A 121,773-nucleotide genomic window follows, 5' to 3' on the forward strand; every position below is an offset into this window, starting at 1 on the left:
TTTCTTATCTCACTCTTTCTCACCATCTAAAAGGACGGTAAGAGCTACAAGTCAAATCGGGGTTTTCTTTGGAGGACATGGCTAAGTCGATTGGGTGGCCTAGTTTTGGTGGTGGTGGTGGGCCTTTCTTAATACATATTGACAATTTGATGCATTCATTTTTTAGATCTCCTCTTGACATTGATTATGCTAGAGAACAAATTGGTTGATCACCGGTTAATATGATTTTAAAATGCATTCACCTGAACATAAATGGATTAAATGGTTCCAATCCAGACATATATTGTCTTTTTTTCAACTTAACTGCGCTTCAAGATCATATCAATTAGTATTTGATCATCGTGATTTCGGCCATGGTTAATAAACGAGCCTTAAAAAAGTAAATGTATCAAATCATCAAAACTAGTCCGAAAACTGCAAAAGTGGACTATCTAATTAAGCCAACTCGTCCCCAAGGTGATGCAAGGCAAGCAAGGCTAGCACCTTGGGCCCCAAATTTTGTTTAAGATAAAGGGCCACAAATTTTTTAGTGTTATACGAGGTATAAAAAAATAAACCTTTATGAATAAGAATTCATACCAAAAAAAAAAGTGATATTCAAGTGGTACTTTTGCAATCTTGTAATAATCACTACTTTCAGAAATTGGGTTCGGCTGAAATAAGCCCATGAGCATCTCCAGTCTTAACCCATTTTAAGATTCAAATTTAAAAATGGGGCAAAAATTACAAAAATCTCTCTCTAATTTTTGACCCAAACCCTTCCCCATTTTGGGTTTCACCCATTTTTTTGCCCAAATCTGAGACAACTTTTGCCTTGACCCATTTCTCCAACGGCTAGTTAGAGAGAAAAAAAGAGGGAGATGTATAAAATTTAGGTTTGATAGTTGGAGATGTATCTATCCAAAATGAGTTTTTACCCAAAATTTGACTCAAATTTGAGGAAAAATATGGGTGAAGGCTGGAGATACTCGTAGGTACGGAAAAAAAGAAGAAGACAATAACAGTTAGAACTCCAATACAGCTATTACATACTATATGAATGTACTTTTTGTCGTATATCTATTCACTTTTTTTGGATATCAATATATCTTTTTTTCTATTATCCAAAGCTCAATTGACTTTAATTAGTGTTTTCCTCATAAACTTAATCTTAAGTTATGCCATGTTTTTTTACATTCTCAGATTGATATATTATTATTCATTTTGTTTGATAGTAAAAATACCTACTCCATAGCCTCAACTTTAAAGTTTACCTCGGGCTCTCAAGGGACTTGTTAGGATACGTGAAAATGTTCAGAAAAGAAAAATGAAAGATTTGAATTCACTTTAATATTTCCAGGCTCCCAAAGTGCTTGGGACAGCCCTACATCTACACAGACTAGAGAAGACCGTGTCCTCTGAAAATAAACAAGGCTTGTTTGTCCTGGGCCTCAAAATTTATGCGCACCGTCTTAATAAAAAATTTCTATTTATCTCTCTTCATCTATTATTTTAAAAAACATTTTTTAAAATTCAAACCGAACAAAACCACAATGATTGAAACCGCGAGAAACGGACGGGTGAGATGGAGGATCGGGGCAGATGCATGATAGTACGCTGGGAAAATAGCTATCCTGTAACCACGTGGGCAGAGTAAATGCCGCTGTCTCAGGCTGGTATGGGGTTTTATGCAGCAGTTGGGGAAGAAGAAAGAAGTGGGGCCCTGGCATTGAGGGGACAAGACCACGTTATTGGGTCTGTTTTTTGTCGCAGTAGGGTACCTTTACGTGGGACGATGTGACCAGTTGACTGGATCTGGGCTCCACTATTATAAGGCAATTATGACTGAATGATTTACTGTTAACTTAGAGAGAGAGGGGGGCTCGAACCGGCTTGTAGTCCAATGACACTTTCTCGCCTCTCTCGCGTGGGAGATAAGTGTTCAATTCTTGTCAGAAGCTCGAGTGTTTAGTTTGGTTGATGATGCTCTTTGAGCTTACCCTACTCATTTTTTGCCTAGTGATACCTCTTTTTCATCTCCTTAAAAGTAAACGAGACATTTATCGAGTGGAAAAAAAAAAAAAAAGAAAGGAGAGAGAGGGGCGGGGGGCCTCGTTCTCGGAGTTTGGGATCACAATAGATGCTGGGTCAGGCTTTTTTCTCCACATTTTTCAAGGTTTACCTTTTGGGAGTACAGGAGGAATAGTATCTTTCTCCTCTTGTCTTGATTAGATTTTAGACACGGTAATCACCCATGTGTTTTGTTTTGATAACAGAAAAACTACAGTACTAATCTTTCTTAATTACTAGTACACAGAAACAAATGTCGGATGGAAGCATACAGATTTGAACACAGGTGTGTTAAGAATTATCTGATTCGTGTGTATGCTACATCTGTCTTATCGAACTCACGGGTATCAGATAATTTTGGACATAGACAAATGTGTACAAATATGTGCTCTTTCATCTATGTATGTTGCCTTACTCTATCTATGTGATTCTGAAATCTTCATTCTTCAACTTTGGTTTCAAATTTTAGAATGTCAAAATTTTTTGAAGGCTTATGTGATAATTTGACATTTGAAATTCGACATATTTAAGATGCCTGCTGGTCCAACCATCATGTCAAATTTACTACTCCCTCCATCCCATTTTTAAAGTCCAGTATTTCATTTTGGGCTGTCCCTTAATAAGTGTCTATTTTGTAAAGTTAGTGGGTAAAAGTTGATACATTTTTCATTTTACCCGTAAAAGTAGATTCTATTTTAAAAAGTTAGTGAGTAAAAATATAATGATGATGTTTCCATAGAGAGTAAGTAGAGAAAATGGAAGTAAAAATTGATGTGAAAAGTGTAATGATGATGTTTTCTTTATAAGTTGGAGTTATGAAGCGGGACATTTAAAAAGGGACGGAGAGAGTATAATATTAGTTTAGGAAGTTTTGGAGAGTAAACTAATGAAAGATAAACTTTGATATCAATGTCAAATGACACATAGACATCTGACATTTTGGTAGTGATTTTACATGTCAATTTTTCCACTTGGCATGCCATGACACCATGTCAACGTTAATATCCTTTGTTGGAGATGCTCTTAACCTTCTTCCACCTTCTTCATTTGGAAGAAGGTTTGTCTTATTGGCACTCCCTTCTACACCAAATCAAATCCAATATTAACACCATAAAAAAAAACAGCTGGACTACGATCACCGCATGTAATTTGATCGTCCACCGCACGCCTTTTGAGGCCCATTCCGGGTCTCAAAAAAATACAGAAAAATATTCAAAAAATTTAAAATAATATTTTACGGGACCCTGTAAAAAATCAGCTCCAACGGATATCGGTAGATATGTTTTTTGAATTTGTAGGACGAAACTGTAAAACTAAACAGTTTCGTTCCTACGAATTCCGAAAAACATACCTACCGATATCCATTGGAGCTGATTTTAAAATTTCAAAACTTATGAATATTTTTCTGTATTTTTTTAGGCCCAAAAGGCATGCAGTGACCCTAGACTTTTTGTAAAAAAAAATAATAATAACACCATTAGAAAGGAGTAGAGAAGAACCCTAATAAAGTATTGGGATTTACCTGCACTCGCCACACCTTTACAACTATTGTTTCAGGCTTTAAGAAAATTAAGAGGCTTTCCCATTTAAAAGTTTCTTTTTGTTTGATTCCTTCAGTTTTGATGGGCTTGGAAATTATGTGAAAACTTCATTCAATAATGTTGAACCTAGAAGTTTATTTATTTTTACTTTTTTCGGGTAAATCATGAACCCAGAAGTTGCTTGAGAATTGTGAGAAAGTGGCTCAAGCTCCCTTAGCAACTTAGTCTTTGTTATCTTCGACATTTGGGTTTTCAGAACCACCCCCTCTCTTCACTTACTACCCCAAAAAATTCTCCCAAAATATAAACTAAACTAACCCAGACCATGTTCGTTTTGGAATTCTCTTTACGCACGGTCCTCAATAAATTCTCTCAATTATTACTCTCATTTCTTTATCTATCTCTCTCCACTCCCAAAACCCAAAATCTCAAAACAAATGGTCTTAGAGTTTGAGCTTTGATTTGGGTTCTCGAGGCAGACCAGTGCCATCTTGACTTACAAGTTCAAGCCCAATGTTGTACCTTGTTTGGATCAGCCCATCCTGCTGGACCCTAGCTAGGGAAAACCATTGTGGGTCATGGTTTGAGTAGAGATCGGTTACATTGTCAACTAATCTACCCCTTGGCCCAATTAGGCTTTCCATCCTCAAGGCTGTAAAAAGAGTCGAGATCAACAATAAGTTGTTCTAACTTGTCTTGAATATTAGCTTATGCATGTGCAAACTTGGTTTCCGTATCGGTCAAGTTGATCTCATACAAGCTTTAAACAAGTTAATTACAAGCTAAAGTCAAGTAGCTTATTTTCTTATAAAGATAAAGCATAAGATAACATATTCGAACTTAGAAAATCAAAAGACAAACATAAACAGCAAACAATAAGTACGTATAGATCGCCGTTCATTGATCACATGCATAAAGGACACTGTTCATTAGTCATTTGAAGCCAATTGCAAACGACACTTTCGGCCTGGTTTTGTTCTTGCCCAACAACTTGAGCTGGTTTGCACGTTCTTCTTCCTCTTGCTGCTTCTTCCTTCGCATTGCCTCTTCTTTTTGTCTTTGAAGCTCCTCCAGTTCTCGATAACGTTCCTCCTCCCTTCGCTGCTGCTCTAAAGCTTCCCTTCTCTGAGCTTCTTCCACCTTCCTCCTGTTCTCTTCAAGCATCCTTTCCAGCTCTTCTTTCTGCTTTCGAGCTTGTTCCTGCACAAACCCACAAAATCGTCCACACAGTTTTTCCCTACCATTGTTACTCAGGGTTGGGGAAAAGGAAACTGCAACTCACAGATCGGAGACTCAAATCCGGCAGGTATACTTGCCAATGGAGCAACACTAGGCCAGGGGCGGAGCTACGTAATGGCCTAGGTGGCCACGGCACCCCCTCTGTTTTTAGTAGTTTCATGAATAAATTTAGAACAGCACCCTAGGTTTAGAAAAGTTCTACTCACCTCCAATTTTCCTACAATGTACTACATGAGAGCGCCCCCAATTATTCTACTTATATAACATCGCCCCCGTTGTTATCATTATACATGGATTATGAAACAAAAATGTTGATGTAATATAAGTCATGGCCCCACCTGTATCTTGCTTTGGTACACTTATTATGGCTCCTCCCTAAACAAAATACATAATTCAAACCCGGCACTATGCCAACCCCTTGGTCTCTAGAATCCCCAAATTGACTGGATAAGGTTTAGTCTGTGTGCAGGTAGGATGGGGCTAAGTGCAAAAAAAAAAAAAACAGCGTTCCAAATGTGACTCTGCAGTAGCAAAACCGCATTGCAACTTCACTTCTGAAGGCATGCGCACGCAGATGGAATTTTCACTCATTATTGTACATGAATCTGACCCAATTAACTTTCCATGTTTTGCATAAATCCGTTTATTTATCAATTAGAGGAAGTTATGGCACTATCCTAGAACAATCGTGTCTTCCCCTTAAAAGGCAACTCAATCTTGTCCATATTAGATTCAATCAAATGTTTGGTAAATAACTGCCAAGCCGCCAACAGCACAGAAAGAACTGGAAATGGAAAACCTTTTGAAGCACCTAAAGGGTGTGATTGTGGATTTGTCCCAATGATAAGCACCTGTGTTGCTTTTAAAGAATGTGATGTTGCAATGGCACATTTAAGGTACTTGCTTTTAAAGAATGTGATGTTGCAATGGCACATTTAAGGTACTTGCCTCTTTTTGCTTTGACTCAATGAGAGCAGCTTCCTTCTCTTTTTCAAGTTGAGCCGCAACCTCATCAAGAAGTTTATTTCTACCTTCCTCCAATTGCCTCCGTACTTCGAGCTTAGTTTCCTCAGAGTCCAAGCTCTCTTCAACTTTCTTCCGTATTGCTTCTTCCACTCTTTTTGCAGTTTCTTCTTCTATCAGTTTCATTTCCGCCTCTTGTTGACGCCTGTGGACCATCAAAAAGTTAAGCAGGAAATAGCCACTGATGGTGGGAGGAAAATAAAGTGTTTCTTAATTCGAGAAATGCTGAGGCCGGGCCAGTCAGTGAAACCCTGCCTTTGAAGCTTCTTTCCCAAAAGTAGAAAACTAAAAAAATGCCTCAAGCCAGTTAATAGTAAAAGTGAAAAGACAATTGTCATAGCATTCCCCGTCCTTTCTTCCTCTCAGATTAAGCATTATATAATGAATTGCAAACTAACCTTCATGACGACACTTTTAAGGCATACCTCTAACCGATTCCTGATCCAAACAAATGAGTTTCAAAACTGGCGAACAGTAGATAAAAGAGGCATCCAAGTGATCATCAAATATAACAAGTTGAACTATAGCAGTATCTTCCTTCAAATAAGCCTGTGGAGAAAGATGTCAAGTAACCTGTGGCAGTTTTAAAGCTAATCATCATAGTACTTCAATCCTCGTAATAAACTAGCATTCTATCAAAGCAAATCCTAATTTGTTTTATATATATGCCCCTATATTGTTCATCCGATTAACTTTAGGTGTCAGAAAGGAAGGAGAAAGAAACAGTGATTCCACGGATTGCAAAACGATTCATAGGAAACATTTATGTTGGTTTCAGCAAAAAGAAGAGGGGAAGAAAAGAAGCATCCCCTCTTTTTTGGTAGGACGGATGAGAGAGAGATGGGTAGGGAAATGGAAAGGGAAAAATCTTGCACCACAAAAACCAATTTGTGCAATTTTAGGCAGAATCGTTAAGGCAAGACCTTTCCCTCTACTTTTACCAAAGACTTAACCAAATCCTAGAGGCCAGCCAATGCAATCTTTTCTTTTCCCATCTTGTTTCTCACTAGGTCCTCGACATATAAGACAAGTCATGTTCATAGTTCCCACGAGGAAAAGATACGGACAACCGAAATGGTTACAAAAAGAGAAGCTAAACTGACACTAGTCAGTCTTAGATTTCTTAAAAAGGAACTCCTAATGAGTGTGAGCCCTATTAAGGGTCAGTATTGTTGGAAATTGTCCCACATCAGTTAATCATCTCCTCCAAAAACTAGTATATGAGCCTGGGCGGCCTCTCCACTCATTGTCAATTGCTTTTGAGTTGGATGCTTTAACATGGTATCAGAGCTAGGTTTTCGGAGACTTTTCCCCTTTGTTTGTGTCATAGTTGCACTTTGTTTCGTTGTGATCCGTGTGTTCCGGATCCTTTGTTGACCTCTCCACAAATCGAGAGTTGCATGTGAGGGGGAGTGGGGGAGTGTTGGAAAATGTCCCACATCGGTTAATCATCTCCTACAAAAACTAGTATATGAGCCTGGATGGCCTCTTCACTCATTACCAATTGGTTTTGAATTGGATGCTTTAACAAGTATATCTTACTTTTTGTTGGAAAAGTAAGATCATAAAGCAAGAGTTTTTTTTTTTTGGCTCAGCAAGCAGGAGTTAGCAAACCCAATTCTGCCTCAAGGATAGAAGATCGTTAATTAATGTTCTGAACCCATAAGACGAATTAGGATTCAAGACAAGAGAAAAATAAGAAAAGGGAGAGGACAATAAAGAGAGCCAAATCCTAAGGATTGAATAAAGGGTTAAATACCTAGACACCCCTCGAAGTTTACCTCTTTGTCTCGCTCACCCCCTCTAAGAATTTCGCCTACAGCCAAACCCCTTCATTTAAAACTTTAAAGTTTTCACTTGGAGGACCTAACACCGTTGGACGGAATGCATGAAAAGTCCATTTTACACTTACATATATATATATACCACACCAGACCACCATCATGCCATTTACCAGTTCATTCCACCACCGACGACCATCACGCCATTCACCACCATCAAACACCATCTTTTTCTCCTCATCACCACCACCATCACGCCATTCACCATGGCCAAACACCACAACCGAACACCATCTCATTCCAAACACTTCTCTCTCTGCATAATCATTGGGAGTGTTGATGGAGATACGCAATTTAGGGTTCTAATCGAGTCTTTTGGGCACTCGAATCGACAGACCCAGGTGTGAATCCTGTCAAAAGCCTTCGAAAATAGCAGCATCTAGTTCAAATCTCACTGAATCTGGTCTAAATCAAGTGGGACAGGTGCGATAAGGGTTTGCGAAGGCTGAATCGAAGGTTACACGCACGACTAGGGTTCGAAAGACTCTGGAACAACTCGAATCAAGGTTACACGTTTGAGGTCTGATTAGGGCTCGGACAGGTTCAATCAAGTCGAACACCCTTCGAAATGGCTCAAATCAGGGTTTTGAAACTCGATTTGAGATTATTTTGGTGTTTTCAAGTTCCATCTGTGGGGTTTTGGTTGATTTCGAGTTTGATAGGTACAGTTTTTGGTTCGAAAATAGCTGGTCCAGTCGATGGTGGTGGTTGCTGGCATGGGTGGTGGTCTCCGGCGTTGATGGTGGTCGCCAGCAGTCTCCGGCGGTCGGTGGTGGCTGGTGGCGGTGGTGATTTCGGGGGGGAGAGAGAGAGATGGGGGCAATTTCAGAACATTTTATAACTTTCAACAGAATTTAAGTAAAAAAATTTAACAGTTTTAGAAGGAACCTTGACAGAAGGCGTCTACAAGACAAAAAAAACTTTAATGAGGGGGTCTTTCGATAGGCAAAATTCTAAGAGGGGGTGAGCGAGACAAAAAGGTAAACTTCGAGGGGTGTCTAGGTATTTAACCCTTGAATAAAAGCAGGCACAAACAACACAAATCAATAAATGATACCTTCTCAACCGTGACCTCATGCAAAACCAAGAAATGTAGTGATGAAGATCACGAAATAAAAAAGGAAACATACAACCCAAGGCCTAGATGAAGCAAGAAGACAAACAGAAGTTGCAACAAAATATCATGTCTATTATTTCCATAAAGGATAAAATCACAGGCAAAAGAAATGCGGAAATAAAAAAATGAGCAGAAATATACTGGGAAATAAAGCAGTATACTGGGGGGAAAATAAGTATAATAAGGAAATTAAAGGTTCCTAAAATTTCTGCATTATCCAAAATGATGTCAAGGTTGCAGTTTCTCTGCACCTCACAAAAAATGCCAGCATAACTGTGACCCTTTTACTTTCAAATTGCACAGAACAGTACCAAAAGGACAAAAAATTGAGTCTAAAGATATGGAGAAGGAAAACAAATGTTTTTAGATAAAGTGAATCACTAAGGAGATAAGGCAACTAATCTACCTTTTCTTCTCTTCTTCATCTTCTTTTCTCACTTTTACACCAGCATTTTTGTGCTCTTTTGACCCAGTACTTGGACTGCGCAATTTAGTTATAGGAGATAATGAAGTACTAATACTTCTGTGTCTCCTATAATGTCTTGGTGTTGGAGACCGAGTCTTGTGCCGTCTTGGAGTTGGAGATGGACTTCTGCGGCGTCGAGGGGAAATTGAACGACTTCTTTGCCTATGTAAACACACATAAGTTACTGAGCAGCAACTAAAATTTTGGGAATCCTATTTCATAGCACCATGCTGACCATGATCCAGCACAGTACGTACATAAGCGTGTACAGTTGCCTCAAACATTAAACTGAGCGCTCCCACTTGTATCACATGGAACCGCCATAGAATCGAGCAACGAAGCCACCCTCATTGACAAACGTCACCTGCTGACTACCCATAGGAAGGGAAGCACCTCGACCTTCTTATACTTCTAGGAAAACTAAATGAACTCTGTTCACTCACAATGCTCTTGATATGCTACAAATACTCTCTTTAGCATATTACTGATATTTAGCACAACAGATAAAACTCCCCCAGAAGTCACCTTCCCAAAAACTCTTGCTTGCAACTTGAAGGCACGGTCATCAGATTGACCAAAACTGGGATTACTTTTAGAAGAATTATGGTGATATGGTCATCACCCGTAAGCATAGTCATGGAAAGTGAGAAATCTTAATCTTTTTTTAAAAGAATTATTTATTTTAGAAGAACTCTTAATGCCACAACTTTATAACCAATACCAAGAGTCAGTACACAACTATCAATATATGTCTGCCATAAGAAGTAAAACAAACAAGCCCATTAAATGAGCAGCATGATAAAGAAAATCATATTCAATTATGGCAATTCATTTCCCAAAAGGAAATTCGAATTTGACGAAGAATGTGAATAAAGATGAAAACTTTTTTTTTTCTTTCTTGATATGCAGATGAAGAATATAACTCTTACACGAGAAAAAAGAACACACTCACTTCCAATAGCATTATACAATTTCTCTGAACTCCTGAGAGAATATAGTTTTGCTCCCAATTCAGTATCAGAATTTTTATCCATGTGAGCAGCCAGAAGCTTCTCTACCCTAAAATCTGACCAAAACTCTCTGACGACTTACTCCTCCTTTCTCAACTCCCCCTCAAATGCTCCCTCAAGATGACCATGCTAAGATCAGTCCCCTCATTGTATCTTTTTCTATTTCTGCACAAATATGTTTGTACATAGGAATCGACACGTGTTATGCATAGAGAGGGTTTGATTACTGGATTCGCTTGTTTGCAAACAGTGGATTTGTGTTTTCTTTTGATAAGATGACACTGGTATGATGTGTTATTGGGGATTGTTATTCCTACTTGTTGTGGGTTATTTTGAACTAAAGGATTGAGATTATAAGTGTATAACCTGTGTGCGTCCCTCAAAACCCAATTCATGGGCGGATAACAATGCCAACGCCAACGTTTTACTGTTGAGTATTTTGATCAGATTTATTTAGTTTCCCAACGTGTTTTTTTCGGGCTTCTACAGTATCATGTGAGAGCTAATACTGGCTGATCCTGTCCATTTTTTTCACATTGAAACTCAAATGCTCATCTTTGGGAGAGTACCAAATAGCGCCACATTCCACCTTCTAACCAGGGAACAAAGAAGGAAATGGGGAGTCACCAAATAACTTAGCCTGGGTATTTTAAAGTAATATAAAGAAAATAAACTTAGAAAAGGGTGCATTGGAGAGGTCGTTTGGACATGCTTTCATCCATTATTGTTCTATATGGTCATTTTAACTTCTTATCAAGACATGATAGGGCATTTGGTACCTTCTTAAGACATAGAACTCCACGTGCTTATGATTCTAACTTCGTCATAGGCCTTTTACATACAAAAAATAGTTTTGTATTGACTATGTTTACTCTCATTAGCCTATAATTGGGAGCTAGAAGAGTTGGAGTAGATAAGAATCAAGCCCATCCTCCACATGTATGTCAATGTATAAATGGTATTACTATGTTTCCCAGGGGACACATTTGGCTTAAGTCACATTCCCCCAATGAGGAGATTCAAATTTCACTCTCCTCTATAAGGAAAAGAAACACATAAGATGGTGAGTCTCAGGATCAAAACCAGCTATATTGGCAAAACTTATGACGACTAACTCTAAATTCTATCCAAGAGAGAATGCTTAGAAAGTAGATGAACTGGTTCAAACACAATTGACAATCCTAACAAGCTACTTATTCAACAGGCTCTTCATATTTTTGACAAAATCAAAGTACACAAACAACTTTGAGCGCAAACTTTTTTTCTTGCTCCAATGGCTGTCCGTCGGAATTTAGGTCTAAGGAGCCGATGATGTGACGTAGAACAAGGGAACAGCTGCTACTTTTGGTGAAAATGTAGAGGTAGGGCAGCAACATAGATATAAAGGAAATTCGCAGTAACGATTTCTATGAGGCCAAATGTTAATAAGAAATATGGTTCAAGGATGTATGACAGCTAAAGATTTGTTTGAGAAACAAGAAGAAAATTTCTTGTGTTTCTAGCTTTGTACCGTGGATTGTAAGGGCATTCTCTGTCTACTTTCTGGTGCTAGTTTGAATTGTTGAAAGGGAAAAGGATTAATACTTCTCAACAGATTGACTTGAGATCTTAAAAGGACTTACTCCCTCATTCCCAAAATATTTGACCTTTTTGGTACTGCGTGCCATTTTGGATTGCTTATATCTTTCGATTTATAAAGTTTATGGGATTTTAAAAACTTTGTTTAATAGAACTAATTAAAATCTATCAAAAAGATCCATACTGCATATTCTTTAACATTCACATTGAAAGATATATGCACTTGAAAATAGCACGCTATCCCAAAAAGGTCTTTAACATTTTGGGATGGAGGGAGTATTATTCTAGAAACTTGCAAAACATCCCACCTTGATTACTCTTGCATCACCATATAATATCATTGCAGTTCCAATTTGAATTCGCAAGTACGTTTCTTTACAGAGTTAAGAAGAGTACAAGGGTATACCATGCCTTGGGAAATCCACTTACAACTAAGACATAATCTTTATAAACTAAGGAACATTCTTTCCTAAATCTATCTAGACCAGCTAGCAAAAGTGGAAAAGCCCGTCTTCATAACATCCCTGCAATCTCCACTCCTACCTCTTTGCCCAATCTCTAATCACTTCTCTCTGCACTGGCTTAAACCAAGTCTTACCTATTCTCCTCAACCCACTTTCCTCCTCTGCCTCCAAGTCTTCCTCAAGGATGGAGTTTTGTGATAATATTGGAGCGGATAGGAGCAAGGCCATGAGGAGCGGCCACCATATTGCAAAGGATTTGGACGGTTGCAGGGTCCAATAGGATGGGAACGTCCCCCTGCTGAAAGCTACATGGCAACAACAACTGGCATAAAAGAGCCTTCAGGATTCAACTTCCTTTCCAAGGTTTAGAAACTTGCGCCAGCCATTAACTTTGGAGTGACCTCTCTGTGTAGCACGATTTCGAAGGCAATAGCAGTAGATAACAATAGTGTGACCCATCGCCTTCGGAAGGAATTTCGAAAGACAAGCAACAATGACAATGGAAGGCCAAGCTGATTAGCGTCTGACCTCGCACGAGTGTTATCGCCTGTCATTGCCATCGCAATCACACTACGCAGACAGGTCACTCCAAAGTTGACAGTTGACCCGAGTTTCTAAACCTTGGAGAGGACAACCAAAACCAGAAGCCTCTCCTTTAAGCCAATTGCCTTTGCCACACGCCTCCATCAAATGGGAGAAATTACCATCCAAGTGAACCTTACGACTTTTCAAATCCTCCACAAATTGGAAGCCGCACCTCCTCCAGCCGATGCTCCTCACCACCTCCAATACTACCACAAAACCCTGAGGCCTCGAGTATGGTAGGTAGATGGAGGGGACAAAGAGGCCTAGATTTACACCAACATAAATGATAAAAGCTTGTTGCAGGTCAGGGAGGATGTGGAGAGTAGAGGATTCGCTGCAGTCGGTTAGGGGGAAGTGGGGTTGAAAGGGAGAGAGGGAGAGATGAAGATGCTTCTTGAGAGATTTTGCTCATGCGATCTTCTATACTGTTGAGAGGCAGGGGCCGAACGTGCCCTTTGTCTAGCACAGCCAACTTAGCAAATCTTTCATTTATTGGGTGGCATCCACAAAAAGGGTTGGTTGGATTCTCATATCAGTGTGAATGACTGAATGCAACTAGTCAAGTAATAATTAACGTGAAAACCGTCCATATTTATGGAAATGACCTCTTGATAATTAACTTCTTAGCTATCATTTGCCTAAAAAGATTGTTTGGCTATTGTGGCCAGTAAATATTGACGTTACAACTAAGATTATTGGAATCTCGGCAAAAGTAGTCACCATAAGGCTAAATTTAATGCAAGAATTTATTCCACGTTTTGGTTTAAAGGTAATCCAATCAGCAATTTTCAAAGGATAATCCACTTGTGAATCATTTTGCTAAAACAGTAGATACCAAATCGTACATCGGACATTTCCTTCTCTCTCTCTTTTTCCCAACATCACACATTTAAATCGTGACATTTCCTTCTCTCTCTCTTTCTCCAAAATATCACGAGTAGGGTATAGCAAAATTGCATATGTGTATCCACAACGATGGCGTTTCATGGATTATGCAAACAAAAGCAAAATCAGAACTAAATACTCGTTTAAACAGGGCTTACACTTCTCTTTGCAGCAGGTGTAAAATGTCAATACTCACTAGTAGTTCTAATCGATAAAGTAAAACAATGTCATTTGGGGTTTACCCAAAAGATATAAAAGTTGTTCTACTACCGTACTACCCCTAAAAGTTTTTGAGTTTCATGGGGTCTACGACTACAATCCTAGATGTTGTTGAGTTTGCCATGGAGTATCAATGTTCTCGCATTCATTATCAAATTATAAATCTTATTGACTTTAATAAACCAAACCGAGCCTTACGTCCCAATCACTTGGGGTCGGCTACATGAAATCCAAAGCCATTGAAATCGCCTCCTATAAATAGCTTCTCCCCAAGAGGTATCCCTTGAACCACGTCATCCAACTGCTCCCAGAATTGCTTTTTAGTAAGATCATCCAAGCCTAAGCACCAATAATATTAACTATACTCTCTCCGATCACAAGCTTAACTGAAATAATCCGATCTCCTTTCCTCGTTACTGTAACTACCAAATCTTTCAGGTGTTTGTCTACTACGGTACCTACCCCATTTCTATGTCTATCCTTACCCGTATAGTAAAGCTTATAATCTGTGTCCTCTATCTCCCTAGCTTTCTCCCCTACCCACTTAGTCTCCTGAAGGCAAGCTATACTAATCCTTCTCCTAAGCATGGTGTCAACTAGCTCCCTAATCTTACCCGTTAATGTCCCTATATTCCAAGTTGCTAAACGAATCATATAGTCCTGGGTTAACTTCTTTACCCACGCTCGTCCAGGCACGCGCGAGAACCCTTGCTCACTTATCACCACACCCGGGCGCCGGTGTGGCGCCCCTTGCTCATTTTTTGAAGCAGCCGAAGGCAGGCACAACACGTCGCTTAAAGGGAACGCCCTAGCATGTCTCGTAATGATATTTGGATTCATGTCATAAAGATCTGACGGGTTTTTTTTTACGTACTGGCTATCATCTACCTAACACACAACCATTCTCCTTTATCCGAGTTTGGGACCGGCTGGAAAATAAAGATAAGACTCTAAGCACGAACCAGACGGAGTTCTAATTGACTTTAATAAAACACAATAATTTTTACATTGAAATACTCCAAAATCACTTTAGAGGTTTAAATAGCTTGTAATCTTTAGCTCTGACACGATATGTAATTATTCATTTGTCTATTCTAGGGCTGTTACTCGAAATCGGAAAATTGATCGAAACCGGAAAAACCGGACCGGACCGGATTTTTTAAACCGGTTGAATAATTTCGATCCGGTTCCGGTTTATAAAATTTTATAAACCGAAAAAATAATTTCGATCCGGTTTATGTGTTTTAAAAACCGGTTGAAACCGGAACCGGTTATATATATGTATAATATATACACATATATATATATATATATAAAAACATAGGGGAGGAGTTGAATTATGGGTTTTTGGTTGATATTTTGTGGTGTATATTGGTCTAATAAATATATTTATTAGATAAAAACTATTTTTATGGGCTTAATTATGTTTTTATGGATTTTTTTTTTATGTATTGGGCTCAAAATTGATCCTTTTTTGTTGGGCCCAAAAAAAAGGGTTGAATTATAGATTTTTGGTTGATATTTTATGAGTTGAATTGTGAATTTTTTGATGTGTTGAGCAAAAAATATGGCCAATGAATGAAAACCGGATAAACCGGACCGAAACCGGTTGAGCCGGTCAAAACCGGACCGGTTTTATCTCAACCGGTTCCGGTTTCTAAAAATCTCAAACCGGATATCCGGTTTCGACCGAAAAATACACTCAAACCGGTCGAAACCGGACCGGTATCACCCCTAGTCTATTCCATTTTGGCACTCGCACGCTCGTGTTTCTTGGCCCAAAAGAAAATTTACACCACCCCTATGTCCTAATTGTACCCCATCCCTTTTATGATGAGAGGAAAACCCTATCAATCCATTGATGAATACATTTCTTTCTAGAATGATCAAAATGCTTAGCCTTCTCATCACGCTTTATATGGGTAAAACAGTAAATTTGACTACCATTGGTGTCTGCATTTAAAGCAACAGACCAAAATTTTAGCAAAATGCTCGTGTATCCTATGGGAATGGTATATGGTGCCTCCTAAACTAGTATATTATCCTTGTCAACCTCTCCACTTATTACCAATTGATTTCAAGTTGGTTGCATACTACAAAATGATGAGGGAGGACCTAATTTAGGAATACATTTTCTTGCGTGGAGCATGTGAAGGGATAACACACTTCGTGTAATGACCCCGTCCAAGATAGGTGATCTTGGATACACAAGGACTAGCAATCCAAATGACTACTCAAACTATCGGCATGCCTTTGGGAGTTGATATGGAGGTATGTTTTTACACATGTAGAAGTTGCAGCCAAGGAGGAAAAAGAACATAGTCAAACACTGAAGATTGATCCATTTCCTTTTCATTTCATTATTTTTGCAATGGATTTCTTATTAATTCTTAGTTTGTCAAAATCCACACAAGGCAGTTTTTATTGGTGGCCATGGCAGCTAGCCTACGTGTCTATAATCTACATGACTTCTGGAAGAATAGAAAGGAGAAAAGAAGTAGCAAAGTCGTTTTATACACTCTTCTAACACTTATTGATGACTAATTTGCAGTCATTCTTGGAGAAAATGATGTTCAGATGTGGCTTTGCTATAAAGTTTCAAATCACATAACGTAGGGAGTAGTAAGACTGAACTTGGTGATTAGAGGCTGCCTAAATTGCTTTGTAGCATAGGCATGCCATTTTGTGCAAGAATTTAATAATATCAATGTACAAGCTTTGGCTTATTCTACACCCTTTACGCATAAGTTTATATTCGGTTAGCCATGTATAATGATCTATGTTACAGAAAAACACCATTTTACACTCTCATATCTTGCATGTCTTTGCTGATTCAACCACACATAGCGTGTGCTAGCGTGTGCATATAACACCAAAGGTTAAGTCAGTCTCTAATCCATCCCTGCCCACACCCCTTCAGTTGGGGATTCTATGGATACTGTTGTTGTTGTTAGTGTGTGTCACTGTGTCACTGTGTGTATTCACTTCATACCGAGCTAAATGAAAACTCAAATCTGTAATCGAATGATTCTGAGTGTATGCATAACCTAAGCAACAAAAAATCTGTAACCTAATTCGATTCCGCTCAAACAGATGTGAATCTCCACAGTTAAATTAGACAAAGTAATCGGGTATCACCTGGTATAAGAATACGGAGATCGGCTTCTATCCCTCCGGCTTCTCCTGCTATACCTGCTGTGCTTCACAGGCGACGGCGATGGCGATGGCGAATACCTCCGCCTGTACGGCCGCGACCGCGACAAATCCTCATCCCTAGCCATATCTCTTTCTTCACCACCACCACAACTGATTATGCAACACAAACAACATCACTCACAAAATTAACCTGCTCTCACTGATTAACACTATAACTTATCCGAAGTCTTTTGAAGACCTTTAACGGGGTTTACCTTGAGATGAATCGATCAGACGAATGAGGCCTGTGTTATGGCGATAATTTCATAGAGAGAGGAAAAATTAGCGATGAGAAAATGCGATAGTCTGGTCGCGACGGAGGAATTGAGGGTTAGGGGGTTGCTCTATTCTGTGTCCAGACGGCGGCGATATGTTGGGAAATAATTCATAGTTTAGGGGGGCTAAATGTACTTTACTCTAATCTACTCCGCATAAGCTTTGGGGCCGTTTGGAGCTTGTGGATTTGAAAATAAGTTTAAATTCTTTACACCTTAGGGGGAAACTGGGGAAACTATCAGGTTTTCACCGCCCATTGCGGACCTTATCGTGTGACTTTTTTTTTAGTAATTTAAACCGTTTATCTTGTAGGATCTGTAGAGTAGGACTTGTTTGATAACTTAAATTCAGCACTTAATACTGAATCAATTAAGTAATAAGTGATTCAGTAGGTTTGATAATCACATTTCATATTACTTAACAAATTAAGTACCACTTAAAATATAGGCTAAAAAGTTGAAAAAAATTAAGTAGCTTTGAGCTACTTAATTCTGGCTGAATTTTTGTGTACTTACATTCAACCGTCATACCACCACCACAACCACTTCCACCAACACCTCCACCACCACCACCACCTCCACCACTCCACCACCACCACCTCCACCACCACCACTCCTCCTCCACCACATCACCACCACCACCACTCCCTCCACTATCACCACCACTTCCTCCACTACCACCACCACCAGCAGCTCCACCACCCACACCCTCAGCTCCCCCACTCCACCACTACCACAACTCCACCACAACCACCACCATCACTACACCACCACCACCACCGCTCCTACCACCACCACCATCGCTCCACCACTCCACCACCACCGCCACTCCCCCACCACTACCATCACTACACCATCACCACCACTCCACCACCACCACCACTTCCTCCACTACCACCACCACCAGCTCCACCACCACCACATCACCACCACCACCACATCACCACCACCACCACCCCACCACTACCATCATTACACCACCGCACACCACCGCTCGCACCCCCACCTCCACCACTCCACCACCGCCACTCCACCACCAGTACCATCATTACACCACCACCACCACTCCACCACCACCATTACCAGCACTCCTACTACCTCCACCACTCCCCCACCACCACTCCACCACCATTACCAAAAGTATATTGTGACCGTTAGTAAATTAAGATAGAATTAGAACAAAATTAATTCATCATTTTTTTAATTCAGTACTTAATATATTTATCAAACAGCTTTTCAGCTTAAAAATTTCAGCATTCAGTTTTCAGTACTTAATTTTTCAGCTTTCAGTTTCAGTTTTCAGTTTTATCAAACAGCCCCTAATATGTAGACTTAAAAAATCATGTTTATCGGATATCAATAGGTACATCAAAAATTAAATTTTAGTTTATAAAATAGACGTTCATGTATTGTTTAACTTTAAACTTATTTACCGTTGATTTTATAAACCAAAATTCAATTTTTTATATATCTATCCATGTCTGATAAAACTTGTTTTTTGCCAAAATATACTATTCTGCGAGCTCTACAAGATAAACAATTCGGATTACAAAAAAATATACGGCGGGGCCCACAATTGGTGGTGGTGGAAAACCCATGATTTCCACCTAAGGTGGATAGAATTTTTATACGAGGATAGTGTAGAGGAAAATTCACCATTCTTTTCTCTTTTTTTTACCAAATACTCTCTCCGTCTTTATTTAATTGTCCACTACGTTTTTTGCGTGTATTTCCAACGGTTTATATTTCTCGACTTATATTGTGTTTTATGTTTTCGAAATCATTATCTTATAGAAAAAATTTAGATCTATCAAACAAGATACATATTGCATATTTTAGCAATATACGTTGAGAGATATAAACCGTTGAAATGCACGTAAAACCGTAGTGGACAATTAAATATGGTAATAAATAAGAAAAATAGAGTACAATAAAAGCGGATGCTACCGATCCGAAAATACAGAAAACGATAAACAAAAACAAAATACACCAAACGAAACAAAACAAGAAAATTCACCATTCTTGATTCCTAGTATCTTATTTTCTTCTCTACTATTTTTTAAACTAAATAAGAGAAAATTGTTTTTCTTTTTTTTTTCTTTTCTTTTTCATAAATTCCAAACGAACCACTAAGGTTATTCGCAAAGTCTTCTTTAAAAATAAGTTCTCACCAGATTTTCTTTTCTAACTTTATGGGTCCGTTTAGATTGGATTTTATCCCATATCGTCTGACCACATGGGATGCGGTGTGATTTTCTTCTCTACCTTTGAGTCTCAAATCCTTTTTATTGCCCTTTTTAATAGTATTTATTTTGGGCATGCATATGCGTTGTATTCAGCTATCACTCCTCCTCTCCCTCTACAATCACATATTTCTTGTTCACTTTTGGGTTCAACATTTTTCTCCTTTCCTTTTGTCTTGAAAGTTTGTGACCATTTTGAGAGCTTAATTCATGAGATTTCTCCACAACAAGATGGTCCAAACCATTGAATTTGTAAAGAAGATAAGTGCTCTTTAAAAAAACCAATTTGTTCAGATATCAAAGCTCAAGCCATGCATTCTTCGTTGGCTTCCTATTCGAATCCTAAATTTCAAGGCATGTACGACATTTTCTTGAGCTCTAGGGCATTAGGCACCCGTAAAAAGTTCACCGATCACCTATACGAGTCTTTAAAGCTAGAGGGGTTTCAAACATTCAGAGATGATAACAAAATCGAGAGGGGTGAGAACATGAAATTCGAGTTGCAAAAAACAATCTAGAACTCGAGGATGTCGATCATTGTGCTATCAGAAAATTATGCTAATTCGACAGTGTGCCTGTTTGAAACAATTATCGAACATTGCAAGAAATCAGATCATTTCATGTTGCCACCCTTTCACGGGGTTTCCCTTTCGTAGTCTGCCTGGACAAATCTCTAGGCTTCAACAAGGGTAATCAAGTAACAACTACGGGGTTCATCAAATAGGTCATATTCATCCAACTAATCAGCCCTCGGATCCAGATACTGTTTATTGGAGTTATTTTTTTGGCGATGGCCTTGTCACAACCAGGTCCATAACCTAAGGATCTGGATCCTCTCCGGTCCATGTTTCCATGTTTGTTTCCATGTTTTGAACTGGAGGAAGTCCCCATCATAACCGTTCATTTGTTGCAATCAATGGTTTGGATGTATTTTTAAACTTCAACCGGTAAGAGTTACCTAATTCTTACCAGTAAGAGTTATGATTCTTACCGGTAAGTTTATGAGAAAATCCGAACCATCGAATGGACGGTCACAATGAGGACTTTCTACCTCAGTCCAAAACATGGCAAAACATAAAGTCCAAAAGCAAACAGACTGTTTGCCAACACAAAGTTCAGTACCATAGGATTAGCTTTGAGGTGTCCAAAGGTCAAGAATTGAGGAACAGTACAGTTAAAAATATTTAATTCAAGATAGGGGCTAAATTGGAAACCCATGGTTTATTTAGGAATATAATTTTATTAATACAGAAAAGAGAGAGAAGAAAATATAGCCCAATCGATGACCAAATCGCAAACCTCCATTGGGCAACTCTGAGGAGAAACTTTCCACCATATGTTATGGTGATCATAAGAGCTTTAAGAAAGATTGATGGATTGACCACACAATTGCTCCAACTCGCTTTCTAAAACTTCGAACAAATTTGACTTAGTCCGCCTATAAATCCAAGCTTGAGCATCCCGATCCCAATCAAACCTGGATGGACCACTGCATCAAGAATATAAACTCTCAGGAAGAAATCATAGTACAAAGTAATTGCCCACGATCAGTAGATTACTAAAACAATAACTTCCATAAGAATTGTCCAATAATTGTTTGTACCAGCCAAAAGCCAGTCACATTTGGCCGTGTAATTCAAGAACATGCAAGCATCCTTTGCGAAAATAACCCGAGAGAGGGAGCACAACTTACCCTATTTGAAAGTATTTATATGAACATCATATTAACATTTCTCAATTGATTCATGCCTGGTTAAGAAGAAGTTGTTTGTTGCTTACAAAGCAAGTACAAGGCAGTGGACCAACATTATAGGCTTATGGTATTTCACCCAAGGTCGAAACTCCATGGGACTTATGAGTGTGTAACATGCACGCATGTGCCTGTAGCTGTTGGAGCAATCCGGTGTTTCTCACGCATTACAAGTGCTCACACGGCAGTGTGGAGATCAATTCAAGAATCTTATTAGACGACCATGTTCTGTAAATTTAAAATGGTCCACTTTACAATCCTCAATCTGCTAGCTACAGTGCCATCTGGTCACTATTATGCACTTATGTTACTTGGGTTTGGAAGGGTAGTTGACTTGTCAAAAGAAAAAGTTTCGAAGGGTAGATTATGCACTTATGTTACTCCCAGCGCATAACAAAAATGTCTGAGACCACATTTCTGGACAGGGCCTGTAAGAAACTCAGAACGACCAAAACATAGTTGACAAATCAAATCCATAAATAGGGAAGCAAATTTTCCCGCTATTTTAACAAAAGAACTACCAGTGTTTCATGCAAGGATAAGCATGGTTAAACCATTTCCAAATCAAATCAGGTAATCAGCACAAATGGAATGATCTCGTGACAAGTCCAATGTGGTTACTTTTAATATTAAATCCCCTTGGCTGTAACTGATTTCCCCCTAGAGGTCAGGAGTCAAGACTCGAGACCATAAGCATACAATGTACATTTCACTTTTTATAAATGTGTATAATGCCGGATAAATTCAAATAAAGATCCTTCGATAACCATTCTATAGCCAATCTTTACATAAATAACTTAAATCAACATCAAGCCTAACAGGGCAAAAGGCATAGAAATAGATTATTATGTAGCGGAGAAGTGTAACTACCTCAGGGGGGAAGACATCCAAATTTGTCTATTGGGTGTTTGTTTGTTCACCACATAGGTGCCCAGAGTCCCCAGCTTTAGGGTTAATACCTGGTTCTGCCAAGTACATGCCCTGTGTATGTTAGAACAAACACCAATCTTCTGAAAGGTTGAGTGATGAGCAATGACCAGGAATTCTCACCCCATAATCTATATCAAAATCATCAATATCAACCGAATCCCCATATCCCTGTCAGGGAGGAAAATATGAGAATGTTAAACAACAGAACAGGCACCAGTAACTTTCATTGCACTCCAAGAGCATGGATAAATAACAATATCCATACTACGCAGTTAACGAAAAACGCATGCCAAAAACCTCTGTTATCTGTAACCGGTATGCTTACAGATATATCCATTGCTCTTAGTCTACAGATTCTTAGTTTTCAAAAAAAAAAATCATCCACCAAAACATCCACACAAAAGCATAAATATGGTTTGAAATTGAGGGTAACTGAAGTTGAGGGTTACGGTGGGATAGCTGAAAGAAAGAAGGGATTTCTTCATTTAAACATTACTAAAACAATCGAACATAGCATGTGCCAACAACCTAGCGGAATCCTGTCATTTTTAAGGCCAGAAATTGCCAACACTAAAAACTAACTACCAAAACAAATGCTTTGGAGAACTCATAAATCAGGTATATCCTATTCCTAAACTATTGGACTGCATCTATTCGAACAATATCGGATATACAGATCAAAAACAGAAAACAGATATTTCGTCGCCAATTCTTATTTCTCACCTCTAATTTCTCTAACAGGTCATGCATTGTGGAATCGGCTAGCTTGTGAAATTCTTCCTCCTGCAGTAAAGAACTAGATTGAAATCAAACATTAGACATTCCATACTTCTTCACAAGTCCCCAATAGTAATCAGGCATTTGAGAAACAAATCTGAAAAGAAAACACAAGTAAAATTGAAGTTTGGTTCACCCCAAAAAAATGCAATCTATTGAAAAAAGAATCATCCTTTCATTACTCGTCAAAAATTATTAAGAAATTGCATGATATAGGAATCAACACATCAACACTGGCACTTGAAATGCTTTGCCAAAGCCACTAATAATACATAATGTACCATTTTGTAGCCTGGGCTGCAAACGATTCACCGAGCTGTACACGAGCCACAGCTAGAGCTAACTTAGTAATGCCAGTACTTCACCCGAGGCTCGGCTCGTTACAGGCTTGGCTCAGCGTGTTAGTATCGTTTACTAAACGAGCCGAGCTCGAGAGTTAGTTTAAATTCGGTTATTATCGAGGTGTTCGAGCTTGGTTTGTGCACCAAACGAGCCGAGCCACTCGTTTGTAGGCATTTTCCAGAAAAGGGGGACAGTTAAAATCGTAAGTTCCAAAACTTTCTTCATAATCAGAGACTAAGGGGGCATTTCCACTAAATAAAATGGACTAAAGCCCACGTTTTTAAGGGGTTTCTAGGCAGGTCATTCTCCTTACATACATTAACTAAAATGCAATTTAGTGGAAAAATCTAACTATTATCATTAGCCAGTAGTCCAATAACTAACTAAAATGCAATTTAGTGGAAAAATCTAACTATTATCATTAGCCAGTAGTCCAATAACATACCATAAACGCACCCTAAGAAAGTTGCAGGAACTATCATTTCCCTTTTTGTACATACAAATGAACGAGGCCTTATGATGGACCAAAGAAATGTCACATCAAACCATTTAAAGCAATTTCAAGAGTACAGCAGAAAACAAAATCTAACGAGACGGCGAGAGAAAGAGAAAATCAAACCTCCCCACGACCTCGGCTGGGGTTTTAATGTAGCTGTCAATAATTTCATCCCTTGTGGGGTCAGCCTCGGGCTCCTCCAATACGACAAGCCAGTGCTCTAAGGGTGTGTTCCACTAACTTAAATAAGTACTTATTTTTTTAATTGAAAGAGATATATTGTGAGAGAATGAGATGTAAAGTGGAAAATAAGTAGTTAAAAAAGTAACAACCTTTGCAGGGACGGAGCCTAAATTGCAACCGTCGGGCAGCATCGTCTCCTGGGAGGCTGGTTCGGATTGTTGAGAGACGAAGACGCTCTCCGGGTCGCGTAGCCGCGCGCGGTGGTCGACGGAGATAGTCGGCGGAAGTTGGCGGCGATGGCGACGAGCGGGCGGAGAATGGAGAGGGAGGAGGAGAGATGAGGGGGGAGGGGGGAGGGGCGGAGAGAGAAACGACGGAGGAGCGAGAGAGGAGGGAAGAGAGAGTTCGCTTGGTGGTGAAGAGAGAGCGGGTTAAGATCATGCGAGTGGTCGCCATTTTCGATTGAGCTGTAAAACCCTGTAGAGAGAGAGTGTGAGGGAGGGATACGGATTGAGAAGGATTTTCGAAAGGGTTTATATAGATTACGTTGAAGGCCCTTGTGGTTTGTGAGAATATCCTGGAGGACCTTCTAAATACAAGATATTTCATTTCCCTCCTCACCCAAATGTTACACTCAACTTTTCTGCACACCCACCTGTTTTAAATTTCTTTTTATACTCATTGGATGACAGATACTAGTAGGGACATATAGTATGAGCGAGAGCTATTTGGAAGGATTATCAAAACATAAATAAAGACCTATTTGGAAGTGTTGTTTTACTTAGCTTTTTGTGTTGGATTTTTTTGGGGTTTTTTTGGTTTTCTCCTTATTAAATTTTTTTTTGCATTTGTTAGTTTTGCGTCAAATTTTTGTGGTTTATTAATTTGGCTCAACAAGACAAATTGAAAAAGTAAAAATTATAACTTTCACCTTCTTTTTTTCTTTTCTTTTTTTCTTTTTTTTTTTTTTTTTTTTTTTGGGGGGGGGGGGGGGGGGGGGGGGGGGGGAATATCCTCTTTTTTTATGAAAATGAGATATAGAGCATGACATCACTTTGTGGTGAGGTCCACACAATTTCAACCAATAAGAGATAGGGTAATGTTCACCTGCTTTGAAGATGGTGAAAAAAATTGCACTCGATATAGAGTGTAGGTTGTAGATACCATTAGAATATGCATTTCGTGATTGTTAGCTTAAGCAAAAAAAAATAAAAATGTCTTAAATAACCTTGATAATATTTCAAACTATGAGAACTCTTCAATAGCCATTTTTTGCATTACGAGTCTGCATTTTTTCCCTTCTCTTTGGCGGTTCATAGGTCCTCTTTTCGCTTGGTGATTGTTTTTCTTTAATTTTTGTTCCATTTGGCAGCCAGTTACCTCGTGTGCACACTAAAGATTTCGTTTCCAAAGTTTGCTGAAGATTTCTTCACTCCGGTCGCTACAACAAAGTCAGACTCTTCTCGCACCTCTAAGTGGGTGTGGCGTGTCGATGAAAAGCTAATTCGGCTTTTGATGAGATCAAGATCATCACACATCCGGAGACTTTATCATGTTTCAGAGCGTTTGTCTCTCGACTATGGCTAAGGTCACCGTAGGATAAGGGCCAGGAATTTCGGTAGTAGTATGTGATTGTATGTTAGACAAGTGATCAGGTCTTAGTTTCGGGTTAATTATTTATTGCCCTCTTTATCTATACACGTTTTTCACTTTACCCCCTCTTACTATAAAACGCTACAACCTACCCCTTTTATCTTCCAATTTCTAACACATAAGGTCTGCCGTTAGTCTGGGATCCCAAACTTAGTTAACTATTTTGTTTAAGTATGGATGAATGTAAGGGCAGTGGCTCTGCCATATTTTGTTGAAAACTTGACAAGTTGGAAGTAATTCACTAAGGCTTGTAGGCTTGTAGCCTTATCTTTTGATGAATTATGAATTCTCCTATGCCAATTGCCAAACTTAGTTACCTATTTTGTTTTAAGGGGTTGTTCGGCTAAATAAGTTACTTGACTTTTTTTTTTGTCCTTATTCAGATTTTTTCGCATTTGTTAATTTTTTTGTCAATTTTTCTTTGGAATTATTACTTCTTCATGACAAAAAGAAACTAAAAAGTAAAAAATTACAATCGAAATCCAATTTTTTTTAATATAGACGAAAAAATTGGCTTATTGACTTATTTTTGTCTTTATTCAAAAAAAATAGATTTCGATCGTAATTTTTTACTCCCTCCATCCCAATTTGTTTGTCCACTTTTTGACTTTTAAGTGTCCCAAAATATTTGTCCAATATGAGTTTGACTTGTTAAAATTTTCTTAATGACCTTTCTCTTTCAAAAAACAATGCATTGGAGAATGTCCACTCCCATTTAATGCTAGGAAATTGAGGGGTATTCTTGAAAAATCAAAACTCTTAAAGAGCAATCATTATGTTCCCTTAAAAAGTTGATTTTTCAAAAATGGACAAACAAATCGGGACGGAGGGAGTACTTTTTAGATTCTTCTCGTCATGACGAAGCAATAACCCCAAAAAATTGATAAAAACTAACAAATGCGAAAAAAAAATTGAATAATGACAAAAAAAAATAAGCCAAATAACTTATTTAGCCGAACAACCCCTAAGTATGGATGAATATAAGGGCAGTGGCTCTGCCATATCTTTTGTTAACGGCAGACCTTATGTGTTAGGAATTGGAAGATAAAGGAAGTAGGTTGTAGCGTTTTATAGTAAAAAGGGGTAAAGTAAAAAATGTATATAGATAAAGGGGGCAACAAGTAATTAACCCCTTAGTTTCTGGGCCCAACTGGGCAGGATAGTTGTTGATGGTATTCAAAATAGTAAAAAGATTTGGTTGCATTAATGCGAATGAAGCTTTAGTTAGTTCCAAAAAAAAAAAAATATATATATGGTTAGGTTTTCATGAAGCTCCGCCCTCTGATTCTCTCCAAGGGAATCAAGACTCTGTATTCTCGATTGAAGATTCACAACAATTGGAAAAAGAAGGTCGTGAGAAAACTCTGAAATTCAGTGTTTTTCTAGTGAATGTAATGTTGAGTCTAGTGATACACCTCGTGACCCTTTAATTTGTTATTGGGAAGTCAAAAATCTTTACCGAACATAGATTTCTCTGGTGAAGATCCTGCTTTCACGTACTTGGCACCTCAATCTAGATTGCCCGAAGACCTCACCGTTCTTGATTTGAGGCGGAAGGAGATAATAACTCATGAGATAGCAACGGGTGTGAGTGTGATGAACAAACAAGAAAGAGATGAACATACAATGAGTTCTGGTTTCGGCCTATCACTTGGTGATGTGCCTAATAGCTGCAAAATCTTGGATATGCCCATCAAATAGCATATTTTCGAATTGTCTAAATTAATTCAACAATCTATTTCATTGATGTATTGAATTCGACCCGACTTCTGTTTTTTTGTAAAAAAACATGAATTGTTTTACATTAAGTGACAGCTAAAGTGCATATGGATTATTGACTTTTTCTGTACGCACTTCCATTGAAAAATCTATCAAAATCTTTTTCTTTTCCCGTTTTCTTATTCTTTACTGATTGAAATCAGTCTCTCTTTTTTTATCTCACTTGGACAAACAAGTTCTGGACGATACTTGCTCATGTAAACGGTTGAATTGCTCCTTTCTTAATTAGTGGATGGTGCTGCTCGGGTTATTCTCAGTCTGCAGTCTCAGCCCTCCAAACTGAGAATAACCCGAGTAAGGGTCATGATTATATGATTTATGTCAAATTATTCTATTGGGACTTTAGTTACTATTTGAATCAAGAACTCTAGTGTGATCAAGGTTCTCATGTACTGCTTCATATTCTGTATTTCTGTACATAGTTAAAGAGAGATTAACAAGCAAAATGATGTAATGGTGTTCTAGGGGTGGAGCTTTTGGTTCTAACTTGTGCACGGTAACGAGAGCGAACACGACAGAATAGTCAGGGACTCGGGGGGTTGTATCCCGGAGGAGACACGCTAGATAAGGAGTTCTGCAACATCAGTGGATCAAGCTCTCACAAAGTACGAGGACTTGAATCTCCTTAAAAGATAGCATTGTTTTTGCGCCTCAGACCGAAATTAATGTATATGCATTTATATTGACAATTGTGAAATATCCTTTGTTTTTTTTTTTTTGATCCGCAAATATCCTTTGTTTCACTCTTTCTTTTTCTCTTTTTGGTTTTTCATTATTTTACTTGATATAAGTGAATATGTAAAATCATTGTGATATAGATCGAAATTACGTGTAACATACACCAAAAAAAAAATATAATATTTGACCTTACGGTGTACCGGAACGGGTGCTTGGTAGCTGTGCCGAGCGGCCCATCCGTCCGCCCATCTTGGCACCGACGGCTTGGATCTAATCCAAGTGCATTAAAATTTGGACGGTCCGTTGCTCGGAGCCGTCGATTGCTGAGATGAGCGGCCAGATGGACCGGTCGGCACCGCTGCCAAGCGGGGTGCTTGGCAACATACCATGGCTTTCTCAATTTTTTCATTGAGCAAAACATAGCTTACCTTATTCCAGTACAATGCTACCTGATTTTATTTTCCTGAAAACCCATTTGGTGGATCTACCGTTCTCCAACACCAAATGATACTCCATCAATTGGTTCATTCAATAACAATACAATTGCATACAACCATAAACACAGCGAAAACAAGATAAACAAACCCTTCAAGAAGGATGAACCTTTTTGGAATTCGAAGAAATCCCCTTCCAAGCCGATCTCATCGAAGCGCCAGCCGAATTCATCGCAGCCTCGATGTACCTCTTGGAAGCAACGGTGGCTGCATTTTCCATCAACTTTCCCACCTTCCAAGCAGATTCACCCACTTGAACCAAACCCCGCAGCTCTTCCTCGGCCTCTCGGTCCATTTCCTCTTCGAACCGCCGGAACTCCGCCATGGCGCTTTCCATGGCAGAGTCCAACCACTCCTCCGCTTCCTTCACGGAGTCCACTGCTTCTTGTTCTTCTTTCTGCTGGTCGAGCTCCATTGCGACCCACGACTTGTAAGCCTCGACCTCGAAGAGTTTCATGAGATCCTCGATCGCGGACGGATCGAAGTTCTTGTCTTGGAGTGACCGATCGGAGAGGAAGGTGAATTGGGAGATGAGTTCTTCCATTTTTCTTCTTCTCCTTTGGTGTGTTTTGCGTTGGTGGTATAGATGGGGAAAGGGGGGAGGGGAGGGGAGAATGATATAAAGAGGGGGTAGTGTAGTGGATGGTTTATTTTAAGGTGGAGAATATGAAAAGGTTTTGCTATGGCCAGTAGAGTTGGCAACGGTCGGTTTGGACTGGTTCCATTCCATTGGCTTTAGAACATAAAATTTGTGCAATAATGATTCCCAGATCCAGGGATCCTGTAAGACGAGCTGCCTACATGACCTGTAGGGTGCAATTCTGTCTTGCGGCTTTTTGTAGGGTACCCTGTAAGTCGCATCTGGACTATTCATCTTGGGAATTAATGGTTCAGATATGATTCTCAAGATGAACAGTCCAGATGCATTGAACAGATCCTATAAGACAGCCCGCCCTACAGGATCTTTGGATCCAACGATTCCCAGCCAGCAATGAGCCTTTGTTACTGGAAGGTGAGATTGACCTACAAGATTAGTCGAGATGCAATCGAGCCGATCTAGGTTTATGCGGAACTATTTAGATTCCCATGTTTAAATTGAGCTAATCCAAATTGATGTCATTTGGGATCCTGGGTTTGGCATCTTTTAATCAGCAACAAAGTTGTACAATGTGTCCTCGCATCTTTTAATCAGCAACAAAGTTAGTTGTACAATGTGTCTTGGCATCTTTTAATCAGCAACAAAGTTGAACAGTGTGTCTTTTTTTACCAGCAGAAAGTTGAACAATGTTAGATGTCTAATTGAAGTGCTCAATTGTGCCTTGTTTGGATGAAATTTAAAAAAAAAAGTTTCAACTAAAAAAACACTCATTACCCCTACTTTTAATTATTATTCTCATTCTCTTTTCAATCATTATTTTTATTTCTCTCTCTATTTCTCTCCACTCATTATCCATATTTTCAATTATTCCCCTAATTTCTCTATTCACTCATTATCTAAAAACCAAATTCAAACAAGGCAACGAAAGGGTAAAAGGAACCATTTCTTGCAAATGGGGAGGGGATAAGCTTATCTCATTCATAGTAGGGGAATCTGGATTGTTGTAGAGTGGGCCACTAAGAATTCCGTTTGTCAAGCACCATGTAGCCGACTTCTTTGAATTTTTCATCATAAAGTGGCTTTTGGTTTCAAAGCTGCTTTGGCAATTGCTCATTAGGAAAGAGTACGAAAACTCTCTTAAATACACTCTTTTAACTCAAACTCTCAATGTGGAGCCAGCCTCAATTAAATCAATTTAATACAGTATTTTGCTTGCTATATGTTCTATTAGAGTCTATGCTTTTTGTCTCGAAATGCTTACGTCTAGGTGTAAGCGGTGGTGGTTATTTTTGTACTATTGTGATCGAGGATATCAATACCGTTCCATACCGGTAAGTAAATACCGTTTTAGACAGAATCTGGTACTTTGAACTCCATATTTCGTTCCGGTCTCAATACCGGTGCTTACCGGAGAATACCGACGATTTCGGGAAATACCGAACGAGATGGTATTACTGGGGATTTCGGTCTGTATTTTGCAAAGCTGGATCAGTTGGAAAAATAGAGGAAATAGAGGGGAAAAGAAGAAAATCGGAGCAGAGAACCGTAAAAAATGGTCGATCTGTGGGTGAAGTCTTCTTGTATCTTCAAATTTGCACGCCACTTGAACCTTTGGTCGACCTTTCTTCACTGATCGTGTTCTGGTTTCCCGCTCCATTTTCAATGGTTTTCCCTAGTTTTGGAAGATGGAGAGAGAATGAAAAAAAATGGTCTGGATCTTTGGGAAGATAAACATCCCGTGAAACGGAGTTTTACTTTTGGAGAAAAGTTATAGCATGCTTTCAGAGCACACCATTTTATCATTTCTTGTCTTTTTTTAGCCTACTACTTTTATTGAAATTGTAAAATTTATACAAATAAATTGTTTTAGCCTACAGCTTTTTTTAGCCTATACAAATAAAACTTAATTTTATAACTAGAAATATAATTTTTAACGCATATTTGTAAATAACGGCAAATTCGAAACGGTACCCGGTATCTCACCGGTACTGGTACATACCGTACCAGAAGAAAAATCGATCCCATGTCCGAAACGGTATTCAAAATCTTGGTTGTGATGAAATCTCTATGTGTGTGTCGTTTAGCATTATTATTATAATAATAATAATAATAATAATAAGCTATAGATTTGGACCAGTCCAACTCCAACGTGCCTAATTTGGTCTATGTAATGTTTGGGCCAACTTTAATCCATCAAAGAGAAAACGAAAGTAACCCGACCCGGCCTAGACAATAGTACTGCCCCGGCCCGGGCACATCCGGGTGCCCTTATCAATTTCTACATCCAGTTCACGCAATAACTCTTGGTTTTAATCCTGACACCAGCAAAACTTGCATTGGCAATATCCCCTCCCTTCTCCTTGTCCCAGGAAAAATTTCGCAGAAAAACCCCACCCGTGAGCAAGGGGGAGATTTCGATCGGTCCGAGGGTTTTCTCGTCTTCGATTTCGCTTCTTCGACCCCACGAAGATCAAAATTCCAGTTCACAGAGTGCCAGATTGACGATACATACATACACACATCTATATCTCTAGAGAGAGAGAGAGAGAGAGGATGGGGAAGGGTGCTGAATTGAGCAGGGGGTTGTTTTGGGCGGTGACGGTTCTGTGTTTGGCGAGCGATTGGATGCAGGTGGGGGAGGCCATATGGTTGAACCTTCCGGGGTCGTCGAGGACCAAGTGCGTGTCGGAGGAAATCCAGAACAACGTCGTCGTTTTGGGCGATTACGTCGTCATCTCCGAGGATCACACCGGCCACACCTTACCCACACTCACCGTCAAGGTTCGATCGAAATCCAAAACCCTCGTTCTTTTTTTCCCCGTTTGATCAGATTTTGTCTCATTTGTCCCTATTGGCGTGCGTTAGGGTTTCTTCATTTAAGATATATGTATATACTAGACGCCCGGGAAGACGTGATGCGGGTGCAAATAGGATTATGTAAAAATGGAGAAGTAAAAAAATCTTCAAATGAGATAAATCTGTAATGAAATTTGAAATGTGAAAGTAGAGAAGAGGAGAGGAGAGAAGAGAATTAGGGTGGCTGGTTTATTTTCTCTTCTTAGCAGTTTCTTACTTTCTTTGGGTGTTTAAAGGGGTAGTTAGGAAATTGAAAGTGTGAGCTGGCTTCATAACCGCCATTCAGACCAAGAGGGGTGTTCCCTTGATAATGTCAATAGATATATGTATGTATGTGCGTGTGCGTGCGCGCGCGTGTAGACTTCACGAATCATGTATATGATTTGATCATTTAAATTTCTCTCATTTATCCTTATCGGTGTGCATTAGGGTTTCTGCTTTTAATTTTCATTGTCTAGATATATGTGTGTATTGAGTCCATAATTGGACACCTGGGCAAACCCGATGCTTGTGCAAATAGGATTATGTAAGAAAGGAGAAGTAAAAAAATCTTGAAAGGAGATAAATCCACGACGAAATTTGTAATGTGAAAGTAGAAAAGAGGGGAGAAGAAAATTAGGGTGGCAGGTTTTTTTCTCTTCTTGGAAGTTTCTTTGGGTGGTTTAAGGGGTAGTCTAGGAAATTAAAAAGTGTGGGCTGGCTTCATAACCGCAGTTCACACCAAGAGGGGTGTGTTCCCTTGATAATGGTAATAGATGTGTGTGTGTGTGTGTGTGTATCTTACTTCACGAATCATGAATATGGTTTGATCATTTAAATTTCACTGGTCTTCTCTTCATCTACATTTATTTGTGTGTAGTTGCTAATTTCTTTACTGGTTGCAAGTTATGATGACATGGATGCACGATTGACTAGTTTTTTCGCTGCTTTTCCTTTTTGTTGGAACGCCAAATGACTTACTTTCTTTCCTGTTTCTCAATCTCTGCCTGAATTCAGCTCATACACTATTGTACATGCTAAAATGATTGGTTCATTCGTCCGTAGGATTTTTGGGTTTCACTCGTGTCTTATATAGTTATATGGATCAATTTTTTTAGTTGTGAAGGCTTTGATTGAAGGCTTAACTTGACAATGTTATACCCGCAGATGTTACCTTAAATGGTATCACCTTCTGCCTCCAAAAGGGGAGCTTCCCGTAACAAGGATGCTCAATAGATAAGTGTATTTGTGCATTCCTATGATCCTCTGTTAGGGAAAAAAAGAGACTGCATGGTATGCGGCAAACCCCCATGGAAAAATGTACATTTTTTCAATAAGTACTGAACAAGAGCCACAATATACTATGTTTCTCATTGATTTCCCATGATTTACCAAATTAACAGGTTGTGAACCCTACCATGACTTTTGGCATTGTTTGAATGTAACGAAAAGTTAACCTATAAGTTTCTCAACTAGTGGGTCTTTTAGGCAGAGTTTTCCTTCATGCTTTGTGTGTCTGATTAAGCATTGATTGTTGTATTATGGGTAGTTGGTTGCTTTTAGACACTGGTGCTTTCGTGTCTTAATAGCATCAATCGCTTGAAAGGGTTCCTACCAAACATTACTCTTTCCTTGAAAGACAACAAATGGCCTTTTGCAGTTATAAGAATGAGTAAATGTTGTAAAAGCATCTTGACTTGCCGTTCCAACTTGACCTATTGTGTTATGGTAACTATATCATCTGCAGGTAGCTTTACTGCATCTCTTGTTTCCAATTCAATATAGTTAGCTTCTTATCTTCAGCCAATATGTATCATCCCATCTCATTCATCTTAGCTGTGGGAAATGCTTAGGAAGGAGGTTAGGTGGATGTTCCTACGTTATTTCAGAGCAATGATTTTAGAAGAGGTTTGAATGATTCGTTGGTGGCCTTGACTACTAAGAACAAGGGGCAGTTTGGAAGATATTAGACTATTAGAGACTTCTAGCCTATCAGCATGGAGGGGTGAACAAATTGGAGAAAGTGCTAGCTTTGCACTTGAAGGAAGTGAGAGGTTGACAAATTGGATTGGTAATTGTGGCTGATGGGACAGGGCTCTAGATTGAGTAGTAGGGCTTTGTGATTTATTTGCATGTTGGATATTAATAAGGCATATGCTCATGTTGAGGATTGCATCAAGGACACCTTGTAACCTTGGCTTTTCATCTCTATCATGGAGGTGTTAAATGGATAAATTGATGGGCAGCGCAAAGAGGTTTTTTTCCTTCGGAGGTTCTAAGGTTCGAAAGTTGGTTCTTTGTTATCAATTTAGTGTTTGCTCCATGACATGATCTTGTGATTTCTTATGATCAAATGTGCAAGATACAGTCGTGTAACTGCTTTGAGGTTGTGTCAGGGTTGAATGTGAACATAGGGAATCGACCTTTATTCGAGTCAATGATGTGCCTACTTCCTGGTGCGGAGTTTTGGCTTCCATTTTGGGTTGTCTTTAGGAATTCTTGCCATATTGATGCTTACCCCTAGGCTCTTCGTATAAGGCAAGCTATGCTGGATTTCAAAGACGTTATGCAGCGAAAGAGAGAATGTTTGTCTAAATTGGGTTGGCAGCGGCTTACTTTGAGTAAAAACACTTCATCAAGTTTGTTCCCAACTTCAGGTCTTAATTTACTATGGTTTTAAGTGGTGCAAAGAGACTTTCTTTGGTATGGGATATGAGATGAGTTACATATCATTTGTGGATTTTGTGGTACAGGTACTGATTGTATCATTCATAGGGAGGCCATTTGGGGTTTCAGGAGCTTGAAAGTATCAATCAAGCTTGTTCAATGAAATGTCTGTGAAAGTTTCAGGTTATGCTTGCGAGTGGAATAGATATTAGAAAGGGTGTGGGAGTTGTCTTCGATCGAAGTTGTTAGTGTCACATGATTCAGGGATTCCCAAGGTATCCAAGCATGGTGGAATGGTTTGCTGAGCCATGCTCTTGGTTGTTAGGGTGGTTGCGAAGGTTTGCATTCAGAATCATCTTTAATGCGCGCAGGAGAAGTTGGAGGTCTTTCACTGCTTCTCTTTATTTTCATGACAGGAGGGTTTAAGAGCATATCTTTCCACAAAAAGACGGTCTTCTGAGTTTCTCATATTTTGCCTCCCATAGAAAGTAAATGATTGGGAGGTTGAGCAGTTGGTAGCCATTATTGGAATTCTTATGCTACTCCTCATAGGAGAGAGAGAGAGCGATAGATTACGCGATTCGTACAATTTGTAACTTGCCTAGGAGTCAACAAATTCATTTTGGTGTTTAACGCGTAAGAAAGGGACATCAGCTAATCAAATCATCTTCTTTTTCTTTTGTGTGTGTGGTCTAGAAGCTTTTTCTCCTTGTTTCTAAGTATGCTTGGCTTCGTGTGCATGCTCTCACTGGGAATGTGATGGATTTTATCCAGTCTGGAAGGGGGCAACAGCCTACTGGTGGGAAGATAAGGAAAAAGGCTTGGTTTGGTGTCTTGCACGGGTGGGGATTATTTTGGAGAGCGCAACCGGAGGACTTTCAATAGGGTGGAATAACCTATGATCCGTCCTTGGAACGAATTCTTCGACATTGTCGAGTCTTTTCAGCAAATTACGTCCTATTATTATTTTATTCTGTATTTATTTATATATTTTTATTTTATTTTATTATTTATTGGCTTTTGCTAAAATATTCCCTCTCAGTGCATAAATTATCATCTGCCAAGAGAAAGGGGCGATTTTATATTTACAATCCATTTGGAGTCTCTCACACCTCAGTTTTGCCTTTTAGCATATCACATGGGGAGTGTGAGCAGCTTAAGTAGAGTTTGAATATCATTTTCCAAACCACTTATAGGACTATGCAAACTATACCATGTAAGCTATTGTATCATTTTCTTGTGGGTCCCAGCCCAGTCAAGTAAGCAGTAAATTGTAACATGTTCATAAACTGTGTGGTCGTTACGATCAAAGTGCGAGATGCTGTTACACATCCAGCACCCTCTCTAGATTTCTTATTGCCATTAAATACTACTGCTAAATGAAGTTTATTTTCTTGTCATGCTTCAGAAGGTAAGAAATAATGATTTTATCTCTTGTAATTTCTTTCTCCTAGGCCATATCTCTTGTGAGAGTGTTTCTGATGCGTTATTTGCCACCTTCATATTCCTTGCTTTTGTTGATGTTGGTTCGGCTTTTCTCTTTGCTAGATTTAATGAATTTTTTTCAGTTTTTGAAACAGACCAAGAAAGCAACAAGAAGGCATAAGCTGTTTGCAGTACTTTCTGAACCTGATATTTGCTCTTGAATGATAGGATACTCATGTCACAGAACTAAAAGGTTTAACGGTTGCAGTTTTGAATGAACCTAGATAACCTGTCTCTTTGAGTATGCTATAAATTCAGGTCAAGTTAACAGCCTAAGTGGTGGACTTTAGACAACAGCATGCCCTCCCTCTCAGTCAAAAACATTATTCTCTGCACATCCTCCTTTCTGTTGCCACGTCAAGCTAAAAGACACGTGTATGAAATCCAGCTCAGTAGATTTTCAAGACTAGAGAATCAAACTGGTGACTTTATCTTGTTGGTCCTTGGCAGGTGGTTCTATAGGCTAAAATTCTCACAGAGGAGGGACCTTGTCAGTTGTTTTATTGCCCTTCAATTGCGTGTATTTTCCCACTTGAATATTGCCATGTATTGGTTTAATTTTTGTTGTTGCCAAGTCTTTTGAGTGGTTGTCTTCTCTTTTTATTTCTGGATTGATACAAACCTACCTGAAAAAAGAAGTTTGAACTGCTAGCCAAGCTCATCAGAAGTGCGAGTCTAATTTATTTTATTAAACATATCGCGGCACTTAAAAATTGTTTCTGGCAAACTAGTTTGAATAGTTTCTTGTGTTCTTCCTGTAGGTAACATCACCCTATGGCAACAATATTCATCACCAGGAGAATGTGACACATGGTCAATTTGCATTTACAACGCACGAGGCTGGCAACTATCTGGCATGTTTTACGGTGGATGGGCATTATCAAGGAAGCGGAGATGTGAGTGTGAATCTCGACTGGAAAACTGGAATTGCAGCTAAGGATTGGGATTCAGTTGCGAGAAAAGAAAAAATTGATGTGGGTACTGTTAAGTATTCTTTTTTACTTTGTTTTTTTTATCAGGATTTTCTAGTCGTACTCGAAATACAACCACTTTGGCATTGGCCAATAGTCCTAAGATTCTAAACACGAGCAACAGGATGTTGCTAGCGGTAACTTTCTTTTTCTTTTTTAATTTTGAAGAATGCTTTATGGGTAGAATTTCTGTAACTATGAAACAGCGGCCTATAGTTTTTTCCCACGTTCCTGGAAATTGAGTTACGATGTTTTCATGCCTTGATTCTAATTGCACAGGGTGTTGAGCTTGAGCTGAAAAAGCTTGAAGGAGCAGTGGAGGCTATCCATGAAAATTTGTTGTATCTCAAGAGCAGGTAAATTGTTACTATACTTGGATGCATCTAATTATGTTGCTTTGATTTTATGTTTCCCTTTCTTTACTCTAACTCTCTTTCCCCCAACTTCTTCGGTTTGGGGTTGTAATCTCGCAGAGAAGCAGAAATGAGGACAGTGAGCGAAACAACTAACACAAGAGTGGCATGGTTCAGTATTTTGTCCTTGGGGATCTGCATTGCGGTCTCTGTTACACAGTTGTGGTACTTGAAGCGATATTTCCTAAAGAAGAAGCTGATATAGATTCACTGATTTACTACTGTTATATGACAGCAGATGAGGTTCTAGGAGCACATTGTTTCTTTATCTTGTTTTTTGAATTATGCTGAAATTTTTCGACACCATTTCACATGGTATGCAACTTTTCATAGCTCTAGCTTCGAATGATGGGAAATCAACAGTTAGTGAGAAAAGAGTGAATTTTCATCTCATTGTATGGAATGTCATTACCCATCAAGACTCTGCATTTTCTTATTCTAGTAATCATACTCTGCGAATTTCGTACTTACAGATTGTCAATATGACTTCAAATGGAATCAACAAGAAACAGATCCATTTCACAGATCCCAGTTTGTTAAGTTCATGAGGTACGAGTATTTACTCAAGTCGTGGCTCTGCCTTCAAGTTCCACAGGGAAAGTATTTCCAGATTTATGCAAAATGTGTTTTTTGTTATCTAGTTGGTCAACTCGAAGATTTGAAGAAAACATGCAAAAATGTGGTCAACTTATCCTGTTATATTCCAAAAAAAAATCAATTCCACAAATACATTCGATGATAAAAAAAAAATTCATAATTAAATTTACCAAATCCTACTGAATTAGGAAAATAATTCAATTTAATTAGAAAAACAATCCAATCCAATCCCACTATATTAGGAAAGCAATATAATATTAGGAAAGTAATATAACATAATATATGTATATCATAATGAAAATGGTAAGAAAGTAATTCACACACTAAGAGAATGAAAACATAAACATGAAAAAAGAGTAGGATAAATTCTTACATGGCATGAATAAAGAAGATGTATATTTAAATATTCCGAAAGTATTTCCAAATTTATGCAAAATGTGTTGAAACTTATGACCAGTTATGGAATTAACTAGTTTACAGCATGTGTATCCCTTGCTCATGTTTGTGGTAGATTTTATCGAACTCCCAAATCTATACCCATATCGTTTCTCTTCTTGAAAAACTCTCTGATAGTTCAACTACACTAACCACAAGGGCAACCTCTTTTTTTTCAACAAATCGCATCAAGTGTATTGTTCACCCACAATAAATCATTCTCGAGGTAGTTAAACTCAGAATTCAATGTGTATGTGACTGAATTATAGCACCAAGTTTCACAACCCCTAGTCAGCTCAAAATCATATTATTATCACTTCCCAAACACAGCAACAGCTTAACCCAAATGAGGGGCTAAATAGAAAGCAAAAATATTCATGAGGTTGATTGTTAAACAGTTAAAGAATGGTCCAACATTTGTCAAGAACATCAGAATTTTAGGCAGTCACTGACTCAATGGAATACAAGAAACAAGAATGATTTGGATTAGATCAAGGGGAAAGTGCTCACTCCCCTGAGCCTTTATTCTATTGAAACAATCTTGCGGTTCAAGCATCTAAACCTGCAAATCTCCTGGAAGAAATCATCTGCACTGCTATGGCTGCTCTTCATATCAAGTATCCTTACAGTCATCTTCTTCAAATTCTTGCCATACTTCACCATCGATTCAAGAGTATTCATCTTCTGCTCAGCATTTAATGGCGATCTCACTGTGATCACTGTCTCCTCAAGGCATGGAATCACAAATCTCGAATCCACCTGCAAAAGGAAAATAGTATCTTTGTTTTAGACAATAATTCTTGGCAACCATTCTTCTGCCTAAAAGGAAACAACGTAATGGATTTAGATGATTACATTTTTCAAGCTGTTTTTCTGGCAAAGAGCAGCAAACATGGCACCATGCATATCGAATTTTTGCAGCTTGGGATGGGTGTTAAAGAAGTCTACAAAATCAATCTCTGGAAATGGCAGAAGGGCATCAAAATCCCCAGTGAATTCCACCTTCATATAGAGATGCTTCACCTCACTCGCCAGTTGAAGCACTTTGCTTATTGCATCCCAACACCACTGGACCCCTCTGATGGACAAGAATTCAAGAGCCACAAGTTTCTCAAAATCCACCATGTAAACTCTCCCTGAAAGTAATGAGAGAGAAGAAAATCAGTAAGCCAAATAACAATAAAACAAACGGGTTTAAAGAAAATTTATGTAGCTATGGGTACCAGAATTATTGGCAATGGAAAGGTTCCTCAAGCATTTGGTCTCAGGAACCCTAATCCAACTGCACCCTTGCACTTCAAGCAATTCAAGCTTTGGAGAGACGACAGAAAGCGAACTGTTTCCCAAACCATAAAAATCCAGCTTGCACTGCTCTAGCTGAGGCAGCTCAATTGAAACAGACCTCAACCCCTCGCATGCAAGCAAGGATAAATGGGTCAAATTAGGGCATGCTTTCAGTACATTAGACAAAGCGGGGTCCTCCAACCGCGCACCAACTATTTCAAGATTCCTAAGCTTCTGAAAAGTATTCCATTTTGGGGAGTGGATCATAAGGACACCCCAAAGTTTCAGTGACTCCAAATTCCAAGCGGCTCCAATACAGTCCAGTTTTGAATTGTTGTCGTTACAAATCTGCTGTTCGAAAAGATTGTCCATTCGGAGCTCAAGGTACTTGAGGGATAATCCTTGGAGAGACAGCCATGAAGAAAGGCCGGAGCTAGTGAAAGGGCAATAAACCACCAGCTCTTCTAGTCGGAAAACTGAGGACACCATTTGCCTCACGATGCTTTCAGAAGTGTGGTCACCAGTTAGGTTATCGTTAAGGTTGCGAGGGAAGTAGAGGGCCTTAAGATAATGCATCGAGTCTTTCCATCGCTTGGAAACGCAAGTGCACGATGCCACATCCTTGGCATTGCCCATGTTTGACAAAATGTACTGGATGATTGCATCAGGCAGTGAGTCCATTCTCTGAGGATACATATCGAACAAATTGCAGTCAATTATCAAAACACTGAGAAAAATCAAAATATCAACCGAACCATAGGATTTCTACATGGTATTGAAACTCAGACACGACATCACAATCGTGCACCCGCTGAAAACTGATTCTTTATAGCAAACAAATGAGTGAAATGTACAAACTTATCTCATGGTAGTGAGCAGATTTATGTGAACCACATTGCAATAGACCAAATAAGCGATGCAAATGGGTAGAGCCACCAAGTACAAGTACAAGTAACTATGACCACTTGGGTTTGTGCTAGAATGTGCTTAATGACTAATTCAGCGATCTAGAAAAAAAAAAAAAACGATTTGTCAATAACTGCAAATCAACAGGTATGAACGAACTTAATAGCTGAGACAAACCCACACTACTACACAATTCAGATAAAACCCAGATGAGAGAAAAGGATCACAAAAACTAAGCAGAACCCATGTATTGAATGGATTTAGGAGCAACCGAAATAGGGCATACGAATTATTTCGCACTTTTGAAAGAAAAAATGAAGCAAAAATACAGGTGTGTGCAAGCATCCGCTTGTAACAAATGTAACACGGGCAAAAGAGCTTACGATGAAGATTGGTTATGCAATTGCAGAGAAATGGCCAAGAGACGGAGAGAGATTTATTAAGCTTCTTCTTCTTCTTCTTTGCTTCACAGTTCTCTCTCTCTCTCTCTCTCTCTCTCTCTCTCTCTCTCTCCTTATTTTATGTATGGAAGAGAGAGTGAAAGTAGAGAGGGCGCGCTATACAAAAGAACCGGGTTGAATGAGGGCTTTTCAAATTTCAAAACAAAACCATGAGAGAAAAAGTGAGTGGTAATTTTTCTACTGGGAAAAAGGCTGAAAATAAAAACCCGCTGGTTTTTTGAACTTTTTTGAATTTTCGACCGTTCCTACGGTCCGGCGCCTCGGTGAAAAATCTAGTTTCAGATCTAAATCAATGGAGATTGTGGGCCATTGAATTAGATGGGCTACTACTATCTTTGGGCCTTCTATATTGGGAAAGCAGGGGCCCTGTTATGGCCCAACACACAGCAGTCCCTACTGTGCCCATTTTTGGTCTGGCCCAACTTCGAGATCGAAGTTCAATCTCTTCGGTGGTGGGCTTGGTGGCCCATGGGTTTTCGACGGGTCAGAAATCGCTGGTTCAAGGTGTGCTATCGATGAGATAAATAAACAAAGGTGTGCTATCGACGGTGCCTCTTTGAATCTTGGGGCGGTGGCCTCATGGCTTGGGTTTTCGGACTCCTCTTACTCCCCTTGCGGCACAGTGCTCAAGAATCCCCTCCAGGTTCGAAGGCTCTATAGTCACTTCCAAAGGCCGGTCATCCCCTCCGTTCCCTTTTAAATAGGGCATATTCAGTTCTAGGGAAAATAGTATAACCACGTTCATTTTATACACTCGCTCATAATCATGTGTGGGATCCACATGCCCAATTTACATGCTCACTGTCAATCATGTGTGGGACCCACACACATCAGGTGTGAGTGTCATTGTAGAAGTGTTGGGAGTTGTAGTGAGGTAGTCTGTATGAGTTCCGCATATGATTGTTTGTGAGTGAGTAAAATGGACGTGTAAGTGGGTGTGATCGTAAAAGTGTTGACAGTTCTGGTAAGCAACTTACTATTATATACCACCTTGTTTGATAGTTTTAGTGCCCCTAAGAGAAATGATAGACGCACCAAAACCAATGTGCATGTAGGATGTGGCTTTCCGCTAAAGTAAATGTGCTAAAGTTTCATATTTTCTCGAATTTAGTAGATCATTCTACTCGCATAACTTAATTAAAATACTATTATTCAGAGAAAAATAATTTGACTATTGTTATTAGCTTGTATTCTATTTAGGCCTATTTTGGCAAAATAATCTATTTATCTTGTTTTGTTTATCATCTTTATTCAATTTTTATTGTAGTTGTTAGTTTTTTTTTTTGTGGATTATTGCTTCTTTTTGACGAGGTGAATATAAAAAGTAAAAAATTACAATTGAAACTCAAATTTTTAAAATAAAGAAAAAATTAATCAAATTTTTTTATCTTTATTTTAAAATTTTGGGTTTCGATCGTATTTTTTTCTTTTTAGATTCATCTAGTCATAACGAAGCGATAATCAATAAAAAAAATTTAAAGAAAATCTAAAAAATACAATTTTTTAAAATAAAAATAAAAAATAAGCGAAACAAATTATTCCGCCTTGAGAAAAAATTCTTTCCACCTTAGGTGAAAACCATGGGGTTTCCACCACGCATTGCGGGCCCCGCAATGTATTTTTTCAGTAATCTAAACCATTTATCTTGTAAGGCTCGTACAGTAGTCATTTCTCACAAAAAAAATCATATTTATCATTAAAAATTAAATCTTAGTTTATAAAATAGACGGCTATGGATAGTTTAACTTTAACTAATCTACCGTTGATTTTTTAAACCAAACTTCAATTTTTTATATACCTATCCATGTCCGATAAAGCTTATTTATTGTGAAGATGTACTACTTTGCGAGTCTTACAAGATGAACGATTCAGATTATTATAATTTACGTACGGTGGGACCCACAATTGATGGTGGTGGTGGAAAATTTGGATTTTTCATCTAAGGTGGATGAAATTTACACTCTTTGGCCTTATGGCTAGTTCTAAAATCATTTTTTAAAAAATAAATATTTATTTTACATTTTTAAACTAAAAAACTGTAAATAAAAAACAAATTTTGGATTTTTTTGCACCGTATAAAATATCTCATCGAGATCTTTCAAATAAGATCCATATTGCATATTTTTAGATTTCAATAAACCCAATATATTTGAACTTGAAATTGTCTTCTTAAAAAATAAAGACTTTTTATTTCCCATTTTGGAACAGGCCTAAATAGGCGGAGGCAACACCCTTGTCACCGATCACAATTAGAGGTGTTAAATGTGTCGTGCTGTGCCGGCCCGGCTTGATTAACTCCATGCTAACCATGCTTTGTGTCGTGCCGGCCCGTTTACAGTGTTTACTCAAAGGGAAAATGATGGCCCATGACGTGTTTTGATAATTAATACTCTCTAAGGACATGCTAAGAATAATTGTTAATGCTGAAAATGTCCTAGGTAGGTATTAATTATCAAAACATGTCATTGCCCGTCATTTTCCCTTACTCAAATCGTGCCATACCGGCCCGTTTACTTAAATCATGTCGTGTCGTGCTATTTGCCAATCGTGTCGTGCTGTGTCGTTTGCCAATCGTGTCGTGCCGTGCCAGCCCATTTTCTTAAATTGTGTCGTGCTGTGCCGTTTTTCAATCTTTTCGGGCCATGTCGGCCCGTTTACTTAATCGTGTCGGGCCGTTTTAAGTCGTGTCGTCCCTGTGCCGGCACATTGCCAATCAATTTTCATCCGAATATTATTTCAAGGGTTGTATTTGTATTGAAATATTATTTGTAATAAAGTGGAATCCGAAATGAAAATGTAATAAAATTGTAGTATTTGTTACTTTGTATAAAGCCTATTCACTAAAAAAAATAAAAAATTTTACCGAATAAAAATTGATAATTTTTTAAAGGTAAAAAAAAGAGGATTTTTTAAAAACATGAATTTTTAAGAAATTGTTTTTTTTTAAAATTAAAAGTCTTAGTTGTTTATTTTTTTTGAAAATTGAAAAATGCGAAAAAATATTGAATGAGGATAAAAAAAGCAATTTGACTTATTTAATAAATTATATATTTTTTTGTTTGTCCGTGTCTCGTGCCGTGTCTGTGCCCGGCTAGAATTGTGTCGTGCCGTGCTGTGCCCGTCCACTTTCCGTACCGCGACCGTGCCCTGTCAGGCCAACTTTTGTGTCGTGCCCGTGCCATGCCGCCCACTTCCGTGCCTGTGTCGTACCCCGTGCCCACTAAAACCGTGCCGTGTCAAGCCAAAACCATGCATGTGATGAGCTGTGCTACCCCGTGCCCGTGCCGAGCCATGCTGGTCTGACCCATTTGACAGCTCTAATCACAACCGGAGACAAACCGGTAAACTAGTGCAAATAATCCCCCCAGGCAGTCGACCCACTTCACGATTCGGGTTTGTCGCCTACTCGGGCCTTACCCATCATCTCTCTCTCTCTCTCTCTCCCTACGATCACAACTGGAGAGAGAGAGAAGAAAACAAAACCCTCCCGTCATCGTATCCATCTCCCTCTCTCTCCATGAAACTCTGAACCAATTTTCCCACTATCCAAACAAACAAAACCCCATCACAAGGTAAACCAAATGTATCACTCCGCTTTCCGTACCGCCCAACTCATGCCAATCACCAACGCCCAAACCATCCCAACCACCAAGACCTTATCTCTTGAACCCCTAATCCCCCTTCACCGGCGACTGCCTGTCTCCGCTAAGTTCCGTAGGGTCCTGGTCGTCTCGGGAGGCGATGAACGCAAGGTTCTGGTTGCCAAGTGTTCGGCCGCGGCTGCGGCGGACAGCGCAGCGGTGCTGGAGAGTTGTTTCAGAGTAGAATCGGGGCCGGCGGTGGTGACGTGTATGAAGAAGGGGGGGCGAGGAAAGTCCGGTTCGATTGGGACTTTGGAGAAACCGAAGGTGGAAAAGAAGCCAAAGCAGGAGGACAAACCTTCGCCTCCTGAGGTATTGTTGTGTTCGTTTATCGAGAATGGTGATGTTTTTTGTACTAGATGAACGCTATTCATTCAGTTGAAACCCTTATTATTATTACTAATATAATTATTCAGCAGGACCCTCCGCTCTCGCGCATAATCATTCATTTGAAACCCTTATTATTAGCATATAGAGTATATATTAAGTTGATCTCTATGACCACTGAATTTGTGATGCTGAATTGTGGAGAGTCATGTCGTTTTATTTTAAAATCTTACTGTATCCCTTAAAAAAAAAAAAAAAAAAAATCTTACTTATCCCTTGTCAAAAAAAATAAAAAATCTTGCTGTATGTCGTTATTATCCATTGAGAAAATTGTTCCAATTGCTTTCGCGAATGCTAACCACTTAAATTCTAAGATTGTTTAGTGGTCAGCAAATAGGTGACACCTACAGCCTTGTTGCTGCAGCGCATGCTGATATAAGTCTTCAAGGAACTGTTTCATCGATAGTTGATGTCAAGGAAAAAGGTCCGAGATAGAATAGATGAGTAATAACTAAAATGGGAACTGGGAAGATAGATCTTAGTTGCAAGAAGTGGGTGCGAAGTCAGGAGATGGAGCAGGGACGGGAGAGCAAGAGCACATAGAAGATCATAAGATTGGAAACGTCTTTAGTAATGCACATCGGTTGTATGAAAATACATATTCTAGATATTGGATATGTTTGGTATTACAATGTCTCAAACTACGAGATTGATGAATGCATACCAGTTGCAAGTTAATTATAGTAAATGTAAGTCAATTATATTATGCGTTATAATAAATTTTAGTTTATTCTTTTTCTAGTATCTTCTGGTTGGTGCAAATTTTCCTATATTCATAGCTCTTCTTCTATTTTTTGTGGGAGAGTTTTTGGCTCGGCTGGGAACAAGATTCCTACTATATGGGAGTGAGGTTTTCACAGGACTCTGACTCTAGAGCGAGGGAGCAACGTTTCGGGTCGATTTGCGACCCCCAATAGGAGGATCCTGCAACTAAGAGACAGATAACTGAGATTCTGCTATGCTAGGGGTTCTTGACCTAAAATTGACTCTCCAATTATCTTTAATAGGAATTTTGTAAGAGTTGACATAGTTGTCAGACACCTCAGGATGTATTTGTAGCCAAACTGTTTAACTACTGTTGCCCTAGATCCTAGTTAACAAAAAGACAATACTAGCAAGCATCCGACTTTTAAAAGACAAAAAGTTTATCAGATAACAAAATGAATGCCCCTAAGAGAAAAGCTTGCTGTGAACTAATAACTCTCATGGTATTTTCATTGAATCTTTGTAGCCTGAAACTGGAGGTGATGGTGGCGATATTGGAAAGAAGATCTATCATGGTGGTGGTGATGGAGGCGATGATGATGGTGATGATGATTACTTTGATGACTTTGATGATGGAGATGAGGGAGATGAGGGTGGATTTTTTGGGAGACGGCTTGTATTTCAAGAGGTTAGGATGCATTCAAGACAAAAATGTTGATTCTTATGATGTTTAATTTCGATGTTGTTTGATTACTCTTACACGGATAATGATTAGTGTAATGTTACCAGCTTTTTGGTCGCAAGTTTGTTGATGCAGTTCTATATGAGTGGCAGAGGACATTGAAGGATTTGCCTCAAGGACTGCAACAAGCCTGTCAAATGGTGCAGTGTTTTCCTATTGTTTAAGTTTGCATTAAAATTTAGGCTGAGTTCTAATATGCGCTTGTGCTTCCAGGGTTTGGTCAGCTCAGCCCTAATGGCAAAATTTCTTGCGATGAATGCCAGGCCAACCACTACGAGGTTCATTTCTCGGAAACTCCCTCAAGCAATGTCCAGGGCATTCATTGGCAGGTAACGTTCAAGATCCATGGCCTTGCATATGATGCTTTCAGTATGTTAATGCTTTTGATTTCTTGAGTTGAGTTGTGAAGAAGGGGCATTGTTTTTATCAAGAGGTTCACCACATGGATCATGTGGTCGTGAAGTCTTTTGTTTCAATTGTTTGTTAAGATATACTTAAGATAGATTAGAGATGTTCCTAAGAGTGTGTGAGGTGTATGTCCATGTTGATGGGCAAGGCACCACCCTAGTCCTATGATTCTATCTGTGCTATGCATGTACCACCTTACAAGTTAAAAACAAGTTTGTGAATTGAGAAAACATGGCAATCATGTTGAGCGAAAACGATACTAAAGAAAGGAAACTGACGTACAGATTTCATGTGATAGAGGAGAATATGAAATAGGCTCATTTTCTTCTTCATTGGAACTTACTTAAACTATGGGCCTGCTGTGAGGCAGTGCTGATAAGCAGGCTATTTTTACTTGTAAATTGTAATTATGCCGATAAATATGATTCATGAAACTTAAAGGTTAGGATATTGTATTTGAGTCCTCTGTAATTTTATGGCTCTTTGAGAAGATTTAAGGTAGTACTAGATAATTTAAATTCTATGAACATATTTTTTCCGCGTCTTTACTCATGTAATATGCGATTTGGTTTCCACATTTGTAGTTAAAATGTAACTACATTGCTATTTTAAACTGTTTGGAAATAAACTTCTCAGGATCGTTAGCAATTTAGGAAGATGTAGACCACAAACATCACAAATACCATTGGTGCCACTTGTATAAATTTTTGGAATTGAATATGCTACATTCAGTTCTCTGCTTTAGGAGACGGAGTGTTAACTCACTGGGAGATATCAGTACGAGTATTATTAGGTTAGACCCGTCACCAAAGTGATGTATATTTTTAATAGCAAGAAACGGGGGTGGGAGAGGAGGATTATAGAAGCTCCTTGTTTGGGGGCACTAGGGAACCTTTATGAAGAATATATAAACTTATGAAGCAGTAAACTTAGTATTACATAGGACCCAAGGTCGGCAAAACCCACCTGATTGATCAATTACCAAGGATAGAAGCTCCTTGTTTAGACGATCCCTACAACTAAGAATTGGAGCCAAACGCAAATGCTTTTTCTGTTTTTCCAAACTATAACTAAATCTTATGCTTATAAACTAAATCTTATGCTTATACAGTTATACTATATTTGGGTAAATATGAATAAATCTATTCATAGTTTCTTGTTGATATGGAATAAATGTTTTTTTGGTATTTTGTCGTTATTTCACATTTTGTCTTGCTTGGTAGCTCTTCTAATATTTCTTTTGAGATTCATATGCTTGAAAGGTTCTAACCTAGTTGGGAACACGCTCCTTTTCTGATGGGAGCCGGGTTCCTAGAAGGTTCTGGCTTGGGAGCACGGGAGCTAGGTTCTGAGGCGGATTCGTATGCCCGAACAAAAGTTTCTTGCAACTAAGGATGAGATACCAAGGAATGTCTTCACATTCTTTTCTTGCTCTAGTACCATAACTAGAAATGACATACAGTCCTTAATTTTGTTCTATCATGTAGCGACAACCATATGCAATCATTGTTTTTTGTGTGAAAGCTGACTTTCTAGGGCTGATTTTCATACCAAAATAGATGATTGCTTATGACCAGCAAATCAGTTGTAGGATCTTTGACTTGTATGATTGCTTGTAATTAGGGAATCAGTGGTAAATAGCTTAATCTTTGGGATTTGATAGTTGTAAAAATTCCTTTTATAGAAAACTGAAGAGAATGAGAAGAAGGTCTTTGTAGTTTTCCAAAATTTGGATGGTTTAGTGCTTAGAAAACATTCTGTTAGCAGTTGAGTTAATTTTGATTGTTATTCATCTTTGTTTGGCAGGATGCTTGCAGATCCGGCATTTTTATATAGGCTTCTTCTGGAGCAGGCTGCCACAATTGGCTGCTCTGTTTGGTGGGAGTTGAAAAATCGCAAAGAAAGGTGATTACCTTGTTGAAATGGATACAAAAGGATGATTTGCTTATTTGAATACAGCAACTCAATAATTTGTTTCTTTGATGTGATGATAGGATTAAGGAGGAATGGGATTTGGCACTGATTAATGTTCTCACCACCACTGCATGCAATGCCATTGTTGTGTGGTCACTTGCTCCTTGCCGTTCCTATGGAAACACTGATTTGCAAAGTACCTTGCAGCTTCCAAACAATATATTTGAGAAGAGCTACCCACTTAGAGAATTTGACTTGCAAAAGAGAATCCAATCTTTTATTTACAAGGCTGTAGAGTTATGTATGGTCGGGGCAGCTGCTGGTGCAGCGCAGAGTGCTTTGTCACATCTGTGTGCTAGTAAAAAGGATAGGTAGACAACACTCTCTGAAGATGTTCTGTTTTAATCTTCTTATTTGTTTCATCTGTTATGCTTTTAGTTTTCAACAAGATTGATTTTGGGTTTTCAATCTCCATTCTCAGTCGCCTTTTTGGCTGAAACCACTTTCCTGGAATTTAATTTTGGCAATCCTTTGGTTATCTGGCAGGTTGTCGGTTACAATTCCTGCTGTGTCAACTAATTCACTTGGTTATGGGGCTTTCCTTGCTGTAAATGCTAACCTCCGTTATCAGCTGTTATGTGGAGTTGATAGAACAATGATGAACTATTTTGATGCAATTGGATTGGCCCTCTTTTTCAGTACAGCTTTGAGGTATGTTCCTTTCCCTCTGACAAGTAGCAGTTGTTTTAAGTTAATCGTGATTATGGTATGTACTGTGATATCCTTGTAGTCTGTGGGACTTGGGATAATCTCATAATCCTAAGAAGCACACAATTCTGAAGGGGTATGTATCATGACACAACACCCCTCGCCCAATTAATCCTCTTCATTCGGCCTTATGAATTTTAGAAAGGTTTTGTTAGATGGTGGGCGTGATCAATGACGTTTAAAATGTTTTATCTTAAATTATGTGTGTTTTAGTTGTTTTGGGTTTGGTTAGAATTCGTGATACTTATTGTTGTTAAACATGCGGGTTCTTTTTGTGTCAATTAGGGTTCTGTTTCCTTTTTCATTACTCATTGGTACATGTTATTATGCTCCCTCAGTCCCTTTTTGTTTGTTCATTTGGACCTTGCAATGTTTTTAGGAGACTGGGACATGTATTTAATGTCTCCTCGAAAGTTGGATTAGATTCCCAACATTTCCCCTTAATCCACTTTTAAGTATATCTATTGCTATAATCATTTAATGACAGTTAGATTTGAAAATTTTGAATCTTTTTTTTTTTTTTGTTATACTTTTCAAAGAGGTCTGATTTTGGTGGGACATCCAGAATACAATAGAAGACTAACAACAAGGGACGAAAGAGCATGTTTAAATTTCATTTCGCCTGTTATGTCCTGTGTTTTTCTAAAAATCTTCATTTCCGTGTCATGTTGCTTGTCCTTCGGCTGTTACTTTGGCCATTTCCTTTCTCCTTTTAACTCCCTCCCTGCCTGTTCAAATTGTGTCTTCGTCCCTGCACCTCCATTTGATGTAACTGTGTTTCGAAACATGTGCAGGCTTTTGAATGTTCAGATAGGAGAGACATTGAGGCTGGGTTGGCTTCGGATAGAAGCCGATCCACTCGCTTATTCAAACCATCACTCAAAGGCTTATATTAGACCATCCGAGCCTTACAGTCCTTCAAATTGGTTCCATTCGAAGAATGGCTTTGTTTCTGGGCTTGGGCAAGGCGACCCTGCTGCTGATGGAGAAGGAGCGCTTCCCAAGGCTCGGAGAAAGAGAATTGTCAAGACAAAGGTGGCATCATAACTAGTTTACGCAATAGTTACTAGCATTCTGTTCAATTTTGATATGCTGCATGAAGTTGAAGCAGCTGAGAGCTGCGATATCATCGGTGATCCCCCCTGGGTAGAGGTTTGCTACAAGGAACGAGTTGATTTTTTGCATCCAGGCAAATATTAGAGGAGGTTTTTTTTTCCTTGTAATTTTTTACCCTTCATGTTTTTTCTAGCTTCAATGTGTTTTTATCCTTGTGAGGTAGGGTACTCTTATGTTGCAAGTCGATGTCATACTCAATTTTTTTCTAGTTCTTGTTCCCAGAAGAGGACCTGTTAGGCAATCTCTGATAATTATGTTTGCCTGATTCTCTTTGTTACGGCTAGGGTCAAGAACCCTTGGAATTTTTTTAATAAAAGCTGAAGATAAATGTATTTTTATCTCATGTTGTGATTTCAGGCTGTTGTGACTTGTGACAATTTGCTCATATGATACAAGCAGCTGGAGTTCATAGAAAAACTGAAACAACTTTTGGAGTAATATTAGGAATTCATTCTTACCAGATAGTAGCATTTTATTTTAACCGATTAGAGTTAGCTGTTGGTTAGCATTTTTGTTTCTCTGAGAAAGTTAAGCGTCGTCGAGTCTTGTCAAAGACAAGATCATTTAATGAGGGTTAGCTGTAGTCATTCTTTAATCTTGTTGTTCCTCCCCTCTAGCTCAGTTTTAGATCATTGGGGCTCATTTTAGGCTCACGATAGCGATCGGAACTGTTTAGATAGAAAATCTCGCAAAAAGTACGTCATTTTATTATCCTCTACTGCAACATACATATCTTTATAGGGTTGAGCTGATCTTTTTTGAATTTTTTTTTTTGTAAAGAAGTACCACCCGCAAACGGAAGCTTAATCGGAAAAATTAACACGCACAAACAAGGCACAAAGAGAGCAACCAATTTACGTGGTTTGGCCATGGAAGAGAAATTTCTACTACTATCACCAAGGTTTACAAAGGATTTACAAAAAAATTTAAAGATCTCACAACTACCCTATCTAACAAACTATGACCGAAGTGGAAAGATCTTACCCAAAATGAATGAACCAAAACCCACTGAAAAAAACAAGACAAAAGTCAAAACTATGAATAATTGATAAAGCATAAGACAAAGCTCGTGGCTAGCCACTTTTAACTTTGGATAATTGATAAAATGTAAGACATAGAGAGTTCTAAATGATTAGTAGTAGCTATCTTTTGCATTAAAGAGTTCATTTCATCAATATAATGGAATTGTTGTAATATTAGAAACAAAAATTATGAATGAAATGATATGTATACCAGTATTATGCAAACTAAAATAAAATGATCAAATAAAAAATAATTTATGAACCAATTTACCAAAACATAAATACATACAAAATCTGGCCTCCATCCCCGGAGTTTGGCTCCTCTCCAACTCTTGGGGAATTGGAGGATCTCCGCGCCCACCGGCCACCAGTCCTCTCCTCCCCCATAACCCCGACCCACCCCTCCCCCAAGAACCCTAATCGATCACCACCCCTCCTCTCTCTCTCGTCTCTTTCAGAGCCTCCGGCGATCGACTGTGATACTCTAAGTGGTACGTCTCTCTCTCTCTCTCTCTCTCTCTCTCTCTCTCTCTCTCTCTCTAAGTCTCTATGCACGGAATGACTCTACATGCGATTTCGAAAGTGTTTTTCTCGATTTGGGTTTCCTCCACAGGTTTCACCGATCCAAGTATATGACTGCATTCAACTTGCCGTGTTCTTATTTTCCTCCCATTGTTTTCTGGAATGATTATTTTCCCACTACTGCGCACTGGAAAAAATAAAAACACTTGGGCCAATAATTTTTCCCCTATTAAACCAATGCCCTCAGATTCTGTTCATTCGCTGAATGATGAAAATGACAACCATGAAACAAAAATGTTCCATTTTGTAACCTAATGCATCATGCATGTGTAATTATGTGTTGCTTTTTCTGAAAAATGAAAGTCTTTGGATTGAGAAGGCAATAAGGTGTGGACTCTTTTTTGAGCTTGACTTGCGCTATTTTGCTGCTCAAAAATACCCATTGTATAGTTGCCTTACGTCGCAAAGTTCATAAAACATCTAATTAGGGGAGGAAAATCTGTGAACTTGTAAATTGCAAATGGTTTTAGCGTCATCTACATTCCCATGCCACGTTTGGCATCAATTCCTATGTCTTCTTTGCCTTGAACCCACGTAAAAATTATTCTTTCCATAGTAGATGTGTCTTTTTCATATTATGTTCTTCATTGCTAGGTGTATAATTGCCAATTGAAAGTATACACTTCAAAAAAGAACTTAATGCTTTTGGAAGAAAGAAAGTTAAACTTTGTATTCATTCTCAGAGTTGAAAATCAGTCTAGGAACTTGAACTGCTTTTTAAACATTCTTCCGAGTAGGTCAATATCATGATTTGCTCCTGGAAGAGCTTTTCCATTGGTGTTGTGAGAATTGTAAATGTTGGCATTAAATGTAAAGGTGCATTCCACTGAATTTACACATCTCTTTAACACGTTCATTTGAATTGTCATACAATAACTTAGACTAAGGGTGTCCACAACTTGGATTAAGTGCATTTTCTTTCTTTGTAGTACTAATTGTTGTAATCTATTTGTTTAAGACAGAAACTTGATGAGCATTGTTTCTTGCACTGTATTACAGGTTGAGTTGCTTGGCTTACAATGCATCCTCCTCTAACTATTCACAGGCACCCAATGTGTGCGGAAGTAAGTTGCTTTTGCTGCTTTCATGTTTTTTCGTATGCTTATTGCTTAACAGAATATCAATGGCTTGTTACTAGTCACAGTTCACTTATTTGATGCTGTGTAATCACCACTCTTGCATGAGCTTGTGCTGGTTTGGGTTTCTGTATACTTGTTAGATTCATCAAGTCATCAGACTACCGATAATAGGAAACCTTTGGATCATCTGAACTCAATGTTCTTTTACGTTATACTAAGTTATAAAGAATGAATTTTTTGTTTGAAATACTAGGACTCTTATTCATCATGAGTAGCACTCTTGGCTTAAGATATCCTCGTGAAACACAGAGTATATTGTTGTGGAAAGGTTCTGTGTAATCCTTTTGGAAAGATTCTCCTTTTCTTACTGTACAACGTGTACGCGTGTTAGACAGATTTTGTATCCTCACACCCACTATGTTGTAGTCAGTAATGTGGCTAATTCCGACATCTTTAAACGTTATATAAGTAAAGAGGATGGCTCACTGTGATGCCCAATCATTGTTTTTGGTTGCTTGTCCCTTGAGTGAAGAGGATTGTGTTTCACCGACAGCCATTGTGAAGTCTCAATTTATGTACGACAAAATGTTGATACCCAGTGATTAGCATATTGAAATCCACATTCGCAACATGGTTACTTTTTGTTTCTTGACAATCCCGAATTTTTGCTTATTTTGTTCAATAAAAATTAGAAAGAGTGTAGCTTTGGAAGACAAAATCTTGAAAAAAATGCTCAAAATACTACTATTTGTCTGTTTCGCATGAATTATTTGCAAATTTTAAAAGTGTGTTTCCTATTAGATCTTTATCTTTAGAAATACATATTTATGTTATTATAAGCTAGATATCTCTATCATATTACAATTTAGGCTTTGTGTCATACCACGTTTAAGTTATCTTTTTCCGTACCAGAACAATTTGCATTCTGTGTAACATTGGTCTCAATCACTGAACATAAGGTCTTAAATGCAGAAACTGGAATTGCCAACTTTGTTTTGTTTAGATGTGACCAAGGCCTTGAGAGTAGATTTTGGTGGCACAAATTTTGCTGTTCCTCAAGACGAGGAGACAAACCAATTGTCGCGATCCTCTATCTCAGTGATTATTGTCATGGTGAAACTGCGTTGCATTCACTTTCATTTGCCTTCTAAACTGACATTAGATTACCCTACAGAATGTATTGGTTCTGTTTATTGGAAGGATTCTCTATGTTGATATCAGATAAAAGATATTGAGACTTGTTTACGCGTTATTTTTCGTAATAGCATGCATGGTGCAGATTATTGAGCAGTTCCAAAAGTGTCATGTAGACCATCCCGTTGCAAAATTCTTTGGTGAATGCACGGATCTCAAAATAAAGCTTGATCGCTGTTTCCGGCAGGAGGTGAGTTTTCGTCATCTGGGTGTGTTTTCTTCCAGTTTTGAACTGTAGTTAGATTCCCATAGTGCTTTCTTTGATTTTTCTTTCATAGAAAGCTATAAAGCGGAAGGCAAACTTTGAAGAGAGTAAGAAACTCAAAGAGAGGCTACAAGCTTACAGAAAGGAAACTAATGAGAAAGACTCTGATCTGACGCAAAGTTTGTGAAATTTTGAAGAGAGAGAGAGAACCTAGAAGCTTCGCACCAAATCCAGCAAAATAAAATTGGTGGGAGATATCATGAAGGCAACCTAGGAGATATGCTTTACTCGTGAAAACCGGGCAGAAGATACAAAAATAAGGTGACATCTCAGAAAGATTTGTCATGATGCAGTGTGATGTAGAATCCATATGGTTCCACTACCCAGATTTTTGTGTTGTAAGAATGCTTTATTCTCAGGCTTATTCAGTTCATATAGTTTGAGAAAATTATTTTATAAGGAGGTAGCAGAGGATGTTGAATCAGATTCGTAGCCTCGATTGTCGCACATTCTGAACGAATTGAATGAATTGAGTAGAGTACTACAACTGTGGTTCATACTGAATGTCTTTATTGTATTTGGTACTTTGATGTGTTGAATGAGTGACATTGATACTCATTTCGGATGTTGAATGAGTGATATCGATACTCATTTCGGATACGATTGTTATTACTGACACGCCATATTTCGATACTCATTTAGGAAACTACTGGTGAGGGGAAATGTTTGCTTATGCTCCTACAAGGCTACAACACAGAAACAGCTTGTTAGGGCCAGGTTTTGGACCTTGGATCTTGCAATCATCAACTCACAATAATGATGGGGACTTCCTTAAACTCCTTTTTCATGGATAACTAAACACAAAAAATTGATTTTTTTGGAAAAACTACTTCCATTTTACTCATTTTCCTTCCAAGCCAAAAAAGTGGGGAGGGAAAAAAAGGCTGCTTCTTTGGTTTCTTTTCGTATGTTTACCAGTCATCTCAAACCACGGTTCAATATCAACTTCTGCTAGTACAAAAATAAGTTCATATCTCATAAAGGATTAAACTCGAACTGTGGTCCATGACTCCATCTCCATGGTCAAGAATCAAATTAAAGTCAACGTCACAAGTACTAATTTATTGAGTAAATAGTACTCTATAGTTCTGCATTTGCCATCTCTAGACCTCGAAACACTACTTCAGGTGCACTGAAGAATCACTTCATCCCTGGAGATTCAATCCAGTTTCTCTGCCATCCGATCCCATCTAATTAGGACTTTGTGGTCGAAACCGTTTCTTTTCTAAAGCTTGTCGAGCACTTCAACCTTGCAAAAATTTAGTACTATATCGATTCGATACCAATTAATATACTGTGCACACTGAATTAGACCCCTTTCTTTAGTCATTTTTTCGAAGTCTAGAACCACAACCCAGTGCCTTATCCCATAGAACAGAGGCTTGGCCTCCCATTCCCCCATTCATCAGCATCTTGCCCTCCCACCCCATCTCCGCCGGCCAAGGGAAGAGGAGATGCACAGCCTCTACTCCACCCTCCACTACTACCTAGTCGACCACCCAACCATCGCCCAATTCCAATGGATACAAAACCAAACACCCTTTTCCTCTCTCCCCTCTCTAACCCTAACCCTCCTCACCTACCTCTCCCTCACCTTCCTCCTCCACCGATCCCGCCTCCCCCCTCTCCCCTCCTCCCTCCTCCGCCCCATCTCGGCCGCCCACAACCTCCTCCTCCTCCTCCTCTCCCTCACCATGGCCCTCGCCTGCTCTCTCTCCGCCCTCTCCCAATCCCCCAACCCCAAACACATCTTCTGCTTCCCCATCAACCAGACCCCACCCAATGGCCCCATCTTCTTCTGGGCCTACATCTTCTACCTCTCCAAACTCCTCGAATTCGTCGATACCCTCTTGATCATCCTGTCCGGTAGCGGCAAGCGGCGGCTGTCCTTCCTCCACGTGTACCACCACGCGGTGGTGGTGGTCATGTGCTACCTCTGGCTGTCCACGTCGCAGTCGTTGCTCCCCGTGGCGCTTGTTACCAACTCCGCCGTGCACACGCTGATGTACGCCTACTACTTGCTGTGCGCGCTGGGGAGGCGGCCGCGATGGAAGAGGGCGGTGACGGACTGTCAGATCGTGCAGTTTGTGTTTAGTTTCGCGGTGTCGGGTTTGATGCTGTACTATCATTTCACGGGACTAGGGTGCTCCGGGATCTGGGGTTGGTGCTTCAATGCGGTTTTCAATGCTTCGCTTTTGGGGCTTTTCGTTGATTTTCATGCTAAGAATTATGCTCGGAGGAGGAAGAAGGAGGATGGTGAGAATAAATTGGATTGATGTTAACCCCGAGCGGTTTCGCAAAGTGGGCACGAGAAAGGAAGTAAGTCCTTGTCCCACATAAATCGCATTTTCGAATCCCACATAGGTTATTTGTCCGGTAGTTTAACTTAGGATTCTCGAATTAGTCAAGATGCGCGCAAGTTTACCCGAATTATAGAGAAGAAAATAAATAAATTGGATCACTGTTGATTTTTTATGATGGGTTTCTGCTGTTCTTTACACTCCTAGTTTCAGATTTATTATTTTTCACAATAAAGTTTTCATGTATGAAGCTGCCTGGAGACTCCTCCTGGACCATGAGAAAAATCTTTGGTCTTAGGTGACTTGGTCAACAGTTTATCCAATCTCAGATCGGGAATGGTGAGGATACATTTCTATGGCTGGATAATTGGCACAATCTTGGCCCCTTGCTGCTCAGATATGGTGCTGGTGTGATTTGTAACCTTGGTAGATCTCTTCAGGCAAAGGTATGCACTATAATTCATAATGGAGGCTGGAGATGGCCTAGAAGTAGATCCGCAATAGTTAAGAGATATCATTGCTAACACTGATCCTACCCTTGAGCCTCATCCTGAAATTGTGGATTCAGTGATCTGGACTTTGAATTCATCCGGTTGCTTTTCTGCCAAGTCTGCATTGGAGGCTCTAATATCTTCAGCTCCTGAGGTGGGATGGTATCATTTGCTTTGGCACAAGAGGCATGTTCCGAGGTGGTCATTTATCCAATGGGTGACCATTCTGGGTAGGCTAAATGCTAGAGACAGGTTAATGGATTGGGGAATTGTCCATGATAGTAGCTGTGTTTTGTGCCTGGGGGGACGTTTGAATCACATGCTCACTTATTCTTTTCCTGCCAATTTTCTTCACGGGTCTGGTTAGGAGTCGGTTGGGCTATTTCACTCATGTTTGGTCCTAGCTTCTGAAGTTTCTTGCGGCTCCCATTCCTGCAAGAATAAGTCTGTTAGGGCCTCTCTGTGCATCTATATTTACTACATTTGGAGGGAGAGAAACAGGCTTATCTTTCAACGGATTGGGCATGACTCTGGTTCTTTCAAATCCTTCTAGAAGTCAAGGCCTGTTCAAGTTCATGGAGGAATGTTCCCAAGACAGTGGATAACCTCAACATCTCTATGGATTGGGGGATTCCAGATTCAATTTTTTTTGTAGAGATGTTTTCTTTTCATTGGGAGTAGCTAGGGTTGTTCTTTGAGTGCCTTGTTTTTTGCTGCCTAGTTTTGTAGCTTAGGCTCTTTTTGTATCCTGTTGCAGGGTTTTTTCCCTGTGTGTTTGGGCGTGGTCCCTTACAAAATTGCCTGGTTCCCAAAAAAGTTTTCATGTACCCTTGAATATGGGGTTTGTTGGTTTTGGTTATTTTTCAGACTATAAATGTAGATCGACGATAGCGGTAGCATATAATCTGTAATGGGTTTGGACTGTGGTTCTGTCCTTATTTTAGACTCGACCAGACAGTCTAGATTTCACCGATCCCATCTCGATTCTAGACGATGAATATCATGACCACCATGTCAACAACAAAAGGTAAAAGATTGCAGATAATATAGTCTTCTACCGATAGAGAGAATATCAACAAATCGAAACAATTAATTATCTAGATGGAAGATCGAGATTTTGGACTGATCGATCGAGTCCAAATCTTTTACGGGTGAGGATCCGACTCCTAAGGTAATGCACCTAATCTTCTAGTATATTCTGTCATAAAAAAGGTGTTATTTGGACAAAAAATTTAGGCTGAAAATCAGGTTATGCAATCTGAGTTTTGATTAATTGAGTAAATGCATTTCTTTTTGAAGTTTTTTTGGGCCGACTTCATGGCAATTAAGTTTGATTCACAAAGGGTCTTATCGTTAACTCTTGAACTTTGAAATACAGTATGAGCTTTGAAAAAGAGAACAGTTGCATAAACTCAGCTTTTTACTACCTGGAGTACGAGCAATTCATCCATCGTCCTTCATTGTACCGCAAATGGGCGGTGGGATTGGCCCTGAGAATATATCGAGGCGCCCGTAAACTGGTCCGGACACTTGAGATTTCGAAATTAGTTCGTTGTCCATTCTCAAAGTGGCCCTTATAGCTGCTAGGTAAAAGTGTAAAGAGGAGATTTGCACACAACATTGTAGAAGACGGTTTGAGGCAAGGAATCATTCGAAGGAAGCCTTTTTGGCTGGCCATAGCTTCTATATTCCCTCCCCTCAACACGTATTCTTCCATTCCATTCTCTCTCTCTCTCTCTCTCTCATATGCTCATAGCTTCAAGTACTCTTCAAGTATCCGAATCCTTAACCAACTTGTACAGAGACAGAAAGATGGGTTCCAAAGACAATGTATGTGAGCCAGTCTTGTTTCTCTTGGTTGTGGTGATTGCATCAGGTAACTCTTTCTTTCTTGGACTCGTGTTTGGCTGCTAAGAAAATGGTTTTGAGTGAAAGAAAATGTGGATTCATATCCAACTGAGGCTGTAACAGCATCATTTTGTTAAAAGAATCATGTTTCAAAATCGTTATTAAGACAGTTCCCTCCCCCCCCCCCCCTCCCTTTTTGGTTCATACAAAAAGATAAAAGGTGAAAGTACATGAATAAGATCCCTTCAACTATCACTTTTTTCCACCGAAACCTCATAATGTTTAAAATTGCTCATACACACCCCCCCTCAATTATAACCGACAACCGCTTAGCACCCTTCTGTCAAAAAGACCGTTAAGATGAAGAGATCAACGTGAACAATTTCTATAGATGAGGGAGTTAGTGTGGGCAATTTTTTTTGGGGTAGAATCGTCATTTTTCCTAATTCCGTTAACAGACTTAGCCAATTTTTCATTTCATGTTGTTGAGAGGGGTCTGTATGGGCGATTTTAAACGTTAGAGAGTCTCCGTGAAAAAATAAATAGTTGAAAGGATCTTCGTATACTTTCACCAAAGATATATGCATGTTCTAATGGGTTCACCATAAGAGCAGCTACAATGGGGAGAGTCAAATCTCCTGTGACACCCCCAAAAAAACAATTTTTTTCAAACGCAAGTCCAACCCAAACTTAAGTTCCTCGATGGCATTTGGCATCAATCAGCAGTTGTCGAGATTGACAGCTTGCGATTATTTTGGGTTTGAGCTATTTTTCCGAGGGATCTCTTCTATCATATCGTGGATTGGTTCTTCGCCCATCAACCTAGTTGTTGGCTTTCTTTTGGCAGTGGTTCCATTGAGCCTGCTAATTTTTACCTGTGCTCGCGTTTAGATTTTGATAGTTTGGTTCACTCCTTTATTTTGTAATAAAATCGTAATGCCTTCGGGTATTTGATATAAATGAAATTGACTCCTTTTGAAAAAAAAAAAAAAAAAACTCACGCGACAAATTAAGAAATACAACAGTTCGAGGGAGTGTGTCTAATACGACAGTTTTGCTTACCATGCAGGGATAAGATTGTCCGAAGGTACAAATTTCACCCTAGTAAATTCCTGCAACGAAACCATATGGCCCGGAATCACGGCCAACTACAACTCGACCGGCGACGACGGTTTCGCCCTCAAACCGGGTCAATCCAGCATCTTCTCCGCCCCATCCGGCTGGGGCGGCCGCATGTGGGCCCGAACCGGCTGCGACTTCAACCAAAACACCAGCACCGGAAAATGCCAAACCGGCGGCTGCGACTCCTCCCTCAAGTGCTCCGGCCCGGGCGACCCGCCCTTCTCCATTGCCGAATTTAACCTCGGGGACATCGATTATTACGACGTTAGCCTCGTCGACGGCTTCAATTTGCCCTTAACAATTACCCCCGTGAAGGGTAATATTTACCATATTCCATTTCTGAGGTCTTATATAGTATGTTAGCCATGTTTTAGTCACCAAATTTTGTAGCTTATATAAAAGAATGTGCAAGTCTATATTTTGACAAAACATTTTTGTTTAGCTTCGCCACCCTCATTCGGTGAGGTATGTATGTTGCGAGTTTCGTTTCGGTAATCACAATCGCTTATTCTTGTTAGAACCATGTAAAAATTCAGCTCGAACGGATATCTGGCAGTACTCGATCAGAAAATCCAATTCTGCTCTCCCAATTCTAAACCCAAGAATTGGATTTTTGGTTCGAGTACTTTAACTGAATTATTGCGTGGTCCCCTAATAAATCAAGTGAAGGCGAGAGTAAACAAAATTGCTTCAGTAGGAGTATTTTGATATGATTGGGAGTTGGTAATTTACTTTTCTAAACATGAGGTTCTATAACAGGTACAAAGGGCAATTGCAGTGTGGCGGGATGCGACAGCGATCTGAGGGCGAATTGCCCGGAGGAGCTCGTGCAGAAGTCCGATGGGAAGGTGGTAGCCTGTCGGAGTGCGTGTAACGTGTTTGATTCCGACGAGTATTGCTGCAGAGGGGCGTTTTCGGATCCGGTATCGTGTGTGCCTACCAACTATTCCAGGATTTTCAAGCAGGCTTGCCCGGCCGCGTATAGCTATGCTCACGATGATTCCACTAGTGTTTTGACTTGCTCTACCACGGATTATATTCTTACTTTCTGCGCATCTAGGTAAGTCTGTATGTGAGCCCATGTGCATCTAACGTCTCCTGACACAGTTGCGTGACTTGTGTCTATCATCTCGGCGCTAATTTTTTTTTTTTTGGTGTGGACTGTAGGAATCAAACAGAGTGCACGTATCACGACAAGCAGCTTGTGTGCCCTGGATCAAAATCATCAGATGGGTTAAAGGAATTCCCACAAAGACTCCGGATCCTCATGCTGGCATTTCCCATAGTCATGAATTCCATATTCAACTTTTGAATTTTTTTTTTTTTGGTTTAAACATTTATTTTTCGAAAAATCTATGAGTACCGACCATTGGGGGAGAGAAAACGTACCGACGGCCGCCGGCGGGCCGTCTCCGGCCACCGGACGGCCGATCCGAGCCGTTCAAAAATTCTAAAAAATAAAACCGAGGGGGTCAACGCGGGAATCAAGGGCATCCGAGGTGTTTAGGGTGCTCGATCAAAGCACCCTTTTTTCGTGTATATATGTGTGTGTACATATATACACGAAAAAAGGGTGCTTTGATCGAGCACCCTAAACACCTCGGATGCCCTTGATTCCCGCGTTGACCCCCTCGGTTTTATTTTTTAGAATTTTTGAACGGCTCGGATCGGCCGTCCGGTGGCCGGAGACGGCCCGCCGGCGGCCGTCGGTACGTTTTCCCTCCCCGTGGTCGGTACATATAGCAACACTCGGATATTTTTTTGTAAGCGCACATTGTCCTGAATATCTACCCAGCTGTAAGATGTGTTCAAAGAATCCCATTCAGGAAACTGCCCATGTTTTCCGGTGCACATTCCGGTGATCAAAATCAATAGAAAAGATTTTATCTTCGAACAGCATAAGGACGCATACAATATCTGCGTATCATAACTTGGGCAAGAATTCACAAACCAAAACCAAACGGAGCCTTAAGTCCCAATCAATTGACACGTGAAACGGGATTCTTTTACATGTTTGATAAGGTAGACTATAACCACTATGCTTTGCAACACCTGCTATTTACCAAGAACTTCCACCAACGACAAAAGACCAACAGATTTTCAGACAACTTCTATAAATTGTTGTTCAAATTTGTTACTGCGATTTGGTTAACATCCTTTCTGTTTCAGACAACTTCTTTAATTGTTGTTGAAGAGGTACTACAGATCTATCCATGTAACATGACAAAAATAAACTCACCTTAAGCCCGTTTTTAGTTGATCCCGGTTTCAATATTGTCGATTTCTCTCGTTTGATTTGGTGCCCTGGTCTCGTCGCCCTCGTATGGTAAAACAACCACTGGGGCAGCAGGCACGGCATCCCAACGCTCCTTGAGCAGTGTCCTGAACCTCATCACCATTTCTCTCCTGAACTCGAGCTCACGGGTGAAGACATCAAAGAGAAGGAAACCAAGAATGTACTTGAAAGGAACAACGAGGAGAATTGCTGAACTCATTAGCAGGATCAGAGCAACCTCTGTCGTTATCTGAAAAGATTTTAATACATTTTCAACAAAATAGTAGGAAGAAAGAAAAGGAAAATTGGAGATTCGAAATATTCAAAACCAACTTCTCTTAAGGTAACACATGTACTGTAAACTGAAGTCGTGCGGGTTAAAATCTAAAACTTTACTCTCTAGTGAACACGTAAACCCTAATCCAAGAAGAATATAGGTCCAGAACTGCTACTATTTTCCTAAGTGGCACACACGCCAAGAATAAGCCCACGGCTCCCTATTTAAAAGCAAAAATTGCATTTAAAAAGAAGTGTACAATGAATTTTCCCCGTCGATATCTAATTATCTACTAACAGAGAGCTTTGTTTGAATGCATATCCACGAGACAGTATTTTGGCACAATGCATTATTGCAAAAACTGATCTTTATAATTTATGTCCGCCTTTCGAATGATGTTTCATTACACAGATAGTCAATCACCCTTAGGAATGAGGGGAATTTTCAGCTGGTACGATAAAACAAAAGACATACGTTTGGATTTTGATATGTATCTTTGAGAAACACATTCCTGAGGTCCACGACGTAAAACAAAATAAGCACAATTTATACAGCAGTAAAAACTGTAGAAGACAATACCAAGCTTCTCACAAATTGAGTAAAGAACCAGCCTACCTGAGGTTGGCCGGCAACAAAGATGGTACGTATTTTCAGAAGCGAAACATTTAGATTCTGGAGATACTTTTCCACTTCACGCATAGCCTCTTTGAGAGCTATGATCTTTTGAATTGTATTTGATGGTGGTTGATCTCGTATTGTGACTTTTCCAAAATATCTTCCAAGGCGGCCTTGTTCCCTCAGGCCCTTTAGTAATAACAGGCCTGCCGCCAAGATCGTCAACATCGTTGGGAATATATATGAAAGCAAGTTTCTGAGGAAACAACAGATAACAAAGCTTGTGAGTATTGATGATTTGACAAGTTAAATAGCCAGCTGAAAAAAGTATGCACAAAAGATTCCAGCAATGGATGATCAATTAGAAACACAAAATACAAAGCGCATAACCCAAAAAGCTTGTGAGTATTGATGATTTGACAAGCTAAATAGCCAGCTGAAAAAAGTATGCACAAAAGATTCCAGCTATGGATGATCAATTAGAAACACAAAATACAAAGCGCATAATCCAATGTAGGTAACAATACATTGCACAAATAAATCTATCCATGAATCTGTTTCACAATAAGAGATTATATACTGAAATTGGACATTTAACAAAGAAAGGATAAAAGAAACAAAGAGGGAAGCATACACCGCAGCTACAGAAATAGCACTTGTAGGCTTAATTGTTCTCACTAGTGAATGATAAGGTAATGTTGATTGTACAAACAAAAATGCTACTTGCACAACCGTTGTGCTGGTTGTGTGCGTAATTCTGACCGTCGAGATGTATTTGGACGGTCTAGATTTTAAAAAAACTCTTCCAAGGAAAAGTTCAACTTTTATGGGGAAGAGTTTGAGCGAATTCTGGCCATTTATTACAGCAACGGATGGCTAGAGATTGGTTGTGTGTTGTATTTTACACAACCGTTGTGTGTGTAGCACTTTTGTTATACAAAATAAACCTCTGGTCTCACCAAGTCAATAAGCAGTCTTAGACTCGGTTTGATGTCTTTGACTTACCAAAATACTAGCAAAGGGTCCAACTCAACTGAAGGACAATATAAAAGTTACAAGCCTCTTCCTGTGGTTTAAAAACTGAAAGAACTCAAAGAAGTTAGAGTTACTAGAGTTATAAATAAGTCTCCAAGACTCCAAGAAAGACGATAAAGAAATCAGGTTTATGCTTTTTGTAGAGGACCAAGTAGATGGACATCCATAGACACTGTGGTTGTTTCAATATAGTCTATAGACACCTATGATGTCTATGCATATTCACTTGTCTATATTTTTTTGTCTCTTAACCTCGTTTTTTTTGCTCAGCGAAAGTTAGTATTGTTAGAATAGTTAGATTAGCACCTTAGAGGAGTTCAACTCCTTACTCCTAGCACCTAAGTGCACCCCCCGATACCATTGGGCCAAAGGCCACTTGGTCTTAACCTCGTAGTGGATTTGTTTTAAGAGATACTACAAAACAAAAGAAGAAGATTGATGCTTCGAATATCTTTCAACTCTCAAGTAGCTACAGTGAAGATCGTTGTACCTGAAAACAATAGCATATGCAAATGCAAGAAAAGCAGCCGTCAAGTGTGGCTCCTCCCAGCGTCTAAGCTTATCAAGACTTTTGGCAGTGACAGTCAAAGGAAGCACAAGTTCCTGAGGACATACGACAAGACAACAGTAAGAGATATCATTGACTTTGATAGCTTGATCTACATTGGTGATCCATTTCTTAACATCTTAAGCATTTAGAACAATTGATGAAAGACAAAGGCTGAAAATAGAAAATTAGTATTACGTAGACCAACCTTGAAAAGATCAATGTTACTGGGTATTCCTTCAAGCATTGCGGCATAGATTGTGGCTTGTGTTTTCTCCACCTCCCTGTATCTTTCTTTGCATGTAATTGCTGCGTTTTCAACCAAAGTCATATCAGCCACAGCAAGATTTTTGCTCAACACTACCCCTTGTCTTACAGAAGAGTTCTTCCAAAAAGCAGCCGAAGCACTAGAATCCCACGATGGAGATCTCATCCACTTCCGCAAGTAGACACTTCCATCTATATCAAACACGTGACTTTGACTCTCTGATACTTCATTGGATGTTCTCACACCTTGACCTGGTACGAACACTTCCTCCGAAAATTTTGTAACCAATTGGCCACCCCAACAATTTACGGCTAGAGTTTGGCAAACGACATCACCATAAGGCGCATTTTGCAAATATGAGAATTGAACGAGTTTAATGGGATCTTCCAAGACCTTCCGCATAAATTGAAGAGCCTGTAGTCTGGCAATACTGTTAATAGCATAAGCAGTAGCCCTAGCCTTCCCTTTGTGAGCACCATACACATTATAAACTGATTGATCGCCATCATTTGGTCCAAACTCCCGTACAAACTTGTGTAAAGCAATAACTTCGCAAATAAATGCATACCACACATCCCGTCTCATTTCACCTCCCAAGTCCACAAATTCAAGTACCCAAGTATTGGACCTGGTTACATGAGTTAGTGAAGCTTTACAGAGCTGGTGGAAGATGCAAATCACAAATAGATAATGCAGAATCATAACCTTGCAATACTGGAATAAAACTCAAGTTGCATTATCATGACTTGTGATAACAATATTCTCACAGTAAAGGATTTATTTTCAGTTCATATACTGAAGGATTTACCTTGCATATACTGCAATTCGTGAACTTGAGGAGGAAATTCTATTTGACATATTTTATACTGCCATGCATATATAATCTGAAGAATTGAATTTCAGTTGTTAAGGCCAGGAGTTGAATTGCAGAGCGAAATAAAACAAATGAGAACCTTATCATCCATTTTGTTTCTCACCAAGTCTCAGTGTCTCACCAAAATGCTGAGACTTCGTGAATCCTATCTTTCCTCCCAGTCCTTCAAAGGGGCCATAAGGAACAATATCGAACTGTGTTTCCCATCAGACCCATCCATTTGTAAACTGAGAAATAATAAGCATACTAAAGGCACATTCTTCAAGTACCATTTAAAGTTTAGAGGATCCAAGTGTCTAAATAGGGTATGGGAATCAAATACATATCCAAACGGACGATACCCACACCCAAGTGGTAAGTTTCGGAAATGGGTACTTACATAGGTTCAGGAAAGAACATGCAAAATAGCTGGAGGGAACTTGTAAGGTCTCATGCAAGTATATTCTCTTTAATGAATCAGAAATAAATTTTCCCAATGAACAGGGTTTAGAAAAGCATACTCACTCTGCACCAGCAGAGACAGAAATAGCAGAGTCGAAAATATCAGATCCCAAAGGACCAACCCTTGTTTTCTCCACTCGTGAGCCAGGTCTTGTAAGATCCAGTCTTGCAACACCCTTTTGCCCGGCCAAGCCAACTCTCTAGCACAAGGAAAAATAAGAAAAACACTTCAGGAAAAATAGATTACTCTAATGGAACATGTAAGCTGAGATGAGATAACAAACTCTAGTTATGTGCCCGAATGCAAGACTAAGGTTAAACTGCTTCAAGAAATATGCCTTAGTTGCAGAGAAGGTAGAAACTTGCCCCAGAACTGAAAACTGGTCAAGGTTAACCCTCTCCAATCCTTTTCAAAATGTCACACTCTTTGGATGTGTTAAAATTGTTACGGCACCTAGGTTTTGATGTGAAAAATCTACATTTGCCAACTTGTGTACAGATACGTGGCAATATGTTGCACATCCCTGAGGCAAATCCAAAAACAAAGCCCAAGAAAATGTCACATGTGGTTAATAACTTGTCAAATATAAAAATATTACATCCTCCAACATCGTTTTCTTTGCTTGTTAGACTCAATCTCATTCAACCATACCTCAAAGTAGAGTGCATTATCAGTCAAAGTAAGTTTTCCTGGCCATGCCATGTTATTCTCCCATTTCAGGACAGGCCGCTTCCTGCTTAAACCAAGGCACAGGATTATCTCATTATTGTGCTGTGGACCTCCTTGAAGCTTGTATAATTTCCGTCCTCCATGCACTCTAAACCAAAAAGGGGAGGGGGCGGGAATGAGAAATTTTTTACAGCAATCAAGATTGTGTTTACTACTTAAAGATTAGATCACAAATATAGCCAAATGCAAAATAGACAAACAATAGAACTACGTTCACAAAAATGCATCCACTAAATAGCCAGAAAACCTAATAATTCGTTCAATAGATTCATAGAAGCCGGTTGATGTAATACCAAAGACAATTTTAGATAAATGATATGAAAATAGGATCTTGCACAGCAATAGACCAACTTTGTATAGATGCAAAAGTAACGTCAGGAAGATTTAAAATGCTTACAAGTTTATTTTAGAACGATTAGATGGACAAATATTACAAAAAATGGTAAGCTTAGAGGAAGTTAAATTTAGTGACATTTGTACTATAATACGTAATATGTTGAATCAAATTTTGGAAGTCTAGGGTTTACTATCTAGTCCACGAAGTAATCATCATTGGCTTTAAGTCTGATAAGAAGAAGAATATGCATGTTGTACGGCATGTTCGTGACATTTTATTTCTTGTTTTTACCGCACTGGAGTGCTGGGGAATGGATTTGGATGGATAGAACATCAAATAATGCATAAACAATTTCATTTGGATCGAGTACAACTGTTGCCGATGAAGAAGACAATAAATTGAACGAAACAGATTGTCACAAGTTCACGGTAAAAATGGATGGGGAAGCATCTACCTCAGCGAAATAATAGATAAAACCATAATCACAGACACTGCCAGAAAAAGTACATCAGAACCACACTTTACACTGTGGTACAAGGGTATCTACATTGCATCTAATTGCAAATGATTTCTACTAAGAAAAGGGCCTAGGCACATGTAGCATTGCCAAGGATAGACCTAAGTAAGATTAGGGCGTTAGAGATGATGCCGCCAACTATCCATAGTCCTGCATGTACAGACATCTTTGCGTCCAAAAGTATGTTGGATGACTCCAGTCACCAAAAAAGGAATCAATCAAAGCTACAGGTGCTAAACAGTCTTACTGTCTTAGCCATTAAAAATGGTCGAAATGCACAAACAAAGACTTCAACAATCATCCACATCTTAGATGGAAAGTTATATAGTACAAAAGAAGACTATAACCTTGCAGATGAAATTAAATGAAATGATGAATCTCACCTGAGAAGTTCATCAATATATGTGGACCACGTGTTAAATGTGATTCCCTGTTCACCACCAGCAAGAGCCTTGAAAAGGTTATGTGCAGTTGACCGATCAGCCACACCGGAAACAGCAGGAGCAATACGAACAAAAGCCTCTTCCCGCACATGCCCCCTCTTCAGAATCAATAAAGAAGGCATAATGCTTTGTCAGTCATAACGCTCGATAGTATATTATAGAATGTCACTAGAGAAGTAAAACTTCCTTTAACCAATTACACAAATGCAAAAGAAACTCTTGAAGATATTAAATTTGCAGCAATTAGTGATAGAGAATCCTCACACTACCAGCATGAGACTATCTCTGTATACCAAATTGTGACAGCTAGTCAAACATTTATCCAGAAGATAAACTATTGGAGTATCCCATGATTCAGATACCATGGTGTCTAAAGAGGATAACAAAACAACCGAACAATTACCTGAAAAGAAGCTTTTTCTGATGCAATAGTTTGATGACCCTTTCCTTTGCTGTAAGGCTTCTGCCATGCAAGCATGGTTATGAAAATCAATCTCCTAAATGCAGGTTCCTGTCCACAGACAATACAAAAAGTGGAAGAAGTATAAAGTTTTCAAAAGCAGAGAGAGTGTGTATACAGATAATAAGAAATGTTATGAAGTATATACAATTAATATACAATTAAACCACAACGTCAATTCAAAACAGCGCAGAAAAAAATGCAAAAAAGGGGAACTGATTCCATCAGTGACTCACTGAACCCAAAGATCAATTCAAGACAGAACAAACATGATGCTAAAATATTACAGGAAGTCACAAACCTTGAGGCATGGATGAACTTCAGAACTATCCCTCGACAAGAACCTAAAGCAGCAGTACTCCACCAAATTCCGGGAATCATTATATACAGATTCAGGAACAAGTGCTTTAAATATCTTCTGCATTTTCAGCCCGGTCAATCCATTCATCCTGCATATTTATATCATGAAAAGTAAATCCAGATTTTACTCATCTGACAATAGAGAGACACTAGGTCACTCCTTGAAAGGATCGAGAGCAGAACATTAAGTAGAATACTTTGTGAGAATACTAAACTTCTAAGAGGAATATAACAATGGAGACTAGATAGTCATATCCTCTCCACATCGATTCCAGACGTGCTTTAATATATGCATAAAACCATGTAAAGTCAACCAAGGGGACATTTTTCTAGAATCTCTCCAGTAGTGGAACGATGATTATTTCAGGATAAAGCTACAAGAATTCTCTATACTTCTCCAGCGCAAATTCCCGATTTTAAGAAAATCTGTTTCTACTGTGCCATTTTCAAGCACCTGATTACCACATTCAACATTTAAAAGGAATTAAAATTTAAAAATATTCTTTGAGTACTTCTCAAAATATAACACAAAGATCTAAAATACTCAAATTGTTGCATGTGACAATATGTTATGCAAAATGTGAATTGGAAAAGGATGGAAAGCGTGGTTCTGACTAACTAGAGACTTCTGATCGACTTAGATTTTAGTGTACAAAGCGTAACACTTAATTAGACTACCTAATAACAGTGGCGATGATAATGATTATTCACAATGACAACACAGTTAGCCATAGAAACAGTATAGATCATTTGCTAATCTGAAGTTTGCATACTGCGCACCATGTTCTAACTCTATGACGACAAATCAGTTAACATAATGCTGGTGCCTGGCATCACTGTTCCCTTATCCTTCACCCATATTTTCCCCTATGACAAATGTGTTATTCCCCATAATACAGAGATCAAATGATCCAAACCAAATAAAAGGTCCTCATGGACCACAAAAAGCTCAAACTATCAAGCATGAAGCTGTATGTCAGCATTTGAGAGCCGTCACTTTGTGAAAAAAGAGAAAAGGATAGGTCTATATCCACTATTTGTTTTTACCTTACCAGCACTCTTCTGCAATGGGGATCAGACCTAGGAAATGTCCTTTAATACTCCTCTTTTTCATAGGTCAAACAAACTTAGCTTAAATGAAATCAATCCAAACGAATTTTTCCCCTGTTAAAAACAGGAGCAGCTACACACTAGCCACCAATCTAAGCAACTTTAAACGACAAATGGGTTCAACACCTAATGCCTTCACCTGCTGAATTGCTCAATGGAAACAATAGCGGCTAAAGATAGATTCCCATTTGGTGTTGCACTATCAATTGTCTGTTCTGCCATGAAGATGTCATCTGTATCTTCAGTATCAAGTATATTTCCAGGATTAGGCTTTCTATCTTGTACAGTTTTCACCAGCGGAGAAGTCACTTCACTCAAGAAGTCTTGGGTCTTTGATAGCCATTGGTTTAAGGTTTCTTGCACAACAGCTGTCCAGCAAAAAACATGTTTCACACAAGCTAGATTAAAGCAATGAAAAAACACACTCTTAAAATTATCTATGATACGTGCGTATATTATGACATGAAACGAGGCCCTCCACAACGCCCATAACAGGCAAAGGAAAGACTTCTAAGAAGAAAATTTTCACAAATGATAAGACTTAAAGCCTCCCAGGTCGCATGCCTCTAGAGTTTGATACTCTCTACGACACACACATTGCATTAGTATAACGTCTTAAAAATAAGTCAAACCCTTACTGAACGGTCGTTGAAAACACTGCATTGTGTAATTGTGTTGCAACCGTTAAGTTGGAATTTTATTCAAATAGTTGAGTTTGGGAATTCCCTACACAACGAAGAGTATGCTTCCTCTGCAAGTGAGTGTTCAACTCCCTTGTTGCAAAACTTTATAGTGTATTGTTTCCTGGGGGTATTTTAACTCGTTTTTCTGGGCTTTGGAGACACACTGACACATGCATTTATCAGGGAGGGTTTTCACTGGTTCTCGTTTACAGTCAAGTCCTCAAACCGCTATTATTGCAATTCCCCTTATCGGTGGCTAATCCCATCTCACCAGCATAGATGGAGACCGAAGTACCAAACCATCCTAAAATCTGTATCTTTACTGTTGCTTGTTGTCCTCTGATTTGCCTACGAATCGCTGTGGTTAATTGCACTTGTGGATATATCTTTCTAGATTACGAATGTTCATGGCCATTGTTTAATACTCAGTAATTACATCTGCCAGAAGCTTTAACCACTAAACAACTAAAGTTGCATCACAGCCAATGAAGCTTGAGCAAAACCTTAAATAGGTAACTGCACCAAGGAAATATGGGTACTTCATTACAAGTTTATCAAGACAACTCTACTGAGCCCCTCAAAACTATTTGTTCCTAATCTATAGTACCATGTAATGGTATGACACTTTCCAGGAATAGAAAGTAGAGTACTTTATAGCATCAGTAATCAATAAAACTCAGAGAAATATGATATCTGCACGTTATTTAAATTTACCCATCTGATAAAAGAACTTTAGCTATCAAAGAACCCAAAACATATATTTCAAGAAACTACCAAACATATAGGATAAACACTAGCAAACAACAATAGAAAGAGAAGAGCTTTAATTATCTACTTACCGGAATCAATTTCATTGAGCTTCCACCGCTTATCAACCCAAGACGGACCCACGAGCCTGAACTGAGACTTGTGGTCTGAAGGAGGAGGAGGAGAATTTGCAGCACAGCACTTGATCTCACAGAAATTTCCATGGCTGAAGGGGATTAAACGGAAGCTAGGCCATGGATTGAAATGGGTTACAGAGAGTTTTGAGTGCATCTATAACCAACTCTTCTGATTTCCAAGATTCAAGTTTTGGTTAGTTTGAGCTGAAAATAGAGGATTATACACTTTTATTGCACTCGAACATACTCCTATATAGAAGTATGAATGAATATGCAGCAGAAATAAAGATGGGCATGAAATGGAACTGAGGGGGTCCCTTGGTAAAGAAAGAGGGTACAAGACGCAAGTAGTTGATTACTACTGCCACCACCGTCCATACATATTTGTCCGGTCTATAAAATGAGAACTCAAATTAATATATTTATTTTAAAAAAAATTTATTTTTTTTATAAATTAAAAGAATTCATCAATATCTAGTGAATTATTGAAAAAAATTTAAAATTTTCTTGCAAAAATTATATTATTTTTATGTCCTCATTTTACAGATCGGATAAACATTTTGGGACGGAGGAAATACTATTTTTTTGGGCATTTTCTGCTGAGTGCCGGAGACCTTTTTGTACGGTTGGGTGCAAATTAATAGATAACGTCCATTATTTTAGTCCTTTGTAATACTCCGTTAGTTTCTTTTCGGATTTTTCCTGTTTTTCACCTTTTTAAAATTGTTTTGATTTTAAGGGTGAGTTCACGCTCTATTGACTAACCAATATTTTTGGTACGTTCGTTATTCAGTTCAAAAAATTTCACTATTGAACACAACACAACTCATTTCTTCTAACAAAATGGTACTATTTTTTATATTTTTAGAGAAAATGAAATAGTATTTTAACATTACTTTAAAGACATAAAATATAGCGTGAACTCAATAAGAAGATATCAGAGGAAATGGAAATGAAGGGAAAATACAGAAGACGAAAAATGGACTGTTTTCTGGGTGCTTGCTAATTTTGGTACCATTCTAGGCTTCTAACACGTGTAGGGAGGAAGAGGAAAATAAGATAACATATATTTCATGGCAGAAATTATTAAAATAGCGGGTCAATATCGTAAAAGTTTATGTGAAAAATGTTTGAAGTTGGAATTCAGCGTGTACAATAGGTATTAAGTAGTACAATCTATTTACAAAATATATACTCAGAATAATATCTCAAGAAAATTGAAGTCTATAAATAAAATTTTGACACAGCTCCATCTCAGAGTAGACTCATGTCTAATTGATCACATTTTTATGCAGCATTAAGCACCATGTATTTTTTTTGTTGACGCAGGACTTTACTTCGTCTTGATTATTTTATTATCGTGCACTAAAAATATTTCACTTAAAGCTAGAGTTATGAAGTTAAATTATCATTAAGCCCCTTCGAGTACTTAATCACTCTGAATTAACAATGTTTAAGATGCATGATTAGATTTTACTACTATTATTTGTCTTTGTCAGTCCATTCTACCAGCCAACATTCTAGGAAGAACCCGCCTGATCCTAGAATACTAAACTAGCTGATTAACCAGTCTTCCCTTTAATTACACCCCCACAAAACTTCTAGACTTTCAGGCCAACCAAATAACAATGGAAAATGTTAGTAATATCCGCCTAAGATTATGAGTAGATAAAATGTGCATTGTTGTTCGAAAAAAATGTATTGATATTTATAAAAATGTAAATCAATTAATATCCATGAAATATGTATTAATATTAGAACTTGTTTTAAATTATTGGTATATTTTCATTTGCCTAGTAACCGGAGGTTAGCAATAATAATAAGAGAACGAGAGAAACATATTCAGGCTCCGTTTCGGAAACATTCTTAAAAAATAAGTACTTATTTTGCCACTTCTCATTCAAAAATAAGAAGGGTCATCCCACAAAATCCAAATAAAAAGTTTCTTTCATATTTTCAAACTTAAAAATAATGTAAATGAAAAAAAAAATTCAATTTTTTTTGCACTGCATTAAATATCTCAATGAGATCTATCAAACAAGATCCATAGTGGTAGGAAAATTATTTACGTAAACACATGATTTTTGAGCTTGAAGTTGTCTTATACAGAAAATAAGACTGTTGCTATGATAATGGGCGCCGACGGAGAGAAATCGTACCGGCGGCCGTATCGGGCCGTCTCCGGCCACCGGACGGCCAATCCAAGCCGTCCAAAAATTCTAAAAAAAAAAACCGAGGGGGCCATGGAGGGAATCAACGGCATCCGAGGTGTGTAGGGTGCTTGATCCGAACACCATTTTCCGTGTATATATGATCAAGCACCCTACACGGAAAAGAGGTGCTCATATCAAGCAACTTACACACCTCAAATGCCGTTGATTCCTATGTTAGCCCCCTCGTTTTTTGTTTTTAGAATTTTTGGACGGCTCGGATCGGCCGTCCGGTGGCTGGAGATGGCCCGCCGCGACCGCCGGTACGATTTCCCTCCCTGCCCGGTCGGTACCTATATAAATTCTTCCAAAATAAGTATCAGTCTTCTTATTTTTCGGAATAAGCCTTCTTATTACACAAAAAATAAGTTCTTATTGTGTTTCTGGAACGGGCTCTCAGTGGTCTCGATGTTAAGCGCAATTTCAACCATCTGTTTCGGTAATCAATGGCTCGGATTTAAAAAAAAATATTCATGAGAATCTATGAATAATTATTTTAAAATCTGGACGATTCAAAATACTTTTAGACGCACGCAATTAAGTACCGTAAATTTTATTTATAAATTGCTCCGTAAAAAAGTTTTTCTCTAATAATAATAATTCATCAAAGTAAACCAATGACCTCTCCATTGCTCCAATCCAACTCACCATTTTCCAATGGCCTTTTTATCTTCTCACTCATCAATCCTCACCACCACTCACTCTACCTCCACGCTCTCACTCCCCAAACTCCTCCATTGCCACCACTCCTCCTCCTCCTCAGCCACCAGGCCCACCGCCCTCTCTTTCCCCAACAAACCCACCACCACCCAACACACCCACAACCTCTCCACCACTTCAGTCCCTATCAACAAATGGAGGACCAATGTCTCTTTCTTTCCCACTTTCTTGAAGAAACCCAAAGACGCAAAACCCATCAAAGATGAGCTTCTTGAGGCCATTGCACCGCTCGACCGAGGTGCGGATGCCACCCCTGAGGACCAGCAAAGAATCGATCAGGTTGGTTTCTTGTATTTTTCACTCAAGTATATCATTTGGGTTTGTGGGGTTGCCTTCATTTCTTTGTTTTTGGATTAATTTGAAGTGAATGAAATGAGCTGGTTTTGGAATTCATATGGCCTGGTTTGTTTGGAACCTATAGAAAAGAAGGAAAGTATAAAAATTTCCCTCCCCTTGTTTGGTTTGAGAGAGAAAAGAAGAGAAAATGGCAAAATTGAGTTCAATGAATAGTGAAATTTTCCTCTCAATTTTCTCCCATTTTCTTTCATAACCATTTTCCTTTCGTTTCTCCCACTTTCCCCAAGTTCCAAAGGGAAAAGGAAAGAAAGAAAGAAAAAAAAACAAAGGAAAGAAAGAAAGTTCTAAATTTGAATTTTAGTTAGCGTTTGGTTTATGGAATGGGGAAAGACTCAGGTTTAGTTGAATTAGGCTCCGGTGAGTGGAATTTCTGCTGTTCTGAGGTGTTATTTTACCCACCTAGAGGGTTGAGAAACCAACTAGTTGTATGAGAATCCAACTCAGTTTTTGGTGAAACAAGGAACTGAGTTCACGGTGTGTGTGTTGGGAAAGACATGAGGCCCCATATTTCATTGTATAATAACCGATAAAATTGGACATTAAAGAACTTGGAGTACTATAAGAGCCCAGAAAAAGGTGGGAATCCATGAAGGAAGGAATAGGTCTCTACAAAGGGAAGACCACAACCTCCAGGCCGACCACAAACCTCCACGCGGGAGGGATACTTAAAACAACACAACAGAAACTTCCCCAACCAAAGGAAAAAGAACGGGTTCTGTGTTCAATTTTCCAGCCATTGCAGCTCTACCGATCAGCAATCCTTAGAGTTCATGATCGAGACAGTTAATGAAGTTCCCAACAGAATTTTGCATCTTTGTGACTGCTTTCTGAAATTCTGCGTGTTTGCCATGACTAGCTATGTCACCGAAAATTCTTGAACAATTACAATTCCCTGTATACTTCCATATCGCATTGTTTCTCATTGTTGATGCTTATGCAGTTCCAGCCATCTCAACTAAAGAGACACACATGCATACATATGCAGTTATATGTTGTACTTGTAGTGTCCAAACTAAACCCCGGCTGCTACAACATTCAATTGCTGCTAGATTTCAATCTTGAGTAGACTCTTATAAATAGGAATTGGTAAAGCTGGCGTTGATGTTCCTATAAGCTGCAGACTGCACTAATATTGTGATACAACAGCTGATGGAATGACATGAACTTATGCTTCTTGTTGTCTGCTTCCTTTCGAACTTATTCTTGATAGATTGCTAGAAAACTTGAAACAGTCAATCCGACAAAGGAGCCACTCAAATCTGATTTACTAGATGGGAAATGGGAACTTATCTACACAACTTCAACATCAATACTGCAAACCCAGGTATGCTAATGTTGTTACGGTTTTATGTTGTCAATTCGATTAATGTCTCGAGTTTTAGTACTATATTTTAGGAAAATGTTGGGCGAGTTGATTGACAATGATTAAATATATGAATGTAGCAAAGTATTGTTACATACAACATAAGTTTCATGGGTTGTCTCTGATGGTTGATTTAGTTTTCTAAGAGTTACTATTATTGGAAAGATATTGGTTAAGAAAAGGAGAAAATAAAACAACCTCCTATAAAAGGAAGCACAGATATGAACACATTGATGTAAAGAAACTTTACTAGGAAATACTTGGTAATTTAGGAACTTAAACAAAAAATCCTCTATTTCTCTCTCCCTGACTAATCTTTTTTCGTAGGCGCCGAACATTAAGGCTTGGTTTCACTTACCTTATGTTATTGTCTTGGTTACTGTTAGGATCAAAGCGCGCACAAACACGATTCATGAGTATCAAACAGTAAAGAAATCGACACAGCAATATACGTGGTTCCCCAAAACCGGGTACGTCCACGGGAGCGAGAGAGCAGTCTTTTGTTATTGATGATCATAGTACATAGGATTTTACAATAGAGCAATATTTATACCTCCTCTATTCCTACCCTTATAACTCCGCACCATACCGCCCCCCCGCACCCCCCTAAATTACGGAACGTCTGGGCCTTCGGCCCAATCTACTTTGGAACCGTGATAGGCCAGTTGCATCGCTCCGTTCCGTTCCGCTACGCTCCACTCCACTACGCTCGCAATTAGCCCTTATTGTAGAACTTCTCTATACCTCTCATGTATGAGCCACAAGTCCTAACTGTTACAAAGTTAATCTTTGTGACAATGAGAATCGTTCAATGCCTCTGCATTTTTTCTAAAGCTGTCCCGCCATTTTGTAGTTATTTTTTGGTTAAAAGGAGCTGAAATTAAATTAACTAGTAATCAAAGAGTACACAAGGCTAGGGTTCAAAACCCTCTGGGCATCCGCCCTTAATTGAATAGAAATACAACTAGGCATAGAATCGAAAACATGAAAACTGAAGTCTCTCCGGTAGCCAAGGTTGGCTAAGCGGTCCGCACATGAGTTGCCTTTGCGAAAATTATGGCTCACTTTCTCCACTCCCAGACGCCGCAAAAGGAACCTGCAATCATTTACAAGAGCACTAAGATGGTGGGTATCCGACTATCCAGACATATTGTAGAGAGTAAATTAACCAACACCATTGAGTCTGATTCGACTTTTAGATTTTTCAATCCTAACTCGTGAGCTAAATTCAACCCGTCTTGCATTCCCCATAACTCCGTCGCCAAGCTAGTACCCGCTCCTATGTTGTGACAGAACCCCGCTATCTAGTTACCAAAATGATTTGCTCCCAAGACCTTTCTGCTTCTCTCTTGCTTCTCTTTATTGGTAATTACTAATTACTTACAAGATGGCGCCATGACAGAGACCCAAATTCCTAAGATCAAGGACAAACTACCAAGCCATCAATGTGGATACACTAAGAGCTCAAAACATGGAATCTTGGCCATTCTTCAACCAGGTACTGCCCTAAGTCATGAATGTTGTTGTTTATGTTCTTTTTGCCCTTTAAGTGAAGCACTGAGAGTCATCAATCTTGAAACGGAAACTGGGGTGGGCTAGTTGAAGGTTCCACGTGTCGGCCTACATCTTGCTCTACATATTTCTCTTCTCTGAGGCTAATGTAAGAAGCTCTTTTAGTGTGATAATGGAGTGAAGTTGATTGCCTTTACAATATTGTTTGCTTTTGGTGTATTTTGTTTTCCGTTTTGATATATATGGGTAATTTTGTTCGTCAAAATAAAATAAAATAAAAAAGACCTGGCCCTTATCAGCTTTTTTTTTTTGATCGAACTAGTTGATCTTAACTGATTTTCTTTATCTTTCTAAGCACCATATAGGTGTTAAGAAACAAATTACAGTTGGGCCAAACTTCACATGCTCAGCCCAGATAAAATTTTGGACTAGATTTGGGTGGGGTGCGCCAAGCCGAGGCAGTAGTGCAACACCAAGGCGACGCGTGAGAAGCCCCAATAGCAAGCTATTGTGATGGGCCCTCCCCCTCAAAAAATTAATTTAATATCGTGTGGGCCGATGACCCACGTATCAGATATTAAACTGATAAGAACAGATACTACACTTGATCTTAGCCAAAAGGCCGAGAAAGGTATGCTTCTCCCACTATCAGCCCATTCCTTTTATACATCACTCAACTCCTTTTCTTGTTTCACTTCCCCAATGTGGGACTAAACCAAAACAATAACCCAGAACCACCTTTCTCTCTCTCTCTCAGTAACCCAGAACCACCTCTCTCTCAGTAACCCAGAACCACCTCTGTGTGTGTGTGTGTGTGTGTGTGTGTGGCTAATGTTGAAGCAAATGTAAGAAGCTCTTTTAGTGTGATAATGGAGTGAAGTTGCTTGACTTACTGAGTTGTTGTCCCAGTTGTTCAATTATAGTGTTTCTTGCCCTTATCACCTTTTTTTTTGATCGAACTAGTTGATCTTAACTGATTTTCTTTATCTTTCTAAGCAACATATAGGTGTTAAGAAACAAATTACAGTTGGGCCAAACTTCACAGCTGTTAAGAAACAAATTACAGCTGGGCCAAACTTCACATGCTCAGCCCATATAAAATTTTGGACTAGATTTGGGTGGGGTGCGCCAGGCCGAGGCAGTAGTGCAACACCAAGGCGACGCGTGAGAAGCCCCAATAGCAAGCTACTGTGATGGACCCTCCCTCTCAAAAAATTAATTTAATATCGTGTGGGCCGATGACCCACGTATCAGATATTAAACTGATAAGAACAGATACTACACTTGATCTTAGCCAAAAGGCCGAGAAAGGTATGCTTCTCCCACTATCAGCCCATTCCTTTTATACATCACTCAACTCCTTTTCTTGTTTCACTTCCCCAATGTGGGACTGAACCAAAACAATAACCCAGAACCACCTCTCTCTCTCTCTCTCAGTAACCCAGAACCACCTTTGTGTGTGTGTGTGTGTGGCTAATGTTGAAGCAAATGTAAGCTCTTTTAGTGTGATAATGGAGTGAAGTTGCTTGACTTACTGAGTTGTTGTCCCAGTTGTTCAATTATAGTGTTTCTTGCCCTTATCACCTTTTTTTTTTTTGATTGAACTGGTTGATCTTAACTGATTTTCTTTATCTTTCTAAGCAACATATAGGTGTTAAGAAACAAATTACAGTTGGGCCAAACTTCACAGCTGTTAAGAAACAAATTACAGCTGGGCCAAACTTCACATGCTCAGCCCAGATAAAATTTTGGACTAGATTTGGGTGGGGTGCGCCAGGCCGAGGCAGTAGTGCAACACCAAAGCGACGCGTGAGAAGCCCCAATAGCAAGCTACTGTGATGGGCCCTCCCCCTCAAAAAATTAATTTAATATCGTGTGGGCCGATGACCCACGTATCAGATATTAAACTGATAAGAACAGATACTACACTTGATCTTAGCCAAAAGGCCGAGAAAGGTATGCTTCTCCCATTATCAGCCCATTCCTTTTATACATCACTCAACTCCTTTTCTTGTTTCACTTCCCCAATGTGGGACTGAACCAAAACAATAACCCAAAACCACCTCTCTCTCTGTGAGTGTGTGTGTGTGTTTGTTGCTAATGTTGAAGCAAATGTAAGAAGCTCTTTTAGTGTGATAATGGAGTGAAGTTGCTTGACTTACTGAGTTGTTGTCCCAGTTGTTCAATTATAGTGTTTCTTGCACCAATATCTTCCCCTTAATTCACCGCACTTTTCTACAGGTTACTGCAGATTTAACCCCTCTGAATGCAAGAAAGGTGGCTGTGAAATTTGATTTTTTCAAAATAGCAGGCCTGGTACGTCTCCTTCTTTGTCTTAATATCTTGTGGCTGTCAAATCTGAAAGCGGGCGTGGTTATATGCTCATTTTGTAAGGTCTTCAGTAACTTACTTTCCTTCAATATACAGATACCTATTAAAGCTCCGGACAGAGCTCGAGGTACATTGGATATTACTTATTTGGATGAAGAATTGCGGTGAGTTCATGTTCTTGCTTTGACTACTTTTGCAAACTTGGAGTTTTTAGCAATTTAACTCTATTAATATTCATCAAAAAACTACAATCCGTCTCTTTTTCAGTGAAGATTACTTTTCTTTTAGGTCCACCAACCCTTAGTAAGAGCCTCAAAAAAAATTCTAATTTTACCATCGAACTGGTTAGACCTAAGGAAGGGGATAACAGATGTTAATATCTATCCTTTTCTTTTTAATATCTAAGGAAGGCCTGATACCCGAGCAATGGGTGGTGTCCCAGTTGGTCGGGAGCCCTATACCTAGCTCATTTCCATGTTCAAAAAAAGAAAAAAAAAAGAAAGGAAAGAAGGCCTTATGACCGATGTTAGTATCTTGTTTTTTCTAAACAGAAAAACTGAAAACATTACGGAATAGACTCTTAGTGGTTAGATGGAATTGCAACTGGGAGCTGTTGTCCCCTTTTTTGCGGCGACATTTGCTTTGCCTGCCATGAATTTTAGTCGTTCATGAACCATTTTTTCCTTTTCCATCTACAGAGTATCGAGAGGTGACAAAGGCAACTTGTTCATCTTGAAAATGATCGACCGTTCTTATCGAGTCCCTGTCTGAAAAGCATATATACACATACGGTGGCGGAATTTCTCCCGCCTTTCCTTGTATAAGACTCACGTATAAATCAAAACTTGCAATACTTACAGAGCTTGCCCTCTTAGCTTTCTTCCTTAGTTCCGTTTAATTTTTTCTTCTTCCGTTTTATTTTTAAAATTTTCGTTCTGTTTATTTTTTCACGGTAAATTTTTCGTTCTCATGTATGTATGTTTTGGATTAGTGCAATAATAGTTAAAAATATGAACGAGAAATCCCATCTGGGATTAGCTTATCAAAGTCATTTTATTGGGAAAATTAGCCATAACGATAGTAAAATAGTTTTCATTTAGGGGAAGGAAGCTAACAAAATAGTTTTCGGTAGAGATCCTTCAACTTTTTGAGTTTTTTAGCCATAAGGCCAAAACATTTTTAGGCACTTTTATAGAATTTTAAGGTTTTAGTGGTTTAGGCACTTTCATAGGATACCCTAGAGTGTTAGGTACTTTCATATATTGGGGTACCATAGGATTTTAGGCACGTTTATAAGGTACTTTAGGATTTTAGGCACTTTTATAAGGTATCATAGGGTTTTTAGGCACTTCCATAGGCACATTTGTCATTATATTTGATTGCAAAAGGTGTTTGTCCTTAAGCTCAAAAAATGTAAATATGAGAGATTTTTGGTTAAGTTTCCTTTTATTTTATTTTTGTCCCAAAAATATTTACTCCCGTTCCGAATTGTTTGGAACGGAATTGTTTTGGTCCCTCTTCGGGATTCTAATTTGTTAAAAGTACATGGAATAATTACAATAATATCAAATCTCAATGTGCTCATTTTTCAAATTTACGCCTTGTTTTATAAATGTGGACATAATTAGGAACGGAGGGATAGTTAACATTAATATTTGGTCTGCACATGAACTTGGTATATGCATATGCACGAACGGACTGTTGGGTCCAAAATCAGAATTGAGCAACTTTTCCTTTTGTTTATTGTTTGTTCTTGGTGTATTTTGTTTATTGTATTTCGTCAAAAAAAAAAAAAAAAAAACGAAGAACCTGTCTTTCAAATTTTGGGCCAGAAGCAGATTACAGTTGGGCCAAACTTCACATGCTAGAGCCAGAAAAAAATTTGAACTAGATTTGGGTGGGGTGCGCCAGGCCAAAGCAATAGTGCAACACCAAGGCGACACGCGAGAAGCCCCAATAGCAAGCTATTGTGATGGACTCTCTCCCCCTGTAAAAATTAATTTAATATCATGTGAGCCGATGGCCCACGTATCAGATATTAAACTGATAAGAACAGATACTACACTTGATCTTAGCCAAAAGGCCGAGAAAGGTATGCTTTAAACAGTAGCAGCCCATTCATTCTATACATCACTCAACTCTTTTTCTTGTTTCACTTCCCCGATGTGGGACTGAACCAAAACAGCAACTCTCTCTCTCTCTCTCTCTCTCTCTCTCAACAGCATCTCTCTCTCTCTCTCTCTCTCTCTCTCTCTCTCTCTCTCTCTCGGACTGAACCAAAACAGCAATCAATCTCTCTCTCCTGAACCAAAACAGCAACTCTCTCTCTCTCTCTCTCGGACTGAACCAAAACAGCAATCAATCTCTCTCTCTCTCCATAAACAGCCCAGACTCTTTCTCTCCAATATATTTCGTGGGGAAGAAAGGGTTTAAATCAGTGATCAGTGTAAGAGTTCAACCACATTTTGGAACTTTTCAAAGGGAAGAAGGGGTTTAAATCAAATAAGTGATCAGTGCAGGAGTTCAACCAGAGAAGAATGTAATTTTGAAACCCAGAGAGAGAGAGAGAGAGAGAGAGAGAGAGAGAGAACTCTTCAACAGAAGCTAAACTTGAAATGAATTTATATCGAGGAACTTGGTCTTCTACACTAAGCTTTTCTTCTTGTTTATCGACACCACCCCAACATTGTTACAACTAGACTGCTAAGAAAAGCTAAAAAAAGGCTAGCAGAATTTGTATTTTACATTATACTATGTCGATGTTTTCGGATGCAAAAAGGGTGGAACGGTTTGTGTCTTCACACGTCTCTCTCTTCAATTCGAACCAGATTGAAATTATAGAGGAACTGTGCTATGAAACTGCATCGTTCTCCATGTGCGGTTGATCCTCTTGCACTATTTCCTCGACTGGGTTCTGTTTGGCCCAGACAGCTGCATCTGAATATCCATCCTCAAATAGCTTATCAAGAATATGATCCTCTGCTGGCTCTAGTGCCCAATTGAAAAGCTGAAATTTTTCGGGAGCCGCAAAATTATCAATGGTTTATACTCAAAAAAAGGTAACTTTCATTAGCTGCGGTATATGTTTACCTCTCTGGGAGTAGCCCTATTTTCAGGGTTGCAATCGGGACTAATACCAATCCCTTCATATCCCAATCGACTGGCTGGAAATGCACAAACGCGAATCTGCAAATTAAGCAGAAATAATGAACAATCATACACCACCTAAAGAAGAAGGGACTATAATACATGCACAAGAAATCCATTGTCTTATTCTTTCTTTCTGTCATTTGGAATTCGGGAAAAAGGTACCAGTGCCATAAAACAGAAAAAACGCAACTGCAAGAACAAAAGTTCAAAGAGTTAAAACAACAAATTGTAGGTAAGACGACTCTACTAAACTGTTTCCTAAAGTAATCCTAGGATAATTAAAATACCACGGTCTACGGGCTAATAGACAATAGTGTTCGAAGGGAAGCATAATTCAAATGCTCCGCAGTTAACCAGTTCAGCATATTCAATCTGAAAAATACAATTGAATTAAGCATCCAGGAATATGCAATTGTTTAACCCATCAGACTCTGAAGAGATTACCAGTTCAGAAAGAAAACAGGGATTCTAGCTTTTTGTAGGAGTGATCATCGGATAGAGTTCCAATTTGGGTTACACAAACACACCACCGAAAAAAATAAAAACAGCAAAGCAATCTCCCTGATGGTTGGGAGTGGAAAGAGATAGGCTCAAGTTATAGTAATAGAAGGACTGAAGCGCTCTAGTTCAATACAACGATTGGTCCCATAGATAAGCTTTTTCATCAAAGCAAACACCTAGTGGTTAGAACCTGACATCAAGAAGAAAGGTATGCAACATATGGTTCATCTCTACAGCTAATCAACAACCATAAGACATCTTCGCAACTCATTCATTAAGTATTTAAGTTATTTTCTCTAAAGAATCATTGCACAAGATAAAACTCAGAGATACCGTCTGAGTTGCAGACGTGGGTGGCATAAACAATGTCAAAGCCCCATCAACGCAAAGTTTATTCCGAAACATTGTAGCTGGTCTTGGAGCAAGATATCTGCATTGAGTTACAAGTTTAGTTCAACTTCATCAGATAAACTAATCTTTTGTGGGAGGACAAAGAGCTTTGAAAAAGGTACCCTGGGATGAAGGATGAAGTAAACAAAGCATTAATAAAATCTTCTTTTGATTCAAACTGATCAATCAGCAAGCCTCTAGGCCTCCAAAGTATCTGTGTTACAGCAACTGTGAACCAAAAAAACAATAGTTTCAACTCTCACACTTCTGTCGGTAATTAAGGCTAGTTTCACATACGTGAGGGGGGGAAGAAGGATAGTTCTTGCAAATGGTTTATGGAAAACATTTCACTTCATCACTGGTCCTGCCCAGAATTTATAAAGTTTGTTATAATATACGAATCCAAATACGCAGGTACTTTGAAAACACTAAACATACGCATACACAAAGAAATAGATCAAGTATCATCCTGCCAATCAATAAGTGAGGCCACGTACCGGAGGACTCTACAGCCCGTTTGCTTTGAGGGATTTGTTGGCAAATGATAAGGAATGGAGGGAAAAGGGAAAACCTCACTTGTTTGGGTTGTGAGAAATCATATGTGCATAAAACATTTCTAGCAAAAGTGGTGAGATTTGGCAAGAAATAGTGAAATATCAAAAACACTTATTTTCTTTTCACACCTCCATTCCAAATGGACCCTTAAGGTCACATGCGAATCGGATAGTTTTCAAGTTCAAACTTAATTCTACAACACTGATTTCCCATTTTTGTGCATAGCACACACATTGCCAACTCACTAGGGTAAGCCACTCTGATCACTTAAAGAAAGCATTTTATATTACTAGTCAACCATGAATACAGGCAAGGGAGGGAAAATTAATCTCACCACGAACCCTGCCATTGGATCGAGTATGCACATCATCTGGCAGAAACTTGTCTAGAACGTCTCTTAGAACAGCCTAAACACAAAAACAATGAGCACGTTAAATACTTCAATTTTTATATAGAAACAACACTTTGTTCCAACTACCCACAGGGTTTCACTCTCTTAGTAACCAACTAGAAAATGCCACGTTTATGCTGATATTGGCCAATCTCAAAATTCAATGTTACCCAGTCCGTCCACATTTGTTTGTCCTTTTTTGACAATTCTGCCCTTTTATCAGATCAAAAAATAATTTCTTTTGTGGGAAAAAAAGTTCAAGAATTTCTTCAACAATCCAATGATCTCAATTACTCTTATGTACAAAGTATTCAAAATCACTAGCAAAAAATGAATTAAAGAGTATAGATGCTTATTTGAGGTGCCCAAAAGAGTGAGAATGGACAATAAACGGGGATGGAGGGGGTATCAAACGAAATAATTCTTCTTGAGAAAAGCTCTCCCAAGTTGTAGTCATGCTACTAAATTCCATCCCTACAATAACAAGGATTATACTCTCACCTAAATGCTCGGAAATAAAAGCCCAATGGCAACAGGGTGCTAAAACCCCGTACAAGACAACATGGAAAGCAATCAATTTGCACCAAGTGCAATCAATTTATGCACTAAGCAGTTAAGCTCAAACGTGTATCCTAGTACTCTTCACATTTGCCGCTAGATGCGATGCTTTGTTATCTATACCGTCTCATTTCATGAAGTTGCCCTCAAGAATGGTGTTTACTTATCCACAAAAAGAGTGCAACATACCCCAAGCCGAAATGCAGTTCCTCTCAGCCGGCAATCTTTAGCCAATATTTTGGTAGCTTTCAAAGCCTCTTGCATACTAGCTCCAGAGGCGATTACAGCACACACAATAGCGCCAGCAGACGAACCAGCCAATGGTGTTGTGTCCTGTTTCAAAACAGAAGGCATTTCCAATTTTCCATCTATGAAGAACAAAGTTGTAACTTAAATCCTAAGCATCCAATACGGGGTAACAGTACTCTGATTCTGTTGCCCTTAGTAAAAATCAAGTAGTTAACATAACGTTGGTTCACTGGAATGAAAGCTAGACTTAATAACCATTGCCTTTGAATATCATTCGGACGTCTGGCGAATCAGGTGGATGGCATTGGCATTCCATTGGAAGGCCAAATAATGCCCATTTCAATGCATCCCGAAAACATTTCAGCCAAACAAACACTACCTTAAAAGAAAAAACCCATCACATATACTCCGTATCTTCTCCAAACACTCCCCCAAGTCCCAATTTGCTTTTTTTTCTTTTCCTTTTTGGAAAGCAAACCCCAACTGCATTTTAACCACAACAATTATTCAAATAAACTGAGCAACGTAAAGAAAGAGGGAAAAAAAACCCCAAGGGGTTGGCGAACTTAGGATTTGCTATCTATTAACACCCAAGTCCGCGATAGTGGACGGTGAAATTGGTTCCAGGATTTGTCACGTAAGTTGGCTTGGACTCTGACTTATCATCAAAAAAAAAAAAATGAAGGAACGGAAAGAAAGAAAAAAAGCCTAAGTATTGCCGACCTTAATGTAACCCTTGTCAAGAAGCAACTGCGCAACCCCCAGATAGTACGGAAACAAAAGCCCAGCCGCAGCGAAGCTAAACCCCGGACTCGTCGTCACCGCCTTCCTCCGCCTTCTCTCCTCCTCCGCCTCCACGTCCTTCTCTCTCCTCTCCCAAACCACATCCTTATCATCCTCAACCACCGCCAAAATCCCCTCCTTCCTCCCCCGCCAAAAATACTTCTCCCTCTCAACAACTCCACGCCCATTTCTAACTCTGGGTTTCACGAACCAAGACGCGATTCCCAGGAACAGCTCCCCCGTGGCCACCATGAACGACTTCTTATCCAGGTCGGTGATTGGATTGGGGTTTTGAGAGTGATTTTGGATTTGGGTGTTTGTTGGGAAGTGGAGTTGGAAGACGGGGATGAGGATGGAGGAGGGGCGGAGAGAGCAACAGGGGTTGGAGAGGAAGAGACAGGAGGATGGGGATGGCATCGGAGAAGGAGAGGACAAGGAGGAGGCGGAGTCAACGGGGTTTTCTCCTGGTTTGGGTGGTCGTCTGAAAAGCATCGCGACGGTTTTGGTGCTTGATCGAATTTGTGATCGCATGCAGTTTATAGCAGTATCACCGTAGCATTGCTCTGCTGTTGTGACTGTTGTGTGTCTGTCTGTTCGAATGATGAGAGAGAGAGAGAGAGGGGGGGGGGGGGGTGTGGGGCGGAGAAAGTTGGGCAGATGGACACTGCTTTTTCTCTTCTTCTTCCTCCCGAAAACACTACGGGGACCGAGAAGCGAGAACCGATTGAGTACCAACCGATTGTGGGACCTACTATGGGTTTACCGCAAACAATCTAACCCGTTGATTATTTTATACATATTTTTTTGAGTGTGTCTGTTACATTTCAGAAATGTTACACATACAGTAAAAGTGCACAGATTTTGTGCACAGATTTTTTGTGGGGCCCACTACGGGTTCCATACAAATAATTCAAGCCGTTCATTAAATGTAAAACATTTTTTCAAGGGCCTCTGCAAAAAATCAGCTCAATCCAACACCTATAAGTGCTCGATTCAATCATCTAACTTTTCATTATCCTAAAATTCGAATGAAAAGTTAAATGATTGAATCGAGCACCTATGACTATCGGATTGAGCTGATTTTTTGCGAGGGCTCTTGAAAAAATGTTTTACATTTAATGAACAACTCGGATTATTTGTATGGGACCCGTAGTGGGTCCCACAAAAAATCCGTGCACAAAATCTTTGCACTTTTGCTGTATGTGTAGCATTGCTGGTTAAATTTCAGGTAAATTGGATAACAATAATTTTATAATCATACATACATACACAAACATTTTACACAAATACTCATATTTTTTGGTGGGTCCCACACAAGTGTAGTGTGTGTGGGTCCCAATGTGAATGTGAGTGAATTTGTGTAAATACTTGTAATTATATAATGATTGATTGGATAAATGATAAATGTAAGTACATGATCTATACTCAAATGTTTCAATCAGAAAATCATCATAAATTCTGAAACAAAAAGTGGACGTGGGATCAAATTAATTCAAACAAAAAAAAAAACACGTGGGATCAAGCGCTTATAGGCTGAATATTTGAAATATCACAGGAACACTCGGAATAATATTTTAAAAATAATCAACGATTAAATTCTTTTGCTGTGGAGCCCAAAAAATGGGCCCCACAATTGGTTGGTATCCCATCAGTACCTGGAGAAGGTTTTTTTTTTTTTACGATGTATGAAAGATTATGCCGGGATGCATATATGTCCGATCATATGTATGTCTATATCTGTGTTCTAGATTTTGTTTCCAAAAATGTTGTTGAAAACAAAAAAGCAACCGAGAGAAATTGTGATGGGTACGTAAAACCATTTTGAACCATGGTGTCTCAAACATCATTGTTCTAGAAAAGATTAAAAAACAAAAAAACAATATTGGGAAATTCTGAAAGGTGCCTTTGATGCTTGGTGACTTCTGGCTATCTATCTGTAATTTCATGGCGTGAACCATTTCTTTGATTGCTATAGTCTGTGCTATTTTTTCCTTATCTCTATATGAGGACATGATGCTGAAGTCTTTCATGGTGCACTATTCTGCTGAAACCGATCAACCGCTACTATCTCAAGTTTCGGAAGCTGTTTTGCTACTGCACTTCAATTCGGGCTTCCTTGCTCGCATGTTTGTAGCTTGACAATGTTAACATTTGCTGGAACATATTTGGAGCTTGACAATGGTACTACTTGCTGGAATCAAGAGCTGCTCTTCAAGTTTGGAGAATCCATTACTGTGATTGATAAAATGTTTCGACAACTTTATATTTGTCAGTTAGGTTTTATTGGGTTTGATATGTGTTGACCCTGATTTGTTTTGTGGGCTGCTGGATCTTTCAAGTTGACCCCTTATCAACTTGCGGGCTAAGATGCAGATGATTGTCGCGGGGCAATGTGCCAATATAGTTGGGATGTTGTCTTTGCATTGTGATGCTTTTTCATAGCCTTTTATCTATACTATCCTTTCCTCTTCTATTTATAAAATTCTTCTTCGCTGTTCAAAATTTATTTATTTTTAATGCTGTAGCCATATGACAGGGTTGATAGGAAATTACTAGTATAAGTATAGTTGTAAGCCCACCTAGTTTAGGACGGCGTAAATATTTTGAGCGCCTAACAAATGTACTAATTAAATAATCAAATTGGTTTAGATTAGAACTAGGAATTTCATTGCCAAACACGGCCTTAGGTATTAAACCTGGCAGACAAAGTGCATCTGCATTTTGTTACAAAACTTAAATCTCCACCAGTACAAATAATCCAATAATGAAAATCCATGACTCGAATCTTAATTTTCTTTTTGTCTTACATAGCAAATCCAACGCTAGCCTAGCTCTAAGGGATATGGATGGGTGGGGAATGGGGACGGTGGGAGACGAAGTCACCGCCTAATGATGGAGGTCAAGGAGCCGGAGCAAATTCAGAGTTGCGCCTCAACGTCTATTTTCTGGACTTTTCCGGATGTACTCTGGAACTTATTTTCCGAAGAGTGCTAAAGACAAAGGAAATAAGCAAAGAAAAGACTCTTAAAGTGTATATGAACATCATTTATCTTATTTTCCACGTAAGAAGAATGCTTGTGTGTTCGATAAATAGATAACTTCTGCCTTTAGGCATAGTGGAAAATTCTTCAATATGAAAATTTGTATGTGACTATTGAAGGTGGTACAATTTCACTTGGTCTAGAAGGAAAATGAGTTTCGAAAATACTACTTCTGTCCCAATTTATTTGTCCCAGTTCTATTCTAATCGGATAAAATTAGTTATATCTTTAAATTGGTAATGAATTTTATATCCAATATGGATCTTGTTTGATAGATCTCGATTTGTTCTATAATACAATGTTTTCAAAATCACCTAAGACATTATAAATTACAAGATATAATCAATTGAAAAGTGGAACGAACTCCCAAAAGTGACAATTAAATTGGAACGGAGGGAGTACTACTATGACGGGAGAAGTTTTTGGGTGCCAGGCAAGTACCACACACTTGGTCCCCGTCGCCAATCTCAACGTGTTTTGGACGGTCCGAAAAGTTCCTGACAATACTTTTTTAGGATCTGCAAGTCATGAGGAACCCACCCAAAACGGGCCATATCAGCTTTGGGGCCTTAGATGTCTGGAGAGCCCACATCTAAGTTTGTTTGTTTGTTTGTGTTTTTTTTTTTTTTTTGAGTTCTTCCAAGCTGGCCCTTTTTCATCATTCGCTAGCCGTTTAGGTCCCATGCGCGTCATACCTGTCCCGCATAGACCCCGTTTTAAGTAAACTACCGAAAATACCCCATCATAGTCCCGCCTTCAACCTTCATGGCCGATGTGCTTGACGACGACCGGTGCATGATCGGGTTTAGCATCACGGGGGCAAGCATCGGCTGAGGAACTACAAGTTGTTGACGACGGTGCGTGAGGTGAAGCGCGACAGGCAGATCTGAACCGTTGTCCTCAAGTCGTACGTCGTGGATGTGCCGGAGGAGAACATAGACAAGGACACCCGGCTCTTTGATAACATGGTGGTGAGTTTGAATCTGCAAAAACTGGTGTCAGTCGCTGAAGCGTTGGCTCGTGACTGAGAAAGGGGTGTTGAAATAAGATTTATAGAGAGGAAAGGGGTGATGAAATAAGAGAGTGGGTCGATGAAACGCAGTTGTGTAAACCTGTAAATATGAGAGAGGGAGAGACTTCGTTTTTGGTGGGGGTTCATCTGCTCCCAGATCTAAAAGATTAATGGATTGGGAAAACCACTGGTTTTGAACCCATTGTTTGGGAATAATGAGCAGTATTTGGAGTAGTTCCCAATATCTAAAAAAATGGAAAAAATAGTCGAAAAGTTGCATTGAAATGTGAATAAACTTTAATCTAACTTTGAAGCATTCATACCCGAGAATTCACACACATTTGAGAATTCAGACCATGAATACATATATAAGAATCCACCCTCAGAATTCTGCAAATTGGTGTAAATTTTGGAGGTGTAAATTCTGCAAATGAATGTGAATCCTGCAAAATGTTGTGAATTTAGGGAGTGTGAATTTGGAAGGGTGTAAATTCTTGAGAGTGTAAATTCTGAGGATGTAAATAGTGACAATAGCAAAATAATAAAAGCATATTTAGAAAGGATCTAAACCATATAACTCTAAAAAAAGAATTTGCACGGAACTCCATAAAAAAAAGGACCGGCCAGAAATTTTCCTCTTGTTTTTTAGTTGGGCCAATGTTTGAAAACCCAAACCCCGAGGTTTCATCTCTTGTACTGTACAAATTCCTCTTGCACCTTTGGCAAGTAACTGTCCACACCCTGAGATCTATATTCACATTTCAACTGGCCCCCTTCCGTTAGTCAACCATGCCGGTCATAATATACAGTCTATGTGATTTATATTAACATTTTCAAAATACCAAAATTAGCCTTCTTAGAAAGATGATTGGCCAAAGTGAGAGAGAATGGAACGGTCTCTTCTTCTTCTTCTTCTCTAAAGCCTTCGATCACTCTTCGATCAAAATTCATTGACTCTAGTGAACACTTGCCAAGATCCACCACTACGGCCATCCTCACCATGGTTGTCGGTGGCCGAAAAGGGAAAATCGAAGATCAACATAGTTTAAGAAGCTCCGTGCAGATACAAGTCAATACATATGCATATCTATAAAAGAACAATCAAAAGTGGATTTTAACTATGGGTTACTAGAAACCGTTGTGAAAAGGGAAAGCTCCAAAATTGGCCATGTGGCCCCTCTACTGCCGTATATGGGTAAAAGAAATCATAGGGGGAGAGAAAAGGAGGCAAAATGAACAATCAAAGAATAAAGAATGGTAGAGAGAGAGGGTCGGTTTTGAAATTTACGGGACCTAAATTGAACTTTTCTAATAAAGTCCTAAAATCTTTACAAGCATTTAAGAGCATAATAATTAAACAACCAAAATTATCATTTTAACATTACGCTTCTCGCACTTTTAACTGGAAATGTACTAATTAAACGTGCATACATAATCAAGTTTTTCCTCATAGCTTTTTAACAGAGAACAACCACTTCATTGAGTTCATTCAATCTCTCATGTGACATGGTTGACCGTAGATAGGTCGTTAGCAACCTTAACTTGGTCAAGCGAGTGAACACATCAATAGGCTTTTTCAGTTTTTATGGTGAAACTTCTCTCAGTTTAGTCAATATACATAATTATCTCAGTTTAGTCATTTTTAGTGATACTTCATTTCGAATTGGGCCCTTAAAATTCTAAACCAAGGCCTCACTTTTACATAGGCTTATACGATTAGAGCCCCCGAAAATTAGTCAAAATTTGCTTCTAAAGCGATATAGTTATACTTGCTTCTCAAAGCTGGCTGACAACACAAGATTCTCACAATCCGAGTGCGGAAAACAGTACTGCATCCCCTACGCAAACAATTGTAGATCGAAGTTTAACAAATTTGTGTCTCAAGTTTAGTTCCATCAAACAAACTTAGATTAACAGTATAGTTATACATGAACATTCTGGAACGATACTCTCCTTTTCTCAGGTTACAAAAAACTAAACAAAAATAGCTAAAACGTACCCCTAAATCACTTACTCCTACTAGCTAGTTAAAAGGTTTGAAGTGAAAAGAGAGTTGACAAACTGAGTGGGAGACAAGAACAGCTAGCCCATTTTGCAACCCACTTTTGCAGCAAGTCAAAAGGGATCGAGAGCATGAAGTACTTTCAAGGGGATCACATGAGCCCCCCCCCCCCAAGTTTTTTACCTTGTACCCTAACCGCAGGGAATAATTAGTGCAGAATATCCTGCTTTTCATGGTGGCACCTAAGTGACCGTTATGTCTTTACATGCAAAGTGAGGGCATAGTCGATCAAAAAGTCTACCCCACCATTCTCATTCACCGCTCCTCTCATCATCTAAAAGTATTTTGGACGATCCGAATTTTTTAAAAGAACTCTTCTAGAAAAGAGTTTTTTAAAATCCAGACCATTGTATTTAATGGATAGAAAGTGAAATTAACCCAAGAAGAGAATTAAGAAACTATAATTTTGTGCATAAAAAAAAAATGTGCATGCATGCACGCATGATCCTAATTTGAATGAGAGCCATCCATTTCGTTGTTATGTGCAGTTTTTTTTTTGCACCTTTTTGTTCTTTTTCTTTGTTACATAATCCTTCAAAATGGCATTCGTTCGCGTTCTCAATTCTCGCACTCACGAATTTTAATTGTTTAAGAGATTTTTGAAAAACAGTTTAACGCATAGTTATTAATCCCGTTCCGTACCGGCCGGTACGTACCGGTTTTGAAGAAAACCGGTACCCTAACACCCCAATACCGTTCCGGACCAAATACCGGTCGGTACCGGTCGGTACCGGCCGTTTCGGGAAATACCGGCCGGAAAACGGTTACCGGCAATTCCGGACGAAATTTTGCAGAGGTTTTTTTTTTCTGGACGCTTAAAAAAAATGTTTTTTGTTCTTTTTTTTTGGTTCTTTGGACTTAAGAAAAAAATAAACTTAAGAAAAAAATAAAAAAAGTTGCCGGTTTCAGAATTTTAGCAAAACGTGGGCTTAACCATAGTACGTGCGCGAGGCTTAAATCCCGGATTTGCACCCCCCCTGCGCACGAATAACCCGTGAAGCGCACCCGGTTAATTGGTTTCCGAATCAATTTTTCCAAATTGCCTTCGGCCACGGCACATTTTCCCGAGCGCGCGAGACCTCTTATTGGGTTCTCATTCACAAGATCACTAGTGTGCAAAGTCATTTAAAGTGGAAAAGAGTTTTGTAACTAAGTAATGTGGGACTAGAGAATCTCTAGTAGAGATATTTTATGATGAATTGTATGATATGGGGGATTTTTTTGAATTATAATTATATATAATTATTATATATATTGTAGTTGCGGTAAATCCGAAACGGTACCCGGTACCTGACCGGTACCGGTACGTACCGTACCAGTAGGAAAACCGGTATCCTGTCCGAAACGGTATTCAGAACTATGGTTTAACGCTTGCGCTTTCGCACTTGCGCCTACGCATGACGTGACTTTTTAGTTATCTACTTTGATTTGGAATCTACGGACGAGCTAATGAGTAAAAAGCTGTACGCCCACCAAATATGGCATTCCCTACTGGTCGTACAAACACCATGCACGCTCATGCACCCTCTTTCTTTACATAAAAGCCACTTTCACTACAAAGTCATTTCCAAAACTCCCTCTCCCTCTCTCTCCTCTTCAATCCATTTGTATTACCCATCTCTCTCTCTCTCTCTCTCTCTCTCTCTCTCTCTTCTCTTCAATCCAAATATGGTTTCATCAGGGGCTTTAGTGCAGAGCCATTTTGGCATTCTGTCCACCTCCCTCACATGTGTGTGTATGTGGTTACTGGTTAGCACCAGATATGATCTTTGGAGGTGGCTAGCATGTCAAACTAGCTCTGTAAAAGAGCTTAATTTCCGGGGGGGGGGGTGGGTTTGTGGGGAACCTAGTGGAGCGATCGATCCTCAAATAAATTCCTTGGAGTTCCAGAGAAATCATGATGAAATTATTCATTTTTTTTTTGGTCCAGAAATCATGATCAAATTGACTCTTAATATTTCTCTTCTCAACAGATTATGTGCATATGCCCGGCCATCACCCTCATTGGATCAGGGCTAACATTACACTACTTGGTAAGTAGCTAGCTAACACATTTGACGCTCGCAGGATTATTTCTCTGCACTATATTCCAATCCCTAATTATGTATGTGTATGTGATCAGTGTGTGTATTGCTGTAGTTAATAGTCTCTGCAAGTGATGCTAATTAATGAAACAATTAATTTGGCGACTTGTGGCATTCCTAAAATTATATACGAGCCACACATGATGATGGTCGCAGTCATGTCCATGATGACCGGATACGATCTATTGACAGACTTAGTTGTAGTCGTGCCCGTATTGAAGATTTTTTACAAAAATTCTGCCAATATATCCCGTTACTCTTCCAAACTTCACAATATGTGCTCAAATTGACCAAGCCATAGATCTTTACATACAGAATTACTGTCAGCTGATACCCAACATTTTTTTTTTCCGTTTGACCAAAAAAAAAAGAATACCCAACTTTTCTTTGATAGCTCTGATGTCCGGATCAGTTTACGCTCACTTCAACTAATCGCGGGAGTCTTGTCCCATTGTAGGGAACCAAATTAAAGTCGGAGCAAAACTCCAAATCGTAAGCCCCTAAGTCACGGACATTAACCACTAGGTCAACCCGAATACCCAACTTTTGTTTAGCACACGATATTTGCTAGTTTTTTTTTGTTTTTTTTTATTTTTATAAGCACGAAGTTGCTAGTTTAAAGTGCATATTTTGCTGGTGCAAGACTTTGTTGAAATTGACAAGTCTATCTATAAGAATATACTAATCCTTTTTGTCATTGCTTTGATGCAAGTCAACCATTTGCATGTAGTGTAAATGAAAGCTGCAAAATCGCATGTAGGAAGCACTACTTTCTATTTCTCTCTTTTTGCTAAAATTTGAAACTTTTCCCCTCAGTGTACAATGATAGTGAGATTGTGACTTTACATGGTTAAAGCAATGTGATGATTGCAAAGGACACGTGGTGCTATTTCATTGGCTCTGACCACTTGGTTTTGCTGTTGGAGCATTGGATTCTTGGAAGCACTATGCTTGGAAATAATTTCAATTGTTGCCTGCCTTATGTCATGAAGTTTATATGATGAGGTAATAATCATGTGGTTTTTTTTTTTTAGGAGGAGTAAGAAATTCATCGATGATAAGGATGAAGTACAAAAAACACAAACCTTATAGGAAGACGGCCAACACAAAACAAAAGAAAAAAAACCTTACTCCCAAGAAAACCGCAAAAGTAACTAAACGAGCACATATTGAAGTAAAGTACCTAGCACCTGAAAAAAACGAATTGAGAATAACGAGCACATGAAGAATACTAGTGGTTGATTTGTATTATGCGTTACTATTGTTTTTCACATTTGAAAATAAACCAACAAAAGGCAAATTAAGATCAATTTTACAACTATCAATTGGAGTTGGGTCGAATCGAGCCAAAGATTCAGTTTATTCAATTTGTATTGTGAGTTGGCCCATTTGTAAGCTTGCCAATGAATTTAGAATGGTTCGTAGTTCAACTTTTCTAACCTACCCAATATAACCAACCCGAACTCAATCGAGACTTGTCTTGTTGGGTAACGACAATTAAGTTGCTAGGTAACGGCTAAAAAGTTGCAAAGTAAAGGCAACCACAAATTAAATGTTGATGGCAGTGGCAGTACATGCACTAGAAACTGAGGTTCAGACTGCCTGAATAGAAATGGGTCAATTTCTATCCTTGCAGCAGAAATTTGGACCCTTCTTCACGGGCTCAGGTCCTTCTGCAGTGAAATACTACAATGATTGAAGTAGAAACGTACGTACTGATCTATGCTTCAAATGTTATCAATCTTCTTACTATTGTTACGAGCAACCATGACCTTTTCAATCTAATTCTTGACTGCAAGTCCCTCCTACAACAATTGGGTGATTCACCGGGGAAGCATGTTAAGCGGAAAAGTAACAAATTAAATATGTGGAGACTTACTTGTACAAGACACAAGATCGCATCGTTTTTCTTTTTTACTTTCATTTCACTTATAAATACTGTTGTAAGATATCGGTTGAAATGTGACTAATATTATACCTTCTTTAACCATGTGGTTGAACACTGTAGTCAGGGGCGGACCCACCATAGGGCACGTGGGGTCACGTGCCCCCACGCCCTTTTAATGTTTTTTTTCAATTTTATATATATATATATATATATATATTATATTATATTTATGTTGAATGCATGTTAGTAGTTGTCTGTTGGTGCAGTGGTAAAGTGCTTTCCTTCTAAACAAGAGGTGGTGGGTTAGTAGAAAAAAGTAGTGCGTATCTAATTTTTTATATTATTCGTGGGTTCGAATCTACCCCACATTGCATTTGTGTACTTTTTATCCCCAAAACTGTAATAGTAGAGTTAATAATAGAAAAATAGATAATGAACATGTGATAATATTGTTTTAATGCATTTAGTCAAGGTGCGCAAGTTTGCCCAAGTATCTAATTATTAAAATAGTACATATATACTTTAAAATTGTTAATTTATCATGAATGTTAAAATTATTTTGGAGTTAATGTGCTTAACTGTAACTTGTCTATTATGGTTACAAAAAAAATTGGTACCCCCGCTGGCCACTATGTCAAATTCCTAAGTCCGCCACTAATTGTAGTAAACCCTTCAAAAAAACATACCGGTGCAAATGTCATGGGCAATTAAGATCACTTGCATATTGGTTACAAATTTTTTTATTTCCTTGTTGCATCTTATTTGTACTAGCCCGCGTTAAAAAACCTATGTGGGAGAATCAAAATAAATACATAGCAGAAAAATTACTTACTTTCTGCTATGGTGTTTAAGTCTTAAGAAATCTAGAAATCGTTTTGTTCTTGAACCAATATGTTTCACTCAACAAAACTCCCACTAATTGATTTTATGTTTCACTCAACAAAACTCCCACTAATTGATTTTGGAGAGCAATGGGTAGGATTTCCAATCTAATCTATATAAATTTTCTTCACACATGTAACTTGATGGCAATCACAGACCTATATTAGATAGATCGGGACCCTTTTTCAATGGACACAACCCTTCATACTTCATTCCATCAAAGAAGTAATAAGACACATATTCATTAATAGTTCCAACCTTACATATGAACGGTTACTAAACCCATTCCTGAATAGCCACCATATTTATTCACAAATAGTCACCAAACATTTTCATGAATAGTCACTAATAATTTAGGTAATATTTTATTTAAATCTAATACCCATATTTTAGTTATGAACATAAATACTATAAAATATAAATATGATTGATATGGCATGTGAGCCACATAAATAAACTCCAACACGCATCTCTTTCTCGATCGGGCCGGCTACGCTGCAGTAACATTAATATTCATGAACCCAAATTCACAATGCCCAGGCCTGCCGCAAATGAACAAGTTGTGTCCCCGGACAAGCGCTACATGATCCTTTCCTGAGGTAAATACTGTGGCACCGGCCGGGACCTTGCAATTGATGAAGTCGCTACTCTCCTTCACGACCACCACGTTGTGAAGCTTCGGGTTGTAATTGAACACTACAATACAAACAATTTTAAAACACGAATTAAGAAACACACGCTTTTAAGTTGTTATTCCATTTCCAACACCCAACGGCATGGCTTAACAAATTCTAACTAAACACTCATCCAGAATGATGCGACAAAAATAACACGTATACGAAAATATTTTTCTAGATTAGATTACAAGTGACGTTACTAAATTTCTTTCTTTTTTTTTTTCCACGTTACCTTTTAGAAATAATTCATGACTTGTCGATTATTACTATATCGTACTAGGTTTTCTATACACATTCATAGAAAACTATCCTGAAAACTACCATAAATAATGTAGGTACGATTTTGAGTACTTTGGGCCACTTCCAGAACGAATCTAGTTCGGGTACATTTTGCGAACATCTTAGTATTTCTTTACGAATACTATGTCCTTAAAAATTCGATTACTCGTATAAAAGTGACAGCCACGGGAGATAATTATCGTTACTTACCAAGGGTGTCTTCGGCTTTGAAGCTCTTGCCATTGGGCCAGTCGTTCACATCAAAGGCCCAACCCTTGGCATTTCCCACTATGAAGCTAGCTGCTTCAGCCGTCTCACCGTTGAACAGTGCCACTGCGCACAACACCAATGCCGCTGCGGCAGCCACCGTGAAAATTGCATTGCCTCTTCCCCGGTGAAACATCCTGTACGACACTACGACTGTATACATGAAGCTTGCAACAAATTACAGAGGAATTAAACAAGAAAAGACTGATCACTACCTGAGACTTTTTTTTTTTGTGCTTCATGGGTTACAAGACACATTTCTAGGAAGGGGTGGTGGTCCATTTATTTATAGGGGCTGGCTAGCTGGTATTTTGAATATTAGTCCTGACAATGTGGGTCCCAATCATTAAATGCATCGGTGGTGCAGAGTATTTCCCAAAATTACCTTTTTTTAGAGTGTTAATTAACGTACTATAGTTGTGGCTATAAATCTTTTTGAATGGATAATAGCTTCAAATTCTGTTGCAGATCATAGGTTTTAGATTTTAGTAGAAGAGATACACTTGTTTACTAGCTGTGAGATTACAATTAAGCTAAAGTAAAAATTGGTATTGTTTACTGCAAAAAATTAGCTTCTAATATGATTTTTAAAGTCTAAAATCTGATTTGAAAATCACCCCAAACATAGCTAAGTTCGCTAAGTTAACTATATTCGATCGACCTAATTTTTACAGGGTTTGTTGTCAGCGTCAAGCTCTACATATATAGTAAACGGCTTAGATCACATTTTCAGACTTAGGACAATGTCCGTTTTTTAGTCACAGCCACCCTAAACACCACAGGCCCCTCATTTCCACTATAGATGATGAGTTGGAAGTCGGTGACAATAAACCTCGAATGGAAAAGAAGAAGCAGACAACTAGAGCCACTCATAGAAAATCCCCGCCAAATTTGTTGTGAAGAGATCCTTCACTTCATTTGGAGGGGTCATTATCGATACCATATGATCTTCCTTGGTTAGCGCCCATTTTATCTAATTTATCCGCCCCCTTTGTGAATAGATATCAAGGCTTCATAGTCAAACTTAGGAGTGATTGGTAAGGCTATCTCCAATGGCATAATCAAATTTGAAAAATCAAAAGTTGTCACATCTGTAACGCCCCGAATTTTGGAAATATTAATTTAATAAATTTTCAACATTTATTAAATATAAATTCAGTACAAACTAAATTCTCCTTAATTTCAAAGTACATTTAACAAATATGATAGGAAGGGCACTAAGGTAAATTCTACTCCTTGCGTCGTTCTTCTTCATTGGCAAGTCTCTTAGCAGTACCATACTCCTCTAGTTGGCTGGTAAACTCTGTTTGTCACCTAGGTCTGGCATAAAATGCCAGAGCCACAAAAATAGCACCATGAGCTTTTAAGCTCAGTAGCTAACCCTACCGATATGTCCCATACACTAACAAAAATAGCATATAACAGTTTATCATTTCGCAAAAATTTCACATCACAAAGGTAAACAGAGGTGTCAGTGTCCTTTCAGAGTTATCGTAACGTATCGTAAATCGTGTCATCATTTTTCAAGTATTGATTTCACTTTCCATTATATCTCCTTGAGCACTTGGTTCCACTAACCATCTTTCAGACTCCATCGGGCTCCCAGACTAATTTTTTCTACCAAAAAACATTGATTCCGCTAACTATCTTTCAGATTCTATCAGGCTCTCAGGCTTACACATGCGCACCTGAGCCATGATTCCGCTAACCATCTTTCAGATTCCATCAGGTTCTCATGCTCACACACGCACACCCGAGCTATGATTCCGTTAACCATCTTTCAGATTTCATCGGATTCTCATGCTCACACACACACCCGAGTCATAATTCTGCTAACCATTCTTTCAGATTCTATCGGATTCTCATGACAATTATTAATCTTTTCACATTTAATTTTATTTTTACTTTTTGTATTTCACTTCTCGTTTCTCGTTTCTCGTGTCTCATAATCATATATCATTTTCTTGTGTCTCATAATCATGTATCATTTTCTCGCGTTCACATTATTCTTTCAAAACTTGCTACAATCATGCGATAATAATAAATCACTAATTTCATGCATTTCAATTTTCGACAACAATTGAAATTATAACATCACAACTTATCAACAAACATGCAATTAATTAAGCATTACAACGATAAATTCAACTTTTCAACTTAAACAATTTAATCATGTGATATCATAAAAATAATAAATAAATAGTTAAACATATAGCACAGCAACATTATACTTAGGTGAGCAGATAGGAGGTTTTTACCGTTCTTCTTGGCGGTAGCGGGTTACAGATTCGTCGGGTTGAAACGGAGTGACGTCGCCTTGGTTGGAATTTGATGAAAAGAACAAGGAAGAAAAGAACAACTTTTAGATTTTGGAATTTAAAGATCGAATGGTGGTTTTGCGTGGTGGTGGAAAGGTGGCAAGGTAGTGGTGCTTGGAATTTATTTATTTTTCCTCTTCTCTCTCTCTCTTGGCCGACTCTCTTTCTGTCCCTCACTTTCCCTCTCTTTAAATAAATGCAAGAACAAGGAAGAAAAGAATGAAGAAGTGACGTGTGAGTTGGTGTGCATGGGTGTGAGGCTATTTATACTAGTGAACCTAGAATCTAGGTCATATCTAGGAAATCAAATCAAATCAAATCTAGATCATAATATTATATAATCTAATAATATCTAAACATAATCTTATATTATATAATAATATCTAGTAAAATCTAAAACAAATCTTAATAAATCTACGTATATCTAATATGATTCTTTCCAAAATATTCTTTGAACCTTACGGCTTTCCTTCTCGTTGGGACTCGTGCCTCACTCCCGAGCCACGATGTTGTTAATAGGGTTGGGGTGATATCTGTAAAATAGAAATTGATAGATACACAAAAAATACTCTACTCCCTCCGTCCCTAAATAAGTGTCCGACGCGCAAAACTAGGCTTTACAAAACATGCATATTTTTTATTAAAAAATTTAATTTTTTTTCATAATCTAATAGAACTCATTGCTATCTATTGATTTGTGAAAAAAAATTAATTTTTTTAATGAAACAAATGCATCTTTTTGAAGGCCTAGTTTTGCGCGCCGGACACTTATTTAGGGACGGAGGGAGTAATTTTTATAAATCTTAAGTCATGAGTTAGTAGCGGCTCGCTTAATGTTAATTCCTTAATTTATATAACTACCCAACTGAATTTGTCTACGTGAATAATATTACTACATTCATAGCATTTTTTTTTTGAAGAGCCGATCTCATTTGGGAAATATCTGCCGACATTGCCAAGCCTTAGAAAAATATCTGGTTGACAGTCTAAATGCGTGCAATTCCTGAAAGGTTACGCTGTCCAAACTTCGTTCTCAGAATTTTTTTCTAAACTTTACTGTAGACTAGGAAAAAAATGTTTTGGATCTAACCGCGGTGTCAGTATTTCAAGAATTTTTTTTCAATAGTCATATTTTTAATTTTTTAGGTGAATATTGGGTTATCACACAAGTATGGGTTCATAGCCAAATCCTTAGGGGTCTTAAGGGTTTTGTACAATAGTATCAAGAGCAAAATCTGCTCCAATCTCTTCCACTCACATTTCGACACTCATACACTAGGGTTCTAGATTTATTTTTTCAAGTCTTAATTAGGTTTTAATGCAAGAATCAAATAGTACAATAAGATCTAGGATTTCAATCTAGGTTTAGGCTTTCTTGGAGGAAAAGAATTTGTACTACAAATCTTAGTATTAACTACAAGATCAATTCCTAGATTTCTCTCCTTATCTACATGTACGTACTTGACATGTCTCTCCCAAATCTCTCCTAGATTTTTCAAATCTTTTCCGAGATCTCTCTCTCTCTCTCTCTCTCTCTCTCTCTCTCTCTCTCTCTCTCTATATATATATATATATATATATATATATATATATATATATATATATATATATATATATATATATCAAGATCTCTTCTAGATTCACCCATAATATCTTTTCTAGATTTTTAGGATCATGAGCCTAAGGCTAGGGTTCTATAATAGTTGGATACAAGGATATCAAGATATGAAAAAATCCTATCCTATCAAAGGGTTTTTAATGCCTAGCTCCTAGAGTTAAATTATAATAATACAATCACTTTAATAAATGATAAAATAATTTTTAATAAAAGAATTATAACAAAATATTTAATTTTATTCAAAAAAAAAATTGACGTGAAAATTCGGGTCGTTACTCAGCTTTTAATTATCCATTTAAGAGTTTGCTAAGGTTGGCAATGTAGAGGTCTAAAATGACATAATCAAAATTGGATAATCAAAACTTGTCACATCATATTTTCAAATTACAAAAAACTAAAAACTGTGAAAATTTTATTTTTATACAAGAAAAGCTTTTAAAAACAAGCAGTTATTATTCAAAAAATGAACAATTTTTTTTTTGGTATAAAAACTACTTTTGAAAAGCAATTAGAAAAACAAATTTTGGGATTAAAAAAAACTACTGTATTTTTTAGTAAAATATTTTTTTAAAACATTATTGAGAGAGAGAGAGAGAAAGTTTTTGTGTAGTGATGATTGTATTTGATTAAGAATGAAAGCCTCTTCTCGTACCCCCCCTGACACACCCCCTCCCCCGGCCCCACCACCTTTCCCCCCTTTGCCCCTCCTCCCCTCCTTTTTCGATTTTTTTTCTTTTTACTTTGATTAGTTTTTTTTTTGTTTTTTAAAAGTAAATAATTACTGTTTTTTTTTTACTTTTACTAATTTTTTTATACTTTTAAAATACTTTAATTACCGGTTTAGTTTTTTTTTAACTTTTACTAGTTTTTTTTCTTTTCAAAGACTTTAATTACTGTTTTTGTTTTTTTTTTTAACTTTTAACTTTTACTATTTTTTTGTTTTACTTTTACTAGTTTTTTGTTTTACTGAATGTGTGGTTGTAATTGAAGATAAAAAGAAAATTTAAATGAGTGGTTATAGTTGAAGATAAAAAAAAATCTGAACAAGTGGTTAGAAATAAAATAGATAAAAGATATAAATAAAAACAAAATTAATGAATTCAATAACATAAAAGAATTATAAAATTTTAATAAGAGTAAAAAAATAAGAGTAAAATTTCAATAACATAAAAAAATTTATTCACGTTTATAATATTAAATAATTTGAAAATACATATAAAGAGAAAAAAAATAAGTGTTCCGATTTTTAATTCATTTGAACCGGTGCGAAAATCTTATTTTTCTTATCATCTCATCCTAAATGGTCGTAATAAATTTTTGACTCTAAGGCATTTCAATGAGCACCCTAAGAGAGACCTGTAACTAAATAAGGAACCTTAGGATACTTGTTGAACGGTCTTAGAGCTAAAAATTCATTATGACTATTGAAGATAAAATGATAAAAAAAATAAGATCTTTGCACCGATTCAACCGGATTGAAAATTGGAACACTTAAATAATATAAAATAAATAAAAATGAAAAAAGATATAAAAGTTATTAAGTAAATAAATGAGAAATAAAAAATAGGTTGATTACTTACGTATATAATATTAAATAATTTAAAAATACATATAAAGAGTAAAAAAATAAGTATTCTGATTTTTAATTCGTTTGAACCGGTGTAAGGATCTTATTTTTCTTATCATTTCATCATAAATGGTTGTAATAAATTTTTGGCTCTAAGACTTTTCAATGAGCACCTTAAGAGAGACCTGAAAGTAAATAAAGAACCTTAGGATACTTGTTGAACGGTCTTAGAGCTAAAAATTCATTATGACTATTGAAGATAAAATGATTAAAAAAATAAGATCTTTGCACCGATTCAACCAGAATGAAAATTGAAACACTTAAATAATATTAAATAAATAAAAATGAAAAAAGATATAAAAGTTATTAAGTAAATAAATAAGAAATAAAATAAGAAAATGCCGTGGGTTGAATTATTGGCGGGTATAATATTAAATAATTTAAAAATACATATAAAGAGTAAAAAAATAAGTGTTTCGATTTTTAATTCGTTTGAACCGGTGCGAAGATCTTATTTTTCTTATCATTTCATCCTAAATAGTCGTAATGAATTTTTGGCTCTAAAGCTTTTCAACGAGCACCCTAAGAAAGACCTGAAACTAAATAATAAGTCTTAGGGTACTTGTTGAAAGGCCTTCGAGCAAAAAATTCATTATGATCACTGAAGACAAAAAGACAAAAAAAATAAGATCTTTGCATCGATTCAATCGGATTGAAAATTGGAACACTTAAATAATATTAAATAAATAAAAATGAAAAAAGATATAAAAGTTATTAAGTAAATAAAATAAAAAAAAATGCCGTGGGTTGGGTGAATTGCCCGGAGGTATTTTGGTCTGGGAGGTGGGGTCGGGCAGGGGGTGGTGTCGGGGGGGGGCGCGCAAAGAGAATTACTTAAGAATATGTGAAAGGGTCTCCTCTATCTCTCTCTAGAATGAGCTGTCCCGTAACACCCTTTCCCTCCACTCCTGATTCTAACCCCGAATCCACGGAAGAAGCGGGTCACCTTGAAAGGAGCACGAAGAAAATCATGAGTGATCACCCCGCTAACTCGAATTTTTTGGAAATCTGTCCCATGGAATCAAAGAACGAAGGCCAATCCGTTGGACTACCGGGGATTTCACAACTAGAGGATACTCCTATGGAACCTCAAAGGGAGGTTCGTTTGACCATAAAGGAGATCCCAAAACCGGCTGAAAAGGCCAGATCCTTCAAAGCAATACTTCTAAACGAAAGTAAATCAATGGAAGGCCCTGAGACATTTCAAGCTGATTTTGAAGATAGCAGCGATGATGAAGACATGGAGATACAGGATCCTCCCACGACCAAATACAGAATCAAAGTGAATTTCTCAAAAGATCACCTGAAAAGGATCAGGCAGCAATACAAAAACTGTCTAATCATCAAATTGCTTAGAAAGAACATGGGATTTAAAACTCTCATGTCAAGAATTTCAGCGCTATGGAATCTCGATGGGCTATTCACCCCGGTGGATCTTGGACTAGGGTTCTACCTAATTCGCTTTGAAATGAAAAAATATTACAACAAAGTTTACACAGGAGCCATGGGTGATTCAAGATCACTACCTTACCGTTCGGAAGTGGCAACCCGATTTCAAAGCTGATAAAGCCACAGCAATCAAAACTGCTGTTTGGATAAGATTTCCCTTTCTACCTTATGAATATTATGGCGAAGAATCTTTATTTGAGATTGCAAAAGAATTGGGGAAACCGCTCAAAGTCGATATCAACACAATTGAAGGAATTCGAGTTAGCTATGCTCGTGTCTGTGTTGAGTTGGATATGAGCCAAGCCTTTGAAGTTTCTGTTGCCATTAGAAATGAAGATTATTTAATTGAGTATGAGCATATTCATTTAATCTGCTTTGAATGTGGCAGGGTAGGCCATCGGAAAGAATCATGCAACTCCAGAATCGGTCCGATCAACCAAACCGCCGGCGAGAATCCAACCGTTGCATCTTCTGAATCATCTACTGCAAAAGCTGTAAGATTCAACGGTAACCCGGTGCCAGAGAAAACTGAGGAGATCGGGTATGTCGAGTGGACGGCCGTGAACCGGAGGACAACAAAAAAGAATGGACCCACTGGTAATGGCCCATAAGGCCCAAAACGAGTGCAAGCCCAAAATGGCAAAGGACCGGCCCAAAGTGTGAGCATAAATAAAAATAAGGAAAAATGACGACCCAGAACGTGTTCGGGCCTACAATACAAGCCCAAGGAGAATCACAAAGACCAAGTCTCAATCCAACAAGAAAAAAGGGAAGGCTCATCTAAACAAGCATCAAATGGTAATGCTCAGAAAAAACCAGATCATCAACCAGGTTTTAGGTATGAATTTAATCCTCTATTGAGGAAGAAGAAGAATAATACTACTCAGGATACTGTTACGAAAGATATGGGAGGAAGCCCACAAAAGAAAAACCAGCCCATCAAGCCCAACTATAGCCCAATTGGGGGGATATATGGAAATCGTTCTTGATATCCCCAACCCTAATACATCCTCAAACATCCAGCTGCCTCCTACTGAGAACGCAAACCCTCACTCTATTCCGAAAAAGAACACACAACAAAAGAAACCATCAGATATCCTAACCTACCATGAGCTCGCCAGGAATTCTGAGGGCTGCGGCGAGCTAGCTACCACAAGGTGAACATGTGGATCGAACTAGAGAACAAAGCTGCTCACCTAGTAGAATGGTTCATAGTTCAAGTTCTAACCTACCCTATAACCAACCCGAACTCAATCCAGACTTGTCTTGTTGGGTTACGGTAACCAAGTTGCTGGGTAACGGTTAAAAAATTGCTGGGTAACAACAACCACAAATTAAATGTTGATGTCAGTATAGCACACCAAAAATTGAAATTCAGACTGCCTGAATAGAAATGGGTCAATTTCTGTACTTGCAGCAAAATTTGGACCCTTCTTCACCTTGGGCTCAAGGTCCTTCTGCAGTGAAATACCACAATGGTGGAAGTAGAAACGTACATACTAATCTATGCTTCAAATGTTATCAATCTTCTAACTAATGTTACGAGCAACCATTACCTTTTCAATCTAATTCTTGACTGCAAGTCCCTCCTACAACAACTGGGTGATCCACCGGTGAAGTATGTCACGCGAGAAAGCAACAAATGTGTGGACTTAGATTGCATCGTTTTTCATTTTTACTTGCATTTCACTTATAAAATACTGTAGTAAGATATCGGTCGAAATGTGACTAATATTATACCTTCTTTAGCCATGTGGTTAAACACTGTAGTAAACCCTTAAAAAGAACATACTGCAAATGTCACGGGCAATTAAGATCACTTGCATATTGGTTACAAAATCTTTTTATTTCTTTGTTGCATCTTATTTGTACTAGCCATGGCCTCTCTTTCTTGATCGGGCCGGCTACGCTGCAGTAACATTAATCTTCATGAACCCTGATTGACAATGCCTAGGCGTGCCACAAATGAACAAGTTCTGTCCCCGGACAAGCCCTACTTTATCCTTTCCTGAGGTAAATACTGTGGCACCAGCCGGGACCTTGCAATTGTTGAAGTTGCTACTCTCCTTCACGACCACCACGTTGTGAATCTTCGGGTTGTAATTGAACACTACAATACAAACAATTTTAAAACACGAATTAAGAAACGCACGCTTTTAAGTTGTTACTCCATTTCCAACGCCCAAAGGCATGGCTTAACAAATTCTAACTAAACACAATATATTCTCATCCAGAATGATGCGACAAAAATAACACGTATACGAAAATGTGTTTTCTAGATTAGATTACAAGTGACGCTACTAAATTTCTTTCTTTTTGCTTTCCACGTTACCTTTTAGAAATAATTCATGACTTGTCGATTATTACTATATCGTACTAGGTTTTCTATACACATGCATAGAAAACTATCCTGAAAACTACCGTAAATAATGTAGGTATGATTTTGAGTACTTTGGGCCACTTCTAGAACGAATCTAGTTCGGGTACATTTCGCGAACATCTTAGTATTTCTTTACGAAAACTATGTCCTTAAAAATTCAATTACTCGTATAAAGTGACAGCCACGAGAGATAATTATCGTTACTTACCAAGGGTGTCACAGGCTTTGAAGCTCTTGCCATTGGGCCAGTCGTTCACATTAAAGACCCAACCCTTGGCATCTCCTACTACGAAGCTAGCTGCTTTAGCCGCCTCACCGTTGAATAGCGCCACTGTGCACAACACCAATGCTGCGGCAGCAGCCGCCGTGAAAATTGCATTGCCTCTTCCCTGGTGAAACATCCCGTGACTGTACGTACGTGAAGCAACAAATTACATGAGACTTTTTTTTTTGTGCTTCATGGGTTACAAGGCACAATATTTCTAGGAAGGGGAGGTGGTCCATTTATTTATAGTGGCTGGCTAGCTGGTATTTTGAATATTAGTCTTGACACAATGTGGGTCCCAATCATTAAAAAGAAATCTGAAAATACTAATCCTATATGGAAATATATCTGACATTAATTTGTATGATGACGTGCTTGGATATTTTTAATTTATAGCATCTTCTTCTAAGACTAAACATATATATATATATTGTCATGCGATTGGGTGATGGGAAATTGTAAATGCATCGGTGGTGCAGAGTATTTCCCAAAATTAGTTTTTTTTAGAATGTTTACGATAGTTGTGGTTATAAATTCTAGAGTTTTTTGAATGGATAATTAGAAAATTATAGCTTCAAATTCTGTGCAGATCATAGGTTTTAGATTTTAGTAGAAGAGATACACTTGTTTACTAGCTGTTAGATTATGATTAAGCTAAAGTAAAAGTTGTTACTGTTTATTGCAAAAAATTAGCTTCTAATATATTTTTTAAAGTCTAAAATCTAATATGAAAATCACCCCAAACACAACTAAGTTCACTAAGTTAAATATATTCGATCGACCTAATTTTTATAGGGTTTGTTGCAAACATCAAGCTCTAGATGATAAACGGTTTAGATCACATTTTTAGACTCAAGACAATTCAACAAGTAAGTGTATATATATATATATATATATATATATATATATATATATATATATATATATATATATATATATATAAGTTTAAATTTGGCCGACTCCTCTCGTCGAGACGAATCAATAATCCACAAAAATTTGGCGCAAAATCAACAATTCAACAAGTAAGTAATGCATTAGTGATTTCGTTTGGAGTATACACACACACACTTTGTAAACTGCTGATCATCTTGCCCACACAGCACATTCGCACACTGTTCACCACCTATACTCTGGTGAAGGGGAATTGATTGATAAGTTTAATAGTATCTATGATATTTTAACAGATTTGTATCAATTCTGAGAAAATATAAATAAAAAAAGAAGAAGAAGAAGTTTTGCAATGGCTTCTCCAATACGTTCCTCGTATAGTTTATGTCCATGGATTTCCAATAGAGGGGCAGATCTTCGGATCTGATCAGTAAAGGGTAGAAAGAGAAGCGATTGGCGAAAGGAAAGAAAAATAGAGAGGAGAAATCGAGCAGAAAAAAGAGGTGGAAAGGATTTAGGCAAGTTTTTAACAAACTATATATATCCAGTATATATTCTGGCTTTTGGATCAAGGGATTTATTTTCAACATCCAGTGGTTAATATGTTTTGGGGCACTGATCCCTCCATGAGCAGACAGACTGAGGCCCCGTTCAGCTAAATAAATCAATTAGCTTATTTTTTTTTGTCTTTATTCAAAAAAATTCTGTATTTATTAGTTTTTCGTCAATTTTTTGGAGATCATTACAACGTCATGACGAGAAGAATCTAAAAAGTAAAAAATTATGATCGAAATCCAATTTTTTTAATAAAGACGAAAAACTAACAAATACGAAAAAAATTGAATAAGAACAAAAAAATAAACCAATTTGCTTATTTAGCCGAACTGGGCCCAAGGGGCGCAAGCGGAGGTTTGGGTCCCTGCACACATTTCAATAATCGCAATATCTCTGCTACATTTAAGGTTTTGTCTGTAAAAATGATGAAGAAAGATCCCAAAATTAATGTCGTTATTATGTAAGGATGACACATTTTGTTGTTAATTTATGAATGCACGCGGTTCGGTCTCCCCGCATCAAGAACCCTGCGTCCGCCTTTAAATGGATGCCTCAAAACCAGCTTGGGCCATGATAGCTGAACACCCGATCTACTACTCCCTCCGTCCCTTTTTTTGTGTCCAGTATTCCATTTTGGGCTGTCCCTTTATAAGTGTCCATTTTGTAAAGTTAGTGGGGTAAAAGTTAGTGTATTGTCTATTTTGTCCCTAAAAGTAGATTTTATTTTGAAAAGTTAGTGAGTAAAAGTGTAATGATGATGGGTAAGTAGGGAAAGTGGAGGAAAAAGTTGATGTGAAAGGTGTAATGATGGTGTCTTTTTAATAAGTTGGAGTTACGAAGCAGGACACTTAAAAAGGGACGGAGGGAGTAATAATTACCAACGGATAATAGAAGGTCATATTGAATTATTGATTCCTCCTTTAAAATAAAAAATAGCAATATGGTAGCAACATTCCTACGTGATCGATCACAATAACATTAGTACTTGTTCAAGTTACATCTTCAAAAGAACATACTGTAACAATTGAATGCCAAACATAGAATATGATCTACTAGTTAACAAAAGTTTTATTTCACTACATTGTGCTCATTTTCTACTACAACTCTCTCTCTCTCTCTCTCTCTCTCTCTCTCTCTCTCCCGACTACTTTGCCGCTTTAACAGCAATCCTCATTCCAGCACTACAATGCCCAGGGAAACCGCACATGAAGAAGTTGTGTCCCTTGACAAGAGTGATGTGGTCATTGCCGGTCCAATAAGAAGTGGCATTAGACGGGGCGTTACAACTGCGGTATCCAGCTCTGTTCACAACCATCACATTGTGTTGCTCTGCGAAGTAATTGAACACTGCAACAGAATATTCAAAAAAAAACAGGACGAAGAAACACACGTTAAGTTGTTAGTCCATGTCCAACCGTCCCGGTCCAACGCATATAGCTATTTAACGAATTCTAAAGATACAGAATTCTCCTCTTGAATATTCACGAGCGCAACGGTTTGAGGTTTTGGTCAAGTGGCCGGGCACAAGAAAAACAAGTTTGTCCTCCATAAGTTCGCGTGTTTGAATCTCATGGAGAAGGATTTTTTCGATTATTAACTTCAGGGTCCCAAAACAAGTCGAGATGTGCATAAGCTGGTCCGATCCGGACATCCAGTTACCGAAAAAAAGCTTGAAAGGAAGCATTGAAAAGGCAAATCTTTATCTACCGATCCTAAAGTAGAGGAACGAGGGAGGGGGCAGCTAAAGAAATGGCCTAACTTCCATGTCCTCGTAGTTTTAGTTTTTTTTTTTTTTTAACCAGCAAGATGGGCATGGTAGCTAGTTAAGGTCTGTGAGTTAGGAGCTGTTAGCGTTGTCTCTTAATTTAAGTTCAAAAAATCTATTCTATCAACTTCCTAAAGCTAGTCCATACGGGAATTTGCATTGACTTTCATTATTGCCCCAGGTAGTGGATCATCGGATAAAAAAGCGCTAGTGGATCACGAATTGATCCTCAAAAATTAATCGAAATACGTGTAAACTGGTCCGATCATCCTATTTTAGGAAAAAAAGGTCTACTACTATACAAGAGATCGAGGAGCCAAACCAATTGAAACACATTCCGTAGCTATACTAACCAAGTATGTCACCAGCCCTGAAGAGCTGCTTCCTTCCTGGCCACCTTTTAACACCAAAAGTCCAGCCCTTGGCACCACCAACCGTGTAGGTTCTTGCCTGAGCCACCTCAAAACTAAGCACCGACGACAGGCACACCAGGGCCACTGCGGTGGCAACCAATGCACTGCCTCTTCTTCCCTGAGAAGGCATCCTATGGCAAAACAAAGAAAGTAAAGAGTGTGTCTTTCTTGTGAGAGAGAGAGAGAGAGAGAGAGAGAGAGAGAGAGAGAGAGAGAGAGAGAGAGAGAGAGAGAGAGAGAGAGAGAGAGGGAGGGTAATTTCTATTAGAGGAAGCAGGCCAATTTATAGAGGTCCTCCCTGGTTGGGGGTTCGGCCAGATGAGTGTTGACCTGGTGCGGGATCTACGTGATTACGGATTATTAATTTCAAAAATTACAATTAAAAACTAATTAAATTTTTTTAAAATGCCAAAAAAGAAAAGAAAAGAGATTCTCGATAAAAAATTTACAGCCCCTTTGGATGACGGGTTGTCATGAGAAAAGAAAAGAAAGTGAGGGAAAGAACTTTCCCTTCCTTGTTTAGATGGTTAAAGAGGTGAGAAAGGATGAGAATCGAGGACCCCCTTATAGAGCCATTTTTTTTTATCAACAAAAGTGATGAGATTTATTGAGAAGAAAAAGGGGGACGGTCTATTCAAATGGGATGGTGAGAAAACAACTCTATTATTTTTCTTTTCTCATCATTAATAGAAACCACATTCATTTTTTTTCATTTTTCACCTAAGTAGCCAAAAGAGTCATTAGAGAAAAACGCACCCTATATCTAGATGAGAAGAGAGAGAAATCTCACATGACACGAGTACGTCTTGTCTTCCTAACTAGTATATATGTCATATATGGTTGAGGTTTGATTTATTTTTTAGATACTAGTAATTAAATTCTTTAATGACACGGTCTACATTCCACTAATCCATTTACATTATCTCACATATATCAAGGCTTCATAGTGGAGTGATTTGATTGGCAAGATTAATTAATGACCTAAAGAATAGATTATTGTAAAAAAAAATTGGAAGCAAAATCAAGGCGTTGAATTTTGATTAGTAGCTATAGGCCACTTAATTCGTGCATTGTACTTGACGTACAATCCGTAACTCGCCTCCATTAGAAGCCTTAGCAATATTATATGGGCCTATTTGTTTTTTGTTTGGGAAAATGACGGCTCAAGACGTGTTTTGATAATTAATACCATTTAAAAACATGCGGATCGGAAAACATTTGTTAATACTGAAAATGTCTTTGGTGGACATTAATTATAAAAACATGTCCTTGGCTATCATTTTCCCTTTTTGTTTTCTTATAACTCAAGTGTTCAGGCGCGCATGTTGACTAACCATAGAGACCAAATCTCACCACCTACTTATAGCTGCGGGGATCCCAAATTAAAGTCAGATCAAAATTCTGTATGAACTAATGATCCTAAAAAGGTTAATAGTAGCTAAGAGATTTTGAACTCGAGACCTTAGGTGGTACCAAACCACTAAGTTCCAGGCCTTGACCACCAGGCCAATATCTTGAAGTTTATATGGGCTTATTTGTTACCTAGTCTATTTGCAGGTTGGATAGACTATTTGCACGAACTAGTTAATTTGGTGTTTGGTAAGCACGCACTCGGACTATTTAGGGCCACTTCCAACCTTAATCCATAATTGGTCCTCCTCTTCTTCACCCTTCTCATTTGATCTCGCAAAATTAGTCCGGCTTACCGACAGACTTTATAGCTAATATAGTTGATGTGTTTAAGAGATTGTCATGTACATTAGAAGTAGGTACCTGTTCTGCTTTCTTTCTAAACCTTTTTTTTTTCAAAAGAAGGTAATTTTAAACTCAAATATAATGAAAATGAGAAATAATTTTTTAAGGAATTTGATTTCCGCGCTCCAAGAAAGACCAGAGGTGCCCAAACTTGTTTCCTCTGCCATTCAAAATAATCTGCTGCATTTGCAGCCCAAAACCAAATCAAGAACCATTTTGTACATGATTGTGTGGGACCCACTTAGAAGTCCCGCACAAATGATCCAACCCGTTCAAAAATTATAAAATATTTTTTTAATTAATCTTGAAAAATTTAGCACAATTGGATTTTTTAAGTAATTGATATAATTTGTTCCATTTTCCATTCAGAATTCAAGACCCTAAACTCTAAAATAATCTTGAACGGTTCAGATCAGATCGTTTATTTTATCTTATAATTTTTAAGATCTATTAAAAAGTTATTTTAGAATTTTTGAACGGTTCGGATCATTTTTACGGGATTTCTAAGTGCCCACACAATCATGTGCAAAGTGGTTCTTGATTTGGTTTTGAGCCGCAAATGCAACAGATTATTTTGAATGATAGAAGGAGACAAGTTTGGAGCACATCCGGTCTTTCTTGGAGCGTAGAAATCAGATCCCTTTTTTAAATTTTTTTGCACCGTTTAAAAGATCTCAATGAGATCTACCAAACAAGATCCATATTGGTAGGAAAATTATTTGCGTAAGCACATGATTTTTGAGCTTGAAATTACCTTCATTTTCTAAATGTTCCTTTTTTGAGAAAGCGGAACAAATGAGCAACTTGTCACTATAAATTTGGATAAACATAAATTTGATTCCATACTTTGCATGAAAATGAAATCTTTCTATGGGTCTGGAGTGGGGCCGGGTTGGGCTGGAGATCGGCCAATCGGCCCACAGATATCCCTCCAATGTTATTAATGAGGCTTCCAGATAGGGCTGCAAACGAGCCGAGCCGAGCTTTACGGCGTTCAAGTTTGTTTATTAAGTTTTTAACGAACATGAGCCGAGCTCGAGCTCAATGAAAACTTAACGAGTCGAGCTCGAGCCGAGCAGGCCTTGGCTTGACTTGAGCTCGAGCTTGTTCACGAGCCTTAACGAACCAACGAAAAATGTATATATATTCTCGCATAGGCCTAATACAACCAAAAATATTTTGATTGTGAAGGTATATATCTTTTATTTTCCTATGGAGCGAGGGTGTATTGATGTGCGTGTGCTCTCACTTCCCTTGGTTGACTAGAAAGTGAAAACGGAAAGAAGAAATTATGAAATAACAATAAAAATCATAAACTTAAGTATATATACCCTGGCTTGCGAGCCGACTCGAGCCGAGCTTATCCTAGCTCGAGCTGTAAACGAGCTGAAAAAATCGGCTCGAGCTCGTTCGTTTAACTTCCGAGCCGAGCTTGAACGAGCCACTAACGAGCCGAGCTGCGAGCCGCTCGCGAGCGGCTCGGTTCATTGCAGCCCTACTTCCAGATATACGGCCCCTGGGCCAGCCTCAGGAAATATTTAGGCCTCTTCAATGTCTTCATATAGCTCTTGAAAGGAAAAATGACGGCCAATGACGAGTTTTGATAATTAATATCCACCAAAGACATTTTCAGCATTAACAAATGTTCTTAGCTTGTCTTTGACGGATATTAATTATCAAAACACGTCATGGGCCGTCATTTTCCCCTCTTGGAATTGCGGCACGGCCTTAGAAGAGTTGTTTGAAGTTTTGGGTTGGAGGGAGTATTGAATTTCATTCATCTTTAAAATCCCAAACCATGGTACTCCAATAACTATTTTTTTTTTCACGGAAAAAGGTGATGAGTATTATTGATACGGAAATTGGTCCGAAGACCTAACATCGGCAAAGCAAGGTTATCTAAGAGGACAGGACCCCCCAATTTTATAACCTAACACCTAATAGGGATTGCTTAGCCAACGAGTGGGCTACCATATTACATTACTTGATGAAACTATTTGGTTGGTTCAACCACTAATTCCTCCCTCAATTTGCCCTTTTCCGTCAATTTGGCTATTCAAAAAATTTGAACCAACTAGCTAGGTGTGAAAACCAAACATAAAGAAGAGACTACCATCCTCAAACAAATGAATCAATAGCCAACCGGCAGATAGACTTCCAAAGGAACCACCGACACCTCCTGAACACCTCCTGAAATCCTAACAAGCTATACAGTGCACCCAATATTTCCCTTAGTTTAATGACGGAAAAGTAGCATTAATATTTCATTATTTTGTACTGTATTATCCATTTTAATCAGCTCCATACTTTATAATGACGGAAAAGTAGCAATATTTCATTATTTTGTGAAGGGGAATTGATTGATTAGTTTAATATCTACGATACTTTAACAGAATTGTATAAAGTTCTGAGAAAATATAAAAAATAAAAATAAAAAAATAAGTTTTGCAATGGCTTCTCCAACACGTTTCGCGTATAGTTTATGTCCATGGATTTCCAATAGAGGGGTAGATCTTCGGATCTGATCAGTAAAGGATAGAGAGAGAAGCGATCGGCGAAAGGAGAGAAAAACTAGAGAGGAGCTATCGGGCAGAAAATAGGTTGAAAGGATTTAAGCCAAATTTTTGACCAACTATATATATCCAGTATATATTCTGGCTTTTGGATCAAGGGATTTATTTTCAACATCCAGTGGTCAATATGTTTTGGGGCACTGATCCCTCCATGGGCGGACTGAGGGGGGCGCAAGCGGGCCCCGGGTCACCGCACACTTTTCAATTATTGCAATATCTCTGCTAGTATATTTTTTGTTTTATTTTTAAAAATGATGAAGAAAGGTCTCCTCAAAATTAATGTTATTATATAAGGATGAGATTTTGTTATTAATTTATGAATACATGTGGTTCGGTCTCCCCACATCAAGAACCTTGTGTCCGCCATTAATTGGACGCCTCAAAACTAACTTTGGCAATGGTAGCTGAACCCGATCCACTAATATATAATTACCACCGGATAAAAGGTAATATTGAATTTGATTCCTCCTTTAAAATAAAATAGCAATAAGGTAGCAACACTCCTACGTGATCACCATAACATTACTTGTTTTCCAGTTACGTGGTTCATAATGCAACAATTAATTGAATGCCACGCATAGAAAATCTTTTATTTCACTACATTATGCTCCTTTTCTACTACAACTCACTCTCTCTCTCTCTCTCTCTCTCTCTCTCTCTCTCCGGCTACTTTGCCGCTATAACAGAAATCCTCATTCCAGCTCTGCAATGCCCAGGGAAACCGCACATGAAGTAGTTGTGTCCCTTGACAAGCTTGATGTTGTCGTTGCCGGTCCAATAACTTGGGGCATTAGCCGGAGCGTTACAACTGCGGTATCCAGCTTTGTTCACAACCAGCACATTGTGTTGCTCTGCGGCGTACTTGAACACTGCAACCCAATATTCAAAAAAACAGGACGAAGAAACAATTTAATTAAGTTGCTAGTCTATCTCCAACCGTCGGTCCAACGCATATAGCTATTTAACGAATTATAAAGATACGCCTATGCTACAGTAAGGGAAAAAAAAGTATGTTAAGGTTAGGAAGTCACTTAGCCGTCTACAAAGAGAAAAATTTTACCGGACGGTGCCGCTATAGTTGCTGGTCCATCTCCAACCGTCGGTCCAACGCATATAGCTATTTAACGATTTCTAAAGATACAGAATTCTCCTCTGAATATTCACGAGCGTAAGGGGTTTCAGGTTTGGTCAAAAGTGAGCATGAAACTTGAGAGAGACAACAAGTGTTTGTCCTCTATGAGTTCTCATGTTTGAATCCCACGGAGCCTAAACATTCTAATCTTTGGGGCCATGGGAGCGTTTTCTCGGCCGTTAACTTCAGAGTCTCAGAACTAGTCAAGGCGCGCACAAGCTAGCCTAAATATCTGGTTATCCGAAAAAAAAGCTTGAAAATGAAGTGGAACGAGGGAGGGGGGCAGTTAAAAATAGGGAGGGCATGTAGAATGGTGCTATAATGCACCACTCTATCCTAAAGAAATGATCCTAACTTCTGTCCTGGTAGTTTTTTTTTTTTTTTTTTAAATCGGCAAGATTGGCATCTGTGAGTTAGGAGCTGTTTGCGTTGTCTCTTATATCAAGTTCAAAATCTATTCTATCAACTTCATAAAGCTAGTATCCACACGAAACTTTGCTCTGACTTTTATTAGGGTCTCAGGTAGTGGATTATTGGTTTAAAAAAAAAAAAACCGTTATTGCATCATGAATTGATCCTCAAGAATCAATCGAGATGCGTGTCAACTGGTTATCTTAGAAAAGAAGTCTAACATAGTATAAGAGAAGAGCCAAAACCATTGAAAGTTTGAAACACATTCCGTAGCTATACTAACCAAGTGTGTCACCAGCCCTGAAGTGCTGCTTCTTCCCTGGCCAACTGCGACCAACGCCAAAAGTCCAGCCCTTGGCACCACCAACCGTGTAGGTTTTTGGCGTTCGGATTCTTGCCTGAGCCACCTCAAAATTAAGCACCGACGACAGGCACACCAAGGCCACTGCGGCGGCAACCAATGCACTGCCTCTTCTTCCCTGGGAAGGCATCCTTCTACAACAACGCCAATGGCAAAACAAAGAAAGTAAAAGAGTGTGTTTTTTTAATTTCTAGAGAGAGAGAGAGAGAGGGTGAGGTAATTTCTAGTAGAGGAAGCAAGCCAATTTATAGAGGTCCTCCCTGTTTGGGTGCTCGTGTTGACATGGGCCACTGTTTGAAAATGGCTGGTTATTGAAGGTGCGGGATCCAATTGGTTACGTATGATTCATTCCAAAATTTAAGACCAAAAACTAAATAAAGAATTATAAAAGTAATTAAAAAAAAAAACAATACAAAGTTGCCCAATCAAAAATTTAGACCCTAATCTTTTTTTTTTTTTTTTGATCCACGACCCTAATCTAGATGAGAAGAGAATTTCACATATGAGTTTGCCCTATAGATATGCCTCATTTTTGGGTACCAGGTAGGTACCACGTGGCCGTGCTCACGTGATGTCCAAGCAGCTCATCTGGGCCGTCCAAAAGTGTGTTGGATGGCCCAGTTCGATTGAAACATTCTCTCTCCTCTCACCCCACTCCTCTCTCTCTCTCTCCCTCCTTTTTTCCTCTCCAAATCCGAGCTGTCTAAAATCGAAATGGACGGCTCGGATGCGCCGAGCAAACACTATCCGACGCTGAAAAATTTCTCATGGTTGAGGTTATTTTTGGATATATACTAAATTAATCTTCCATGACTCGGTCTACATTTCACTAATCTAATTTGTTACTCCAAAAGATCTTTACGTCATCTCACACATATCAAACTTAGGAGTGATTGTCAAGATTAATTAATGAGCTATCGTCGATCGAATAGACCATTTCAATCGTACGTAAAGTTTTGGAAGCAGAATCAAGACGTTGAATTTCGATTAGTAGTCATAGGCTTATTATTTAATTCGTGCACTTTGGAGTGATTAATTGGCAAGATTAATTAATTGAGCTATTGAATAGAATGAAAAATAGAAAGATTGGATCGAGCACTTATTATACATATCAGATTGAACTGATTTTTTTACGAGTCCACTCAGGTTTTTTTTTTTTTTTTTAAATTATTGAACCACTTGGATTTTCCGTGTGGAATCCGTAGTGGGCCCCATTCAATTGTCGGTCCATTGTCAGTCCCAATAGCAGGGTTCTATATTTATTTATATTATAAAGTTTTAGAAGCGGAATCAAGGCGTTGAATTTCGATTAGTAGCTATAGGCTATTTAATTCGTGCATTTAACTTATATATATAAATTAATAGCTTAACAACATGCATAAAGATTTGGCCAAATCATGTGCAGCTTTGACCTCGATCAGTTCCCCTGAACTTTAGATACATGCAACAACGTAAGCAAATTAAATTACAACACAACTTTAATTCCCGAACACAGAAACCGACATCTCCTTCCCATCCGTCATTCGTTTTTATCATAGCTACGTACGTACGATTCTATAAATCAACCTCCCCTAATCTCTGCGGTAGCGAATCATCATGAGAACGGCCAAAACATTGTTGCGATGACACCAAATGATCCACGTAATCACAACTGACTCAACCAAAATAAAATTATCAAGCACAATCTAATTCCGCCAATGAATCAACCATGCCTTAACCGGCATCGATCGGATTACCCACCCACAGAAAGAAAAAAAATCCAAACCGGCCAGATTTGACGCCCGCCACACACTCCTTGCATTGCCTCCTCACAAACTAAAGAACAAATGCTCCAGTACTGAAAATAAGCGTTCTTAGCAAAAACTGACCATACCCTCCCAAAACACCACCGTGCATGGTTACTTTTTACTCTCGGAGTCTTAAGCAAAGACTCCGGATCACTAATAAGTCTCCACGCTTGTTTCGCAAGCAACGCCTGATTGAGACAAACCAAATCCCTGAGACCCAACCCACCCATACCCAAAGGCTTTTGCAAAGTTCTACCCATGCACCTTCTCCAGCAAACTCCACCCCGGCCCATCACCTTTACCACATAGA

The 121,773-nt window shown here is 38.5% G+C and overlaps 17 protein-coding genes and 4 non-coding genes across 24 annotated transcripts; 6 read left to right on the forward strand and 15 right to left on the reverse strand.

The window, feature by feature from the left end:
* Positions 1-4,269: 4,269 nt before the first annotated feature.
* LOC131308800 (uncharacterized protein At1g10890) lies at positions 4,270-17,669 on the reverse strand. The gene is made up of 5 exons (XM_058335825.1): positions 17,428-17,669; positions 17,156-17,323; positions 9,217-9,438; positions 5,778-5,997; positions 4,270-4,790 (listed from the first exon to the last, which is right to left on the reverse strand). Exons 2-5 carry the CDS (start codon positions 17,296-17,298, stop codon positions 4,524-4,526), a joined length of 852 nt encoding a protein of 283 aa, XP_058191808.1. The 5' UTR covers positions 17,299-17,323; positions 17,428-17,669; the 3' UTR covers positions 4,270-4,523.
* A 3,202-nt stretch (positions 17,670-20,871) lies between these two features.
* Positions 20,872-23,274, reverse strand: LOC131308801 (frataxin, mitochondrial-like). The gene is made up of 4 exons (XM_058335826.1): positions 23,134-23,274; positions 22,531-22,578; positions 22,351-22,445; positions 20,872-21,219 (listed from the first exon to the last, which is right to left on the reverse strand). The coding sequence occupies exons 1-4, from the start codon at positions 23,158-23,160 to the stop codon at positions 21,090-21,092; spliced, it is 300 nt and encodes a 99-aa protein (XP_058191809.1). The 5' UTR covers positions 23,161-23,274; the 3' UTR covers positions 20,872-21,089.
* A 775-nt stretch (positions 23,275-24,049) lies between these two features.
* LOC131308803 (multiple organellar RNA editing factor 8, chloroplastic/mitochondrial-like) lies at positions 24,050-24,709 on the reverse strand. Its single transcript, XM_058335827.1, has 2 exons — positions 24,358-24,709; positions 24,050-24,245 (listed from the first exon to the last, which is right to left on the reverse strand). Exons 1-2 carry the CDS (start codon positions 24,662-24,664, stop codon positions 24,115-24,117), a joined length of 438 nt encoding a protein of 145 aa, XP_058191810.1. The 5' UTR covers positions 24,665-24,709; the 3' UTR covers positions 24,050-24,114.
* A 4,041-nt stretch (positions 24,710-28,750) lies between these two features.
* LOC131308804 (uncharacterized) lies at positions 28,751-29,565 on the reverse strand. The gene has a single exon (XM_058335828.1). The coding sequence runs from the start codon at positions 29,354-29,356 to the stop codon at positions 28,907-28,909; it is 450 nt and encodes a 149-aa protein (XP_058191811.1). The 5' UTR covers positions 29,357-29,565; the 3' UTR covers positions 28,751-28,906.
* Positions 29,566-31,726: 2,161 nt separating this feature from the next.
* LOC131308805 (transmembrane emp24 domain-containing protein p24delta3-like) lies at positions 31,727-38,247 on the forward strand. Its single transcript, XM_058335829.1, has 4 exons — positions 31,727-32,191; positions 37,159-37,371; positions 37,648-37,724; positions 37,842-38,247. Exons 1-4 carry the CDS (start codon positions 31,964-31,966, stop codon positions 37,984-37,986), a joined length of 663 nt encoding a protein of 220 aa, XP_058191812.1. The 5' UTR covers positions 31,727-31,963; the 3' UTR covers positions 37,987-38,247.
* Positions 38,248-39,104: 857 nt separating this feature from the next.
* Positions 39,105-41,597, reverse strand: LOC131308806 (F-box protein At1g10780). The gene is made up of 4 exons (XM_058335830.1): positions 41,387-41,597; positions 40,037-40,781; positions 39,669-39,949; positions 39,105-39,572 (listed from the first exon to the last, which is right to left on the reverse strand). The coding sequence occupies exons 2-4, from the start codon at positions 40,776-40,778 to the stop codon at positions 39,336-39,338; spliced, it is 1,260 nt and encodes a 419-aa protein (XP_058191813.1). The 5' UTR covers positions 40,779-40,781; positions 41,387-41,597; the 3' UTR covers positions 39,105-39,335.
* A 3,256-nt stretch (positions 41,598-44,853) lies between these two features.
* Positions 44,854-51,488, forward strand: LOC131308807 (protein RETICULATA-RELATED 1, chloroplastic). Its single transcript, XM_058335831.1, has 8 exons — positions 44,854-45,417; positions 46,724-46,885; positions 46,987-47,079; positions 47,153-47,268; positions 49,154-49,252; positions 49,342-49,632; positions 49,808-49,972; positions 50,824-51,488. The coding sequence occupies exons 1-8, from the start codon at positions 45,046-45,048 to the stop codon at positions 51,074-51,076; spliced, it is 1,551 nt and encodes a 516-aa protein (XP_058191814.1). The 5' UTR covers positions 44,854-45,045; the 3' UTR covers positions 51,077-51,488.
* Positions 51,489-52,337: 849 nt separating this feature from the next.
* LOC131308811 (uncharacterized) lies at positions 52,338-55,791 on the forward strand. The gene is made up of 4 exons (XM_058335835.1): positions 52,338-52,658; positions 53,749-53,813; positions 55,108-55,212; positions 55,301-55,791. The coding sequence occupies exons 2-4, from the start codon at positions 53,769-53,771 to the stop codon at positions 55,412-55,414; spliced, it is 264 nt and encodes an 87-aa protein (XP_058191818.1). The 5' UTR covers positions 52,338-52,658; positions 53,749-53,768; the 3' UTR covers positions 55,415-55,791.
* A 623-nt stretch (positions 55,792-56,414) lies between these two features.
* Positions 56,415-61,562, forward strand: LOC131308809 (uncharacterized). Of its 2 annotated transcripts, none has more exons than XM_058335834.1 (2): positions 56,415-57,606; positions 60,996-61,562. In XM_058335834.1, the coding sequence occupies exon 1, from the start codon at positions 56,742-56,744 to the stop codon at positions 57,561-57,563; it is 822 nt and encodes a 273-aa protein (XP_058191817.1). In that variant the 5' UTR covers positions 56,415-56,741; the 3' UTR covers positions 57,564-57,606; positions 60,996-61,562. The 2 variants fall into 2 exon arrangements, with proteins under 2 accessions (XP_058191817.1, XP_058191816.1); XM_058335833.1 differs by lacking the exon at positions 60,996-61,562 and adding an exon at positions 57,839-58,982.
* Positions 59,116-62,387, forward strand: LOC131308808 (pathogenesis-related thaumatin-like protein 3.5). The gene is made up of 4 exons (XM_058335832.1): positions 59,116-59,954; positions 60,996-61,364; positions 61,808-62,108; positions 62,216-62,387. Exons 1-4 carry the CDS (start codon positions 59,825-59,827, stop codon positions 62,358-62,360), a joined length of 945 nt encoding a protein of 314 aa, XP_058191815.1. The 5' UTR covers positions 59,116-59,824; the 3' UTR covers positions 62,361-62,387.
* Positions 62,388-62,996: 609 nt separating this feature from the next.
* Positions 62,997-73,233, reverse strand: LOC131308812 (uncharacterized). 2 transcript variants are annotated; one of them, XM_058335836.1, is made up of 11 exons: positions 72,860-73,233; positions 71,477-71,705; positions 70,169-70,316; positions 69,811-69,918; positions 69,348-69,505; positions 68,033-68,198; positions 67,444-67,580; positions 66,006-66,693; positions 65,741-65,853; positions 64,216-64,471; positions 62,997-63,573 (listed from the first exon to the last, which is right to left on the reverse strand). In XM_058335836.1, exons 1-11 carry the CDS (start codon positions 73,056-73,058, stop codon positions 63,301-63,303), a joined length of 2,475 nt encoding a protein of 824 aa, XP_058191819.1. In that variant the 5' UTR covers positions 73,059-73,233; the 3' UTR covers positions 62,997-63,300. The 2 variants fall into 2 exon arrangements, with proteins under 2 accessions (XP_058191819.1, XP_058191820.1); XM_058335837.1 differs by lacking the exon at positions 71,477-71,705 and having other exon boundaries at positions 72,860-72,967.
* A 2,493-nt stretch (positions 73,234-75,726) lies between these two features.
* On the forward strand, positions 75,727-82,258 carry LOC131308813 (probable plastid-lipid-associated protein 4, chloroplastic). The gene is made up of 6 exons (XM_058335838.1): positions 75,727-76,113; positions 77,402-77,515; positions 78,957-79,052; positions 81,308-81,382; positions 81,494-81,561; positions 82,096-82,258. The coding sequence occupies exons 1-6, from the start codon at positions 75,772-75,774 to the stop codon at positions 82,166-82,168; spliced, it is 768 nt and encodes a 255-aa protein (XP_058191821.1). The 5' UTR covers positions 75,727-75,771; the 3' UTR covers positions 82,169-82,258.
* On the reverse strand, positions 79,505-79,701 carry LOC131308981 (U2 spliceosomal RNA). The gene has a single exon (XR_009194655.1). It is a non-coding gene; the product is annotated as a U2 spliceosomal RNA (small nuclear RNA).
* LOC131308982 (U2 spliceosomal RNA) lies at positions 80,185-80,381 on the reverse strand. The gene has a single exon (XR_009194656.1). It is a non-coding gene; the product is annotated as a U2 spliceosomal RNA (small nuclear RNA).
* On the reverse strand, positions 80,830-81,026 carry LOC131308983 (U2 spliceosomal RNA). The gene has a single exon (XR_009194657.1). It is a non-coding gene; the product is annotated as a U2 spliceosomal RNA (small nuclear RNA).
* A 1,036-nt stretch (positions 82,259-83,294) lies between the features above and the next one.
* Positions 83,295-83,493, reverse strand: LOC131308984 (U2 spliceosomal RNA). The gene has a single exon (XR_009194658.1). It is a non-coding gene; the product is annotated as a U2 spliceosomal RNA (small nuclear RNA).
* A 504-nt stretch (positions 83,494-83,997) lies between these two features.
* On the reverse strand, positions 83,998-88,667 carry LOC131308814 (uncharacterized). Its single transcript, XM_058335839.1, has 7 exons — positions 87,915-88,667; positions 87,132-87,275; positions 86,328-86,400; positions 85,561-85,666; positions 85,382-85,478; positions 84,488-84,583; positions 83,998-84,404 (listed from the first exon to the last, which is right to left on the reverse strand). Exons 1-7 carry the CDS (start codon positions 88,503-88,505, stop codon positions 84,249-84,251), a joined length of 1,263 nt encoding a protein of 420 aa, XP_058191822.1. The 5' UTR covers positions 88,506-88,667; the 3' UTR covers positions 83,998-84,248.
* Positions 88,668-99,163: 10,496 nt separating this feature from the next.
* Positions 99,164-102,837, reverse strand: LOC131308815 (basic blue protein-like). 2 transcript variants are annotated; one of them, XM_058335840.1, is made up of 3 exons: positions 102,425-102,837; positions 100,110-100,303; positions 99,164-99,639 (listed from the first exon to the last, which is right to left on the reverse strand). In XM_058335840.1, the coding sequence occupies exons 2-3, from the start codon at positions 100,300-100,302 to the stop codon at positions 99,434-99,436; spliced, it is 399 nt and encodes a 132-aa protein (XP_058191823.1). In that variant the 5' UTR covers position 100,303; positions 102,425-102,837; the 3' UTR covers positions 99,164-99,433. The 2 variants fall into 2 exon arrangements, with proteins under 2 accessions (XP_058191823.1, XP_058191824.1); XM_058335841.1 differs by lacking the exon at positions 102,425-102,837 and having other exon boundaries at positions 100,110-100,307.
* Positions 102,838-108,976: 6,139 nt separating this feature from the next.
* On the reverse strand, positions 108,977-109,959 carry LOC131307100 (basic blue protein-like). The gene is made up of 2 exons (XM_058333516.1): positions 109,767-109,959; positions 108,977-109,288 (listed from the first exon to the last, which is right to left on the reverse strand). The coding sequence occupies exons 1-2, from the start codon at positions 109,957-109,959 to the stop codon at positions 109,083-109,085; spliced, it is 399 nt and encodes a 132-aa protein (XP_058189499.1). The 3' UTR covers positions 108,977-109,082.
* Positions 109,960-112,226: 2,267 nt separating this feature from the next.
* On the reverse strand, positions 112,227-113,643 carry LOC131308817 (basic blue protein-like). Its single transcript, XM_058335842.1, has 2 exons — positions 113,385-113,643; positions 112,227-112,613 (listed from the first exon to the last, which is right to left on the reverse strand). Exons 1-2 carry the CDS (start codon positions 113,572-113,574, stop codon positions 112,411-112,413), a joined length of 393 nt encoding a protein of 130 aa, XP_058191825.1. The 5' UTR covers positions 113,575-113,643; the 3' UTR covers positions 112,227-112,410.
* Positions 113,644-118,201: 4,558 nt separating this feature from the next.
* On the reverse strand, positions 118,202-119,894 carry LOC131308818 (basic blue protein-like). Its single transcript, XM_058335843.1, has 2 exons — positions 119,599-119,894; positions 118,202-118,641 (listed from the first exon to the last, which is right to left on the reverse strand). The coding sequence occupies exons 1-2, from the start codon at positions 119,804-119,806 to the stop codon at positions 118,439-118,441; spliced, it is 411 nt and encodes a 136-aa protein (XP_058191826.1). The 5' UTR covers positions 119,807-119,894; the 3' UTR covers positions 118,202-118,438.
* Positions 119,895-121,773: the final 1,879 nt, after the last annotated feature.

The sequence above is a fragment of the Rhododendron vialii genome, chromosome 11a (genome assembly GCF_030253575.1).
Source record: "Rhododendron vialii isolate Sample 1 chromosome 11a, ASM3025357v1".
NCBI classification, from domain to species: domain Eukaryota; kingdom Viridiplantae; phylum Streptophyta; class Magnoliopsida; order Ericales; family Ericaceae; genus Rhododendron; species Rhododendron vialii.

Bases quoted from the DNA above. Each gene is read 5' to 3' on its own strand.
- LOC131308800 (XM_058335825.1), bottom strand. From the start codon at position 17,298: ATGGCTAGGGATGAGGATTTGTCGCGGTCGCGGCCGTACAGGCGGAGG. The intron at 5,998-9,216 runs GTAGATTAGTTG...GATGGTCCACAG, and splicing joins GATGAAGAAGAGAAGAAAAG to GCGTCAACAAGAGGCGGAAA. The intron at 4,791-5,777 runs GCAAGTACCTTA...GGGTTTGTGCAG, and splicing joins TTGAGTCAAAGCAAAAAGAG to GAACAAGCTCGAAAGCAGAA.
- LOC131308801 (XM_058335826.1), bottom strand. From the start codon at position 23,160: ATGCATGACCTGTTAGAGAAATTAGAG. The intron at 22,579-23,133 runs GTGAGAAATAAG...CCTCCCTGACAG, and splicing joins ACCTGTTAGAGAAATTAGAG to GGATATGGGGATTCGGTTGA. The intron at 21,220-22,350 runs GTAGTTACACTT...TTCTTGATGCAG, and splicing joins TGGATGTCTTCCCCCCTGAG to TGGTCCATCCAGGTTTGATT.
- LOC131308803 (XM_058335827.1), bottom strand. From the start codon at position 24,664: ATGGCGACCACTCGCATGATCTTAACCCGCTCTCTCTTCACCACCAAG. The intron at 24,246-24,357 runs GTTGTTACTTTT...ACACACCCTTAG, and splicing joins TAGGCTCCGTCCCTGCAAAG to AGCACTGGCTTGTCGTATTG.
- LOC131308804 (XM_058335828.1), bottom strand. From the start codon at position 29,356: ATGGAAGAACTCATCTCCCAATTCACCTTCCTCTCCGATCGGTCACTC.
- LOC131308805 (XM_058335829.1), top strand. From the start codon at position 31,964: ATGGGGAAGGGTGCTGAATTGAGCAGGGGGTTGTTTTGGGCGGTGACG. The intron at 37,372-37,647 runs GTGGGTACTGTT...CTAATTGCACAG, and splicing joins CGAGAAAAGAAAAAATTGAT to GGTGTTGAGCTTGAGCTGAA. The intron at 37,725-37,841 runs GTAAATTGTTAC...GTAATCTCGCAG, and splicing joins TTGTTGTATCTCAAGAGCAG to AGAAGCAGAAATGAGGACAG.
- LOC131308806 (XM_058335830.1), bottom strand. From the start codon at position 40,778: ATGGACTCACTGCCTGATGCAATCATCCAGTACATTTTGTCAAACATG. The intron at 39,950-40,036 runs GTACCCATAGCT...CATTACTTTCAG, and splicing joins TTCCATTGCCAATAATTCTG to GGAGAGTTTACATGGTGGAT. The intron at 39,573-39,668 runs GTAATCATCTAA...TTCCTTTTGCAG, and splicing joins AGAAAAACAGCTTGAAAAAT to GTGGATTCGAGATTTGTGAT.
- LOC131308807 (XM_058335831.1), top strand. From the start codon at position 45,046: ATGTATCACTCCGCTTTCCGTACCGCCCAACTCATGCCAATCACCAAC. The intron at 47,269-49,153 runs GTAACGTTCAAG...TTTGTTTGGCAG, and splicing joins TCCAGGGCATTCATTGGCAG to GATGCTTGCAGATCCGGCAT. The intron at 49,253-49,341 runs GTGATTACCTTG...ATGTGATGATAG, and splicing joins TTGAAAAATCGCAAAGAAAG to GATTAAGGAGGAATGGGATT.
- LOC131308811 (XM_058335835.1), top strand. From the start codon at position 53,769: ATGCATCCTCCTCTAACTATTCACAGGCACCCAATGTGTGCGGAA. The intron at 53,814-55,107 runs GTAAGTTGCTTT...TGCATGGTGCAG, and splicing joins GGCACCCAATGTGTGCGGAA to ATTATTGAGCAGTTCCAAAA. The intron at 55,213-55,300 runs GTGAGTTTTCGT...TTTCTTTCATAG, and splicing joins ATCGCTGTTTCCGGCAGGAG to AAAGCTATAAAGCGGAAGGC.
- LOC131308809 (XM_058335834.1), top strand. From the start codon at position 56,742: ATGCACAGCCTCTACTCCACCCTCCACTACTACCTAGTCGACCACCCA.
- LOC131308808 (XM_058335832.1), top strand. From the start codon at position 59,825: ATGCTCATAGCTTCAAGTACTCTTCAAGTATCCGAATCCTTAACCAAC. The intron at 59,955-60,995 runs GTAACTCTTTCT...CTTACCATGCAG, and splicing joins GGTTGTGGTGATTGCATCAG to GGATAAGATTGTCCGAAGGT. The intron at 62,109-62,215 runs GTAAGTCTGTAT...TGTGGACTGTAG, and splicing joins CTTACTTTCTGCGCATCTAG to GAATCAAACAGAGTGCACGT.
- LOC131308812 (XM_058335836.1), bottom strand. From the start codon at position 73,058: ATGCACTCAAAACTCTCTGTAACCCATTTCAATCCATGGCCTAGCTTC. The intron at 66,694-67,443 runs GTGAGTATGCTT...TCATGTAACCAG, and splicing joins TCTGTCTCTGCTGGTGCAGA to GTCCAATACTTGGGTACTTG. The intron at 65,854-66,005 runs GTTGGTCTACGT...GTATGTCCTCAG, and splicing joins GTAACATTGATCTTTTCAAG to GAACTTGTGCTTCCTTTGAC.
- LOC131308813 (XM_058335838.1), top strand. From the start codon at position 75,772: ATGGCCTTTTTATCTTCTCACTCATCAATCCTCACCACCACTCACTCT. The intron at 77,516-78,956 runs GTATGCTAATGT...GCGCCATGACAG, and splicing joins CATCAATACTGCAAACCCAG to AGACCCAAATTCCTAAGATC. The intron at 81,383-81,493 runs GTACGTCTCCTT...TTCAATATACAG, and splicing joins TTTTCAAAATAGCAGGCCTG to ATACCTATTAAAGCTCCGGA.
- LOC131308814 (XM_058335839.1), bottom strand. From the start codon at position 88,505: ATGCGATCACAAATTCGATCAAGCACCAAAACCGTCGCGATGCTTTTC. The intron at 87,276-87,914 runs GTCGGCAATACT...GTTTTGAAACAG, and splicing joins TTGACAAGGGTTACATTAAG to GACACAACACCATTGGCTGG. The intron at 84,405-84,487 runs GTAAACATATAC...GAAAAATTTCAG, and splicing joins ATAGGGCTACTCCCAGAGAG to CTTTTCAATTGGGCACTAGA.
- LOC131308815 (XM_058335840.1), bottom strand. From the start codon at position 100,302: ATGTTTCACCGGGGAAGAGGCAATGCAATTTTCACGGTGGCTGCCGCA. The intron at 99,640-100,109 runs GTAAGTAACGAT...TTTGTATTGTAG, and splicing joins CAAAGCCGAAGACACCCTTG to TGTTCAATTACAACCCGAAG.
- LOC131307100 (XM_058333516.1), bottom strand. From the start codon at position 109,959: ATGTTTCACCAGGGAAGAGGCAATGCAATTTTCACGGCGGCTGCTGCC. The intron at 109,289-109,766 runs GTAAGTAACGAT...TTTGTATTGTAG, and splicing joins CAAAGCCTGTGACACCCTTG to TGTTCAATTACAACCCGAAG.
- LOC131308817 (XM_058335842.1), bottom strand. From the start codon at position 113,574: ATGCCTTCTCAGGGAAGAAGAGGCAGTGCATTGGTTGCCACCGCAGTG. The intron at 112,614-113,384 runs GTTAGTATAGCT...ATTCTGTTGCAG, and splicing joins CAGGGCTGGTGACATACTTG to TGTTCAATTACTTCGCAGAG.
- LOC131308818 (XM_058335843.1), bottom strand. From the start codon at position 119,806: ATGCCTTCCCAGGGAAGAAGAGGCAGTGCATTGGTTGCCGCCGCAGTG. The intron at 118,642-119,598 runs GTTAGTATAGCT...ATTGGGTTGCAG, and splicing joins CAGGGCTGGTGACACACTTG to TGTTCAAGTACGCCGCAGAG.